The 139,011-nt window shown below is 43.3% G+C and overlaps 3 protein-coding genes and 1 non-coding gene across 9 annotated transcripts in view; 1 reads left to right on the plus strand and 3 right to left on the minus strand.

Moving 5' to 3' along the window:
- Positions 1–1,315, minus strand: part of LOC123635947 (steroid receptor associated and regulated protein) — a 2,234-nt gene extending 919 nt beyond the window's left edge. The window contains exon 1 of the mRNA XM_045548632.1: positions 1,187–1,315. Coding sequence (XP_045404588.1) covers positions 1,187–1,268 — 82 coding nt within the window. The 5' untranslated portion in view covers positions 1,269–1,315. The remainder of the gene's footprint in view (positions 1–1,186) is intronic.
- Positions 1,316–10,617: 9,302 nt separating this feature from the next.
- ZBTB17 (zinc finger and BTB domain containing 17) lies at positions 10,618–39,832 on the plus strand. Of its 4 annotated transcripts, XM_045548639.1 has the most exons (16): positions 10,618–10,752; positions 22,877–22,918; positions 33,648–33,854; positions 34,620–34,808; positions 35,451–35,591; positions 35,969–36,094; positions 36,598–36,839; positions 36,920–37,062; positions 37,150–37,450; positions 37,788–37,875; positions 37,968–38,084; positions 38,174–38,294; positions 38,508–38,638; positions 38,932–39,168; positions 39,275–39,364; positions 39,445–39,832. In XM_045548639.1, exons 1-16 carry the CDS (start codon positions 10,746–10,748, stop codon positions 39,726–39,728), a joined length of 2,466 nt encoding a protein of 821 aa, XP_045404595.1. In that variant the 5' UTR covers positions 10,618–10,745; the 3' UTR covers positions 39,729–39,832. The 4 variants fall into 4 exon arrangements, with proteins under 4 accessions (XP_045404595.1, XP_045404596.1, XP_045404592.1 ...); XM_045548640.1 differs by lacking the exon at positions 22,877–22,918; XM_045548636.1 differs by lacking the exons at positions 10,618–10,752; positions 22,877–22,918 and having other exon boundaries at positions 33,447–33,854.
- Positions 39,833–41,015: 1,183 nt separating this feature from the next.
- On the minus strand, positions 41,016–118,882 carry SPEN (spen family transcriptional repressor). Of its 3 annotated transcripts, XM_045548633.1 has the most exons (15): positions 118,573–118,882; positions 94,773–95,093; positions 91,027–91,503; positions 69,735–69,895; positions 67,005–67,205; positions 63,134–63,285; positions 60,142–60,267; positions 59,682–59,795; positions 58,550–58,663; positions 56,868–56,968; positions 44,432–52,586; positions 43,473–43,982; positions 43,106–43,300; positions 42,645–42,803; positions 41,016–42,186 (listed from the first exon to the last, which is right to left on the minus strand). In XM_045548633.1, the coding sequence occupies exons 1-15, from the start codon at positions 118,653–118,655 to the stop codon at positions 42,055–42,057; spliced, it is 11,001 nt and encodes a 3,666-aa protein (XP_045404589.1). In that variant the 5' UTR covers positions 118,656–118,882; the 3' UTR covers positions 41,016–42,054. The 3 variants fall into 3 exon arrangements, with proteins under 3 accessions (XP_045404589.1, XP_045404590.1, XP_045404591.1); XM_045548634.1 differs by lacking the exon at positions 58,550–58,663; XM_045548635.1 differs by lacking the exons at positions 94,773–95,093; positions 118,573–118,882 and adding an exon at positions 93,518–93,636.
- On the minus strand, positions 67,395–67,499 carry LOC123636319. Its single transcript, XR_006734505.1, has one exon. It is a non-coding gene; the product is annotated as a small nucleolar RNA U13 (small nucleolar RNA).
- Positions 118,883–139,011: the final 20,129 nt, after the last annotated feature.

A 139,011-nucleotide genomic window follows, 5' to 3' on the forward strand; every position in this document is an offset into this window, starting at 1 on the left:
GGACAGTTTAAGAGCATGGATTTCAGCATCAGAGAGGCCGAGTTTCAATGTCCACTTATCAGCCATCTGCCTTCCAGGAGCCCCGTTGTCCACGCCTCTCAACTTTGCTGTTCCCACGAACCTCCTGGGAGCTTGTCCAAATGCAGAGTCCGATACAGTGGGTCTGAGGTGGGGCCTGGGATTCTGCATTTCTAACGAGCTCCCAGGGGATGCCAGTTTTGGTGGTCCGTGGAATAGCAAGGCCCTCAACCCAAGAGGAAGGCCCTGGCCACCTTTGTAGATGAGGAAACCGAGGCTCAGCTTGCACAAGTGTTGCTGGTCCTCAAGGAGCACCGTGCTCCTGTCCTCCTCCCCACATGATCTTGTCCACAGCCTCGGTGGACAAGTCCCATGTGCCCTGGAGATCCCTGTTCTTTCCTGCTAATGTGCCCCACCCCAGCTCAGAGCCCCACAGAGGGTAGAAGAATGAACCAGGCAACAGATTTATCAGTTAAGCTGGTATCAGAGCAGGTCTGTCTAAATCCAAAGCCTGTGCTCTTTCTTTCTTTCTTTTTAATATGAAAGGGTTGGGGGCTGAGAGGAGGGGTGTTCAGTTGCCTTGTTTGTTTTTGTTGAGCCAGAGTCTCACTCTGTCGCCCTGGGTAGAATAGAGTGCAGTGGTATCTTTGTAGCTCACAGCAACCTCTAACTCCTGGGGTCTAAGTGATCATTCTGCCTCAGCCTTCCTGGGTACCTGGGACTACAGGTGCGCGCTGCAATGCCCGGCTGGGGTTTTTTTTTTTTTTCTTCCTTTCTTTTTGGTAGAGACGGGGTCTCACTCTTGCTCAGGCTGGTCTCAAACCCGAGCTGAAGTGATCCTCCCGCCTCAGCCTCCTGGAGTGCTAGGATTACAGGCATGAGCGACCACACCTGGCCTAAACCCTGTACTGTTAAAAAAGTAATTTTTTGAGTTACCCAAATAACACACGTCTGTTCTCTTAACTACGTGCTCTTAACCACGACATGGGCTCAGAAGGAAGCCTGTGTCCTGGAAGGTTGGCTGACACAGGAAATAAACGAAGTCCACCCAATCCTTGAGAATCCCAGCAACCCCGAGGGAGGGGGCATGTCTGCCGTTGGATCCCGCCTCCCACCTCCCCTTGGCTAGTCTTTCTGCGGGGCTGAGGGACCCTCTGCCACCTCTTACCTGAGCTGGTCCCCAGATCTGTCTCAAGGCTGGTGCCTTTGCGGCTGGCTCTCCAGTCCCTGGGGTTTTCTGACAGGGCCATGCCACTGCTGCAGTGCCTGCCTAGTTCTGGCAGGAGGGGAGCTGTCCTTGGCCACCTCTTCCAGGATGTAGCTCTCTCACGCTGGGACCAGACCTTTTATATTTACCGGATCCGGATCCTCTGAGTGAATTTCCACCAGGAGCCAAAGGAACTGGCCTTGGGCAGTTAGAGGATTGCTTTGATTAACAGGGTTATGTCAACAGGATTTTTGTTGGGTGGCTGGGAGGCAGGCCTCCTACCAAACAGATACTGTTTCTTCCAACTCCAGCTACTTCCTGATTGGGGATAGGCCTCTGGAATCTTCTCACCCAGGCCTCAGTTTCCCCACTGCTTCACCAGTTCAGTGGTTTGTTTTTTTCTATCTAAGAACTGTATGTAATACCACTTACTGAACACGTCCTTGAAGTCAGCCAACTTTTTACTGAAAAAGAAATGTACTTGCAAAGGAAAGTTGGTCTTGCTGCATTAAATGGAAACAGGGCCACTTCCATAAATAAGAGGTAACTGTGTCCAGCAGGCAGGTAGGCCACCAAAGATGTTCCCGCCCTAATCCCAGAGCCTGTGAATGTGTTACCTTGCATGGCAAAAGGGATTTTGCAGATGTGATTAAGAGTGTGACTTTGAGATGAGATTATCCTGGATTAGGCGGGGTAGTGCAATCTAATCACAGGAATTCCTACAATCAGAAAACCTTTCCCAGCTGGATTAGGGGAATGATGTGACATGGAAGAAGGCCAGAGAGACATCAAGTGAGAAGCACTCAAGACTTGTTGCTGGCTTAGGGGATGGAGGAGGGGTCCTGAGCCGAGGAATGCGAGTGGCATCTAGAAACCGGGAAAGGCCAGGAAAGGGTTGCTTCCCTAGAAATGCCACAGGGAACCTTCCTGCCAACACTTTGATTTTAGCCCAGTGAGACCCACATTGGGCTTCTGATCTACAGAGAATAAATTTGTGTTGCTTTTTTTTTTTTTCTTTAGAACCAGAGTCTCACTCTGATTCTCACAGGCTGGAGTGCAATGATGTGATCATAGCTCGCTGCAACCTCAAACTCCTGAGCTCAAGTGATCCTCCTGCCTCAGCCTCCCGAGTGGCTGGGACTACAGGTGCATATAACCACACTTGGATAATTTTTTGCATTTTGGTCTTGCTCTGTTGCCCAGGCGGGTCTCAAACTCCTGGTCTCAAACAATCCTCCCGCCTTTGGCTTCCCAAAGCACCAGGACTACAGGCATGAGCCACCGCACCTGGGCTTTGTATTGCTTTAAACTGTTATATCGTGCTACCTGGGCACATGTGATAGTTTGCACCCTGACACCACATGACCAGAAAGGTACTTTACATCTGTCGTGTCCTTCCCCCAAACCCATAACCCCAGTCTAAGCATGGGAAAAACATTGGGCAAATCCAAACTGAGGAACAGTCTGCAAAATACTGCTATAGCACCCCTCAAACTGTCAGGAGCATAAAAAAAAGGGGTGACAGAAGACTTGTCATAGTCCAGAGGAGACCAAGGAGACATGAATATTTACACAATGAAGTACCCTGGGCTGCACCCTGGAAAAGACATTAGCAGAAAAGCTGGTGAAACCTGTATAAAGCCTGGAGTGTAGACCTAGTAATGTACCAATGTTGCTTCCTTAGTTTTGACAAATGTCCCATGGTCACATAAGATGTTAACAATATTGTAAACTGGCTGCAGCGTGTACAGGCTCTGTACAATCTTGGCAAATTTTCAATAAATCTAAAATTATTCTAAAATTTTAAAATTATTTTTTAAAAAGGGTGCGGGGAGAACCTTCGTTGGCCACCAGTGGAAGTACCAGAACACCTTCTTCTTACTCTGAAAATTGTAAATTAAAATAAAATAAACAGCAAAAAGACAGACAATAACAAGCGTTAGTGAGGACGCGGAGAAACTGGAACCCTCATAGATTGCTGGCGGGAGTGTAAAATGGTGCAGCCACTTTGGAAAGCAGTTCATCAGTTCTTCAAAATGTTAAAATGGCTATAAGATCCAGAAATTTCACTCCCTAATATATGCCCTAAAGAAATGAAAAGATTATGTCCATGCAAGAAACCGTACACAAATGTTCATAGCAGCACTATTCACAACAGCAAAAGGGAAAACAAGCCAAATGTCCCCATGTATTGGTCCCCTGATGAATAGATAAATCAATGGTGGTATATCCACACAATGGAAAATTGTTTGACAATAAAAAAGAATGAAGTATTGACACATGCTACAGCGTGGCTGAACCTTGAAAACGAAGTGAAAGAAGCCAGTCACAAAAGACCACGTGTTATATGAAAGGCCCAGAATAGGCAAATTAATAAATACAGGAAGGAGATCAGTGGTTGTTGGGAGCTGGGGGGAGGCAGGAAGGGGGAGTGTGTGCTAATGGATGTGAGGTTTCTTCTACAGGTGATGAAAATGTTCTGAAGTTAGATAGCAGTGATAGTTGCACAACTCTGAATATTCTAAAAACCACTGAATTGTGGGGGAGGAGGGGATGGGTATATACACATCTAATGGGTGCAGTGTGCACTGTCTGGGGGATGGACACGCTTGAAGCTCTGACTCTGGTGGGGCAAAGGCAATGCATGTAACCTAAACATTTGTACCCCCGTAATATGCTGAAATAAAAAAAAATTTTAAAAATCCACTGAATTGTACACTTTAAAATGATGAATTATTATATGGTATGTGAATTATATCTCAATAAGTTGTTACTTTTAAAAAAAGGAAATAAGCTCTATCCTGCTCAATGAACTATATTTCCAGATACACACATAGCCCTAGTTGATGGAGGGAAATTCTTGTTTCCAGCTAATAAACGTAGAAGGAATGATAGAATCAGAAATGCATTGGCTGGGCATGGTGGCTCACGCCTATAATCCTAGCACTCTGGGAGGCTGAGGCAGGTGGATTGTTTGAGCTCAGGAGTTTGAGACCAGCCCGAGCAAGAGCGAGACCCCATTTCTACTAAAAATAGAAAAATTAGCTGGGTGTCATGCACACCTGTAGTCCCAGCTACTCGACAGACTGAGGCAGGAGGATCGCTTGAGTTCAGGAGTTTGAGGTTGCGGTGAGCTAGGCTGATGCCACGGCACTCTAGCCTGGTCACCAGAGCGAAACTGTCTCAAAAAAAAAAAAAAGTATGTGCCAAGGATGTCTGGGAAAAGTTATGAAAACCATTTCATGACAAGTGAGCAAAGGGGGAAAAAGCAGCATTTATAAATTAATATACTGCTGTGTTATAGCATTCATGATTCTCAAGATTTGCATAATCAAATTGATAAACTAAATTGTATAAGTAGCCATTTGTCAATTTATCTACAGCTCTTCAAGTTTATAGCTACAAGATGGCCAACCACTTAGAAAATTCTCCTTATTGGGAAAATGCAGAGCTGCACATAGGTGAATACTAACTGAGCTTTGGGAGGACAGCAGTGCAGCAAGTGGACGAGGTTTAGGCTGGAGACTCTGCACATGGTGACAGGCCCCAGGCATCACGCCTGCAGGTGAGCGGGGACACTGGAGGGGAGGGCTTGGGGCTGACGGACCTGGTTAGTAACATACTGAAGCAATGGCCGCTAATGAGAAACAAGGCAAGTCCTAATCATTCACTGATTCAATCAACACACCTATACTTAGTCCCTGCTCTGTCCCAGCCATCTAGTCCAAATTCTTAAACGCCTTCTATATTATTATTCTAAGGAATTTCTGGCATCTCAATTTCATTTTATAAAGGCCACTGTTGAGTCCAGGTTTTAATTAACCAATTGTGCTGTTAGAACCATTACCAGCTGAAACATCAAAACCCCAAATCTCTGTAATGTGCACTTTTATTTACCCAAATCTCATGTTTCATTTTTTCTTCTCTGACCTAGAACCTCTAGAATCCGATTGCGCCCATATTCCTTAGGTTTCAGCTCATTTAGTTAGCTAAGGCTTGTTTGTTGCGTTGTGTTGTGTAAGTCTGTGGTCCCCAACCCCCTAACCCCTGGGCCACGGACCATTACTAGTCCGTGGCCTGTTAGGAACCTGGCGAGTGAAGCTTCATCTGTATTTACAGCCACTCCCCATCAATCGAATCATCGCCTGAGTTCCGCCTCCTGTCAGATCAGCAGTGGCCTTAGTTACAGAAGAACAACTCAGGGCTCCCACTGATTCTGTACTATGGTGAGTTGTATAATTATTTCATTATAAATTACAATGTAATAATAATAGACATAAAGTGTACAATAAAGGTAATATGCTTGAATCATCCCGAAACTATCCCCCACCCCCAAGTCCATGGAAAAATTATCTCCATGAAACTGGTCCCTGGTGCCAGAAATGTTGGGGACCACTGGTGTAAGCCATGTCCTCCTTGGTTAGACTCTGTGCTTGTCTCCTGTGGCATTCTCCTTACAGATCTGGAAACAAATGAAGGACCTTGGTGCGGTCTCAGGAAATTAGCATCCCCTTGCAAAATAACTTCCTCAGGTGAGGTCATTACACACTCTCCAGGAAAAGCAGGATCAGCCTTGCGAGATGGGAGGAGCAGCCGCTTCCATTGTCAAGGGAGTCAGTTGGATTTGGATTTTGGGAGTCAGGTAAGGCAGAGTCATCTGCATCCACCCAGACACCCTCACTTCAGTTCCTGGGTGCTGCTCCTTCCAGTTCCATGCACCTGGCCAGGCTGTGCGTACAGCTTGTATAGCAACTCGATTACAAACCAGCAACCTGCAGGATCAGCTCCTGTTCAGTTTTTAGCTACATGAGCCCTGTAGCTACAAGAGATGTTACTTTTTTTTTTTTGAGACAGAGTCTTGCTTTGTTGCCCGGGCTAGAGTGAGTGCCGTGGCGTCAGCCTAGCTCACAGCAACCTCAAACTCCTGGGCTTCAGCAATCCTACTGCCTCAGCCTCCCGGGTAGCTGGAACTACAGGCATGTGCCACCATGCCTGGCTAATTTTTTCTATATATATTTTAGTTGGCCAGATAATTTCTTTCTATTTTTTTAGTAGAGACGGGGTCTCGAACTCCTGACCTTGAGCGATCCATCCACCTCAGCCTCCCAGAGTACTAGGATTACAGGCGTGAGCCACCGCGCCCGGCCAAGAGATGTTACATTTTTTACAACAGTCAGGAAAATGTACCTGCTTCTCTGGCCCTGCCCCAAGCTGAAGATTTAAACCCCAAATCTTTGTTTTTTGAAGTTCCTCAGTGCTTTTATAAACAGCCAGTCCACCCTACAGTCCATAAAGCCCTGTTGCCACCATAATGGTCAATTGCAGCAAACACTCCACCTACCAAATCCTCGTGCTCAGGAGGCACATTTTCTCCAGGCAGCAATATTACTGTGATAGTGACAATTTATGTAGCTCCTTCTTTACTTGCATGAAACAGATTAGATCCGTGTCACCTTTGAATTCGATCCCCTGATTTCTGCCCTTGAGGGTCATTTGCCTGCAGAAATCTCATCCAGTTTTCTTTTCTTTGTTTCTTTTTTTTTTTTTTTTTTTGAGACAGAGTCTTGCTTTGTCACCACGGCTAGAGTGCCGTGACATCATCATAGCTCACTGCAGCTTCAAACTCCTGGGCTCAAGTGATCCTTTTGCTTCAGCCTCCCAAATAGCTGGGACTACAGGTGTGCACCACCACACCTGGCTAATTTTTCTATTTATTTTTTATTTTATTTTTTGGAGACAGGGTCTTACTTTGTTGCCCATGATAGAGTGCAGTGTTGTCAGCATAGCTCACTGTAACCTCACACTCTCGGGCTCAAAGTGATTCTCCCACCTGAGCCTCCTGAGCAGCTGGGACTACAGGCACGCACCACTGTGCCAGGCTAATTTTTCTATTTTTTGTAGACATGAGGTCTTGCTTTTGCTCAGGTTGGTCTTGAACTCCTGGCCTCAAGTGATCTTCCCTCCTTGGCCTCCCAGAGTGGTAGGATTACAGGTGTGAGCTACAGCCCCTGGCTGAGCTTTCTTTTAATTTAAACTTTTTATTTTGAAATTGTAGGTTCACCTGCAATTGTAAGAAATAATACAAAGATAGTCCTTTGTATCCTTACTCAGTTTTCCCCAATGGTAACATCTTGTAAATCTATAGTACAATATGACGAGGACATTGACATCCACACAGTCAAGGTAACAGAACATTTCCATCACCAGCAGGGATCCAACAAGGAATCCAACAAGGATCCCTTATGTTGTCTCTAGGCTTCTTTTAAGCAGAGAGGAATTTAATACAGAGAATTAGGCTGGACGAGGTAGCTCACACCTGTAATTCTAGCACTCTGGAAGGCCAAAGAGGGAGGATCGCTTAAGGTCAGGAGTTCAAGAGCAGCCTGAGCAAGAGTGAGGCCCTGTCTCTACTAAAAATAGAAAAAATTAGCTGGGCGTCATGGCGTGCCTGTAGTCCCAGCTATTTGGGAGGCTGAAGCAGGAGGCTCACCTGAGCCCAGTAGTTTGGGGCTGCAGTGAGCAATGATAACAACACTGCACTTTAGCCAGACAGAGTGAGATTCTGTCTCAAAAAAAAAAAAAGAATATGTATATATATATGGAGAATTAAGTGTTTATAAAGTTATTGATGGGGAGGGAGGCTGAAGGAATCGTCACTACCATGGGCCTCCAGTAGTGGTCACCATAGAATTCACCATCAGGAAATATTCCTTCTGCCACAATCAGGAAGATGGAGAATCAAGAGGCCACCACCAGAATTACTGCATTGGAGAACACATCATCACAGCAGGGATGCATGCAGCTAGAGTTGGACCTGAAGCTGGTTCCCAGGCACTGGAATGCTGAGTTTGGCTGTCACCCCTGAGCTGTTGCTTCTGAACACTCACGAAGTGGAGACTGGCCACCATACACTGCTACAAACCTCTACATCAGTTATCTTTTTAGACTCTGGAAAGAATGGATGCCAAGTCCTGACTGATTACATCCAACACAGATGGACACAGAGATAGATTTGTGTGCTTAGTATTGGGAAGACAAGAGGGCTCCTATCAGATCTGCTATTATTTTCCCAGTAGAACAAGAGGTAAAAGACTAGTGTGGCAAGGATGTGGAGAAACTAGAACCCTTGTGCACTATTGGTGGGAGTGCAAAATGGTGCAGCCACTATGAAAAACAGTATAGAGATGCCTCAAAAAATGAAAAATAGAACTACCATAGGATCCAGAAACCCCACTTCTGGGTCTTCATCCAACAAATTAGGATATTGAAGAGATATTAGGACTCCTGTGTTCATTGCAGCATTACTCATAGCCAAAATGTGAAAACAACCCAAGGTCCATCAACAAATGGAACGATAAACAAAATGTGGTATATACATACAATAGAATATTGTTCAACCTTTGTTTATTTATTTTTTATTTTTATTTTTTTTAGTAGAGACGGGGTCTCACTCTTGCTCAGGCTGGTCTTGAACTCCTGAGCTCAGGCGATCCTCCCACCCTGGCCTCCCAGAATGCTAGGATTATAGGCCTGTGCCACTGCGCCCCACCCAACTTTTAAAAAAAAGAGGAAAGTCTGCAATATTCAACAACAAAGATAAACCTCAGCTGGGTGTGGTGGCTCATGCTTGTAATTCCAGCGCTTTGGGAGGCTGAGGTGGGAGGATTGCCTGAGGCCAGGAGTTCAAGTTTGCAGTGAGCTATGATCCCGTGACTGTACTCCAGCCTGTGCAAGAGGTAGACCCTGTGTCTAAAAAAATAAAAATAAATAAATTTTAAAAAGATAAACCTTGAGGGCATTGTGCTATGTGAAATAAGCCAGTCATAGAAGGACAAATAATGTGTGATTCTATTTATATGAAATATCTAAAAATAGTCAAACTCATAGAAACAGAGAGTAGAATTGTGGTTGCCAGGGGCTGTGTAGGGGGTGGGGGAAAATAGGGAGTTGCTTACTGCTAATCAATGGGCATAAAGTCTCAATTATGCAAGATGAATAAATTCTAGAAATCTGATGTACAACATTGTCCCTATGGTTAACAATGCTATATTGTACACTTAACATTTAAGAGGATAGATCTTATGTTAAGAGTTCTTACTACAATAATTTTTTTTTAAAAAGAAGGGATTAAGTCAACTGCTGAGCTTTTTCATTCCTCTAGTCATTGTGAAGAAAGGAGTAGTGAGTTGGCCAGACTGACATTTGTTGTAGCTTCACTTAAGGCTAGCGGTCATGAATTTGTAGGGAATGAATGGTCTCTCCACTGGGTACTTTCTCCAGCTGTGCTTGGCTATTTGGATGCAGGTGAAGAGAAAAAAGGCAATTGGATTCACCCAGGGTTGGAATTCTTACCAATTCTTGCGACCAAAAGACAAGGGAGCAAAAGAGTATACAGTGGTGGCACAAGTGTTGTTAAAATTATAGATTATAGGCCAGGCGCTGTGGCTCACGCCTGTAATCCTAGCACTCTGGGAGGCCGAGGCGGGTGGATTGCTCGAGGTCAGGAGTTCGCGACCAGCCTGAGCAAGAGTGAGACCCCATCTCTACTAAAAATAGAAATAAATTATCTGGCCAACTAAAAATATATATACAAAAAATTAGCCAGGCATGGTGGCGCATGTCTGTAGTCCCAGCTACTCGGGAGGCTGAGGCAGTAGGATCGCTTGAGCCCAGGAGTTTGAGGTTGCTGTGAGCAAGGTTGACGCCACGGTACTCACTCTAGCCCGGGCAACAGAGTGAGACTGTCTCAAAAATAAAATAAAATAAAATAAAAAATTATAGATTATAGAAAATAAACAGGCTCAGAAGTGAAGATAGGAGAAAGCCCACGAACTGTGAGGAAGTAAAGAAGTCAATGGTCTAGAGGTACCCCCAAACCGAAAAAGAGGCCACAGAGGGGCTGTGCAAGTCTGCAGGCACTTGTTTTAGGAGACCCTCTTTCACAACCCCGGGCTAATCCTGGATCCGCCTAAATAGAGGAGGGGGTAATAATAGTTGGTTTAGAAGCTAGAAAAACATAATCTGCACCCGCCGCTTTGGAGCCACAACTGGATTCCCATCTCTGTTTCATCACTTACAAGATGTGTGACCATGGGCAATTCATTTACCCTTTTTGCGTCTCTGTTTTACCTTGTTCAAAACAGGGAGAATAATATTATCTTATGATTGATGTGGGGACTTAATGAGATAATGCACGTAGAGAGCTTAGCACAGTGCCAGGCAGCACACAGGGAACGCTGAACACACGAAGCTGTCAGTCGTATCGGGAACAGAAATCCAAGACAGGGTTGCAGTAAACAAGTACTGTGCTGCACAACTTTTAGATAGCTAGGCGCATGCGCCTGTTCGCGGTCGCTTATTCAGTGCGGACGCTATGCATGCGCCGGAAGTTGCAGCCGGGAAGCCAGCGAGGTCGGTTCCGCCCGCCTCTAACATGGCGGCGCCCTTTGTCTGCTCTGGAGTGCCGTCCCCGGCCTTCTCGCGGCCGTGATGCACCTCCCTTTGCGGTGGGGTCCAGGACATGGCAGGTAAGGATCAGCAAGTGTCCGGGGCCGGGGGAGTCCCAGGAGTCGGGACGCAGGCGGCGGAGGATGGGGCGCGGCGGAACGCTGAGGACGGTTGTGTGGGGGAGGGGAGGGAAGTGGAATGGGACGCGAACCCAGGCTGAGGGGACGCCACGGGGCAGGAGTCTGTGGGGCAGCTGGGCTGGGGGCATCTCCGGGCGAGAGGGCGAGGAGTGTGCGGCTGAAGCGCCCGCCTGGGCCAGGGGGCTGGAATCGCCTCCCGGGCTGGGTGACATCCCAGCTGGTAGCATCTCCGCCCCCGCCGCCTGGCTGTCACCGCCCCTTGACCCCGCGCGCCGCGGCGGGTGGGCGTTCTGCTGCCGTGAGGGAGCGAAGTGCCGGGGCCACTCACGTCAGCCGGCCGGGGCGGGAGAGCACAGGTCTGCCAGGGCCTAGGAGGTGCTGGCGGAGTGGGAGGCCAGCAGTGGCCCTCTAGAAAATTATTTCGTTCATTCATTTGTTCTACAGACGGTGGCTCAGCACCCAATAGGTTCTGAGGCTAGAGCAAGCGATCCAGGTAGACTCGATCCTGAAGTAGTGGTTAGGAGTGTGAGGGAACCATGAAGCGAGGTGGCGGGGTTCGAATCCCCACTCTGCTGTGTCCTTAGGCACTTTTGGCCCTTTCTCTCTGCCTTGGTTTCCTCATCCTTAAAGCACACATGATGAAATCTGCTTTGTAAGATAGTAAGAAAGGTTAAATGAGGTAATAGGTGTAAAGTGCTTGAAACAATTACTGACTCAAAGTAAATGCTGTTAAGTGTTTGCTGCTGCTGTTATTCGTATCATCATAATCACCCAGAGCTCAGAGCCTCATGTGGGAGACATACAGATAAATGAGCAATTCTGATACTGCTATGATGGAAGAAATGCACTCCTTGCTCTGGGAGCACGGAGTAGAGGCACTTCACTCAGTCAAGGTGAATCCAGGGAGGTTCTGCCCCCAGAAAGCTGACACCTAAAGGAAGCTTAGGGGGGAGTGAGGCAGGAGAAGGGGAATATTCTCAGTTGGAGGAGTAGTTTGTGAGAAAGCTCAAGTCTAGGGGGCGGTGGCAGGAGAGATATAAGGCTAAAGAAACAGGCTGTAGTCTGGTCTTAGGGGACCTTGTAAACCTACTTAAGGATTTTACATTTTAGGTTAATGGGAAGCCATTTAAAAATCAGATTTGTGAATTAGAAAGATCACTCTGGCTATGTGAAGAATGTATCAAAGGTACTGAGCCTGGAGGCCAATTAGGAGGCTGCTAGAATAATCCAGATGAGAATTGAGGGTGGCTTTGAATTAGGTTAGAGGCAGAGGGTGGGAAGCGTTGGTTGTGGAGGTAGAATTGACAAAACATGGTGATTACTTTGATGAGGGAGCTAGGGGCAGGGAGGAGTCAAGATTACCCCAGTTTTATTTTATTTTTTTGAGACAGAGTCTCACTCTTGCCTGGGCTAGAGTGCCCTGGCATCATCATAGCTCACTGCAACCTCAAAATCCTGGGCTCAAGCCATCCTCCTGCCTCAGCCTCCCGAGTAGCTGGGACTACAGATGCACCACCATGCTTGGCTAATTTTTTCTATATATTTTTAGTTGTCCAGCTAATCTCTTTCTATTTTTTAGTAGAGATGGGGGTCTCACTCTTGCTCAGGCTGGTCTCGAACTCCTGAGCTCAAAGGATCTGCCCGCTTCAGCCTCCCAGAGTGCTAGGATTACAGGCATGAGCCACCGTGCCCGGCCTCACACCTTGTTTTAATTAGGTATACCCTAAAGTGCTCCAACAAAGCAATCCCAAAATACAGTGGCTGAAACAGAAGTTTATTTCTGGCTCCTTAACATTCTGGAAGTATGCAGCCCAGAGCTGGTGGAGCAGCTTGCTCTGTTGTGAGAGATCATCTGAAAGCAGGATTCCTTTGTTCATGTGGCTTTCCTTGCTCAAATCTAGGCTTCCATTTCATGGTCCAAACCGTGGTCCAAACTGGCTGCTCCAGCTCCTGCCATCACATATGAACTCTGACTAGCAAAAAGGGAAAGAGAGCAGGGAGCACATGCACATTTATTCTAAGGTTCTAATGTTTAAAGAAACACATTTTTGTACAACATGGTCCTCAAACATAAGCCAGCTACTACACGTGGTGTATAAAAAGCAAAGAACAAATCGTGACTGTTCCAGTTGAGAGAACCTCCTCTGTCCTCAGTGTGACTGGATTACTGACTTGGGGCGTGATCCCAGCCTGAGGGGAAGTCCACCGAACTTGTGAAAAAGACAGGGTGTATTGCCCGGGCTGTCTTCCCAAGGCAGGCTGCTCTGGCTGTGGGTAGGTTTGTGGTGGTGGAGCCCGGGGAGTCCAGACTTGTTCGTGCATTCAGCGTTTTCTGTGCCTAGTGTGTCAGACACTGCTAGGTGCTGGGGATAGGGACATGTGTAAGACTGGATCCCGGGACCAAGGTGAGGCTGGTCGTGTGGGTACTCACAGTGCAGTGTAAGAAATACCGCAGGTCTGGTCAAGAGCGTGTGGTCTCAGAGGGAGACTGACTGATGGTGGGAGGCCTCACTGAGGTGGTGAAGACAGAGTGAATGGCACGGTTTGGATTGATAACTATGAAGTTCCCCTCAGATAGAGAGAGGCAGCGAGGACTCTGGAGTCAAGTGTGAGTCCTTGTTCCCTTGTTTAGTGGCTCTTTGTCCTGAGGGCCAGTTATTTCATCACTGAGCCTCCGTTTCCCCATCTGTAATACAGGGATAACATCTACCTTGTGGAATTGTTTTGAGAATTACATGAGGTCAGGCAGGTAATCCACAGGATCTGCTGTGTCGTGGGCACTTATTAAATGTTACTTACCTCCTGCTGCAAGGTGCAGGGTGGTTTGGAGCCAAAGAGGCCAGTTAAAATTGCAGTTGAAGAAGGCCTGGACCTTTGGGGGAGCCAGGTTGCCGTCCTTCTGAAGCAGGGACCAGCCAACTTGTACCTGGAGAGTCAGAGACTGCTCTATGCCCTCCCTGTTTCCTCAGGAGTTCCCCCAAGCTTTCTCATTAAAGTCATTTAACTTTGGATTCTCAGAGACCATGCCCTGAGAGAGGCGTATGCTCTGGTGAGGGGTCTTTTGAGAAGGAGAGAATTCTCTCTGACTGTTTAATTCCTTCAAGTTCAGATGCTTCTGGGAAGCATTTTCTGAGCCTTACCCAGCCTCCCAACCCAGCTGAGTTTGGAGCCCCTCCTCTTAGCATCTCATTCTGATCTCTATTTTCTGTTTTGTTTTTTGTTTTTCTGAGACAGGGTCTCGCTCTGTCACCCCAGCTAGAGTGTAGTGGCATGATCACAGCTCACTGCAACCTCAGACTCCTGGGTTCAACAAATCCTCCTGCCTCAGCCTCCTGAGTAGCTGGGACTACAGACATGTGCCACCACACCTGGCTAATTTTTCTACTTTTTGTAGGGACGGGGTCTCACTCTTGCTCAGCTGGTCTTGAACTCTTGACCTCAAGCAGTTCTCCCGCTTTGGCTTCCCAGAGTGCTAGGATTACAAGTGTGAGCTACTGCACTCAGCCTCTGATCTCTATTCATACATTTTCATCTCAATTATAGTTGAAGGTTTCCTTGCCTGTTTCCCTGTTAGACCATCAGCATCTTGGATGCAGGGGCAGGGTCTTATTTATCCTGATATTCCTACTGTGTAGCTCACTTCTTGGCACACATCTGGTGCTCAGTAAATGTTGGATGAGTGGCTGATCAGCCTTGATTGGCTGAAGAGGAACTGGCCACTGGGGCTGGAGAGAACTCTGGTGTGATAAGGCACTGGGCATGCTGATAGTTTACTGGGTTTCTGGCTGTAATATGAGACACAGACATGGTGAACTCTGACCTAAACTATGAGGGTTTTGGTCGGAAGATGATTTCTCTGTCTTTTTGTCTTGTTCCAGTATAGCATTATTGATATTTGGGGTTGGATGAGTCTTCGTTGTGGGGGGTTGTCCTGTAGCATCCCTGATCTTTACCCATAGATGTCTGTAGTACAGCCGAGACGACCAAAAATGTCTCCATACATTGCCAAATGCCTCCTGGGGCAAAATTATCCCTAGTTACGAACCTCTGCAAAATAGGGTAGCAGTTAGCCTGGGCGCGGTGGCTCACGCCTATAATCCTAGCACTCTGGGAGGCCGAGGCGAGTGGATCGCTCAAGGTCAGGAGTTCGAGATCAGCCTGAGCAAGAGCGAGACCCCGTCTCTACTAAAAATAGAAAGAAATTATCTGGCCAACTAAAATATATATACAAAAAAATTAGCCGGGCATGGTGGCGCATGCCTGTAGTCCCAGCTACTCGGGAGGCTGAGGCAGTAGGATTGCTTAAGCCCAGGAGTTTGAGGTTGCTGTGAGCAAGGTTGACGCCACGGCACTCACTCTAGCCCGGGCAACAGAGCGAGACTCTGTCTCAAAAAAAAAAAAAAAAAAAATAGGGTAGCAGTTAGAAACGTGAACTAAGCCAGAGATGGCTGGGCTGATAATCTGGTTCTTAGACTTACTAGCCATAAGACATGTGGTATTAGTCTTTGGGCAAAGTACTTGACCTCTGTAAGCCTCAGTTTCCTCAGTGGTGAAATGGGGCTAATGGTTACCTCGCATATAACTTTATTGGGTGGAATTATTAATGAGGTAATGCATATAAAGTGCTTAGTTGAGTCCCTGACTCCATAATTGGCAATTAGTATTATTAATATGCTAATTAGGAGAAGAGGACCCTTGAGAGAGTCGAGAAAGAAAATGTGTGGAGTTGAGGAAGAAAACAGTGTTTGGAATAGGAACACATACACAAGGTAGAAAAATCATTTCGTTCTGCTTGACTTTAGTTATTTCTTTTCTTCTGCTGGGTTGGGCAGTGGTTTGGTCTTCCTTTTCCATTTCCTTGAGACAATTCATTAGATTGTTGATTTGCGATCTTTTTGTCTTTTGGATGTGGGCATTTATGGCTATGAATTTTCCTCTTATGACTCTTTTGCTGAATCCCACAGATTTTGATAACTAGTGTCCCCTTTGTCATTTAGTTTGAAGAATCTTTTGATTTCCATCTTAATTTCTTTACAAAGTAGAAAAATCACGAGGTTCTAAAGGATGTACTATGGAAAATAAGTCCCTCCCCGCCTCCCAGGTGACTCAGTAGTATCTGTGTGCCCTCCCAGAGCCATTCTGTGCATACGTGTGTTTGTCCACATATACAAGGAAGACCATTTTTTAAGAAAGTCAAATGGCTTGAGTTTGCACATACACAAATGTGCACAGGCTTTTCAAGTGCTTGGCCTGGGCACCATTTTGAACACTGAAAGGGCAGCTCTGTAGGTAGAGCTTCAGAGTTCTGTTTACCTGGAAAAAGACTAGGTGGCCCATTCTTTCTTGTCCTAGAATTCCTCCATGGACGGTGCCTGTGTGGGTGGCACGCAGGTATGCAGATGTGGTGTCTGGCAGGGTGACACGTTGTTGGGTATTGGACATTACAGCACAGAGGGACCCCAACCTCAGAGAAAACAAATCACTCCAAATATGTTTTGTGCTCAAAGCATATTGTCCTAGAGATCGTAATCTACTTCTTTTGCTGGCCCCAAGTTTTAAATGATTGAAATAACAGAGGTCTAAGAGTAAGTGTATGGCATGAAGTGATTCAGCACTTGCTGAGTATGTGCGTGGAGTGTCAGCATGTGTGCCTGGCACTTGGAGCTCCTTGTGGACATCAGCAGCTTGATTAGTCCCAGGGCGAATTACGGTTGACCTCAGTCATGTAATCAGCACAGGTACATGTATAAAACCAAGGCTTGGACTCTTGGATTCAAATGTGCTTGTTATAAATTGGAGAGAGATGGTTCTTAGGGCTTGGGCTTCAAAGGAAGGAAGCAAGCAAAGGCCATGGTTAGAACTGAGAGTTGCTCACTCATGTCTAAACAGCAGCGTGGACAGAGGCTCAGAGGTGGGAATTCCAGCTGAGAGTGCAGAGCAGGCCAGAAGCAGGCAGGGTCGGTTCATTGTAACATCAAAACGTCCTCAGCTTCTGGTCTTAAAAGGTCTGGCAGTTGACTCTGTTCTCCACCCCTCCGCCACCCCAGCACCACTTCCTATACTGGAACTATTAATCTAAGCAGTCACCTTCCTGTCCCATTTGAAAGGCTCCACTCTGGTTTTGTGACCTGCCCCGTGGGAAGCTGTGTCTCTATAGCTCAGAAGCCATGGCTCAGAGTGAAGTACTTCTCATTTCGGTAGTCTCAGGGCCACTGGGCCTCTCTCAGGGGTTTTCCCCAGCCCCCAACTGCCGTGGTTACCGTAGCCCAGTCAGTTGCCCAAGGCAAACTAATGCTTTGCAACTTTGGTTCAAGTAAGAAAGAACATTGATTTTATAAGTTATTTCTGTTAACTATCAAGTAGGTACAAAAGAACATGTTTAATATAAAGAATGAGGATCCAGAGCTGGTCAGGCCAGGTGCGGTGGCTCACACCTGTAATCCCAGCACTCTGGGAGGCCAAGGCAGGCGGATCCCTTGAGCTCAGGAGTTGGAGTTGAAGACCAGCCTGAGCAAGAGCGAGACCCCGTCTCTACTAAAAATAGAAAAATTAGCTGGGAGTTGTGGCACACCCCTGTAGTGCCAGCTACTCGGGAGGCTGAGGCAGGAAGATTGCTTGAGCCCAGGAGTTTGAGGTTACTGTGAGCTATGATGACACTACTGTACCCTACCCTTGAGACAGAGCGAGACTCTGTCTTTAAAAAAAAAAAAAGAGGATTCAAGGACCCACCCACGTAGCCATTGGCCCATTTATGAAAAGGAACCTTAGCTTTGGTGTCCCCTGTGTTCCTGTCCTCATCCTGTCCCACCCTTCCCCCAGGTCATCCCTGAGTTTTGCTTTTATCATTCTCTTGCTTTTCTTTATAGTTTTACCACGTGTTTGTATTGCTTAATAATTTGTTTAATCTTGCACGTTTTTGAACTTAATATTGCTGTATATTTTTTCAGTGACTTAAATTTTTTGTTTATATGTTCTTGAGATTAATCCATGTTGGATAGGGTTGTATTTCATTTTCATTGATGAATAATGTTCCATTGTCTAAGAATTTATTTATCCTTTCTATTGTTGGTGGACATTTGGGTGGTTTCCAGTATTTTGCTGAGACAAACGGTGCTGCTGTGCACGTTCCTGGGACACATGTGGACAGGGTCTATAGCTAGGAGTGGAATGAATCATGGGATATGTGCATCACCAATTTGGCCAAATAATGGAAATTGCTTCCAAAACCATTTCCCCAATTCAACAATTCTGTTTGCTTTACATCCCTTAACAATGGTATTATCAAACTTTAAAATATTTTTACTAATTTGTACTGCACCATTTACCAGTACAATGGTATCTCCTGTGTTTTAGATTTGCATTTTCCTGATTATTAGTGAGTTAAACATTTTTTCATATACTTATTGATCATTCAGATTTCAGCTTCTCCGAAACACTCACTTAATCTTTTGCTCATTTTTTATTGGGTTGTCTTTAGACTTTTTGTTTGTAGCTTTTTCTTATTTTGGGTACTAATCCTTTGTCAGTTATATATGTCGTAACTGTCCACTTCCAGTTTGTGGCTTGTCTTTTCACTTGAGGGTTTTTTTGTGTTTTTTTTTAATGAACAGAAATTCTTAATTTTAATGTAATTTATCAATTTTTTCTTTTATGGCTAGCACTTTGTTTCTTTTTCAGAACTTCCTCCCTACTTTTCAAGTTTATAAAGATATTCCCCTATATATATAGTCTTCCAAACATTTTATTATTTTGCTTTTACTGTGAGGTCTTTACTCCATTTATAATTATTTTTGTGTGTGGTGTGAGATGGGGGGCTAGAGACCAGTGGCTTCATCATAGCTCACTGCTGCCTCCAACTCCTGGCCTCAAACAATCCTCCCGCCTTGGCCTCCCAAAGTGCTAGGATTACAGGTGTGAGCCACCATGCCTGACCCCTGTTTCTTTTTTCTGTAAGTGTACCAAATTGTCCCAGTACCATTTATTAAAAACATACACTCTTTTCATGTGGATCTATAATGTCACCAGTAATCATAAGCATATATCAAGTGTCCACAAATGTGTAGGTCTATTTGTGGGCTCTTTACTATTTGTTCTTTATCTCTGTGCAAATACAACCTTGACTGAATTACTATGATTTTAGAACCACTCTTGGTGTCTGGTAATGCCTTGGCCCTTTGCTCTTCCATCTTTGTTTTAGATCATGTTTGTCAGATGCCATAAAAATTATTGGATGTTTTATTAGAATTACTTTCAATTTATTATGTATCAGTTTGAGTAAGTTGACATTTTTATGATAATGAGTCTTCTGATCCATGAACATGGTAAAACTTTCAATTTGCATAACTTGTCACAGTCTAAATTTAGTCAGGGTCTTTACACCTTACTCTCAGTTAACTGGCCTTAGAACACTTTAATTCCTATCACTCCCACCCTCCACTTTTATCCTGCAGGTGTGTATTTCAGTTCTTGTTAAACTTTAACAAGACATCATTAGTTCAGTGTTTGTTTAAATTTACTCACTTTCCTTCTCGGATCACTTTTCATCCTCCAGAAGTGTATCTGATATTATGTGAGAATTTGGGCTGCACACTGGTTCCACATTCTCAGGGAAGATTTTCAGCGCCAAGGTTGGATATAGGCAGTTTTCTGTGTAGTCTTCTGTCCGCTGAGGTCCTGTGATGGGATGGGATAGGGGAGCTCAAGCTTGCTCAGTTCTGCAAATACCCTTGATACCCAACCTGGAAGCTCCACTTGCTGTGTGGATTCCAGCCCTTGCCTAGTTTTCATTTGATCTCTTAGTATTGCTTACTGACCTGTCAGTTCTTTGATACATTTTAAGAGATGTCTTATAACTTTTCTTCAGCCTTTGTAGCTATTAGCAGTGAGAGAGTTGGCCAGTGTACCAGGTGTGCCATGCTTCCAAAATTGAGACATTTCATAGTTTTAATTTTTTATTTCATCTAGCATCAGCAAACTCTGAATATTAGAACTAAGACTTAGTAATGTTAACTTTTAGTTTTTAATTTTATTTTTAGAGATGAGGTTTCACTGTGTTGCCCAGGCTGGTCTCAAACTCCCACCTCAGCCTCCTGAATTGTTGGGATTACAGGCGTGAGCCACTGTGCCCCACTATCTTTGACTTGTTGATTAATTTTTAAGAATAGCTTGAGATAAAATTCATATACCATACAATTCACCGCCTTGAAGTGTACAGTTCGATGGCTTTCAGTATATTCACAAAGTTGTGCAACCGTCACCACTATCTAATTTCAGAACAGTTTTGTTATCCTGCAAAGAAGCCCCACACCCATTATCAGTCACCCCTCATTTACCTCCCCCCCCCCCCACCGTAAACGACCACTCATCTACTTTCTGTCTTTATGAATTTGCCTCTTCTGGGCACTTTATGTAAATAGGATCACGTAACTTGGTCTTTTGTGAATGTCTTCTTTCACTTAGCATTATAATTTCAAGGTTCATTCACGTAGCATGTATCAGTACTTTTTTATTGTCAAGTAATAGTTCACTACATGGACATCCCATGTTTTGTTTTTAATCCATTTATTATTTGGGCATTTGGGTTGTTTCCACCTTTTAGCCATTGCGAATAATGTTGCCATGAACATTTGTGTGCAAGCTTTTGTGTGGACATAAGTTTTCCTGGCTGATTAATGTTTAAGAGCCTTTTGTATCACACTATTACCCCTTATTTATCATACGGGCTATAAATATTCTCCCCAGGTTTATATTTGCATTTGGGAAGTAGAGAAGGGTAGAAATGTAAATGAATCAGAACATTTAGATTTCTGACCAGTCTTTCCCACAGTTATGTAGGGTTCCCCTAGGCACCTGTCTCCACTAGGCCCCTGCTAGCCCTGTCTTCATCTCCGCCACGCCCCTGCCTGCCCAGGCTTCCTGTCCTAGGACCGGGAGCCACGCAGCACTTGGGGGTGGTTTCCAAGTTGCTCTCAGAAGCTTACACTTCAAAGTGGCTGGCTGAAAAACTGCCAGGGTCGCAAGTCATCCTTTTCGAGGCTTAGCTTCCGAGCAGCTTTGCTGATTCACTGCTGCTACAGGTGCTGGGGATTGGAGGGGCCAGAGGTCCACAGCTCTGTTTGTTGAAGGACAAGTGCCGGGGCCCTGAGCCTCTCCTAATCCTCACAAGGCTGCTGTCTAAAAACTCTCGTGTTGGGGAGCAGCCCTTCAGCATCTGGATTTGAGGAGCCCAGCAGTTTTTAAAAATTACAGAAATTGAGACATTGAGTTCTTGACCACTTTTTATGCAAGCCTCATTTAAGGTTTTGAGATCCCCAGAATATTCCTCTAAAATAGCCTCTGACTCATTTAGTTTTTCCCAATAAAGTTTCATAAAATGTTAACTTAAGTTTAATCCTACTTGTTATAGTAAATATAAAATTTGATGTTGACTTCTGCCATATATATTTCATAGTTGATGTTCATTGTCCTGTATGTTCGTAGTTAGAAATCTTAAAGATGATACTATAGGGAAAGTTTAAATGAAAAAAGATCTGCCAAATGCTAGGTAGGTAAATCTCTCTCTTTTTTGGGGGGCGAGGGGAGGACAGGGTCTCACTCTGTCACCCAGGCGGGAGTGCAGTGCCACAATCATAGCTCACTACAACCTTAAACTCCTGGGCTCAAGTGATCCTCCACCTCAGCCTCCAGAGTAGCTGGGACTACAGGCGTGTACCACAACGCATGGCTAACTTTTCAAAAAAAATTTTGTAGAAACAAGGTCTCACTATGTTGCCCAGGCTGGTCTCCAACTTCTGGCCTCCCAAAGTGCTGGGATTAAAGGTGTGAGCCACCTCACCTGGCCAACATCTCATTTTTATTGTCATTTGCTCTGTATGTTTTATACTTTGAGTGCATGCATTTGTAATCTAGCAGTCTCGTTAATGAAATCATCCATTCATTTATTCAACATTTGTTAAATCTGCCAGGCGTGGTTGCTCACGCCTGTAATCCTAGCACTCTGGGAGGCTCAGGTGGGCGGATCGTTTGAGCTCAAGAGTTCGAGACCAACCTGAGCAAGAGTGAGACCTTGTCTCTACTAAAAAAAAAATAGAAAGAAATTAGCTGGATGACTAAAAATATATAGAAAAAATTAGCCGGGGCTGGGCTCGGTGGCTCATGCCTGTAATCCTAGCACTCTGGGAGGCTGAGGCGGGAGGATCACTCGAGGTCAGGAGTTTGAGACCAGCCTGAGCAAGAGCGAGACCCCCATCTCTACTAAAAAATAGAAAGAAATTATCTGGACAACTAAAAATATATAGAAAAAATTAGCCAGGCATGGTGGCACATGCCTGTAGTCCCAGCTACTTGGGAGGCTGAGGCAGTAGGATTGCTTGAGCCCAGGAGTTTGAGGTTGCTGTGAGCGAGGCTGACGCCACGGCACTCTAGTCCAGGCAACAGAGTGAGACTCTTGTCTCAAAAAAAAAAAAAAAATTTGTTAAATCCTAACACTAGAAGGGACCTTAACAGTCACCTAATCCTAATGAGGATACACACCTAGAAACAGGCACACGTGAGGAGCCTGTGCTACGTTGAAGTCCAAGGACATCCATTTCCAATTTATATTTAACCTACCTTTTTCTTTTGGATTCTTGATTTTCAGTAGTATCACAAGACAACTACTCCTTCCTTTGCAATTGTCATGTTCTATCTTCTTTCTTAATGAAAGCCTCTTTGGTCCTCCAGAGTCATTGTGTCCTTTGTAGAAAGAAGATGGCATTTGCCATCAAGTATTCAGCATTTTTGCCCTTTGTTCTGGTTACAGTGGAGTGGAGTAAGCATTGCAGTGTGTGGGCCTTTCCTGGTTTTGTTTTTCAGGTTGAAACTTCATCTGTGATGGGTGCCTGGCTTACTGATGCAATTTTTATGTCCATTTTTAGAAGATAGGACAAGGAACAGAGCATGAGGCTCCCTTTTTTTCCCTATAATTTACCAACATTGCTGGCACGGGTTTAAATGTGATACTAAGGATGATGATGGCCAACAGCAGCTTTATGACATGGGAACTTTCATCATCTCCATTTTACAGACAGGAAATTGAGGTGCCAAGATTGCAGTACTCCTGCCCGAGGTACTTAACTAGCTTTGGCCGGACAAGGCAGGAGGTTTTAAGTGGGTCCAGGGAGCTAGTAAACTCCTGGCGAGTGGGTGCAGAATTGTGTGGTGGCCTCCCTGGGAGACAGCGTCCGAGGGCTTCATCTGTGTCTGAAAACGAGGACACCAACTGCTGTGCTGGGGAGAGCCCCTTAAGAAATTTGTGTTCGTAATCTTTCCCTGAGTGATATATTCTCTCTGTGCAAATTACCATAATTTTCCATTTCCCTTATGAGAAATTTTTTCCTTTGAGAAGTTTCCAGTCACCAGGTCTTATAGAAAATGTCTTAAAGATTATATGGTAGAAACAAAGGACTCAGATCTGACTTAGTGGGTATTTATTTCCCCCCTCCTTCCTTCCTTCCTCCCTTCTCTCCTTCCTTCTTTCCCTTCTTCCTTCTTTTGTTCTTTCCTTTCCTCCATCCTTTTTTTAACTTTCTCAGTTTTAATTTTTTAATAGATAATATTTACAAGTGGCAAAAAAAAAAAAAAAACAAATATAAGAAGGATCTGTAGTGAAAAGTCCTTCCCCAGCTCCTCTGAGGGGCTTTCTGTTTCCAGTTTTGTCTATACCCTTCAGAGATGTGGATATTTTGTTTTAAATTTAAGTAAGAGATCAGCTTGGGTTTATGGTTTTGGACGAACAGACCAGCCCAGCTTCTACTAGGAAGGGTCAGTATGAAATGTTGTTAAGGGACCTTGAGCTACTCCAAGAGGAGGTATTAAAAACTTTCAAAGGATTTTGTAGTTAGTGGGAGGGCACTTGCACAGGCTGCTCAGAAAGATCCCTGTAAGTGTGTGTTGGAATCTGGGCCCCAGCTAAACCCTCCCGGGGCCACCTAGGGGTGACATTGGCCCATTTTTCCCCATCCTAAAGGTCCAACGCAGTGGGACTTCCTAACTTGTTTTTGTGCTTCTACTCTCCCCCTTTAAAACCCCAGCATGGCTCTGACTGTGGAGGACGTCACTGAGTCCTGGTGTGGTGGTCCCTGCCCTGCTCCTGGCCCCAGCCTGGCCCTCCAGCTGCCCCCGTGCACCACCTTCTCCACTCACTCCTTCCCCTGTGGTGCTGAGGCCCTCCCCCTCCACTTAGTCCCCCAGCCCTTCACCCCTTTGCTGTCTTCTGCCTGACGTTGCTCTTGCCTTTGTGTGTCTTTTTAGAAAGGGCAGCACCCTTTCAGCACTCATCAGATTGTCTTCCCTGGTGAAGGTCCCCAAGGGTGGGGCTCACACCTGGCCTTATTCCCTGTGGAGCTGCCAGCTGCCAGCAGGGCACCTGGTACCAGGTAGTGCTCTGGCACCAGGTAGTGCTCTGCAGTTGACTTTGAAGTAAATGTCTACTACACTAACTCCTCAGCCCACCAGATACAGAGATTGGACCCCCGAATCCATCCATATTGAACTTTTTTTTTTTTTATTTAAAGACGGAGTCTCACTCTGTTGCCCGGGCTAGAGTGCCGTGGTGTCAGCCCAGCTCACAGCAACCTCAAACTCCTGGGCTCAAGTGATCCTTCTGCCTCAGTCTCCCGAGTAGCTGGGACTACAGGCATGCGCCACCATGCCTGGCTAATTTTTTTCTATATATATTTTTAGTTGTCCAGATAATTTCTTTCTATTTTTAGTAGAGACGGGGTCTCGCTCTTGCTCAGGCTGGTCTCAAACTTCTGAGCTCAAATGATCTACCCACCTCAGCCTAGGATTACAGGCGTGAGCCACGGCGCCCGGCCCATATTGAACTTGAGTGGGTGCCCTTCCTGGCTTTCTGCCCTAAGTTGCACAATAACAAAAGCCTGACAGCAGAAGCTTGAAGCCAGGTAGAAATAATACCTGTGTGCTTTTTTGTCACATTGGACCAGGCTGTGGCTCCTTTACATTCTACCAACTGCCTTCCCAAGGCTTGGACCTCCTGCTGTTGGAGAGGAGCCCCGTGCTTCTCTGGTAAAGGGAGTACACTTGGGATAATCTGGTTTTGTTTTTGTTTTTTAAGACAGAGCCTTGCTCTGTCACCCAAGCTACAGTACAGTGGCATCATCATAGCTTACAGCAACCTCAAACTCCTGGGCTCAAGGTGTCCTCCTGGCTCAGCCTCCCAAGTAACTGGGACTATAGATGGGCATCACCACACCTGGCTAATTTTTAAAATTTTTTTGTAGAGACGGAGTCTCACTATGTTGCCCATGCTGGTCTTGAACCCCTGGACTCAAGCAATCCTCCTGCCTTGGCCCCTTAAAGTGCTTGCTAAGATTACAGCTGTGAGCCACTGCACCCAGCCCTGTTTTTGTTTTAGTTATTCATCATTTTCCCTTTTGTTTTAACTATGACCTGTTAGACCTGTGTTAGAGAAGTAATATCTAATTCTACTTTTGCCGATATTTGGGCAATACTTCCTATGTGCTGTTTAACTTAACCTAATCCTCACAATCGTCGTGTTTATGGCGTTTTCCTATTTTATGGGTGAGCAATCTAAAACGCAGAGAAACCTGTCTGTGGTCACCCTGCAAGTGCTGGAGCTGGGATTCTGAATCCATTGGTCTCGTGCCCTCCTTGTCCAATATCCACTCCCGCAGGTACCTCATTCTGTATTGTGCCTTTAATCACCATCTCTACAAGCTGATATCTCGAGGTTATTGGCCAGAATGCAACTCTGATTCCCCCAGTAAATCTTTTCCGCCACCGTGATTCCTCACCCCACCAAATGGCCCCAGCATGAGGCCAGTCTCTCGAGCCAAAAAATTTTAGCATCATTCTTGACTCCTTTCTTTGTGTTGCAGCCCACATCTCCTTGATCAGCTACTGGTGTTGGCTCGGCCACACATACCCCGAAACTGACCACATCTCCCTTGTACTGCGCCACCTTGGTGAGGCCACCACCATCTCTTGCTGCAGTAGCCTAACTGGTGTTCCTCTCCCCACGCTTGCCTCCTTGCACTGCAGTCGAGATGGTCCTTTAAAGTGTCACTCTTCTGCTCTCAACTCTCCCAAGGCATCCAGTGTACTTAGAAGAAACTCTACAGTCTAATGTGCCCCGAAGACCCTGGGTGATCTTGGCCCCTGCTGCTGCCAGCCCCCCTGTTCATTCTCCCGCTCACCTGCTCCTCTCCGGACACACCGGCCCCTTTGCCAAGGTCATGCCCATCTCAGGGTCTTTGCATCTGCTCCTCCTAGTGTCTGTAGTTGTCCCTGGGCTTATAGTGGCATGGCTGGCTCTCGTACCTCATTCAGGTCTTTGCTCAAATGCCATCTCCTCAGAGGTCCTCCTTGACTCCTTTCTTATAAATATTAAGTAGCCTCTGCCTCTCTACCCCCTCAGCTTTCTCTCATGTCTCCACGGCACTTGGTGTAATACCTGCCATCGTATCTCAGTGATTTATTGCCTGGCCTCCCCACTAGGCTCAAAGCTGTAACACAGCACCTAAGACAGGCACAGGGTAGGCGCTCATTAGATGTCTGTGAAATTCATTAGTCTTTTCTCTGTACCTATTAATATTTCCTAATTTTTAGGCTGAGCACCCTTAGAGGGCAATGCAATAATTATGAGTAGATGTGCTGCTATATCTATCACCCCACTGATTTTTCTCTATATTGGGGAAATTTCACAGCCATATACATAGAATTATTTCTCAAATACATATAGATGCTGTTGTGATTGACAGAAGGGAAATTCCTTTTTTCATAGTGGCTTTCATCTATTATTTTTTCAGTTAACAAGCACCAAAAGTATGACTGTTATTTCATAAGTGTCTATGGAGTATTTTGACATTGAGTTAGTCATATTCAAAAAAGGCCAGGGACCTGTGCTCCCTGCTAGGCCTGTTCCCCGACTCGTTCTGTAACCACTTGAGAGCAAGGTCCTGGGTGAGGTGCTATAAGCAGCTCCAGGGAAAAAATAAGCAGTAGTCCCACCTGGCCGTGAGTTTATTAAACTGGTAGGAGAGAGGAGGTGACATACTGTGTCATTTCAGTGTCAGTGTGCCGCTGCCTGGACACTAGGGGAGTGTTTGTGGTTGGTGTGGGGCGAGTCGGGGAATGGTCAGACACTGCCCAGTCCTATGTGTGCATGTTCTGATTTTGTCTTTTTGGTAGGAAGTCCCTGAATTTACCCTGTGTTGAGCCTTCAGAGCCCCTGGAAGTCCGGGCTTGGTGGCTCACGCCTGTAATCCTAGCACTCTGGGAGGCCGAGGCGGGTGGATCCTTTGAGCTCAGGAGTTCGAGATCAGCCTGAGCAAGAGCGAGACTCCGTCTCTACTAAAAATAGAAAGAAATTATATGGACAGCTAAAAATATATATAGAAAAAATTAGCCAGGCATGGTGGCGCATGCCTGTAGTCCCAGCTACTCGGGAGGCTGAGGCAGGAGGATCGCTTGAGCCCAGGAGTCTGAGGTTGCTGTGAGCTAGGCTGACGCCATGGCACTCTAGCCCTGGGCAACAGAGTGAGACTCTGTCTCAAAAAAAAAAAAAAAAAAGAGCCCCTGGAACAAGTACTAGCATAATGGACTCTAAACTGGCCTGGGCTGCCTGGGACCCTGGACAGCTCTTCCACAGGGCCCGCCAGCCTTCCTGCTCAGCCTCAGGCCTAGAGCAGTGGGGTCCTTCAGAAGTGTGCCTAAATCTTAGAGATGGTGGTAGTAGTATAGTTTGAAAAGCAAAGTCAGTATCATACTTTCATTTTATATTTAGATTGTTTTAGATTTTAAAAAATCTGTTTTTTAATAATACAAACATCAGAAAACACTTACTGACCCTTGGCCGGTAGGACTGCGTAGAGGACAGCAGTGATTTTCAAGGTTGGAGTGAGCACTGTCCAGTGGGGAAGGAAGTACCAGAATCTGGAGTATCAGGAGCTAAGTCAGATTTGTATGTTTATCTGAAGGGGAAATTGCTTGTAAAAGTTTGAGAAACAATGTTAGTACAAGAAGAGGGTTTGCTGGGCAAGGAAGAAAGTGACAGGAGGGCTGGTCTCTTTGATCTTTGCTTCTCTGCCGTGTTGCAGTCAAAGGGACAGGTTCTGAAAGCGGGGTGGGCGGTGGGGGTCGGGCAGGTTTCACGTTCCCAAGGCTGGCCTGGTATGAACTGCTGTCTCGGGCCTGATTTATTTATGTATGTTGAGCCACCTGTATTTCTAGAAAATCAGGAATGCTGCGCAACTGGAAGCCAAATGGTGATCTCTCACCTGCCCTCAGGTTCCTCAAGATACCGGGACGTGGGATGGCTGTGCTCACGTGGAGGCCCAGGGCTGGGCGCGGGATGTCCCGGGAGCCAGGGCCTGTTTGTAAAGGCCAGTGTCTCCTGGTGGTGGGCCAGTTGTTTCTCCCCTGGTGGCAGTTTGGAAACCTGCCTGCAGCTTAGTGCTTGCTAATAACCTGGGTAATATTTCATGTTTGACAGGTGCCCATTTGACTGTAACATGGAGCTTTGCTCTGTGGGGCCACTTAGTGCCCTGGGTGGGCGCTCCAGCCTTCACCCGGGAGCACCCTTGGGGCTTAACGGAACAGGCGTTCGATACAAAGTGCCGCCCTGATCAGAGAATCACTCTGAGAGGCTTTTTGCTCAGTGCCCCCTCCCTTCCGCCCTCCCGCTCTTCAGGCTAATTGTGCTCTGGGATTTTTCCAGATTGCATTTAGGAGGAATAATGGGTTATGATTACAACTTCTTAACAAGATCAAGTCACCAGATAGTTTTTGAATGCACTCTAGGTACCCAGCATAAAATGGTGTGTAGAAATCATCTGGTAAGGTCTTTGGCCTAAAAAAGACCCTGTAATCTACATGTGCACTCCCTAATGACAGAAGTTTTTTGCATATTTACCATGTGCCCAGCACTGTACAGGGCCTTCACATACGTTATGTATTTTATTTTATTTTATTTTTATTGATCTGAATGAAGACGAATATTCAATTTAATCCTATAACAAATCTGGGAAGTTGTGCCATGAGCCCCATCTGCAGTGGAGCAGCAGCCAGCCCTTCTGAATCCCGCCCACGTGAGCCTTCGCAACCCTTTTAGCTCCACCAAACCGGAGCTAAAAGAGCCGCATGCTGCTGTCCCAGGGCCATGGGCCTCAGGACAGCCCTGGCGAGAGTAGCCAGGAGCATGGCTGGAAACGACCCCATTTTTGCACATGCGTTCCACGCCACGACCCGATTGAGTCTGGCACTTCTACGTCACTTTTTATTTATTAAAAATTTTATTAAATTTTGAACTGTCTCCATACCAAAGTATATGAAATGTACACGTTTAGTTTAAATAGTAAGTCTGGTGTATCCAGAGAAGAAGTAGAATGCTCCCAGGACCTTAGAAGGCCCTGACTGCCCTCCGCCACCATCCCGAGTCTTTGGTTAATCATTCCCTTTGCTGCATGGTTTCGCCATCTGTCTCAGTTCTCTCTAGCTGTTAGCAAACACCCCAGAATTTAGTGGCTTAAGCCACACGTGATTCAGTATTTCTCACAATTTTGTGGGTTAACTGGGCATTTGTTTGCTCCCCAGGGTGTTGGTTGAAGCTGTTCATGTGATAGCATGCAGCTGGGCCGGCGGTCCCAGCAAGCGTCTCTGTCATGCAGAACCTCGGTGCCATCAGCTGGGCACCTCTGCTCTTCTCCATGTGCCTCTCCATGTGTTAGTTACCCTCTCAAACAGGGGAGCCTGGGCTTCCTGGGAGGGTGGCGGCTGGATTGCAAAGGAGCCAGGGTGGAATCTTCAGGCTGCTTTAGGTCCAGGTCTGGAACAGGTGCAGTCCCTGCATCCTGGTGGGCAGAGTTGTCACTGGGCCCATCTAGGTCCCACCAGAAGGGAAAGAGGCTCCATCTCCACAGAAGGTGTGGCAGACACTGGCAGGGAGGCGGGGCATTGTCGGGCCCCACACCATCCTTGTCCGTTTGCCGAGTTGGGCCTGTCTGGACTCACACTGCAGGTGCTCCTCAAGGCCTCACTTTCCTTCCCCAGTGAATTCCTTGTGAGACGGGCCAGGGCTGTGTGTCCAGCCGGGCTGCTGGTCATCAGGCGAGCATCCCAGCTCTCACACCTGAGGTCAAGGATAAAAACTGGGCAACTGGAGGTGTCACAGGGAAAGTGCCTGATTGCGGTCAGGACTTTGTGTGGGACAGTCAGCTCGGTGTCTGGGCAAGCCATGTGCCATGTGGGGGCTTCATTTTCTGCATCTAAAGTGAGGACTCTGGGCTCGATGGGCTCTCTGTTCTTGTTCTGTTTGCATTTTCTGTGGTTCTGAGATTTTAGGGTCTTTCTTGGAAGTGGCTTTGACTAGTGCCCACGTTGTTGCCAGTCCCGGAAGATGAGGTAGAGATGAGGGATCCCCACCGTGTGCTTGAGTGAAGGGCGCCACATCCTGGGGGCCGGCAGGAGCACTGCTTCATCACCCCCCGTGCCAGCATGCCAGGGGGGTGGTGGGAGCGGGCTGGCTGTCGGTCCTGTTGCCATGGGCAAGTCTTCCCAGGCAGCACCCCTTAGCGTGCACCCAGGACGGGGTGCTCCGGAGACGTGTACAGCCCCTCAGCTTCCACGCTCTCGGCTCTTCCTGTACCTGTCCAAGCCTGGCTGTCCTGCTGGGTCCTATCGCTGGGGGGTACATAAAAGAGGAAACAGGACACAGGCTGGTGATCATTCTAGAGCATTTCTTGTGGGTTTGGAGGTGGGGGGCCACCTAGTTTTTTAACTCTGCCCCTCTGAGGGAATGATGAGCAATTGTGCCTTGGGCAGAGGGGCTGTTGGAGCTTCCTGGCGGGCAGCCAGCTGGGGAGCCAGAGCTGGGACCCGCCTGGGGCCTCTGAGCTCCACCTGCCAGGATGGGGGGCCGGGGGCTTCAGATGTAAAGTCCACAGCGAGGATGCAGTTCTGTGGGTGACACCATTTAGTACTGGGCACCCCACTTCTCCCCACAGGCTGCTCCCGTCCTCCCCTCCCCCTTATTTTCCCCATCTTCGCTTCTTCCTTCTCCCTATTTATCCTCTCTCCTATTTTCTCTCTGTTTTCTTTCTTTGATTTTGTTAGAACAGATGCCTTGTAGGTGCATTTCTCTGTTGGAGCAGCCTCAGAGGCCTCTGGCTTCTCCTCCTAACACCCACAGGTGGGAGGAGCCACCCCTGGGTGGGCAGCTCGCACCGGAAGAGTGCGGTTGGCACGGGCGGAAGATGTTGCTCGTGGGCACGCAGCTGCGCTCTCCTGCGTGTTGGGGGTGGAGGTGCTGGGCCACCATGCACCCTGTCGCTGGCCTTTATTGGTCTTCTGGACCCCAAGGGCTCGGGGCTTGAGGGCACCCAGGAGAGCTCTGTGCTGGGCTTTGCTGTCCTTCCCTGGAAGCTCCAGGGTCTGTGGCTCGTGGCAGCCGTGGGCTCCAGACAAGGCAGATGGATCACCTGGCCTTTGAGCTGGGCCCCTCCATCCTGCTGGCTAGGAGTCTCTTCTCAAGTTTACCTTCCTGGCGAGTCAGATCATTTACCTGCTGGAAGGTTCTGCTTTCGGCAGGCTCCAGCCAAGGGGGCCAGGGAACAACTGTGTGCTTCGAGGGTCTGCTGAAGCTACCCGGGTTGTTTTAGGGCTTGGAGACACTCCCACCCAGCTCAGATGACAGGGGTGCTCCTGGTGAAGGGGAGGGGAGGGTTTGGGGCTTGCAAGTTCCAAAGGGCCTGATTCCAGAGCTGACTGAGGATTTTGCCCTAGGGGGGCCCTGGTCTTCCCTCCCTTTCTGCACTTGGGAGACAGTTCACTTGGCGCTCCTGAGGACGCACAGGGTGATGGGACTGAGGCCGGGCTGGCCCACCACACTCCTGTCTGCTCACATGACCTTTTCCACAGCAGAGAGAAGAGGGTGGATTTGGCCCAGGCCCGTGCTTGCTCCTGCCCTTGGTTCCTTTTATACCTTGCCTGGTGCGTACACCCTTCAGGTCCCAGGCCCAAGTGCCCTGGTGTGAGCCTCAACCATGGACTGGATGTTGGTTTTCCTCCAGAAAACTGCACTGCTCAGAAACAGTGCAGGTCACAGATGGGAACTTGCTTTTTCCAGGGACTGAAGACCTTAGAGGAAGATGCCTTTATGAGATGTGGCCTGCGGCAGCAGCAGTCTTTGCTCTGAGAGCTCTGCTGCTGTCGCTGGCTGGGCTCTGGAGCAGCGCCTTACCTCTTGACCAGGGCTGGCCTCTGGCTCCCGCTCCTTCCTTCACACTCGAGAGCTCTAGCCACAGGCATTTGTGAAAATAACTGAGGGCTGAGAAGCCTCTGCTCCGGGAGCTTGTTTGCGGACGAATGGAGGAAGGGAGAGGGTGTTTCTGGGTCTCTGGCAGCAGCAACTCTGAACTCACGCTCAGAGGCTGGCACGCTGTGGCCCACGGCCTGTGGCCACTGCCACGGCCCCCCAGCTCAGCAAATGCATATCCCCCGTTGTGAAAAGTTTCTAGACGTCACAGGGTGACTGGACTTGGCATCCTCCAAGGCTGACCTGTGCCGGCGTGAGGGGGCGTGGCTTTCATTGTGGCTCGTCCCAGCCCAACAGCCATACATGGTCACTGTGGCTCCAAGCTGCGGCGGTGACTCACCCCCAGGAGGCTGATGTAACAGGGGAGCAGCCAGAGCCAGGGAGGAGCTGCTGAAACGTGGGAGTGCAGAGCCCCAAGTGTCCCTCTCCCCTGCCCAGAAGCAGCCGGGCAGCTCTGTGTGCACCGGGCCTCAGAGAAGAGGTCCCAGCCTGGTTCCTGGGTGGCTGGCAGAGAACCACTGCTGCTCCTTGCCCCCATTGGCTCTGTGTAATATGGTCTCAGACAGCAGGTGTTTGCTTTTATTTTGAAACATTCCAAAATTGGTTCTTTCTAGAAAGGAGGGCCTGCTTATTTTCCCTAGAAAATTGCTGATCTTAAGACTGATTCTGGAGTGGTGCTGGTGGGAGGGGAGCTGGTTTAGATACTTATTTAGTCATGGCTTGTGCAGTTCACGACTATTCGGCACCAGGCCATGGAATTTTTCTGAGCATTTTCACTTGAGACAGTTGTGGGACTTCCAGACATTAAGTGAGGGCCTTGACAGAGAACTGGCCAGCCCAGCAGCTCCTGGGATCAGGATCAGAGTTAACTGTTTCTCTGGGGACAGCCACCAGGACAGAGGTTTTCTGGCAGCAGAGGACCTCCCAACATTATCTAGTCCCCGGGCCCATGAATCAGGAGAGAGCTGCACTTTGGTGGGGGATGAGGGAACTTGCACAGAGCCCGTGGGTGCAGCAGGAGGCGGCCAAGTTCTGAAACGCTGGGTGATGAGACATCCACCTTGTCTTCACCCGCCCATGACAGAATGAGAAAAACAAGAACAAAATCGAAAGGTTTTCCAAAAGCCAGCTGTGTCCAATTGAAACAGCTGTCCTTTATTCTGAGATTGTCACGTGTTCTTTTGTAAAAAAAAAATGCTAAACTGACCATGTCTTTTGTTTTTTTGAAACAACAGTAATCAGTGCTTTGTGTTTGTTTGCATTTTTGACTTTTTAATGTCATTACCTGGCTAGATAGAAAGGTTTTGTATTGGTGCCTTGATGCTTTCTGGTTTGGGGAACTTTTCCTGGCCAGTAAACCCAGGAATCAGAGAGCTGCTGGTCAGTCTCAGCTTGCAGGGGTATCTGGAGTTACCTGCCCTTTTGTGGCAGAAATGCCTTAATCCCCCCGCCACATGTCCCACCGTGTCTGTGCTAACACAAGGCCCTTTGGTCTCCGCAGCCATGGACTTCCCCCAGCACAGCCAGCATGTCTTGGAGCAGCTGAACCAGCAGCGGCAGCTGGGGCTTCTCTGTGACTGCACCTTTGTGGTGGACGGTGTTGACTTTAAGGCCCATAAAGCGGTGCTGGCAGCCTGCAGCGAGTATTTCAAGATGCTCTTTGTGGACCAGAAGGACGTGGTGCACCTGGACATCAGTAACGCGGCAGGTACCCCTTCACGGCCAGGGCGAGCTTGCTAAGGGCCAGAAGCCATGGGGGGCGCTCAGGCCATAGGCCTATGTGACAGGGAGTGGAGCAGGGAGGGCTCAGTGATAAACTCTAGGCCACAGTGAACTTGCCCGGAGGGACAGAGAGCAGGCAGGCCTCTGGCTTCTGCCCATATCTGGGTCAGTCCTGCAGCCCCTCCCCCAGTGCTAACCAGGAGTGGGGAGCAATGATTGGTGATGGGGATGGCCAGGGCGGGGCTAGGAGTAGTGCCAGGAAGGCCTGGTCCTGGATTCGGGCTTCCAGGCCAGAGTGGCATGCCATGCCACAAAAGGGACATGCAAGCTGGTATAGAAGTGGAACCTGAGACCCAAGGGGGTCAGATGAGTCGTCTGGGTGCCAGTCAAACAGAGTTGGTAGCAGAGTCACAGTGAAAGCCAGTGCTGACACAGGGTTAGAGTGTCCTTCAGTGGTGAAGTGCAGTGGCTGGGTAGAGGGTGTGCAGGATGGGTGTTCATACCCCCATGCTTGGTACAGGGCTGGTGCTCACACCCTCAGTGGGTGTACTTCATTTCAGAGGCTGTTGGCTGGGCTGAGAACGCCCCGATTGCCTGCCTCTCCCCCAGCGCGGGAGGTAGAGACTGCCACTCAGCACACCCTGCCACTCAGCTTTTTCTGAATCCCTGGGTCTTGCTGCCGAGTGGCGTGGGGCAGGCTGCCGGTGCTGGGCCCTGGGGTGGTCTGTGATGGCTGTCCTGTCTTCGGCAGGCCTGGGGCAGGTGCTGGAGTTTATGTACACGGCCAAGCTGAGCCTGAGCCCTGAGAATGTGGATGATGTGCTCGCCGTGGCCAGCTTCCTCCAAATGCAGGACATCATCACGGCCTGCCATGCCCTCAAGTCACTCGCTGAGCCAGCCACCGGCCCTGCGGGAAATGCGGAGGCCTTGACCACAGGAGGTAAGCTGATTGGCAGGCCGTTCCTGAGCAGGTGGCCAGAGACCTGCTTTTGATGGGGGGTTTGCCTCTGACTCTCTGGCTCACCTCTCTGGGTCTCAGTTTCCTTGTCTGGCCCTGCCTCGTGCTGGGGTGCCGGTGAGGGTCAGCCACGGCCAGGTGTGAGAACAGCCCCTCTGCCTGCCCGTGTCCTGCCTTTCCCCAGCAAAGGACCAGAAGCCATGCCTGGTTCAGCGCCTTCGCACGAGGACAGGTCTCCTCCCGAACCCTCCCGCCGCTCTGGCTCCTCCAAGCCCTTCCCGCACCCCCTTACCTCCTCAGAAAGCCCTCAGACACCTGCTGTGGGCTGGCTTCCTTGTTGCACACTTTCAAAGGACCGTGTTCCTCCCTTCCAAGCACTGACCTTACTAACGTGTGAAGTCTTCTCCCCTGCGCACCCTTGCAGAAGCAGGCACCATCACTGTTCCCAGTGCCCGTGGCAGCCTGGCATGGAGTGGGCGCCTTGTGAAGAATTAACAAACAAACTACTATTTAGATGTATCCCCAGGGAAGATCTGGAAGAGCTAGCAAGTTCTGAGCCACCTCACCCCTGCAAGTGGTGGGCACTTGATGGGAAATGGCAGGTCTGTCCTATTCCATCTCCAGGAGGGGACAAGAGAGCCAAAGAGGAGAAGGCTGCTGCCACCATGCTGAGCAGGCTGGACCAAGTGGGGAGCAGTCCACCCACAGGCCCAGCCAGGGAGCTCAAAGAGGAGCGAGGTGGCCAGGCCGAGAGTGCAGCCCCCGGTGAGTTATGATGCTGAGGACCTGCTGGCTGCCCTGGAGGGGGCAGAGGCAGCAGGAAACCAGAATACCTGTCCCATCACCTGCCGGCAGCCTAGGCCTAGGGTAGTGAGGGCTGCCTCACGGGGAGGTAGCACAGGCACCTGCATTTTTTGAGCTCACGTTACCCAGGAAAGGTGCATTGCTTGTTCCGCGGGGTTGGGGGCGGGGGGTGGTTCTATTCCACCCAGAGCAGAGTCACCAGCAGCCTGAGCTTGGATGTGTTGGGGCTGCCCTTCCTGGGCCACAGCCACCACCAGGGGCCCGGTCTAGCAGAGCAATCTGGCCCCAGACAGAGGGGGTCCCAACTCAGCCTCTGGTACATCCTCATCCTGCCCCAGGTGCAGAGCAGACGGAGAAGGCCGATGCCCCCCGGGAGCCGCTGCCTGTGGAGCTCAAGCCAGACCCCACGAGTGGCATGGCTGCCGCAGAAGCAGAGGCTGCGTTATCAGAGAGCTTGGAGCAAGGTACCCACCCAGCCAGAGCCAGCTCGGCTCCCACCTGGACCTCCCCCTCCTCCTGCCTCCAGCTGACCCCACTCAGAGCCACCATTTACTTCATCTTCCGGACAGACTTCATCTTCTCTTGTCCTGGCATCTCGAGATCCCTTCCTTGGTTGAATGTCCTGGCCACGTTTCTGTTAGCACAGAAGTGTCCTACACAGCTGTGAGCTTCTGCTCCTGCCCAGCTCTGAGCACCGTGCAAGGCGTGCCTTACTGCCCACAGCACCCCCGAGTGGGACAGGGCCCACACCTGCACCCCCCAAGTAGCAGATACCCAGGTCACAGACCCTTAGGTGCTTTTCCTGGCCAATGCTGGGGACCATTTACTTGTGACTCCCAGACGGTGCCAGAGCCCCTGGGCTCACGCAGAGAAAAAGCGTGTGTGGAGGTGCAAGGTGCCCCGTGCTCTGTCCTCTGTGGCCCCTCCTGCCCTCCCAGCACCTCAGCGCCTGCCCGTCTCTTCTCAGAAATGGAGGTGGAGCCCGCCAGGAAGGGAGAAGAGGAGCCGGAGGAGGAGGGCGCAGAGCCTGCCGAGGTCAAGGAGGAGGGCCCGCAGCTGGAGAACGGCGAGACCCCCGAAGAGAACGAAGAGTCGCCGGGCACAGACTCTGGGCAGGAGCTCGGCGCAGAGGCCCGGAGCCTGCGCTCGGGCACCTACGGCGACCGCACAGAGTCCAAGGCCTACGGCTCCGTCATCCACAAGTGCGAGGTGCGGGCTGTGGTGGGCCAGCCCTCCCCTTCCCTGCGCCCCGCAGCCCCTCACGCACCCGCTCCCTGCTGTACCCGCAGGACTGTGGGAAGGAGTTCACGCACACGGGGAACTTCAAGCGCCACATCCGAATCCACACAGGCGAGAAGCCCTTCTCGTGCCGGGAGTGCAGCAAGGCCTTTTCTGACCCGGCCGCCTGCAAGGCCCACGAGAAGACGCATAGGTACTGCCCCGGGCCGCTCCCTCACCCCTGGCCTCGGCCCCCGGGCCCTGCGAGCCCTCCTCTCCCTGTCGCCCTCTGACCATGCAGCCCTCTGAAGCCGTATGGCTGCGAGGAGTGTGGCAAGAGCTACCGGCTCATCAGCCTGCTGAACCTGCACAAGAAGCGGCACTCGGGCGAGGCGCGCTACCGCTGCGAGGACTGTGGCAAGCTCTTCACCACCTCAGGCAACCTCAAGCGCCACCAGCTGGTGCACAGTGGGGAGAAGCCCTACCAGTGCGACTACTGCAGCCGCTCCTTCTCTGACCCCACCTCCAAGATGCGCCACCTGGAGACCCATGACACTGACAAGGAGCACAAGTGCCCACACTGCGACAAGAAGTTCAACCAGGTGTGCGGACCCCTATCCTCCTGGAGCTCCCTCCTGGTGGCACCTAGGGGACACAGGGCAAGTGGGGAGCAGCTGCTGTGTCTGCGGAAAATGACTGTCCCTGGGGTCAGCTCCCAACGGCTTGGTGGAGGCAACCGGGAGGGCAGGCCGAGTCAGGCTGGGCCGTGCGTGGTTTTACCTTTCTCTGCTGGGATCTGGAATAGTCCACTGGCCCAAGGAGAGAGGGAGCCATCCAGGGTCCCTGGGAGGCCTGAGCGTTGACCGCTGCCTGGCGGGAGGGCTGGTAAGGGGCCAGGGCTGAGTGTGAACGGCGCTGCTGACCCCTGCCTGGGCACAGGTGGGGAATCTGAAGGCCCACCTGAAGATCCACATCGCGGACGGGCCCCTCAAGTGCCGGGAGTGCGGGAAGCAGTTCACCACCTCAGGTAGGGCCAGGGCTGCCCTGGCTGTCCTCACACCCTGCTCCTCGGCCATCTGGTGGTGCCCCATGCCAGGCCTGCCCTTGTTCTCACCACAGGGAACCTCAAGCGGCACCTGCGGATCCACAGCGGGGAGAAGCCCTATGTGTGCATCCACTGCCAGCGGCAGTTTGCCGACCCTGGCGCTCTGCAGCGGCACGTCCGCATCCACACTGGTGGGTGTCGGCCCCGCGCTGCCACGGGCTGGGGAGGGAGCCGGGGGCGGGGAGTGGGCACCAACGCCTTCTCCTGCCCACTTCCCCAGGCGAGAAGCCGTGCCAGTGTGTGATGTGCGGCAAGGCCTTCACCCAGGCCAGCTCCCTCATCGCCCACGTGCGCCAGCACACCGGGGAGAAGCCCTACGTCTGCGAGCGCTGCGGCAAGAGGTCCTGCCCACCCCTGCCCAGGCCCAGGGTGCTGTGGGGTTCCAGGCACTCTGCAGTGAGGGGGTCAGAAAACAAACTGGGGGCTCGGTTGGGACCTGGGCAGACTGCTGCCCAAGCCCAGGCTCTGGTCCCAGGGTCCTGTCCAGTCTAGATGAGGCAGGAGGCCCCAGGCCTGGGCAGTTCCATGTGAGCCCGTCTCTTGCCACCCCGCAGATTTGTCCAGTCCAGCCAGCTGGCAAATCACATTCGCCACCATGACAACATCCGCCCACACAAGTGCAGCGTGTGCAGCAAGGCCTTTGTGAACGTGGGGGACCTGTCCAAGCACATCATCATCCACACGGGTGAGCCTGTGCCCACTGTCCCACCTGTCCCTTCCCAGCCCTGTTCTCAGGTGGGAGTGCAGGGGGAAGGAAGTGCCGCTAGACCATAGCCTTGGGTGCTGGCACTTGCTGCAGGTGGCTTTGAAGGCAGTTCACTTCAAAGGAGGACCCCATTTTCCTAGAGCCACCAGGGGTGTCTGTGCGGTGCTGGTGGCCACCTTAAAGCACTTCTTGCTGGAAAAGACAGGGCTGCTGGGCAAGCTGGAGGCATTGAGGTCCTCCCACCCCCACCCCTGCTGCCCCTTCCCCCAAAGGCAGGAGAGAACCTTGCCTCCCCCCAGGAGAGAAGCCTTACCTGTGTGACAAGTGTGGTCGTGGCTTCAACCGGGTAGACAACCTGCGTTCCCACGTGAAGACTGTGCACCAGGGCAAGGCAGGCATCAAGATCCTGGAGCCCGAGGAGGGTGGTGAGGTCAGCGTGGTCACTGTGGATGACATGGTCACGCTGGCCACTGAGGCCCTGGCCGCCACAGCTGTCACTCAGCTCACAGGTACAGGCTGCGGGCAGCAGAGGGAAGCACGGCCGGTTGCCTCTAGGCGGCAGCCGTGGGGCAGGTGCTGTGGCCTTCGCCTTAGGCCCTGTGATTGTGCCCACAGTGGTACCAGTAGGGGCTGCGGTGACAGCCGATGAGACGGAAGTACTTAAAGCCGAGATCAGCAAAGCTGTGAAGCAAGTGCAGGAAGAAGGTGAGAGGGGCCACCCAGGGTGTGAATGCTGGTGGACCCTGGGGACCTTCCCACCCTGACCACAGCCCCCACCTCCACAGACCCCAATACTCACATCCTCTACGCCTGTGACTCCTGTGGGGACAAATTCCTGGACGCCAACAGCCTGGCTCAGCATGTGCGAATCCATACGGCCCAGGCACTGGTCATGTTCCAGACCGACGCGGACTTCTACCAGCAGTACGGGCCAGGCAGCACGTGGCCGGCCGGGCAGGTGCTGCAGGCTGGGGAGCTGGTCTTCCGCCCTCGGGATGGGGCCGACGGTCAGCCCGCACTGGCAGAGACCCCCCCTACAGCTCCTGAATGTCCACCACCTGCTGAGTGAGTGGGCAGCTCTTCTCCTGACTGTTTATTTAAAGATGGATGGCATCCTGGAACTGAGAAGGGTGGCTCCATTCCCTAGAGAGAATAAATTTGATTATTTTCTAATGCTGCCTTTAGGTCCCTGTGGGGTGGGTGGGGAGCTGGCAGCTATGGCTGATGCAACAGAAGCACCACACTACCAAGGGGCTGGCCTCCCGGGAAAGCCCGGCTGTCCCTTCTGCCAAATGGGACTGGAACCGCAAGACCTGTCTCAAGCCAGGCTGGCTGCTTTGCCCTGAGTTGGGCTGTGGGTGGCACTTTTGGGCCCGAGAGACCACAGCAGCATGTGTCCCATCTCATCCAGTCTCCTCCTTAGAGGCTTCTCACCTGCTTGACTTTAAGGACCCAGCCTCCCCTCTCCCCCCCAGGGAGTGCAGTTCCCCCGCTGCCCCCAGCAGGGGCCACAGCTGCTTACCAGGGCCAGGCAACCCAGAGGGAGCAGCAAGGTAGGCAGAGGAGAGGGCCGGGCCCAAGCCACCAGCCCAGTTCTCATAGGCCCGGGGAGCAGGCCCGGGCCTGCTTTACTACACTTGCTTTACCGGTAACCCCGGTCTGAAGACTGAGGCTAAGTCAGTGCCATCTTTTGGGAGCATTCACTTGCACTCCATCAGTGCAGCCTCTGCCACCAGGCCGAGGCCCTGGAGGGACAGGAAGCAGCAGCTGGAAGCTTCACTGGGGAGCTGGGAGCACAGCAGGCAGGGCCGGTGGAGCAGCTTCCTCTCCCCTGTCAGAGATGCTGTCTCAGCCCCTTCTCCACAGTTCACCCCCAGCAGCTGTGATCCCTCATTCAGAGGGGACACTTACCATCTTCCTGCACCAAAAGTATAGGCCTGTTTGTAGCAGCCACATCGGTACTGTGAGGGAGACCACCAACTCTAGCCCCGTGTCCCTGTTCCCATCCCAATCCGCAGCTTGTCCTGGAGCCAGCTGCAGGGCATCCTCCTGTCTGGAAGCAGAAACAGGATTAACTGAGCCCAAGGAGCTCGGCCCTGGAGCTTCGCTGCGGGGTCTGAGCACCTTCCACACTAAGAACCAGTCAGGACCCTGCAGTTTCACAGATACAGCACAACACTAAAAACTGGTTAAATTCCACCCCTGACAAAAATCGCTTTTGTACAAGGTAAACTGGTACTTGGGAAGACAGAGGCAGAAAGGAAACAGGTCCCATATACAGACTTGGGGAAGGACCCAAAACTGGGATGAGGGTTAGCTGTTCCCCACCCAAGTAACAATCACATTCACACTTGACGTGTTTTGTATTTTTTAATAAAGTTTGTAATCCAATGGACACACAAAACAAAACTGCGCTGAGAAAACCAGTTTCATAAATTAATAAGTGTTAGGAAGTTGGGGGAGAGGTCAAGGTAAGAGGAAGAGGGGGTTAGCCAGTCTGTTTGTACAGGTGCTGTGTGACACTTCCACATCGCCGGAGCAGGGCCCGTGCTGTATTGAAGCGCATTTATACAAATGAGTGACAATACAAAGTCTGAGTATGAAAATAAGATTTTCTCTGAAAACACATTTTTGGCACAGATTAAAAAAAATGTATGTCAGGGGAATTTGATTTTTTAAGTCAGTATTATATATATTTATATATATTATATATTTATATATACACACATCCCAAGTTCTGCATATCCCACCATGAAAGAAAATCCTTCTGTTTGCTCTTTTTCAACCGTAAACTGTACATCCTGGTGATTCAAAGACGGTGGCCAGCAGGAGAATTCAGAAAGATGATGCATCCAAGTGAGCAAGGGGAAGGGAGGGGTGGGGACAAAAAAACCCAATGAAATGTTCCTTGACCCCAAGGTCTCAACAGAAGTTAAAGGTCCTTCCTGCATTAGAGTCCGCGATGTGTGTTCACGTACACCAAGATATCCAGAGTGTCACAGCCTGTCTTCACTGTGCAAAAGTCCAAGTCACTAATTTAGTGCAAAGGCAGTTCTGTTTTCTTGTTTCTTAAAAACAAAAAAATTCATTCCACTGCCCTGTTCCTTTTCTCCAAAAAGAGGAGAGAGAAACCCAGCCCCAGGTGTCTGCGAGTGCGTCGGTTGGTGGTCTGTCCTTGGGCTAAAGCATCATGTAAACATACAAGGTAGCAGCACCACTGCCCAGAGAAGTCTGTCCGACTGAGCCGGGCAGGCAGGAGAGCAAGAGGCTGGCCGGCTGGCAGTGGAGTCTGTCCCCTTCAGCAGCTTCTTCCTCCACGTGGCTGGGTTGTCCTGTGTTTATTTTTGCTGTAGAGCCTCGGGAAAGTACACTGAGGTGGGGGACCATTCAGTGGCTCACACAGAGGCAATGACAATCATGAGGTGGGGAGAAATGTTGGAGATGCTGGCAAGGAGATCTGGGGCCAGACGGGACAGGTGACTCTCAGAAAACTCGCAGGGCGGGAAGATCTGCAGCACATAGGCGGGCTGGAGATGGGGATGAGAGAGCAAAGTGGGACCCTCTGTCTTCACAGCACCCACCCCACATTCCATTTCCAACAAGGCCCCGCAGAAGCCCAGTGCAGAAAGCCAGGCCAATTCGCCCCGACCAGCAAATATCTCCACAACTACGTCCACCAGAAGACACTTAGCAGGTGTCAGAAAACTATGAACATGAACACCCTGGGGCCCTCTTCATCATTAAGCTCAAGGAAAACCTCTGCTCTCAATGGTTCCCTTGGTTCTCCCCAGAATGCGCAGTGGCGGCCCCTCCCACATGCTCTGCTGGCTTCCTCTGTCCAAAATACCCTTTGGCCCATCTCCTCTGAGAAACTCCTAGACTATTCTATTTGGCATCAGGTTAGCCAGCCTGCCCGCCTGTGACCAGCCCCACCTGTGCATGCATGTGCAGAGGAAGGATCTGGGAAGGGCACGGGACAACCAACCTGATTGGAGCCAGGGTTGGGGACGTTGATGATCCCTGCTGCCTGCTTAGCCTGCAGGTAAGTGATGAAGGCGGCCTTGAGGGACTCGGTCTGGCTCACAACATCCTCTTGATCACGGCCACAGGGTAGAGCCAGCAGCAGACAGTAATCTGTCTCCACCTGGGGCAGAAGCAGCCATCGGTGATCAGGGGCCTCCTAGCCAAACAGCAGCCCATGTCCAGCCCAGGGTATCAAGTTCACAGAAACTCCCACCTCTGAGATAACTTTAACGTCTACTCTTTGCTGAATGAAAAAAACCTTGTTTGTGGGTCTAGAGGCATTTTACATTTGCAAACAGAAACACAATGTGCCCACGTCAAGAATATCATTTCTGTGTTTGTTCTATGACAGGCCAGGGAGACGGGACGGAGGGGACCACCTAGGCCTTCCCTCCCTGTTGCCCACCTGGGCCTGAGTCTTACCGTCATCCTTCGGGCAACCCCTTCCAGCTGCGAGGCCTCCAGCCGCATCCTCTGGGCAATCCTCAGCGGGGGTCCTCCTTCAGAGAGGGGCAGGGACCGATGGGCCAGAACGTTGTTGCCGGAGACGAAGTGGAGCTGCACAGCAGCTGTGTCATTCTTGAGGGCCAGGAGGCCCTGCCACACGATGGGGTACTTCTGCTCCCAGGGAAACAAACAGGTAGTGAGCACGTGGCTGGAGAGCTGAGCCATGCTGCACATGGCCCCAGGCAGCAGCTTGCTGGTCTGGGTCAACTGGGAAAATCTTAGGACATTTTTAACACACCACAAAATTTGGGGGACAGGTGGGGCACCCCCTGCCCATTCTTACCTTCAGAAGCTGAACCATATCCACAGGTCTCTGGGAAGCCAAGTGTGGAGACCCATCTTGTTTGGGGGTTGGCTGGGCTTCCGTGTGCGGCAGAGCCAGTCCTGGTGGGGTGCTGGGGTCTGGGGTTGTGGGGACAAACAGCTGCTTTGGGGCAGCCTGAGCAGAAAGCGGGGCTGGGAGGTCAGGCTTCATGGACACAGCCACAGGGGAAGGGTAGGAAGTCTGGCCCGTTTCCACTTGTGCCCTCTGAACCTGCGCATGAGGCTCAGGCGGCCTGTTTGCAGGGCCAGCTGGGAGGCGAGGCTGCTCTGTGCCTCCTGTCTGGGTCCCCTTTGCCTCCTGGGAGACTTGAGGCATCTTGCTGCTCGGTGGCTGGCCAGGCTGGCTGAGCTGGGAGGGTGGGCAGGACGGCGCAGGTGGGGCAGGCTGTGTAGACTGCACAGGCGGGGCAGGCTGTGTGGACTGCGAGGGCTGAGCAGGCTGCAAGGGCTCGCCTTCAGGAGGGGGGCCCTGGGGTTGGGAGGAAGGGAAAAAGGGATACAGTCAGTCTGTTGTGCACTAGCCCCTGCCCCCAACAAATGACCCACAGGCCACAGGAAAAGGGTCAGATGTGGGGCATCTCCTGTAAGTCAAGCCAGCAGAGGGAGCGTGATCAATGGTGCTGCTCTCAGGAGTTCAGGTAACAAGTCACCTGTTAGCTCCCTCCCCAGCCCTGCAGCAGGAGTCACCACACCCGCCCTCCCCACGGAGAGCTCCTCCCCGTACTGGAGGTCTCTGATGTGATCTGATCCTTTCACCCCAAAGGCTCCTCTTTAAACCCACAAAAAGAATGGGCTATCTGACCCATTCATTGCACTGCAACCATGGCTTTCTTTGACTGAAAGGCTGGTCTTGGCTTAAAAGCCCGCTGAGGCCCCAGGCATGACCGGTGGACGGGGGCAGACGCCCAGCTCTCTCACCTGCGCAGGAGTCTTGGTCCGGGCAGGCAGGCCAATGGAGGAAGCAGCAGGAAACTGAGTTTGCTTTAGCTGAGCCGGGGCATGGTAGGTGCGGATGTCGCCGTACCTGTATTCTTGGAACAGCTCCCCACTGGAGTGCACGATCTGCACCCCGTGGGTCACCACCACAGGGGGGGTCAGAGGCAGTCCCTGGAGTTGTTTGCTGGGGGTGACTGTGAGGATGCGGGCCTCACCGTGGGGGGCAGGGGCTGCTTTGGCATCTGATGTCTTGGTGGCTTCTTTCCCTGGCTGCGGAGGGCCCTTGCCGGCCACCGGCACCTTCACCACCCCATCTGCTGTCCGGGGCTGCTCGCTGACAGCCGTCACGTGCGGATGCACCATGATCCGCACGTCCCGGGGCACGGTGTACGGGTGCAGCCGGTACTCAGACTGCATGACCAGTACCTCTGACTGCACAGGGGCTGCCGCTCGGGCAACGGGGAGGTGGTAATGCACTTCCTCCTCGGGAGGGTGCTGGGAGGCCAGCGCAGGCACACCAGCTGTGGCTGGCTGGGGGGTGCCGGCCCGCTGCGGCGCCCTGATCTCTATTTGCTGGGGCTTCAGGGGGGCTCGAGGAGAGTGAAGCGTCTCTGGCCGGATGCTGTACGTGATACTGGGTAGCGTGGGTGTGTTCATTCTCACCTCACCCTGGGACAAGTGGCTCAGAGACACAGTCTGAGTGATGCTATGGGGTGGCATGATGACAGACTGCTCTGGGTGTATGCTAGAAATGAACTGAGGCACTGGGATGCCTGCAGCCAGCATGACTGTGGCGTTGGTTGACAATGCCGTGGACGAGGTGCTGCTAGGGTGGTTTGCCCTCGGGAACGGGGCCGGTGCAGGCCCACTGGGTCGAGGAGCATGTGCGTCTGGCTTTGCGGCTGCCAAGTGGGAGGCGGTTCGATCCACCGGGGTGCTGGGCCCTGAGCTGATGTGGTTCACTTCTGCAGGCAGTTTGCTGGGCAGAGCAGGAGGGTGGTGGGGTGTCAGAGTGGACCCCAGGTTAGCCGGCTGGAGGACCTTGGTCTCGATTTTGAGGGTGACGGGGTCAGCAAGCTTTTTATTTGTGGTCACTATGCTTGGGGTGAGGACCAGTTGGTTGTGAACCAGCACCGGGGGTGTGTTTATGCCCTGGGTGAGAACCTTCACTGTGCCCCCCTGAGTGACAGGTGTGGACACTGAGAGGTGAATGGGCTCGGGCTTCTCCAAGGACGGGCGGTCGGCCTTCACAGACGAAATCACGGGAGACGCGTTGTACGTCTGGGCAGTGAGTACCAGCGTGGAATGGGTGGCCACGTTTGCGTAGCCTGCAGGGGCCTGAGGGCCTTTGGGTGGCGGCTGTGACGGGGTGACGGAATCGGGTTTGACCTGGGACTTGGACACTGACTGCTGAAACTCAATGTCCATTGCACTGGCTGGGGGGATCTGGCTGATCTTCGCACTGATCCTCTGTGGGCCTTCGGTCTTCTGCCCGGAATAGCTCAGGAGCACGACCCCTTCTGAGGTGTTCACGCGTAGCCCCGCACCAGAGCCTGCGTCTGCCGGACGATCGTCTATCACAGACATGGACCCCGGAGGGAACCGACTGTTTTCGTTAGTGCTCGATCTCTGTTTGCACTTTGCAATCACTGCGCCTCCCATAGTCACTGCACCTGTTGTGGCAGTCACACCACCAGAGGTGGCAGCAACTGCACCTGGCGTGACTGTCACTGCATTTGCAGTGGCATTCACTGTACCTGCTGCAGCACTGACTGTGCCTGTGGCAGCATTCACCACCCCCGTGGCTGCGTTCACTGTGCCCACGGTGGCGTTCACGGGAGTAGTGAGAACGTTCACTGGCCCGGTGAGAACGTTCACGGGCCCCTTCAGGACGTTCACGGGCCCAGCAGGGGTGCTCACCAAACCTTTCAGCGTGGCCACCGGGCCCTTCACGGGGCCTTTCAGGGCATTGACTGGGACCAGGGAGACGTTCACCAGGCCAGTCAGGGCGCTCACCAGGCCGGTCAGGGTCTGAGGAGCTGGTTTTGCCAGGGTTATCTTTTGCGAGTTCTCCAAATCAATGCTGACAGGCATTCGACTAATAACAGAAGTAATTTTGGGAGCAATGACTGGAACCACCTTTTCTTTGTCAGGAGCTGCTGGAACCTCTGAGGCTTGTGTGTCGGAGGAGTTTGTAACTGGAGCTGTTTTTTCTTCTAAAAGAGGCTTTTTAGATTCAACTGGAGGGGGTGGTGCCTCATGCAGGCAAGGGGCCGCGCTGACGGGCTCTGCAATGGCCGTGGTGACACTCGTGGAGGTGACACTTGGTGCAGACACGTACTTGGGATCCATGAGAATCTTCCTCAGTGTGCTGGAGCTGGTGTCTACATCAGAGGCCTTTGTGTCTGGGGGAAGAGCTGGAGACGGGGTGGACTGAGCCCGTGGCTCCTCCTGCCTTGTGATCCACTCTGTCACCTTAGCAGGGGGGCTCTGGTGTGGGTTGCCCCCAGAGGTGACAGGTGGTGGGAGCTTTGCTGCAGTTACAGAAGGAAGCATGGGTGTGGGCATGCTGAGGTCGCCAGGCGGTGTCACTGGATCACTCTCAATGACTGAATGCACCTTGAAGCTGGCTTGAGGATCACCATCTACCGGTGCCGGCTGCGAGGGAGGGGGCAGGTCCGGGGGCACAGACACTTTGGTTGGAGTCTTTTCTTCAACTCTGCTTTCTTGGGACACATTCTCTGCACATGGAGTCTTGCCTGGGTCAGGAGCACACGGCTGAGGAGAAGGGGAACGCGGTTTTTCGCTCTGCTTTTCTTCCTGTGGAGGTTCTGGGGGTTGCACCACTGTCGCCTCACTCGCAGCAGGACCCTTGCTTTGAGCCTGGTCAGATTCTGATACGTGGGTCTCCACAGGGGCCCCCGCTTTCTTGTTCGTATTGCGTTTGCGGCGTGACCGAGTTGTCTTCTGGCGCCCTTTGTCTTTCCGAACAAGAGCAACTTCTGTTTCTTTGGACGCTTTGGCTTCCTGCACTGAGTGAGGAGTTTCACTGCTATTCCCTCTGGCTTCCTTGCTATCTGCTGGGCCTGATGAAGGGTCAGAGGCACTGACTGGCGGCCCAGAAGATTCTGTAGCAGCCTCGGTTTCCAAGAGGCCAGACACAGCCTCGTTGGTCTCAGGCTCCATTCCTTCCTCAGGAGGTCGCAGCGGTTGTGCGTGCGGCTGCGTGTCTGTCCGAGATTCTGCCGGGTAAGGTGCAGGGGCCGGGAAGTTTTCTGGCTCCCCCCCAGAAATGTCATTGATGATGGAGCCAATGGCCGCAGCCAGCTCTGTTTCACTTGCTTGGTGCGCAGGCTTGTCCCTGTCCTCTGCGGCGAGGCCCCCTGCTGCACCCGTGGCGGCCGCCTTGTAGGCTGCATTGGCGGAGGTTTCCGTGAGCTTTGCGATGTTCTCCACGGCCTGCTCCAGCTCCATCTGCTTGGCTAACTGAGTGGCTTCCGGGGACAGCTGAGAGGCAGATACATCTTCCTTCTCTGCTTCCTTGTCTGGATCAACTGGATCACTTTTCAACTGGGATGATGAGCCACCTTCGTTTTGGGGACTCTCACTTTTCTCGGGGGAGACTGCCACCACCACGGCTTCCTTCTCCTCTGCCTGTCCTGCTGCTCCAGCAGCCCCCCTGGGGCTGACAGCAACACCCACATTTTCCAGACTTGCAGATTTGTCCACTGCTGATCTCGAGTTTCGAGATCTTCCTCTTTTTGATTTGGAGGGTTTCTCGGGGGCAGGCTTTTTCTCCACCACTTTAGCGGGGGCGGTCGCAGGGGGATGCTTATCTGTGCCGGGTTCTTTGCTGTCGCGTTTCTGCTGGCTCCCTGTCTCCTCCTCCCCAGACTTAGCTGCTGTGTGACTCTCTCTCCCACCTGTCTGGAGGCCCACCTCAGTGGTGGCGTCAGGACGTGCAGCATCAACCTTCGGTTCATTTTTCCCCTTCTTCCCCTGGGGACCACCAGTGGCTGTGTTCTTTTGAGATCGGGGAGATCGCCATCCCTCAGCTGGCTTGACTGTTTCCGTGGGCTCTTTGGCCTCGTTCTCATCCTCTTCATCAGCTCGACGGCGTGTTTTTGGAGGCCTTCCCCTCCGAGGGGTGGTGGGAGCTGCCGCAGCCTCCTGGAGCTCTCGCTCCAACCTCTTTCTGGTCACTCTCAGTTGCTCGACAGGCTCTTTGACTGGAGAGCGTCTCTCGTGGTCAGCCATGGTCGCATAAACACTCCTTACATTCCGTCGCCTTGTTCGGCTGAGAGGCAAACTCGGTTCGGAGTGTTCAGGATCCACAGCAGAGTTTTTAGAAGCAGTCCTTGTAATCTTCTCTGCCTCCATCTTCAATTCTAAAAGCTTCTGTGCTTCTCCCCGGGGAGAACTGGACCGCTTTAGTTTCTCCCGGTCTATTCTCTCGCTCTTCCTCGTGACAGGCTTCTCCACGACACTTGCTGCAGCTGCCTGAACTGAGGTCTTGGAACGCTTACTTTTGTTGGGCTTTTTATCTTTTGTAGTAACTGGAGGATCGACTTCCAAATCTTCAGAAGCTTGAGGCTGAACCTCAGGGGCAACTTCAGCTTTCTGATGTGCAGTAGGCTCTGCGTCAGCAGCTGGGTCCAGCTTTTTGGCTTGTGGCTCACTGGCTTCCTCAGGCTTCTGAGTTGGTTTAGAAAGTGGTTGGGTGCTGGCAGGTTCTGGGTCTACACTGCTCTCCGCCTGGGAAAACGAGGCACCAGGAGTTGGAGGCTTGGCATCTAGATAAGGCAGCTGGTCACCCGATGAACCTTCTTCAACAACTGAAGGGGCTGTGGCAGCATCTTTACTGGTGTCCACTCCTGGGGGCAGGTCTACTTGCTCGGGCTGTTCCACGGGGGCAGCAGCCAGTTCAGTCGCCGGCTCTGCTTCTTCTGAGACGGCGGCCAGCTCCACAGTCCCCTCTTCTGTTACCGGAGGCACCTCCACTGTTTTGTCACTAGTCATCTTCTCCAGTGCCAATGACGCCGAGTCTGGAGTTACAGCTGTGACACTAGGAGGCCCAACTGAAGGTGGCGTTTTCAGTTCTGACTCTTTATTCTCAGAAGCAGATTCCGGGGTCTTAGGAAGATTCTCTATATCTTCCAGTTTCTCAACCTCTTTGGGTTTTTGGTCTTTTTCCTTTTCTTTCTGTTGCATTCGTGTGAGCTCCATAAATCTGCTATGGAATAGAACTACTGGCTCTTGAATTAACTCAGCTGTGCTGTTTGCTCCGTCAGACATCTGCCTACCATATAATCTACCAGAAATGAAGTCAGAGTCTTCATCTTTTCTCTCTAGATGCTGCAGTCGCTTGGAGTCCTGTTCAAAGATTGAACTGTGCAAGAAACGAGAAGCAAATAGTTCTTGCCTTTCCTGCTCTTCTTCCTTGTGATCATCTTTTTTATCATCCATTTTCCCTTCTGAATCAGTCCTGATTTTCTTCTTTTTCATGTACCAGGAAGGAATAGGTCTTGGAGCAGAGTCGACCTTTTCTTTATCTTTGTTGTTCCGAAAATTAGCAAATCGAGAATCCCAATCAAGAAAAGACCAATTTTCTTCTCGAGATGAAGAGAGGGATTTCGCTCTTTCAAGCAAAGCTTTAGTATCTGGTGTGATTGTCTTATCCAATGCAAAAGAATAAAATTTGTTCCTTTCTAAAGAACTAGAGAGTCTTTCATCTCGCTCACGTAGTTTGTCTTCTCTGTCCCTCAATAAAAAAGACAATCGGGAACTTTCAAATAAAGCAGAGGCTCTTGGTGAGTGGGATTTGTGTTCACCATCTTCATCAGAATCAGAAGGCACCTCCCCAGGTTCCAGATCTCGTACAGACCTTTTCCGAAGGCTGTCTCTCTTAATTATGCTGTTTGGGAAACTCACATCAAATCTGCTGGCATCTTGTTTCATTTGAGAGTCCCAACGATTTAGTTCATCTTCAGAATTCAAGACAGACAGCTTTATTTTGGCAATGTCTGCCATCTGTTCTCTCCTACTAGAATCGTAAGGATTAAATTTTAAAGACTCTTCCCTGACTGTTATGTTAGAATAGGGGAGACCTTTTTCATCTACTTTAGGAGACCCTTTTACTGACATTAGCCTAGGGGAGCCTATAGGATCATCGTCTTCAGGGAAGGAACCATGTCGTATACTGGGGGAGCAACTAGTCCTTTCAGAATCTTCGCTGATTTGGCGTGAACTTCTGTAATTCCTCTCTCTCTTGGTGCAGATATCAAAATCAACATGATCCATCCTTTTCTTTTTGCTGGGAGGCGAGTCATCGGTGACATCTTGAGGGGGTTTGCCTACCTCGTGAACAAGGCTACGTCTTTCATATTCATCTACATCCTTTTTAGGACTGCCAAACTTCTCAGACTTGGCTATTTCCATCTCCATCTGCTGTTTTCTACGACTCTGCTCCATTTGTTTTCGGTAACTCTGTGTGTGATCAATGTCAATGCCAATTTTTTCTTCAGTATTTACTGAATGTGATTTCTCTTGGCCTGATTTATGTTCAGGTGTTTCATCACGAAGACTGCAATAGTTTTTCCTAACATCCTCCCTCTCTGACCCTTGATCATCTAATAGCTGTAGCTGCCTGAGCAGCGGTTTTGAGTGGAGGGGTTTTTTTGATTGGATTTCTTGATTCTCCACAGATTCACCTACTGGCTCTCCCAGTCTTGCTTGTAGGTCTGCACTAGGCCTTGAGCCAGAACCCACAGGAAGACTGGTAAGCTCCTGACAGTCTTTGGGGCTGGGAACAGCATTTAGTCTGTCCAGTTTGATTTTTTTGGATTCTCTTTTAAGAATTTCTTTTCTCACAGGCTTTCTTTCAGACTCTCCTTCCCTCAGCAGGATGACATCTCTAGACGATACGTCAGGCTGTTTTTTTAAAAGCACTCGAGCATCCTCCGTCTCTGGACTGCTTTTCTTGACTTCTGGTTTTTGCCTCTCTGCTTTCAAATTGGAATCTGCAAAACGCCTTTTCCTTGCTTCCAGCTTCTCCAGATCCACAGCGCTCACCCCGTCGGCAGGCTGCTCGGGTTTCAGGTGCTTCCTGGTTTTCAGCCTGCTGTCCTTGTCTACTACTTCAATGTGGCTCAAAAGCCCCTTTTCCTTTGGTACTTTCACTCTAACAGATTCCAGTTTGGACGAGTCAGACTTTGCAGGCTCAGTTTGAGAGACTTGAAGTTTCTGATCCAGGGCAGAAGACTTGACGGTGTCACTGTCAAGCTTGGATTTCAGCTTTTCCACAGGAGCGTGGTCAATGACCTTTCCCTCTTTTTCTTTCACTCGGGTCAAAACCACACAAGGCATGAGTTCCAGGCGGTTTTTTGCTATTCCTTCTTTGTCAGCTTTCTCTCTGCTCAGTTTATTAGAACTCCTTGGCTTTTCAGGGCTCTGTTCTCTCTCGTTTTCTTGGTCTGTTTCTGAAGACTGAGAACTAGGGGAGTGAATTTTTGCTTTTCGTTTCTGCTTCTCAGTTTTGTCCTTTTCCATTTTTTCCTTCCGTATTAAGCGTCTCTCTCTCTCCACTCTCTCAAGATCAAAAGTTCGTTCTTTTTCTGTCTTTTCATTTTTTGTATAGCGCTCCAGGCGAGATTTGTCAAGTTTATCATACCTCGGAGGAGAGAGTGAGCTACAGCTGCCACTCCGGTCTGAGGATCGGCTGTAAAGCCTCCTCTCGGAATCACTCGGCAGCCTGTCTGACTGGGAGGGAGAAGCTCCAGGACTCTGTGGCCGGCGCAAGTGCACAGGACTCTGACTTCGTTCAATTGGCCTCCTCTCATGGTCTCTGTCCCGGTCAGACTCAAATCTTTCACGTTCTCTTTCCCGCTCCCTTTGCCTGTAACTGTATTCCCGAATATCTTGTTCATAAGGATCATTCCTGTAATCCCTGTATTCCCGAGGATCATCATAATAGCGTGATTCGTAGTAGTCTCCTTGATAAGTTTCCCATTCTGAATAAAATTCTCTCCCTCGAGCTGGATAGTCCCGCCTGGAATCCTCAGGATATGTGCCTGGAGTCCGCACATTCTCGTAGTATGTACGATCCTGGTTATAGTCGTAGGATCCCCTTCTCTCCTCTCTGCCAAAAAATAAAAGACCTTAGTAGTTCTTTTGTTTCTTCATCACTTATGCCATTACATCATGTACGTATAAACATTTCTAACATTATTTCATCATTTGTTAACTGATTAAATTGTAGCGACTGTCCAATACAGCAAGCCACTAGCCACATGCGGCTACTGAGTGCTTGAAATCTGGCTAGTCCGAATTGAGGTGTAAGTGTAAAATACACACCAGATTTTGTAGACTTAGTTTAAAAAAAATATTATTTAGATTGACTATATGTTGAAATATTATTTTAGATATATTAAGTTAAATAAAATTAATTTCACCTCTTTCTTTTTATTGTGGCTACTAGAAATTTTACATGACATGTAACTTGCATTACGTTTCTATTGGCAGTGGTGGCTCAGCCTTTTTTCATTCTTTTGGTGACTCTGGTGTAGTGATAAAACAGATACCACTAGTTACTGAACAGTATCAGACCTCCTCATTTCTAAATCTTTCATTACTTTTATACCAAAAAATATTCTTACCACAACATAGGAAATAAATGCACTGTTTAGAAAAACAGATAAAATTTTTAATTAAAATCTCACCACCTCTGTGACCAGTATGATATTGTTAACACCTCTACCTCAATTCACAATTAAAACAATATATTTGGGGGCTGGTTAAACTCTCTGAGCTCAGTCTCTTCACTCATAAATCAATGGTAGCTTTTCCTCATAAGGCTCTTAAGAAGGTTAAGATAACATCTGTAAAAACCTTCCTAGCATAATCCTAGGCACACATTCGGCCCTTAGTAAACGTCACTTTCCCCCAACTGCGAACTTGCACATGAGGCAGGACTGCAAGCACTGTGAGAGGACTCCTCCATTGCAAAGGAACTCACCACAGTTTGCTCTCACAAGGACCTGTCTGGTACACTTAAAACATGATTAAATTTATACACAAGAACACATATGTTACAAAAAATTAAATACACCTGTGTTAGAAGCCAATTAACTCCTTCACTTGTTCATTCACATGAATTTTTGTTCTGTCAGGTACGTGTGGCTTATTCATTCTAGACAAGATTGCCATTAGTAGCTCATTAAAACACAACGATACTAGAAAACTTAAGCCGCTTAAAGGAACAGGCTTTGTCTTCTTAGACACAATTTCTCTAGCTCTGACAACAGTGCTTGTAGGCACTCAAATATTTGTTGAAAGAATGAACTTCAGAAAAATACATCAAAACTGTTACTAGGTGATGTTCTAACCCTTTTAAACAGCAAATGAAGCATCTAGACTGACCATTCAAACACTGGAAGCATCAATAACACATTATTACATGTATTTATGCTGAACTTTCTCAGTTCAAGGTCAATATTTTATATCTGTGATATTTGGTTTAATTGAATTCCAGATACTCCTTCTACAGCTCCATAGGAATCACATTCTTTGCCTAAACAGTGACCAGCCATCTTGTAAATAAATGTTAACTAGGCATGGAATTAGACTAATTTAACTCACTACCACCATAAATACATACTTCAAGGAAGTACCATTTTCCTATATGAAGGTGGACACTTGACATGCCTTCTAATATTATAAAGCAAATAAGACACCTAGAATGGGCACATTTCTAGTCTACTGCCCACATCAATAGTAGGCTTGAGTCATGTTTTAAAAACACAGTATCAAGATATTTTTTAAAATTAAGCAAACTAAAACTATATCTGAAAGCATGGAAAAACCTTGTAGAAATCACAGATATTTGTGTAAACATTTGTGGTTAAGTACTGTTCAGTTTAATAAATACTAATTTTGGCTGCCGAGTATGATGGCTCACACCTGTAATCCTAGCATTTTGGGAGGCCAAAGTGGGAGAACTGCTTGAGGCCAGGAGTTTGAGACCAGCCTGGGCAACATAGTGAGAACCCTGTTTCTACAAAAAATAGAAAAATTAGCCAGGTATGGTGATGCACACCTGTAGTCCCAGCTACTCGGGAGGCTAACACAAGAGGATAGCTTCTTGAGCCCAAGAATCTGAGGTTGCAGGGGAGCTATGATCGATCTCACCACTGCATTCTAGCTGGAGTGACAGAGTGAGACCCTGTCTCACAAAACAAAAATAAATAAATAAGTATGAATTTTGCTGGGCCTCATGACCACAAAAAGAAATGAGCAGTCCTGCCCTCAAGGAACTCAACAACTTAAGCAGGGGACAACATAACTGAGCACTTGGGCCAGAGGGGCTCTGGCAGGGGTGTGTACAGAGGGACACAGAGGAACTACAAAGAGTCAGGTGGGGGAGAGGATGCTGTTCACATCACTGCACAATATCCAAACTACCATAAGTAGATGAGAAAATCCCCTAAATCATAATGGGACCCTATAAATTCATCTTGAGAATTACTCTGGTAAAATGTAAGCTCAATGCACTAGTGGGTAGGAACCCTGGGTTTATCCCCAGCCCAATCATTTAGTAGCCTGTGACCTTATTAGCAAAAGTCATCTGATCTTCAGTTCCTTCCATAAAACAGAACACAGTGCCCTACCTGACAGAGTATTTGAGGGGTCAAATGAAATACTACTTTGTAAATGGCAAACCCTTGTGAAAACAGAGTTATTGTTTGCATTCCTAAACTGAATTATTACTAGAGTTAAAGCATTTTTGTTCATTCATGTGGCAACTATTCAGTGGGATAACTTCCTCCTGCTCTATGAAAAAGGCACCAGGTCCTCAAGTTCTACTGCCAGGAATGCATTCCACAGGCACTGCCACCTGAAACCCGATGGGCCAAACCTGGGTCCCAGCAAAGGCCCTCCTGCTTCCTACATTAGGAGATAACCACCACTAGACAGAGAGAAGTTACCCTGCGAAAGAACCAAATAACAAAGCCAGAGCCAGATCATCACGAAAATGAATGAATTTTAAGTAGTAATATACAAAAATTAACACCCACACTACATTACCCAACCCTCACAAGACACTGCTTTTTAAAAAATATTTAATGTACACAGAGGATTTTAATGGATTTTTTATCTCTTAGGTACAATCAGGCCTCCAACACACTTTCAGGCACTTATGGATAAGAATTCCCCTAAGCACTTAATGTATTAACAATGACTTCAAACTGCTACATGGGGAGCCAGGACCCAGAACATTTTTCTCCTCTCCCAACAGACACATACATTCTCTTGCATGTGCACACACAGCTTCATGCTCACTCTCGCTCTTATACTCACACAACTGAGACACAACAGCCTATCAAGACTGATGATCTGTGATCTTTTAGGATTTGGATTCTGATATACTAGTGAGAAACCATCGAAACCTTAGAAGTTAAACCTTTTGGAGCTCCAAGTATTCAATGATTACTGCACAATACTACACTACAAAATGACTCAAAGTGACATACACTCTCTATGATTTAAGCAAAAATGAACTTGTAAGGACAGGCAGTAGGAAGGGAACACCTTCAACAGGATCCCAGCAGCACAATCTGGCCTTGGCTCATCCTGGTCAGAGAGCCCTTTTGATACTAAAACTGAAGTGTCTAAAGGCATTTTTCACACAAAGCCTTCTGTCTAACACATGGGTACAGGGGTGGAGACCTACTGGTAACATTCTAGGAGACTTAATCATAGAGGCGTGTCTGGACAAACAGCTTGATCATATGGACAATAGCTTCCATTTTCACATGTAATCAGTTATTGAAGAAACTGGTGACATTATGTTAAAATGTTTTAATATATTTGGTCTATTTGGCAGAAAAATATCAAATACTACACGACCGTGGCTGAAAATATTAACAAGGGGAAATGAGTTTTGCCCAAGTCACCAACTTATATATATACTTTGGCTTATTGATTCACAATGTATTTAAGAGATTCAAATTTAAAATAAAGCTCTTGATGTTCTTTTGGAAGTTTTTGTTTCTTCGTTAAATGTACGAGGACATATGTGGTGACATCCTGGATGTTGTCAATACTAAGGCATTTAACAGTTTATAATGTACTCTAACATATGTTATCAAATTTAATTTAAACTGTAAGGCAGAATGATTTATATTTATAATTAATGGTACATAAAATTATACTCCGGCAAAACAGTTAACTCTTTCAAATTGTAGGAGCTTTCAGTAAGAAATCTAAAAACTGGCTTCATAAAAATAAACCTGTGTTTCCACACAAGATGTAAGTTTTTTAAGGGATGGGAGTTGCGGTAAGGGCTAAAAAATAAAACTTCATCCCATCTAAAGTTGATGTATTCGAACTCCAGCTACACTGATAGGGTTAAAATACATACCTTCTTTCTATTAAGGTTTCATAAAAGTCTCTGATATCTTGACCAGATTTCTCCATGCAGTGATAAAATGCCAGCTGGCTTTCACGATTTGCAAAATCCACCTTAAGAAAAAAAAGGACAGCAGGTGTTTGTTGCAAGTTTCAGATTTTAAAGATGGAAAATGTTATCAAATTTGAAAATCCTTCAGAACATAGCCCTTCTGGACAAATTTCAGGAAAGAAAAATCTATCTCAAGTGAAACAGTCCTCATAACGAAACTATACTGTGTTAACCTGAAATTTCCCAAATTCTATTAATATACAAATCCTGATAAATAAATGTAATTTAATGTTTCAGACCCAACCCTGAAGGAGTGAAAAAAAAGGCAAGATGGAAAACTGAAATGGCAATTAAAAATCAAATGAAGTCAGGCATGGTGCCTCATCTGTAATCCCAGTGCTTTGGGAGGTTAGGGTGGAAGGATTGCTTGAGCCCAGGAGTTCAAAACCAGTCTGGACAACATAGCAAGACTCCCACTGTCTACAAAAAAATAAAGTTCCCTGAGCATAGTGGCAGCATTCCTATAGTCCCAGCTACTCAGGAGGCTGAGGCAGGAGGATCACTTGAGCCCAGGAGTTTGAGATTACAGTGGGCTATGGTCAAGCCAAAAAAAAAAAAATCAAATTAACTAAATCCAGCATCTCTGATGAGCATAATAAATTTGCTGGAACCACAGTTAGAACATAAAATATGGAAGAACATTAAAACTTCACTCACAGCTGGGCCTAAAAGTCATTAAAACATATGACACCCATCAATCAATATCTTATTTCATTTTGAAAAGAGTTGTTTCAATCTAACCATCGTAGGTATTAAGTGTATAAATTTCTTCAAACTACCATGGAATACCAAATTTTAAAACACATACACCAGACCAAAAAAAATTAAGCTTTCAGTGGTTACCCACTCTTTAGAAGAGGAAGACAGGATCATTTGCAAAGCTGGACTGATACTTTCAGCCCCTGGGTGTGCAGATACCCCCAGGTAACAGTGGGTGGGCCTGTACTGAGAGTGTCCACATGCGCGCGTCAGGTACCAAGAGCGCTGAGAGGCATACTTCTTTTTTTTTTTTTTTTTTGAGACAGAGTCTCACTTTGTTACCCGGGCTAGAGTGAGTGCCGTGGCATCAGCCTAGCTCACAGCAACCTCAAACTCCTGGGCTTAAGCGATCCTACTGCCTCAGCCTCCCGAGTAGCTGGGACTACAGGCATGAGCCACCATGCCCGGCTAATTTTTTTGTATATATATTTTTAGTTGGCCAGATAATTTCTTTCTATTTTTTTTAGTAGAGACGGGGTCTCACTCTTGCTCAGGCTGGTCTCGAACTCCTGACCTCGAGCGATCCACCCGCCTCGGCCTCCCAGAGCTAGGATTACAGGCGTGAGCCACCGCGCCCGGCCGAGAGGCATACTTCTTTGAGGAGATTTTTAGGGAAGGATCTGTAGCTAATGGTTTTTAAAAAAGACCCTCTGCCCATAAGTAGCTGAGCACAAAAATCATAATATTCCTCTTAAACACTGCAGACATATACTACATGTCTTGTAAACCACTGTCCTTGCTGGCAATCTACAAATGCCAGTTACTGAGAGGGTGAGATGTGAATATGATTTTGTTTTGTTTCTCTTTAAAGTCATTCTGCACACCTTAATTTTATTCCCACCGATTTTCCTCCCCTTGGTCTCTTTTACAGCTGCTTGTGCATATTCAATTTCATTGTAGAGAACCAGGGCCATGCCTTTTAAGCGATCAAATACCACCTGTAAAAAACAAAACGGAAACCAAATAAGGCCCTCATCCACTGGACTTGGTGCCAGTCCCAACAAAATCCTAAGTCACAAGGACAATGCCAAGAAAAAATATAATTTTATGTACTTAATCCTAGAAAAAATTTCAAGCCTTTTCTGATGATGCACGTTGCAGTGAACATAGGCTAAATATGCAGGGACTGTTTATAATCATGGAAATTACAGCCTGAGGTATATTACGCCTTTATTTTATTTTTCTGTAATTTGTTTGTTTTCCATGTTGACTGACTACTGTATTTAAGTAAAAGCATTTTGTTTGTTTGTTTGTTTTGGCTTTAAAAAAAAAACCTTGAAAGGCAGAAAAGAAATGTAAAGAATACTGAATCTACAAAGAATGTCAGTAAATTGTGATTGTAGGTAGCACTACTGTCCTAAAGCTGGATTTTTTTATTTTTAAGATGTATGTTTCTCCAAACAACAAAAGCTACATTTAAAGAAATGTCCAAGTTATGCAACATACCCATCACCGAGTAAACATGCTTTTAAGGAGTTAAAGTTTACATTCACATAATGGAACTGGGTCCAAAGACCCTTTTCCTGTTGTTTGTGGGTGTGTCACACAATAAACATTGGTTAGATGCATATTCTGTTGTGTGACTGTCCCTTCAAAGTCACCATCTTTTAAAAAAAAAAATCTAATTACATATTTGGTGTAAATGTAAATAATTATATAACTAGCCTAATTGTAATGTGAGATAAAATTATAAAAGTCCCTAAGAAGCATTCTATTTCATTCTATTTAAGTGTACTATGAGAATAATTTCAAAACCAATCATCCCAGATGGTTCAAAACAATTTTTCAAAATATTAATATCTTAAGGTAATACATGCAAATGCCCTTATAGACCAAATTTCAGCAAAGACAATTTTAATGTGCAAGTTACTAAAAAAATTGGGACTGAAAAGATGGAATACCAAGAAAAAGGAGTCAGAAGTAAAGTTGAAACACACATCAAAACCTCCCACCTACCTTTACTACAGGCCCATATCGGCAGAAATGACGTGTTAAATACTGATCCGACACATTTGAAGAAAGCCCATCTAACCATACGCAGTTTGTAGGCATGCTCTTTCCAAAACCCAGCTGAATATAAAAGGCAAAATTTCTATTAGTAAAATTCACAATTACTATTCAACTACAGAATTCTCAGAAAACTAGTTTTCTTTTGTAGAAATCTTAGCAAATCAATATCTTAAGTGCGAACCATCTGGTTAAAATCAAATAGAAATTTACAAAAAAGCAATCCTGCCTGGCTAATCAAGTATTGATTCAGATTATAGTATAATTGGATGGGGATACAAAGAAGTGTATCACCTTTATGGTTGATACACTTACTGCGATCTTAATCAGATATATGCATCAAAAAATGCCAAATCTTAAAAAACAAAGCAAATCACAACAGCACAATAATTTATGCAAATACATTTACCTTGAGGCGATTATTTCCAAGGTATTCCCCATCCATCTTCTTAATAGCTTTACAAACACTGGCAATATCACAGTATTGCAAGAATGCATACTGAGGAACTCCATTTACTTTCTTAATATCAATATCCTGAAAAAGCCAATCAACACCACTTAGTCATATGCCAACAAGAAAATAAATCAGAATAAATCAAGTCCATACAGGTATTTATTTCTCAAAAAAGCTGTATTTCCAATAATCATTTTCTTAGTTAAAATTATACATCTTAATACATCTGTATATTAGTAGTTTAAATGTGTATAGCACAGAATTTGTAGTCACAAACCATGAAATCCTTCCCCTGTGAGGCTCTTTGCAGAGGAAGCAACTGTACTGCAACTCTAAATTCAAAATTTAAAATCCATAACATCAGTATTAAGAGAGAAATTTATGATAATAAAGAAAAGGTAGCCTATTTAATGAAATCCTAAGAAATAATTCTCTTCTGCAATATCTAAAATCTGTATTAGGGGCCATGTCACTTAAAATGTAATAGCTGAGAAGAGTAAGAATGATAACTCAAGTTTTCAAAAAGTAATTTAAAACATGCGATCTTGAATGAGAAGACTCATTCTATCAGTATATTCAACTGAACCAAGGCTGCTGATTGATAAATATGATAATAATCTGTCATATCCAGAATGAATGAATATATAAATACCTGAGCTACTCTGTGAAGACCCACCAGAACAGCATCCCTGGATTAAAGAAACACTTATAAAGGAAACCCCTATCTCTTCTGGAAAGCACAAAACCTGCAGTTGTACCTAACACTCCCATCCTGCCTACTAAGAGGAGGCGGTGAAAAAACTTGGCTTAAACATAAAAATGGTCCAGAGAAACCACACAGATGGCAAAAATCTGTATTTAAAACATAATGACCTGGGCCATGTATTGCAGAATCAAGTATTGTGAGATTATGTAACTGTCCTTAAAGGTCGTCACAAGCCAATAATCAAAACTCAAAACAGCAAAATGAGTAATACATTTAAAGAGCTGTTCAATGGGTACTAAAAAAAAGCAATGACCTATACTCAAAATTACTCAAAGTAATGCTAAATAGGAGTTGATTTTCACCATGATATAGAATATAAAAACCCAGGATAACTCCACTTAAGGGAATATCTCCAAAGAAAACTGGTGGGTAGACTCAATAACTAGGTTCTTTTGGCTGTGGCTTAATCTGTTATCAATAAGCAGCAGGGCATTTTTCCAAAGTGCATGTGTCATTTAAAACAGTGACACTCATCAGCAATTGCTACCATGATGAGATTACGATTTTCAAACAGAATACTGACATGTCTACATTATTGAGAACCATAGCTCTTAAAACACAATCATTCCATTTTTAGCAATCTTCATGATGAGATGCATCCATGTACCCAAATTACATCTTTTCACACTGCTCCAAAATTTGAAGTAGTAGCCACATTCAAATAAAAGTATGCCTGAAAGTTTTATCAACTCATAAACTTATGAATGCCAAACAGCAAATTAAGTAATAGAGAACTGTGTAAAGACAAAAGAAGCTAGGAGCCAGACAGGTTAGTAAACTCCTCATCACCTGTCTAGGCAGGCAGTAGAACTGAATGGAATTACGGTAGCACTACTCTCACAAAAGAAATTGAAAAATCAAAATAACTGAAAAAGAAAGGAAGATGAATGTTTTGCTGGTATATTTCTCTAAATATATAGCTTTTCTATTTTCTCCATCTTTTCTACCAACCATTTCTATCTCTTGCCCCTAGCTCCTGTATGATGAGGTTTAGATCAGTCACAAGCACAAACAATACTTTATAAGACTAGATTATGTCATTAAAAAAAAACCCAACAATCTTTTGCTTAGAGCAATGATATGTAAACAAGAATGGACAGACGAATGGACGGATACATCGACACATACTCACACCCATGAAAGATGAACTACTTCTACTCAAAACAGTTTTTACTCCCCGAAGTCCAAATATATACTACAGCACTTTCTGCAATGTTTATTATTAACAAAGAGAGTATCAGAAAGACAGAATTTCCCTATTTTTTCAAACACAGTACAAAATAGTATATCCCAAATATAAAGCCGTGATCAAATATCTTCACTATAAATTGACTCAAGTTTTAAGTCACAGGAAACAGAAAAACCATTGTATCCCTAAATCTAACAATGACTTGTATAACATAAAAAGTGATTCGGGCTAGGTGTGGTAGCTCATGCCTGTAATCTCAACACTTTGGGCAGCCGAGGTGGGAGGATCACTTGAGACCAGGAATTCAAGACCAGCCTGGGCAACAAAGCGAGACCCTTGTTACTAACAAAAAAAAAAAAAAAAATTTTTTTTTTTTTTTTTTTTTTTAATTTAGTTGAGCATGGTGGCATGCACCTATAGTCCTAGCTACTTAAGAGGCTGAGGTGGGAGGATCACCTGAGCCCATGAGTTTGAGACTGCAGTGAGCTCTGATCACACCTTTTTACCACTCCAGCCTGGGCAACAAAGCTGGACTCTGTCTCTTAAAAAAAAAAAAAAAAAAAAGATTCAAATTAAAACTTCCAAAAAGAATTGAACTTAACTTCCAACACACAACATCCAAATTCTAGTAATCCCTGACATATTTCTGATGGGTATTGTGATTACACAATAATCATATACTACTTTGCTGCTGCTTTTTTTGCAAACATGTTTTTCTCTTCCAGACTGTTCTTTCAACCCACAGGACTAGAGAACATTAAAATAGAAATCGATGGACAAAGAAAGATACAAATGTATAAAAATATATGTATGTACAAACAAAATAGACAAACATATAATATCCAATGGGCTTCTCTAAATCATCTTTTAGGAGGAGTAAAAACACATAGAACACTACACCATTATGTGTCATCTCTCCAAATATAATCTGTATTATGCTTTAGGTTTTATGACAAAGATCTAAAATTGTTTTCTTTGTAAAAGAAACACACCACAATCTCTCCAAAGCGCTGGAAGATGTTGCGAAGGTCATGATAAGTAGTGGTTTTCTCAAGGTTGCCAATAAAGAGAGTTCTCGTTGCTTTGGGGTGAAATTCATCTATCCTTTCATCCAAGGGGCGAAACTCATTTTCACTTTCTGTTTCTGTAAGCGGGATGGGGACAGAGTGAAAAGAGAAGACAGTGTTTTAATGTATGTTTATATACCATGGGAAAATCAACATTTGAAAAATAAAATGTCTGAAATAATGGGCTTGAATACTCACAAAAACTGATATATCATAAACACTTTCAGAAATAGCTGCCCCTTGTTAACTCCAAAGCAAACGAAGAATACAAAGGCTAAAGAAACTTGTCAAAAAAATTAAGGATAAAGTAACACTTTGTTTAACCTTTAAAACAAAAATGGGTTGAATTTAAATATACTAAGTTGATTTGGTTTAAAAAATAATCACTGACAAAGAAATAGATTTTAAGCCCTAGCAAAAATAATTATTTGAACCTAATCTTAGGTTGCAAAATTATGTAGCAGGCTCTCAATTTGGAGTATAAAACTACAATCTGAAATAGACATAAAAGCTCACCTGAAAATAGTCCAGTTTCATTATTTAACTTCATTTACTTTTCAACATTTTACAAGATATTTAGCATTTCATGTTTATCTAATTAACAACTATCTAAATGTAGGAATTTTAGATTCAAGAATACTGTATGAAAACTGACCGAAGCAACATTTATCAAATATCTTCTTTTGGTATCATCTGGTCCCCACTGACAAACAAAAAGAGGTTAAATGATATTTAAGATTTCTATTTTTTATGATCAAAAGCCCTGGCTTAATTTCTAATTCAATCATAGCTTTTCTCTGAAGCTCCATTTATGAACTTGGTCTAGGGCAGAGACATGTAAGGTTTTGTTGATAACAATTATAGCACAGTAACTGCATGTTCTCTTGTCTTTTTTTTTCCTAAATGTAAAACAAAGCCATCCCTCCAAAATTAATATTTAATCAACTTTACTGAAACAAAGTGTTTAGTGCCAGCTATTAAACATTACTGATGATGTCAATGCAACATTGGTATTAAAAAAAACTCAACTTCAGAACTACTGAGTGAATTCGGCCACAATATACCTCACTTCTGACTCCACATCGATGGTTCTAATGGAAGTTCAGCTTAATCTAAACCAGTTTCATCAAAGACCCAGAAACTGCCCAGAGCTCATACTAGCTGTCTCCATACTTTCACCATATCTCAAAGGGGTATATTTTACTTTAAGTTCAACTTAGTCTTCTTGAAACTATCTAATAGTGGGTGGGCATTTAACAGTATTTCCAAAAAAACTGCAATAGGAAAAATAATTCAGATGCATCTTGAGGTTTATACTCTGAAGGGCACAATAAGAAGGGAAAGGGATGATTTGCAACCATTAAGATCTGTCATGGCTTCATTCCCACCAAACAGCTTGGTAAATTTTCAAAATCGGAAATTCAGTGAGCAAAGAAAACAAAGGTGTTTTCCACAGGTAGTCTATTTAACCTTCGTGACCTGTCAAAATCTTAATGGCTACGCATATTTGGAAAAACCTCATTTATCCTGTAATTTCATGTTTAGGGGATTCTAATGCTAGGCATAGGATTAAGAAAGTAAAAGTACAATCTTAGAAGCCACCAGGTGTCTATCAGCAAATTTAGGTTCCTTGGATTTGGATCTTTTTAAAAGGTCCTTGAGGACTGCCCAGGCAACAGAGAGAAAGACCCTGTCTTTATTTAAAAAAAAAAAGAAAGACAGAAAGAAAGAAAAGTCCTTGACCTAAGCAATCATTTCAATAAAACATATGCAAGTGCTTTCAAATATCCCATTAAACTGGTATTTAGTGTTGTCCCATCTGAGAAAAGTATCTTCAGCTTTCCAATGCTTGAACCAACTAAACTTCCCCAAAATCTTCACTAGCAAGCGGTTAAAAGCTCAATTATTTCCTGGATGCTAAATAGTTAGGTGAAAAGCTTTTTACAGTATAAATCTCAAGCTAGCCCTATCATTTGGAGACCAGAGTCACCTACTGAATGGCCCTGGATAAGATCTTCATTACTCAATTACGATTAGCTCTAAAAACTTCCATAAATTATATGACATTCTAAATATTCCTCAAGCAGTTCTGACCCATTCCATATGTGTTAAATTTTAAGAATGAGAGTTGTCTTAGGCACAGTATAATTTAGGGTAGAACATCTCAAACCTGATAGAGGAAGGAATGTGAAGGCATAACCTACAAATTCCTTTGAAAAGATAATATTCCTTTGAATTCCTATGTTTCGTTGTAAAATTAGGCACATTCTGCAGTATTCACTCTAACTCTGTGTCTATTTTAATATACAAATAACATTTACGGCCGGGCGCAGTGGCTCACGCCTGTAATCCTAACACTCTGCGAGGCCAAGGCGGGCGGATTGTTTGAGCTCAGGAGTTCGACACCAGCCTGAGCAAGAGCCAGACCCCGTCTCTACTAAAAATAGAAAGAAATTATGGACAGCTAAAAATATATATAGAAAAATTAGCCGGGCATGGTCGTGCATGCCTATAGTCCTAGGTACTTGGGAGGCTGAGGCAGGAGGATTGCTTGAGCCCAGGAGTTTGAGGTTGCTATGAGCTAGGCTGACGCCATGGCACTCTAGCCCGGGCAACAGAGTGAGACTCTGTCTCAAAAAAATAAATAAATAAAATAACATTTACATGTCCTTATCAGGAAAATTATATTTTTCCTCTTAATTGTCAAATAAAATGAATATTTCAAGAATATTCATGTTTACTCTATAAATGGGCCATGTTTATGCTATAAATTGCACCCAAAGTCTTAGTCTTAAACCTCAATTATCTCAGTTTCATAAGGTACAAGCAGAATTTTAATGTTTCTGTTCATTCCTTTACAAATTTACCCACAAGTTGCCTTAAATCAGGGGTTCCCAAACTTGAGTGTATAAATTCTCAATCAGTAAGCTGAAGTAGGGTCAACAGACCCTGTCTTTTTTTTTTTTTTAACTCACAACTATACAAAAATGTGGAATCTGCATTTTTAAATAAGTATTACTGATGGTTCTGAAACAGGAGAAACATTGACCCAAGCCATGCCTGAGAAGACTTCCTGCCTTGCAATATGTCTTACAGGTAGGTTCAAGCTAATTAAAATGTTTCTTTGAAATTCTCAATGGGTTGCACCCATAAGCCTTAGTCCTACTTCTGTCACCATCTTTTAAGGTCACACAAGCTAGAATAACAGATCCAATTTATGTTGGGCATAATAGAAATAAAACAGGTCTAATCAGTCCCTCAAAATGATATTAAGAGGGGAGTGGGTGGAAAAAAAATGATATTAAGAAGTCATCTGCTTTCTAATTCAGGATAATTCTGTTGTCATTGTCCTAGGAACTATCTCCTAATTTTAACCAATTCAATCCTTTTGGGAAGGCTAGAGTCAACAAGGGCCTCAAGCTCTTCCTTTCAGACTCTTAAAAGAACAGAAAAATCTTTACACCCTACCTCACCAAAATAATGTTTTTTTATTAAGTTGAACAGTAAGTCTTAGTTTTAAAGCTCAATTGTCTCCGCTTCACAAAGAGCAGAATTTTAATGTTTCTATTCATTCTTTTACAAATTTACTCGTAAGTTGCCTTCAATCAGGGGTTTCCAAACTTCAGTGTGTAAATTCTCAATCAGTAACCCTTTAAAATAGAAGACACTGGAAGTACGACAATAAATAAAGCCAGAATAGGGTCCATATTCAGGATAATATGCTACCTCTTCTCATAAACTACAATAGAAATAATGTATGTAATTTGTAATTAAACTCGGCTTCCTCAGCACTTACCTGGTCCTATCCATGCTGTTACTTCAATCTGCATGCCAAAGAAAAGTTTTCCTTTTGATGCAGTCAATGCTTTTTCTTGGTCCTCTTGCTGCCGAAAAAATACCAGACCATACCTCTCTTCTGAAGCTCCGTGTATCTGCACTGAAGTCACCTTTCCAAATTTCTTAAATTCATGAAAAAGGCCATCTTTAAGGCTTGTATCTAAAATCCCAAACAAAAACAAGTTATTTGTTTTTCTAATAAATTACAATTTAATCGAGGTTATATAGTGAGCTATGATTGTGCCACTATACTCCAGCCTGGGCAACAGAGCAAGACTCCGTCTCCAAAAAAGAAAAATTACAACTTTGTAAGCAAGCTACTAAATCTTTAGCCTGATTTTTTTTTTCACATCAGACAGGTAATGTGCCAGTGTCATAAGAAGGTTAGAGAGAGGCACGCTCATATTAGTTAGTGTGAAAACCCAATCATCACGCTTATGAACCACAAAAGTTTCTAGCCTGATCTAGCCTGATTTTTGACCTAAGTTTTGTTATCATTAAAACATTACTTTTGACCAGGCGCAGTGGCTCACGCCTGTAATCCTAGCACTCTGGGAGGCTGAGGTGGGAGGACTGCTCGAGATCAGGAGTTTGAGACCAGGCTGAGCAAGAGCGAGACCCTGTCTCTCCTAAAAATAGAAAGAAATTATCTAGACAACTAAAAATATATATAGAAAAAATTAGCCAGGCATGGTGGCACATGCCTGTAGTCGCAGCTACTCGGGAGGCTGAGGCAGAAGGATTGCTTAAGCCCAGGAGTTTGAGGTTGCTGTGAGCTAGGCTGAAGCCATGGTACTCTATCCAGGGCAAAAAGAGCAAGACTCTGTCTCAAAAAAAAAAAAAAAAAAATATATATATATATATATATATATATATATGTATATATGTATATATATATATATATATATATTACTTTTTCAAATTAAGAAAAACTCTAAAGACATTTTGAAGATTACTACACAATTCTGAAAATAAAGTATTATATGATGGTAGGGGTTATATATTATGTAAGAATGATACTGTGGCTATCCAGAAAAATGCCCTTATATTTTATGGATATGTACAAAAGTATATATCTTTAAGTAGGTATGAAATGATATAACATTGTGGATTCAATTTAAAATTAAAAACAAAAAGACTCAAGAACAGGAAAGGAGGAACACAGGAGACAGTTGAAGCAAGAATGGCAAAATGTTGATAATTTCTGAAGCTATGGTAAGGGGGAGTTCATCTTCCTCATCTGTCTACTTTGGGGTATGTTTAAAACTTAATAAAACAGGCTGGGGGTGGTGGCTCACGCCTATAATCCTAGCACTCTGGGAGGCCGAGGTGGGAGGATGGCTGAAGCTCAGGAGTTCGAGGCCAGCCTCAGCCAGAGCGAGACCTCATTTCTACCAGAAAAACAGAAAAAATTAGCCAGATGTGGTGGAGCACACCTGTAGTCTCAGCTACTGGGAAGGCTGAGTCAGGAGGATCGCATGAGCTCAGCAGTTTGAGGTTGCAGTGAGCTATGATGACACCACTGCACTCTAGCCTGGGTGACAGAGTGAAACTCTATCTCAAAAAAAAAACAAAAAACAAGACCAAAAAAAAAAACCCCTTAAAATATAAAAATTTTACATATGGATTTATCATAAAACTGTGGTAAACAATTAAGAAGGAAAGCCGTATTTCTAGGTTTTCAAGTATCATCTCAATGATAAAACTGTGTAAGAAGTGTCATGTAACATGCTAAACAATTTTGATATCTTTTACATATGAATCATACTATCTGGGGGGTCCTGTGTTAATTTGCTTCATTATAAAAGTGAAAAGTATACAAAAAGGCAAGCCAATTTTACCCTTCTCCATTTCTAAATTACTCATCTAAATCAAAAGCTCATCAACTTTTGTATCTTAATATCTCTATTCACAAACCTGGTATACAAGTTTCATAGGCAATTTTAACAAATAATTTAAATTATCACTGAAATACCTACTTAGCCAAGAAATACTTAATTTGGTCTTTGTTGGTTTGACTGTGTACTGAGAGTTCTAACTTGTGTACATGGTTAATATGCCCCATGTAAGAACAACGCATCTATTGTCAACTGTCAATTAAAAACATCATGAGTAGAGACAACAGAATAGCATTTAACTGGACTTTTACATTATTCATGGATTTCCTCATTTAAAATGCTAGTATTTTAAAATGGGTTTCCTATAAGAATTTTATGTTGGAAATTCCTTTCATGTAAGGCAGGACTTTAGGCCAACATAATAAATCTAACTGAAAATAGTTAACAGTATTTCATCATACCAGATTTCCTCCAATATCAACATATTTAATCCAGAAACATTTATTCAAAAATAAACAATGCTTTCTTTATATATCATCCATGATCACATAATCTTTATATATATATACATATGCATATAATAGATAAACAATGTTTATGTAGATATGTATGTGTATATAGTATGCATAAGGAAAATATCTACCATGGTATCTTTATATATGTACATGGACAACAAACTAAAACTACATAAAGTTATAATAATCACTTCCTTTTTCTTACATGGCATTAAATGTTAATGAATCACTAAAGAAAAACTTGTTTTCACTACAAAGTATAAAATTCAAGTTGCCCCATCTATCTCATTCCTCAGCACTAGCACTGAGGTAAAGTACAGTCATACAAAATTTTACCTGTAGAGCGTACTGGAAGATTCTGAACTTTGATCCCAAAACTTTTACGGGGCTCATCTTTTTCCAAAGATGAAAGCAACTGGGAAGTGGGTGCCGGTACTGCTGCCGACTGAACTGATCGTGCGGGAGAGTCATCACTTGAACTACTGCTGGAATCAGTGCTGCAGAAGGGCAACAACAACAAACTTTAGTGAAAAGACAGAGAAAATGGGCAGTATATTAAACTTCTTAAAATTAACAAGTAGCAATAACTACCAGGCTAAACTTTAGGACTAGGATTTCTGGAGGCCCTATATTCTCCACATCTGTCTCATACTCTACCTTCAGAGATGGCAGAGACAGTAAAAGTGGAAGCAAAAGTAACATTCTTTTACCACCACATGCCATCTAACAGGCAATTGTTGCATTCTACGAATAATTTTTTTCAAATGAAATAATACTAGTGAATGCAATTCAATTAGTATAATAATAATAATAGAATAGTGGATATATTGGTTTTGGATTCAGAGATCTAGATTCAAATCTTGGCTCAGACATAAAACATGTGTCCTTGGACAAATCACTTAACCTCTTGCTAAGCCTCAGTAAAATTGGTTTCCTATCATAATTTTATACCCAAAGTTATTTCATGTAACAGGACTCCAGGCCAACATAATAAAACTAAATGAAAATAGTATTTCTAAAATTTCTTCATACCAAATTTTCCCTAATACTAAATGTATAAAATCTCTAACTGCACAAAAGTTTAAGTGGCAAGAATAAAAAAAAATACCAAATCTATAAAATAGAAATAATAATAATAGTACCTATATCTCACAGGCTTGAGAATTAAATAAAATAACCCACAGGTTTAGAGAGTTTGGAATATGACAGGTACTCAATAAATGAAGGAGCACTGCTCTGTTACTATTAGTTGTAGTAGTGGCGGTACTACTACCTCAATGGGTAAACTGATTTTTAGGAAAACAAATGTCCAAAATAATCTTCCAGGTAATTATAATTTTTAAATCTTTAAAGGACTAATAAAGAAATATTATTTAAGTTACTGGAATCTTGTTAGTTTAGGCTCTCTTCCCTGTGGACAATGTGGGAAGGGAGAGTTAATGAAACAGAATTTATTACTCTTCAGTTTAATAAAATAATCAAAGGGGGAGACAGTCAATTGAAAGACAGAAAGAAAATGTAACCTATACAATCAGATTAAGAGAGGAATTTATTTAAATAAGTTCATTATGCCTAAGAACTACATGAGAACATAAAATTCTCTTTTCAGCACTAGATATGCCAGACTGCTATGGTTTTAACTTCTTTTAGGGCATTCTCAAATAGATCAATAAAAAGCTACTTACAGATGATAATGCTTTCTTTCTGAAATTTTGTTTCATACCCTCCTCCCCACTGTGGAAGCCTTACCTTTCAAGCAAATAACTCTGAGTGGTAAGTCCATCTTAAGCACATAAGCTAGAGGAAAAGACCTATGGTGGTTTTTGTCATTTGTACTAAAACTACAGACCTTATAGCCAAGACAATCACTAATGCACCCAGACAAATGAGTCTAAGCCTAGGCTGAGAAAAATTTGCTACTGCTTTTTTTTTTTTTGAAGAAATAAATACTGTGTTTTCTTACTGAAAACTAAAGATGTTTCTAGAAAACTGAGAATTTACACAGCATTTTTATTTAGATCTCACAAGCTAAGGCAAAAAGGATGAGAAAAGTTAATGAGGTTATCAGAACCTTCTGCAGTTTAAAATGTAGGGAAACAAACCTGGGTCAGTAAGAGCCCAAATGAGGTAGCTGAGGTACAAAAATGCAAACTACCGGGGATAAAAGCCTTGAGACAAAACCACAAGCTATCATTGCCAGGCCTCTCATAATTGACTGGGCTTCAGTTTTCCCATCTATAAAAAGAATTTTTTTTTTTTAGATCATCCAGCAAAAGCAATATTACTAGTACTAAGTAAACAGAATACTAGATTATCATTGAAATTAAGGGTTAACAAAATTAATCTGTTTTTAACACAGAAGAAAAAAATGCTTGTTATATGTGGTAAATACTCCAAGTAATACAAGATTATTCACAAGGCTACCAGATGACTACAATATAGAATATGTTGTATGACTTATCAACTTAGTATATGCCAATGAAGTAAGCATTAAGGAAAATATTTAAATTACAATACTACCAATACTGTATACACCAAAATTCCCTAGCAACAATGGTAAAGAAGTAAACAAATATGGGCAAGGCCAGAATTTCTGGTTACTGAAATAATTAATGAGACAATAAAACAAGTTTGATACAAGTTTGTATTATAAAAATGGAGAGAAAGATGATCAATGGTAATAACGATTTTAAAAGAAAGTACAAAATACCAATAGAGATTAGATTTGTTCTAAATGTCATCACACTCTCTTGGTGAATACCACAATTTTGCAACAGGATGTAGAATTTAACTGTCAGAATAGACTGATAACCAATTTGAAGTGGTAACTAGAAGGGGCAATAGGTTTCAAAATGAATTATGAAATGATAAAATGGTACAAGTTTTGAGTTTGCATTCTGACATACTAACCTAAACTGCAATGTACATCTCCAATACAGCATATTAATATTAAATGCACTATGGATTTAGAGATCCTGAATCAAAATAAAGGCACAAATTTTAGACCCCCAAATACTTTTCAGTCCTACTAAACTGACAGAAAGCCCAAATGCTCAGAATGTGTCAATATTTGTTTTAAAAAGTCAATTTTTACTTTTTAAAAATTTTTTGTTTTCACAATTTTATTAAAACTAAAGAATCACAACAGTTCATCAAAGCATGTGATACAGTATTCAATTGTTTCTAAGGCCAAAAATAGTTAACATGCTGGGTGCAGTGGCTCATGCCTGTAATCCTAGCACTCTGGGAGGCCGAGGTGGGAGGACTGCTTGAGCTCAGGAGTTCAAGACCAGCCTGAGCAAGAGTGAGACCCCATCTCTACTAAAAAGAGAAAAAATTAGCTGGGCACGGTAGCACACGTCTGTAGTCCCAGCAACTTGGGAGGCTGAGGCAGGAGGATCCCTTGAGCCCAAGAGTTTTTGAGGTTGCAGTGAGCTATGATGATGCCACTGCACTCTAGCCAGGACTGTATCTCAATCAATCAATCAATCAATCAATATAAAAATAAGAAATACATGAGCAATTAAAGCAATTAGAAAACTCTGCAATTAAAGGAGAGGGCCCATTTGTTAAAAGCATACATAATCTCAAGTGACAATTTTCCAACAAACTCCCTTAACATAATCAATATCTAAGCTTGGGTCAAGAGGAAAAATGTTCATATTGCTTTCCACCAGGCTTGGGCTATTCAAAATGTGTCCACTGGTCCTTGGTGCTTCCCTCACATGAGAGGGGAAAAAAAAAATCTCCTAATTTCTTGAATGGAATGCATTACCACACCGGGTAATAATCCCTCTAGATCCCATTATTTTACAAGTCAAAATTAGTACAGCAATACTCTAAGTGTGGTTTGAGGAACTGTGAGGACCCAATATCCTCTTACGGGATCTATGAGATCCTCCTTATTTCAACTACATTATCTGTGGGAGGCCAGATTTTCTTCATATATTTCGCCCAAAAAACCTTATAATCACAGTATGAATACAGAATTAGTCACCAGTCATTTGGGCCCAGGAGTTCAAGACCAGCCTGGGCAACATAGTAAGACCCTGTCTCTACAAAAAATCTAAAAAATTAGCTGGGCTTGGTGGTACATGCCTGTAGTCCTGGCTACTCAGGAGGCTGAGGCAGGAAGATTGCCTGTGCCCAGGAATTCAAGGCTACAGTGAGCTATGATCATGCCACCACGTTCAGCCTGGGCAACAGAGTGAGACTCTATCTCAAAAAAAGTTTAATTTAATTTAAATTAAAATGTAAAAGGGTCCTGAACCTAGAAAGTTTTAAAAACAAGCAAAAAACTGGCCAGGCACGGTGGCTCACGCCTGTAATCCTAGCACTCTGGGAGGCCAAGGTGGGAGGATTGCTCAAGGTCAGGAGTTCGAGACCAGCCTGAGCAAGAGCGAGACCCCATCTCTACTAAAAATATAGAAAGAAATTAGCCAGACAACTAAAAATATATAAAAAAAATTAGCCAGGCATGGTAGCACATGCCTGTAGTCCCAGCTACTTGGGAGGCTGAGGCAGGAGGATGGCTTGAGCCCAGGAGTTTGAGGTTGCTGTGAGCTAGGCTGACGCCACGGCACTCTAGCCCGGGAGACAGAGCGAGACTGTTTCCAAAAAAATCTGATAAAAGAATGTAATGATTAACTAAATTACTAAAGTGAAACTGACAACAGCAAAGCTTTCTCTTATTACACAAAGATAGAGGCAGAAAGAAAAACATAATTCACCACCAACAGTAATATTTCTTCTTATTGTAATCAACTTTTATTGCTAACATAAACAATTAGCAAAAATTTATTTCCTAAAGATTTTGTAGTACAAAATCTAGACCTCAGAAATTAACTTTTTTAAAAGTTCTCCCCTAGTTTCCATCTAGATTTCACCTGAGTATTTATAAATAACAAGCGCATTTAAACTTTAGATAGGTACTGGCTACAATTCATAGGAAGGCAAGATTAAGACAACTAGATTTAATGTTCATGGTCACTAAAGTGGTGGTAAAATCAAACACAATAATTAAAATAATTGGTTTTATTTCTCTTCCTAGTCTCAAGTCCAATAGTTTACATAAATGAGAGGGGAAAAAAATCATTAAAGACTGCTTTTTAAAAAATGTCTTATTTTGGCAGAAAACGCTGCTTAAAATTAAGCTTAAGTATACTGCATGTGGTTAGCTTGCTCACAAAGGGTTAAGTGTAAGTAATTCTTTGGAATGCAGATAGAACTGTAGTTAATTTTTTGTTTGTTTTTTTAAGAGTCAGGGTCTTGCTCTGTCCCAGGCTGGAGGGCAGTGGTGTGGTGACAGCTCACTGCAGCCTCAGCCTCCTGGGCTCAAGCAACCTTCTCACCTCAGCCTCCCAAATAGCTAGGACTACAGGCACTGCCACCACATCCAGCTAATTTTTTTTTTCCTTGTAGAGACGGGGTTCTCACTATGTTGCCCGGGCTGGTCTTATGGCCTCCCTAAGTGCTGGGATTACAGGCGTGAGCCACTGCACCTGGCCTAGTTAATGTTTTTAAGCTTATTACTCTTTGGTTAGAGTTAAAAAATTTATAAATCCCTATTTTTTTATAGATCCTATAGCTGATCTATAGGATAACTGCTAGATAATTAAAGCTTACCCAAAAATAATGAAGGAGTATTATTTAGCTTTAAAAAGGAATGTAATTACGATACATGTGACAAGATGAATGAATCTGAGAACATTATGCTAAGTAATCCAGACAAATATAGTCTGATTCCACACACGAGGTATCTAGAGTAGTCAAAAATTCATGAAGACAAAAGGGCAGGCATGGTTGGGCACGGTGGCTCATGCCTGTAATCCTAACACTCTGAGAGGCCGAGGCAGGTGGATCATTTGAGCTCAGGAGCTCCAGACCAGCCTAGGCAAGAGTGAGACTCCATCTCTACTAAAAAATAGAAAGAAATTAGCTGGACAACTAAATATATATATAAAAATTTAGCCGGGCATGGTGGCGCATGCCTGTAGTCCCAGCTACTCGGAAAGCAGAGGCAGAAGGATTGCTTGAGCCCAGGAGTTTGAGGTTGCTGTCAGCTAGGCTGACACCACGGCACTTTAGCCTGGGCAACAGAGTGAGACTCTGTCTCAAAAACAAATAGATAAACAATATTTAAAAAAAAAAAAAAGAAGAAGAAGAAGAAGAAAGAAAAAAAATGCCAGGAATGGTAGCTCACACATTTTCTTTGGGAGGCCAAGGCAGAAGGACCACTTGGGGGCCAGGAATTCCAGGACCTAGGCAATATAGCGAGACCCCATCTCTACAAAAAATTGAAAAATTAGCCAGGCGTGGTGGTGCACACTTGTAAACCCAGCTACTCAGGAGACTGAAGTGGGAGGATCACTTGAGCCCAGGAGTTAGAGGTCACAGTGAGTTATGATCACGCTGTTGCACTACTCTAGTCTGGGCAACAGAAAGATCCTGTCATTTAAAAAAAAAAGGCATCATCAAATTGGTTTCACAGATCAACACCTAAGTGCACATATAGGAATAACATTAATCGGGTGTTGGGCAGATGGAGGGAATGGGATAGGTGTACACATACATAATGAGTGCAATGTGCACCATCTTGGGGATGGACATGCTTGAAGCTCTGGGGGGAGGGGCGCAAGGGCAATATATATAACCTAAACTTTTGTACCCCCATAATACACCGAAATTAAAAAAAAAAGGCAGGGAGGTTAAAATGGTAAATTTTATCCTGTACATATTTTACCACAACTTAAAAAAAGTTCTTTTTGGCTGGACGTGGTGGCTCACGCCTGTAATCCTAGCACTCTGGGAGGCCAAGGTGGGAAGATTGCTTGAGGCCAGGAGTTCAAGATCAGCCAGAGTGAGAATGAGACCCACTCCCCAACCCTGTCTACAAAAAATAGAAAACTTAACCAGGTGTGCACACCTGTAGTCCCAGCTACTCAGGAGGCTGAGACAGGAGGACTGCTTGAGCCCAAGAGTTTGAGGTTGCAGTGAGCTGTGGATGACACCACTGCACTGTAGCCCAGGTGACAGAACAAGATTCTGTCTCAAAAAAAAAAGAAAAACAAGAAGTTGTTTTTAATGTGACTGTTTTCTGGTGAGCTTTACTGGGCCCTGAAATTCTCTAGTTAACTTTAAGAATTATAGCATAATCAACTAGTAGAGACCCTCATTACCAAGTGCTTTATACCATTTTATATTCAAATTTTTGTCATATATGCAATCACATTCTGCTACAAAAAGATTTTGCTAAGTACAAAATTCATAGTGGGTAAAGCAAAAAAATTATTTTTCTACATATTTTCACTGTCCAAAACAACCTTGGCCCTAGAGTACTTTTAAATTACAAAGAGTCTGGGCCAGCCAGGTCATTGCAATGTTGGCAATCCCTTAAGACTCAAAAAACCTGCTACTCAAGTAACTCAAAGCAAAAAGCATCAAACGTGCATACACTCCCTGAAAGTAGAGCAGATATACTATGTCTGTCTGAGAAAGAAGAAAACTTTCTGCATGGCACCAGTCTTTAGAACATCCTAGGGATGCCTTACTCAAGAGACAAAAGATGAAAAAATCTAAACTGTCAATTATAATACAGAAAGATTTTCTGATTTCCTTTATCATATAGTATATAAAATCAGATATATTTCTTGTATGAACTAATATGTTTCAAAAGGCATAAGCCAGGAAAGCATACAGATCAAGTGAAATGTTTTTTAATTCCAAATGGTTACATGTAACAATGACTGTATCCTTTACCAAACCCACAAGCAATTTGAACTGTGAGGTTTTGCCTTTTTCAATTTAACTCTAGTGCTAATTACATCTCCTTCCTATTTAGAATGAAAAGAAGCTTGTGATCTCCCACTTCTCTCTATTAGGGCAGTTCCAGGCCCAAGAGGTTAGAAAGTCACCTAACATGCCACTAGGAAGCCTAAGCCACCGACTATTTGGTGCACTTGTTCATTTATTTGTAAATGACTACAAATCACTCAGTAAGAAACCCCAGCCTAAATTTGTTCTGCTTAAATACAACTATTTCTTTGTAGTTTCTTCTAGTGACAGACACAAAGCTACAGTCCAAAATGGCTCCAACCACCATGACACAGCATATTCAGGAGGCTAGTCTGCCCCTCCCTCCCACGATTGAAAATACTAAGAATCACAGAACAATCCTAGTTCGGGTTATATAAATTATGTCTAGAAGCAACACAGATGTCTATTAATTGTGTGTGTATCTTCTAATTCCAACGCTGGAATTCCACTGTATTATACACATTTGAAACCTCTATCATAAAGTATTAGCCATCACTTAAAAATGATCTTCAGATTAAAGTTCTTTTTCTAAATTTAAAAAATAAATTTACTCTGGTTAAGATAGTTTAATTTTCTTCTTGGGGAATTACACTAATTTACTCAGAGGCTTAGATATTAAAGTTTTTTCAAGTGTCGAGACATTCCCTGGAAACAAGTATGCATTTTAGCCTGACCAATATTAAACGTGAAATCTAGGATAGTTCAGTTTATATTTTAGGCATATGAGTCCCAAGAGCCCTTTCCATTAATCCATAATTTCCAAGAGAATAGAAGGGTTTGGGGAATTTAGAAGAAAGGAAAAGGAAAACGAAAAAGAAAAAACTCCATTTGTCTTTAAACAAAATGAAAAGCACTATGACATTATAGCTTGATAGAGCTTGCTTCTAGAATGGTGCTGACCAACAGAAATTTAATAAGCCACAAATATAATTGTAAGTTTTCAAACAGCCACATTTTTAAAAGGTGAAATTAATTTTAATAATAATTTTATTTAATCTAGTCTATTCAAAATATTATTTGAACATGTAGTCAACATAAAAATACACTTTTTTAAATCAGGTCTTCAAAATTGTATTTTTTAAAACAGTTCTACTGAAATATAATTTCATACCATAAAATTCATCCATTTAAAAGTGGACAATTAATGCTTTTTAGTACTTTTACAGAGTTATGCAACCATCATCATAATGAACTTTTAGTACATTTTCACGACCCCAGAAAGAAACCTCATACCTATTAGCAGTCTCTCCCTATTCTTTCCCACCCCTAGCCCAAGGCAATTACTAATCTCCTTTCTGTCTCTGTAACAGACATTTCACAAAACAGAACCATATACTATGTGGTCTTTTGTGACTGGCTTCTTTCACTGAGGATGTTTTTACAGTTCATCCATGTTATAGTATGAATCAGTATTGACGTATACAGTAGCCACATTTCAAAAGCACTCAACAGCCACATGTGGCTAGTGGCTGCAGTTCTAGAAGCCTAGTTGTAGAAGCAAAAACCTTCCCAGTAAACAAGCATATCATCCTTTAAATAAGAGAAGATGTTAGGCCATCACAATGTTGAAAGTGCTGAAGCAAAGCCCAGGATATACGTGGGGGCGCTTAACAAATTCCATTTATTGGAGGTAATATTTTAGAGGTTTAGCATTTAAACTTAATTGCTTTTCAGTCTAAAAACTATTAAGAAAAACTTACGTGTCATCTGGACAAATCACATATATTCCTCCTTGTAATTCCAGATAGCTCCAACAAGTAAACAAATTGCTTCTTAAGAGCATAAATTTCCACTTTAAAAGCAGAGAGGCCAGCCTGAGCAATAGTGAGACCCTGTCTCTACAAAAAATAACAAATTAGCCAAGCATGGTGGTACATGCCCATAGTCCCAGCTCCTTGGGAGGCTGAGGCAGGAGGATCCCTTAAGCCCAGGAGTTTGAGGCTGCAGTGAGCTATGATGATGCCACTGTACTCTAGCCCCCGCAATACAGCAAGAATGTGTCTCTACCCATCAACCCACCCACCAAAAAAAAAAAAAAAAAAGGCAGAGAGGCATCACTTAGAATTTTAAAAAATAGAACTTTGTTTCAGAGTATTTATCACTTCAAACTTTAAAAACTATCTTTGTTGATGATTTAAAAAAAAAAAAGCCAAAAAAAATCACCCCTTATTTGGTATAAGATGAATTATACCAACAATTCACACAAGTAAAAAATTGTTAATTTTTTAAAAATTTAGTGGCATTAATATAAAGTCAAATGATTAAGCCAAATTCTAAAAATTTCCAATGTTACTTGATCGAATTGTTACATGTAATGTTTTCCCACCTATGTAAGAAAATGTTTTACTGCCTTTATCTTAGCATATATTTCTAATCTCCTCCTCTCCCACACAAAGAAAAATTTTGAGAGTATGAACCTGAGATTCTTAGAAAACAAACTTTGTTTTGCAAAGGAATTTCACTTACTATTTTGTCTCCCTGGAACAAGAAAGCTTACTTACTGTACAAACTAGATTCAAAAATGTGTTCTATAGAGAAGACTTTATACAATTTCTAGCATCAGTAAACTCCAGCAGCATATAATTTAATGAATAACTAAATAAGTAAATAAACTACCAGAGGGCGCTCTTTCCATTTTCTCACAATGGAAGCAACCAAAGAATACCTACTCTTTTGTAGAGAAAGGCAATCACACAGTATACTCTAAGACACAGATTTTTTTTTTTTTTTTTTTTTTTTTTTTTTGAGACAGTCTTGCTCTGTTGCCCAGGCTAGAGTGCCGTGGCGTCAGCCTAGCTCACAGCAACCTCAAACTCCTGGGCTTAAGCAATCCTTCTGCCTCAGCCTCCGGAGTCACTGGGACTATAGGCATGCTCCACCATGCCCGGCTAATTTTTTCTATATATATTTTTAGTTGTCCAGATAATTTCTTTCTATTTTTTCAGTAGAGACGGAGTCTGGCTTTTGCTCAGGCTGGTCTCTAACTCCTGACCTCGTGCGATCCTCCCGCCTCAGCCTCCCTGAATGCTAGAATTACAGGCCTGAGCCACCATGCCCGGCCTAAAACAGATTTTAAAAAAAATTGGGATGGGGGGTGCTTGTAATGAAATCTTGGCTAATTTGAACTTCAGCAAATGTTAATATTTATTTTTAAATGAGAATGCTATATTTTTCTTTATTTCTGGACATGGATGATTACTTGTTTGGGGCAAGGAGAAACTGTGCCTTGGCTTCTGAGAATGACCACATAAAGCCTCCAAAAAGCTTACAAAATGGTTTGTAAAATAAAAGACTAAGGGCTGGGCCAGAGGCTCAATCCTGTAATCCTAGCACTTTGGAAGGTGGAGGTGGGAGGATCACGAGGCCAGGAGTTCCAGACCAACCTGAGCAACAGAGCAAGACCCTGTCTACAAAAATTAGAAAAATTAGCTGGGTGTGATGCTTGAGTGCCTGTAGTCCCAGCTACTCAGAAGGATCCCTTGGGCCCAGAAGTTTGAGGCTGCACTGATCTATATCATCTAGCCCCAGCAACAGAGTGAGACCTTGTCCCCAAAAAAGAAAAGGAAAAAAAAAAAAAACCAAGAACAAGATCACCAAAACTGCACCGAGTAAAGCTATACCATTAGTAAAAATGATTGACAGAGGTTTCGATCTGATTCCAAAAGTTTAAAAGCAAAGCTCTGGAAATTTACACGTTCTATATATCCCAGCTCTGGCATTCAGTAATACAAAAGAAACGTACTCCTTTATTTGGGGCTTTATTCCGACATACATATCTTATAGTAACTTCTGGGTGTTCTCTAATGAGAAATTAGACCATGTTCAATCACCAAACTCCCTTATTTCTCAGAGGCTCCTTATGCACACAAAGTAGCCATGACATTAAAATTTACAATGTAAGCATAATACTGGTTTTAAATATTTGGTTTCCAAACCAAACACACACAACTTGGCATAGCATTTTTAATTTTAAATTTGTTGTTTAGAATTTTAACCTGCCAAGTTACTTTGCTAATTTTTTTTTTTAAATGACTCACCCAGGCTGGACTGGAACTCCTGGGCTCAAGCGATCCTACCTCAGTAGTAGCTGGGACTACAGGCATGCATCACCGTATCGGACTTTTTCTTAATTTTTACAGCAATATTTTTAAAATCTCTTCATCAGGATTAAATTAAGATACAAGTCACAACTTTACCCCCAAACCTATTTTATAACTAACAAACCAAAATAAACCCCAGCACAACCCAAACTGAAAGAATGAAAAGGGGTAAGAGGGAAAGTTCTTCAAACAGACTAACCTAACTAAAAGCAAAGTTCCTAGGGACTGTGGTAGTAAACTCCTTGTCATCAAATGAAGACCATGTTGTACTGTAGCCAAGCAGAGAGAGGGCAGAAGCAGTTTTTGAAGGCTTAGCTCTAAGGACAGAACACCAAAAGTGACCATTAGAGCAAGGAGTTAATAACAGAAAGAAGTGCTGAAAATAGCAAAGTTCGCACCAGCTCCAGTCGAGGGCGTTCCCCCTTGCAAGATCAGAAATACCTCCTCCTCAGGAACAAAACCCGGGTAAGGGACAGCCGCGCGGCTCCTCCCACCGCCTGCCCGTCCCGGCGCTGCCGCCAGCCAGGGCCCCTCGCCCCGCCTCTCTAGGCTGGGGTTGGGCAGAAATTCTGGCAAAACAAGGAAGCCTCTGGGAGGTGGCAAGCAGCCAACCCAAACTGGATGGCTCCAGTTTAGGCTGGTTCGAGTCACAAACAAGCAATTCCTCGCTTCCCCCACAACATTCAGACACTGGGGCTGGCCAGCCGTACACTGTGAGCTCTCCTTATTTGCTTTCAGAATTCAGTCTACCTGTTTGTCATTTCCATAGCAGCGGATCGTCTAAAATGAAAGCGTTCCCACTAGAGCAAATAGGGGTCGGCCTAGCACTTGTAAATGGAACGACTATTCTATACAGGACCCTCGCTGACAACACTTACATGTCTTCCTCCCCACCCCCCCAAAAAAACCTTTATTACTAAAGTGCTCTATTTGACAACAAAGGAAAACCAGGAAGGAAATCGATCTGTTTATAGGTCTCCATAATGAGAGCTAGGCCCACCAGAACAATTAGTAAGCACTTTTCCATGTTCCATATTTAGCGCAAAAAAGGCTTGGATGGCTAATATGACCCCCAAAGACAGAAGGCTGTGTGTATCTTATTGCACAATAACAAACAAAGCAAACTATACAGCAACCCCCAAAAAGGAATGTGCTTCAAAAATGTGGACTCTTCAGTGACCTCTACAGTCTGTCTGTCACCGTCAGGAATGAGAATAAAAGGGTTTTTTTTGGTGCACTTCTCTCCAAAGCACACACTGCTAAACATTTATTCCAAGCTGCTAAACAGCCCCAAAATAGCATTAAGCAGGGAACGAGTAAATGCTTATGCTTTTGGAAAGTAATAGGTATTTAAGACAACTATTCAAAATGAGGCAAGACCTAACGTTTCTCAAAGATTATGGACACACTAAATGGCTACCCGTTCTTTTTTTTCCCCCAACAACCCCTTCCCCCTTTAAGTAGTTAACATTTTAAAATAATTTAGATCCCAGTATTTCAAGGAGAGAGAATATTTAATCATATAAAGTCAATAAAACCTGTAGTTGGATTTTACTGGATTCCATCACAAGTAACAGTTGTAAATTTCAAGATAGAAACTTCACTTAACAGTTGGAAAGGTCCAAAGCAATGAATATATTTTATGCATAACACTGATTTTCAGCAAAACATTCTCTCCCTTTTTAAACCTCAGATAACAACTATTTAAAAAAGTAAAAATGAAGTAGAACTAGTAACAGTCAAAGAATGGTTGTGAAAGCCAGAGATAAATAAATAAGCTATTTGAAATCCAATACATAGTATTTTACTTAGGCTTAAGAGTGCAAATATTTTCATTTTAAGGAGCACAAAGTAAATTAAGAAACATCTCTCCTAAGAACATTTATTATCCTTAACTTTGGACTCTTTAATGAAAGAACTCACTAAACGTTTACTGTTCCTCCTCAAAAATCCTCTAGAATAATCCCAAAACATACACTCCGTTTGTTGTTATTCCAAAAAACAGTATATACCTAATCACTGGTTTTCTTTTACATATTAGTATAATTTTCTCTTTTTAATTCACAATTTATGTTTTCAATAGTCTCTTAGCACAGTTACCTTTTCTTTACACACTCAAAAAACAAACAAAAAAAAATCCCAATGTAAGTGATTTATCTCAAACTAACATGTATAATCAGAGTAACGGTTGGTGCTATGCAGCAAAACCAACCTTATAATTAATTCTACTTTAACCCAATCAGCTACAAACAGAATAGCCAGGAAAAAAGATCATGGTTTCTAACTGCCAACATCCCAAACAAGGTTTAACTTCAGTTAAATGATTTTTTCTGAGATTAAAATGCACTGATTTTAATGATAGTGACTTTCCTCTGTTTAAAAAAAAACCCAATAAATACAAAATATTTGACCAGATAAAATTTATCTGAAAATAAGGAATCGCAATGCAACAAAATAGTTTTATCTCCAACTGAATCCAGAAATTATTTGCCTAGTCGTTATCATAGATAAACTAATTTTTGATGATGAAGTTAGATAAGTATGTTTTTATGATGAAACATGGTAACACATCACCAAAAAACCACTATTGATTCCTTTAAGAAACTTTTATTTCATATGTGTATTAAAACGCTGCTGTTTCCTGCACATGATATGTATCATAGCCAACTGTATAGCCATATCATAAAATGAGCATTTCTTCTTCCCAATTAACACCTGAATAAGCATACCTATAATAAAAGAGAAATGGAAGGCACACTTTGTCACTTTGATACATGCCATTCCCAAAGGTTTCCCTCACGTTTTCAGTCAGCCTAATCCACATTCTTTCACAAGGCTACAAAATGATAGCATTTTAGACAATTTTCTACTTGAATTTGGAAGAAAATCCTCTCTCATAATTGAAATAAATGAACTACAAAATCTCCTCATGAAATGACAAAAGAATATTTGAATAAAACTTCCCCTCTAGGAAAGAAACTATGTTTAACACATCTACATTGTTCACAATTTGCAGATTTAGTCTTTATAGGAAAAAATGCTTATTATGCTAGGAAATTTTATGCTGATTTTTCTAGTTAAAAGGGTCAGATCCTTTTATAACTGTATATCTGTCGTTATAACCCAAAATTTACTCAATATTCTAATTACTGTTTACCCATAAAAGAATCCTAATTGTCTAACATTAGAAAAAAAGTAGTACAGTTGTAGACAACTTTTGACATAATAATTTACTCAAAACATGCAATTTTAAGGAAATATACAGGTAAGTTCTGCAAATAGTATCACCAGTAATAAATATTTTCATTTCCATGTCAATAAATTGTTCTAATTAGAGAATTCTAACATACTGGAGAAAAGAGGGGCACAAAGCATTCCTGTCTTCACATGGCATAAGAGCTGAAAAGTCCAACTGCTTTAAGTTCTACGTGCTTTCCTTGTTACTTTAAGCAAACATCACAAAAGGCTCTTTCACCTGGCTGCTTCCCTGCCCAGGAACTGTGTGTGTGGATGTCTGTCTTTCCCTTTCTCTCCTTCTTCCTGTCCTCTCCCTTGTATTTTCTGGCTTATGACTATTCAAAAGAAATCTTAGTAATTTAACAACTATACAATGAATATTTTGAGAAAATTTAATCAAATACATTTTTTAAAAAAGCAGCACATTCTAATTTTTCAGATGTATTTAAGAAGAAAGCTTGCTCTAAAATTCTGATTTCTTCAAACAGGTCTCTAAAGCATGACCTAGGCCACATGGTTTCTTGAAAGCACAGACAATAGAAACAACAAGATGTCACTCACTATACAGTTATTTTTATGTAGTTCTCTTTGATTATTACTATATTCATTTTAAGAATTTCTATTTAAATGTTTATTTTTATGATTAGAAAGAATAAAAGTCTGTAGTTACTTGACATACCCTCCTTGAGATGAACTTGGTTCAAAGGAAAAGGCTTGACCAGGAGACAAAGTTTTAAGGGGACCAGAAAATGGGGCTACCTTTAATAAAGCCAGAAAGATGTACCTAGCCATAGACAACTAGATTAATTTAATTACATGTTAACTCTTAATTAGACACGTAGAATTTCTTTTCTGGATTAGCCATAGCCAGTATTTAATCCAAACTGGCTCTATTCTTTTCTCCATTCAATCTGCCATTAGGTGCACAAAAAAGGCATTACTTATTAAATGAGTGGCTGAATGTAAACTCAAGTTAACTTCAGCCTAAAAAGAAATTAGGGAAATTAGGGAATTTAAGGAAATAACCTGTTAGAAAAGAAGGATGGAATAAGAAAAGGTTTTGGATTATTCAATTCTCAAATCCTTTCCATTACCTTCCCATCCATTTTCCACCATGCATTCAACAAGCTTTTATAGGGCTAACTGGAACTACAAAGGTGCCAGGACCATTTTTGGCAATCTGGTGAAGTCTATGAACCACTTTTCACAACAATGTTTTTCAATGCATAAAGTGAAATAAATAGGAATAAAAAGCAAATGAATTATATTGAAAGTTATTAAATGTTTAAATTTTTGTGAAATAGTAATAAATGTTCCTATTAACATTAAATAACAAGACCTAACATTGGGATTAATAACTATCTTAATTTGAAAGTAACAATGAATATAAACTCAAATGAGATATCTGGGACTATAATATTAAAATACCCGTGGATTTCTATTGGTAACAAAGTAATTCATTATTAATACTACTGTTGCCTATACTTTGTTGCCTACTTTCATAATGGAAGGCAACACTTAATTTCAGTTTAAAAAGATGTTATTTTTTTCCCCCCATCCAAGTTTAGAAACCCCCTAAGCCAGTCCAATAATCTTTGACTGTGATAACTGGGAAACAAAGCTCAGTCAATATTACTTTAAGATATTAGGAAAGTTTATGAACTAATTTAACCTCAACAAATACTTCAATTATTTTAGCCTACATTAAAGAAAATTCTTACAACCCGACAGGGAAAAAAAACCAATGATAGGGAATTATAGAAACAAAATACGTTCAACCTCAATAAAGAGCTTTTAAAATAAGTGCTTCTATGAAATTCATACACTTAAAATGTTCTGTTGAAAGGGAAACTGGCTCAATAAATGGCCATGACAGAGAAAGAAAGAGACCTACAGCAGCATGGGGCCTGCGACCTCAGTTCTCACCAGTTAAATACTGTGAATGGTTTTGCAGAAACCGTAGATGTGTAATTTATAAGAACTTCACAACTAGACTGCCATTAATCCCATGTTTACTCATTTAAAATGCGCTGCTAGGAATCTCTTCACCAAAGCTGTAACAATTAAGGAGGATGGAGGATGATTAATTTCCCAGTCAGTCATGGGGACAGAAACTTGTCTCTGTAGGTAAAACCAAGCTATATTTTGCCCACTATACAAGTGTGAATTTTAAACATCTTTAAAGGACTTTCAGAAATGTCAGCTTCGCACTTGTAAAGTGTTAAGGATTACAAAAAAGAATTTATTTCTTTCAAAAGGAAACCGAACATTGTGAATTTACATACATGTGAAAATACTACAATTTGAATTCAATATACTTATAGAGGAAAAGAAGAAAGCTGATGAAGGGAGGCTGAATCCAGGGATATTGGATAAGCTCTGAATACCAGAGGATTTTTATTTCTGTGTGCTTGCTTCAGTCACAATTTAAATTACCAAAACTTTTAGCTATCTACCTCAATTTTGCCTTATCCTTCATGTTAACTAAGAACTGTATCTAAGTACTTCAACCATTTATTGAACATGTACTCTGAGAAAGGTGGTATACTGGGTCCTATGGTATGCACTAAGACCACCTGCTCCTGTCCTTTTATTCAGTCATATCACCAGTTAATTCTGTTTTTCATAAATCAGCATAATCTGATTCTTAATATAATGTCTTTCTCATTTGTCCCAAGTTAGGCACTCTCACAGTCCAAGTTTTCCTTCTCCAAGGTATTAAGATAGATGGCTAAGTCATCAGTTGCCTTTCTAAAGCACAGACGTCAACAAGCTATCTCCATTCTAAAATCCTTCAACAGCCCATCTCTGCATATAGAATAAACCCCAAAATCATTAGCATGGTTAGATCATTCTAAATTATTTGCTGTTACCAAAACATTCTTCCACTTATTTGTATCTCTTCAGGTTTTTCCTTCTGCCCACTATGTTCTCTGGCTATCCTAAAACTCCTTTCTTGTTGTTGAAGTCCTATGTATCCTTCAGAGCCCAACTAAATGCTGCCTCTTAGTAGTCAAAATCATCCTCTTTCTGTTTCCCCAGTTCTTCTTATGTATAAATACAAAAGTTGTCATTATATAGCTGTCCCATCAGTAAAACTAGAGGGAATCAGTAAATTAATGGAGGTTCAAGTAACCAACTAAAAGCAATCTGTAAATAATATGGTTGAAATCTGAGTCAGGCGTGGTATCCCACACCTATAATCATAGCACTCTGGAAAGTCAAGGTAGGAGGATCACTTGAAGCCAGGATTTCAAGACCAGCCTAAGCAACATAGCAAGACTCCCCATCCCATGAAAAAATGAAAAAAAAAAAAAATTGGCCAGGTATGATGGCGCACACCTCAGGAGGCTGAGGCAAGAGGATTGCTTGAGCTCAGGAGTTGGAGGTTGCAGTGAGCTGTGACTGCACCACTGCACTCCGACCTGGACAAGAGAGCAAGACCTAGTCTCTTACAGAAAAGAAAGAAAGAAATCTGTTAGCTCTAGAAAATGTGACTATTTGTGAAACGAAACCAATAACCTAAGTAAATGTACTATAACCTCTCAGAAGAAAAAAAAACATTTTAATACAAGGAAGAATCTACACAGACATAGGAAAGTGGGAAACAGCAAGATTCTGCCAGTGATTCTTCCCTAAGCCCACAGGAAGAAGTTGCCTTCAACCAGCAGATTTCAGTGTTCTTACCTCCTTATCAGATATGGTCCTACAGTACAAATCAGAAGGAAGGAACACACTAGGAGCCCAAATCTGGGCTTGCACATTGAATTCCAAGTTTTTAAATATTGGCAATAATTTAAATTTAAAACACTATGCGGGCCGGGCGCGGTGGCTCACGCCTGTAATCCTAGCCCTCTGGGAGGCCGAGGCGGGCGGATCACTCGAGGTCAGGAGTTCAAGACCAGCCTGAGCGAGACCCCGTCTCTACTAAAAATAGAAATAAAAATTATCTGGACAACTAAAAATATATATAGAAAAAATTAGCCAGGCATGGTGGCGCATGCCTGTAGTCCCAGCTACTTGGGAGGCTGAGGAAGTAGGATCGCTTGAGCCCAGGAGTTTGAGGTTGCTGTGAGCTAGGCTGACGCCAGGGCACTCACTCTAGCCCAGGCAAAAAAAAAAAAAGCAAAAAACAAACAAACAAAAAAAAACCACTATGCGGCCGGTGGCAGTGGCTCAAGCCTGTAATCCTAGCACTCTGGGAGGCCAAGGTGGGCGGATCGTTTGAGCTCTGGAGTTTGAGACCAGCCTGAGCAAGAGCGAGACCCTGTCTCTAATAAAAAAAAGACAGAAATTATCTGGACAACTAAAAATATATAGGAAAAATTAGCCAGGCATAGTGGCGGACGCCTATAGTCCCAGCTACTCGAGAGGCTGAGGCAGGAGGATTGCTTGAGGCCAGGAGTTTAAGGTTGCTGTGAGCTATGCTGACGCTATGGCACTCTAGCCCGGGCAACAAAGTGAGACTCTGAGACTCTGTCTCAAAAAAAAAAAAAAAAAAAAAAAAACACTATGCAAGGCAAATTAAACTTGTCTGCTGGTCAGATGTGGTGCTCCAAACCTCCAGGTTGCATCTTTTGGTATAAGTGGATAAATCTAGCCACCATAACTTGATATAATAATCATCAAAAGTCCTCTTGCTCACCAACTTTTTTATTGCAATTTAGTCCTCAGTTTTCTAAGTGCATACTGCCCTCTGGCAGTTATCTTTCTGGCCATAAATATTCAGAAGCATAGAGCTGCTTTTTTTTTATTACGTGAACAGCGATTAGCTCCATCAAATTCATCAGATCACCTCTGGGCTCAAGCTTTTGGGCCCAGAATTCTGAAGGACAGATCCCAAATCACTGTAACTCTCACCAGAGTATATAATGCCACTCTAAAAGCCTTGCATCATTCTTCTTTAACTTTTATATCTCTGTAACAGGTTGTCTTTTCAGTAAGTTTTGATCTAATGGAATGTAGCACTACCATTAATGAGATAAGTTCGGGGAAAATGACTAAAACTTCAGTATTTTAGACAATTCTATGCAGGACAAAACGAAACACAAGATTTTATAATCAGCTTATCGGGTTCAAATGAATTTCATCAATCATTTATACAGCATACCAAATGAAATCCAAAAAGTTAAAGGTTTTCATCCATGTCACAGAGCTGCAAAACTGAAGCCAGAAGCTAACTTTCCTGATTTCCTAAACTACGTGCTTGTTTCATTTTAATATGCGACATCTTCCAAACTGTTTGTTCTATCTAAATAGGCAGATAGATATACAAAATGTTTCGTTATTTTTTTTTCCTTTTTTAACCCAAAGCCCCAGAAGAATGTTTCGTTATTTTGAATTAGAAGATTTAGAAAGCCTAAAAACAGCCATTCAATTACATGACCATTGCTTTTCTTAAATTGATTTTAAGCAGTTAATACTGAAAGAAAAATAATCTGAGCCTTTTAATCAGGTCAAAGAATTTGAATACTGTAAATTTAAAATAAACACCACCTAAATTTAAAACTAAGACATGTGAGATTAATAGGTTGAATAACAATAACTGGAAATGGGAAATGCCCAAAGACTATCACCATGTGAAGTAGTACTAATAGCTAGCAATTATTAATGGCAGTATTTATTTAACATGTACTGGGTATTACGGTAAGCACTCTACATGAAGTTTTCATTTTAATCTTCACAATGACTTTACGAAGGTCCTTATAAAAAATGAGAAAGCTGAGGCGTAGAGAGCATAAGTAACTTGTCCAAGATTCCTAAAAGTAATCTATACCATCTACCTAGATCTGTGATTTCAAAACTCATATGCCTTGCTTCTAAGTTTCCTTATTAAGATAACCTTCAATTTATTATTTTCATTTTTCAGAATAAAACTTCTTTGTAAAGAAAAAAAAACTAATGAAATGAGTTTACCCAGCCTTAGAGAACAAACAGTACAGTTACAATATACATTTAAAGAAAGCTTTTACACTCAAGTTTATAAACTGGCTACCACACCTTGATGTTGAAATTAGTTAAAATGTGTTAAGTTGATTTAGTCATTGATAATAAATGTGTCAACAACGTATTCCACCAATACACATTTAACCAAACAGCTTTTACAAATGTTCAACCAAAATAATAGAATTGGTATTATACATCTAAGAAATTAAAAACTTTAAAGAGATACCACATTTTCAGTGTCACAAGATTTGCCTGACACAGCTAAAGTCACCGCTTCTCATCCTTTTTGGCAATTTTTTAATATTAAGCATCTGGAGGATAAAACAGCACTTGCAAATCACTTGGCTTCAAGTACTTGACAGAATTCTCAATGGCCACATGCTAACCAGTTTCTTTACTCTTTACATACATATATGATCCAAGATTACTTTCTTTAAAAAAAAATTACTATGCTAAAATCATTACCATTGATTGCTGAGAATTTGTTTAACAGCTCGTCTGTTATAACAAAAGGCTGTTTGTTAACCTACCTGTCACTGCTGGTACTACTGCTGCTGCTGATTGAATCACTACTGGAGGATCTACTTCTAGAGCCGCTGCCGCTAGGGGACCTTGTAGGTCTAGACGCTTGGCTAGCCAGTCTCTGAGGAGACTGATTTCTAGACTGGGATGAATGTGGTGAACGACTCCTGCTGTGCTGGTAATTCCGCTCTGGCCTTCTGCCTCGTACCTCCCGGGTAATATCATCCCTGTAGATATCCCTGTGTACCACACTGGGCAGTGTAAACTGCTCCCGGGCCCTAGGTTCGTATCGGGGGTCATGAGCATCAAAGCGATTTGGACTTCGACTCCGAGAAGTATAATAGAGCCCATGTTGTAAAGTCCGCTCTCGAGGATCTCTATAGTAATCCTGATCGTAATGTCTTGTCCGATCAAATCCTCCCGTCCCCCGTTCATGGTGTCCATAGGCACTATGTTCATAAGCACGCTCCCTGTTATCGGAAGCCCTGCATTTAGGAGGGGGGAAAAATATTTAATCAGAAAGGAGCAAGCAAAACTAGAAGCAAGTCATGCAAACATTCACTTCAGCACTGTCTTTGTCTTTGCAACTGGTCATTTTCTAAACAGCATTAACCTACTTAGTAAGCAAACACTAACAAGCTTAACATTTTACTTGACTCTAAAAATTATTTTCACAGCTGAGCAATCAGTTTTAATTGTATACTGGGCTTTCATGACTAGTGTTCTGCAAGTCAGTTGCTCATTTTATTAGGGATTTTCTGACTTGTATGAAGAAATATGCATATACTATCTCCTTTTCATTTTAAGTTTAATGGAAGAAGAGACTGTCATTTTAATATCAAAGTTTTTTATACTTTCATCTGATTAAAATATATACCAAGCTTTTATTTACTCGCAAATTTACTTTAGGCCACATCTCCACACTACATTTCAACATAGACATGAAAGCCCCACTGCAGTGCACATCCCAAAGTAGGAAGGACTTTCAAGGAAGCCCAGAAAAAAATTGTAAGTATAACTTTTTCTCATTCACTTTTGACTGCTTAGGTAATTACAAAAAATTACTAGACTACACAGACTACACAGCAGTGCCCAATTACATTTAATAATAAAAATGAGGATGGGCACGGTGGCTCACGCCTGTAATCCTAGCACTCTGGGAGGCCGAGGCGGGAGGACTGCTCGAGATCAGGAGTTTGAGACCAGGGTGAGCAAGAGCAAGACCCCGTATCTCCTAAAAATAGAAAGAAATTATCTGGACAACTAAAAATATATATAGAAAAAATTAGCCAGGGATGGTGGCACATGCCTGTAGTCTCAGCTACTCGGGAGGCTGAGGCAGAAGGATTGCTTGAGCCCAGGAGTTTGAGGTTGCTATGAGCTAGGCTGACGCCATGGCACTCTAGCCTGGGCAACAGAGTGAGACTCTGACTCAAAAAAAAAAAAAAAAAAAAAAAAAAAAGAGCCGAGATCCCGTCTCTACCAAAAAAAATACAAAGAAATTAGCTGGACAACTAAAAATACATAGAAAAAATTAGCCGGGCACGGTGGCACATGCCTGCAGTCCCAGCTACTCAAGAGGCTGAGGCAGAAGGATTGCTTGAGCCCAGGAATTTGAGGTTGCTGTGAGCTGGGCTAATGCCAAGGCACTCTAGCCTGGGCAACAGAGTGAGACTCTGTCTCAAAAAATAAAATAAAATAAAATAAATAAAAACTAATTATAATCCTATAAAGAAATCGTAAGTTCTCTATTTCTGTAGGGAACTAGAACTCAGCTCCTGAGTTCCTAAAAGACCATTTTACTTGAGTTTATCTTCAGCCTCATCTCTTCTAACAAAAGGGATTAAAGAATCATGAAAGACAAAAAGAATTAGAATCTCTTCAAAGAAGAGTATCTGACAAAATCTTAAAACAATATGTCCCTAATACATGCCTACATTCCAAATATCTTTCCACTAATATTCATTTTCACCCACTATTTCACTTAGTAGCAACCCGACCTTCCCAGGCTAGTTTTGCTTTTTTGCTGCTATTATGGAAAGCAACTAGCATAATAAAAAAATTCAGTAATAGCTTCCCTACTTAAAGGTATTAAATGACTTTCTTGTTTTTTGTTCACTACAATTCTGAAATTTGGATATTTCATTGTCTAACAAATAAGGAGGATTCCTTTGAGACTTAAGAGAAAATGTCATAAGTAATTCATTTAGCACCCTATCAAATGTTAATCAGTGACAGCCATTATTAATGATAACAGAAGCAACAGGCAAAAGTTCTAGGAGAATTACTGCTACAGCTGCTATTTTATAAATACGCAAAAGTTCTTATCCATTATGAAGATATAGAAGGCAGGCACAAGAGCTAGCAGAGCTGAAATCTAATGGCTACTCTCTGATTCATCCATTAGTACTAAATACTTCTAGAGTTAGTGGGGTGGGGAGAGAGAGTTTGACTTGGGTTAGGAGAGGGGCTAATATACACAGGTCAGGACATACCAACCTTTTCCAAGTGTGGAAACACGACCTATAATCCCAATTAAAATCTAGGGAGAGAATTGTGAATATAACTTCCCCAATTTTGGCCCCTCTTATGGGGGTAATCCACCTTCTTAATGGGCAAGGGTGTCAAATGATATTTAGATGAACCACAAGGAAAAAAAAATCTTAGTGACCAGACAAAGTAATTCCACTGGAAGCAAGAAGTCCCAAACAAACTGTAACTCTCAAACCCCCAGACTTCTTTCTTGAGACAGTAGACAATTATAAATTGATCCACATTCATAAAAATCCAGCCCTAAGTATGAATCAAGCAGCTGGCAGAAGAGGAAATATTCTCTAGAATTCCAACAAATGAGGAAGGCACAGTGGCTCGCCAACAGTTCACTTTTGTAGCCATCCAGCTTAGTCAATTTTGATTGCTGTATCCACAACTGATCATCACCGTGTGTTCAAAGCTAAAGTACCTTTAACTGGACGAATACTTGCTTTAAAAAGATATAGTAATCCTCTTCCCCTGGGCTAATGCAGTCTTGACAGCATGACATCCACACATTCCAGCAATTAGAAAAGGATGGCTATATTCCAGGATTTAGGAAAGTCCATCATCTCAATTTTCCCCCATTCCATCAAGGAGTATAATTCCAACAACATAGAAATTGTGTAGATCCAAAATGGAAAAATCAAGCATTGACTTCTCTCTTCTTCATCCAAGTACACATTTCCATGCTAAAATATTGTTTGTAGAATCCAAGTGGTTGAATCACTATGGTATGCTAGAATTTTTTATGACAATCCAATTCATTTGTACACCATATGTGGTGAAAGTGGAGAAGCAGATATCAACCCTAAAAGAATCTGTAGGCTCTAATATTCCGGAAATATTCCATATAGTACGACCACAAAAGCCAAATAACTCCATCAGGTAGAAAGGATATATCCAAGAAAGGTCTTAACATTATCCAGGAGAAGGAATAATTAATTCTAGAAGACAGGTAACTCCAAAAATGATGCTGCCATAGGAAATCTTCCACCATTTTATATCTCAGGAGTAGATATCCAATCAGCTGCAGGAAATATCCTCTACGATGCCGTAAGATACCAGCCATTGGGATAGAAATCACTTCCGTTTCCAACCCAAAATAGGAAACATTGAGAATGCCCAAAATTTTAAATCCATCTGGGGCCCCTAAATATGAGTTTCTGTTTCTCACCATATCAAATACAAAATACCTGCCTAGTGAAACCTTGGAACTTACCCATCAAGTCTCCGCTCATAACGTCCTTCTCGTGCATGAAGTGACGGTGGAGGGCCATAAGCAGGCCCTCCACCACCTCCTCTGAACCCAGAAACCTCTCTACTACGAGATGCTATGGAAACTGTATCATCCAATCCCCGAGCAGCACTCGGAATGGTGCCTGGTTCATTATAATCCGTGCGTAGGTCTCTATCTCCCATTTTGTTGACTGAGTTGTGAGCTTTCTGTGCACTTTTGATGTCCACAAAATCCACAAAGGCAGCCACTCCTCCTTCAGATCCCCTCTTGGGGAGAATTTTGACACTTTCCACGCGGCCATATCTGCAAAAAATAAAGTCAAGGTTATTGTTGCATGTCAATAATTTTCCAAAACATGTTTTTAAAATGTTGTTTCTTATTTTTAGACTATTTACATCATGTATGAGGGAGGGGCTGCAAAGTGACTTGTAAAATGGCTCTCTTTTACACTTAAATTTCTCTCTGGGGCAAAGGGCTGTACCACATTATTTTATTATTCTCATTTCTTAAATATTTATTAAACTACCCATAACCTTTCTATAACACTTAGCTGAAATCAATCTTCAGGTTTCTAGGAATTTTTATATTCTATTGCCCATGTCCCTCAATCACAGATAGCACCCCGGAATTTTTATATTCTAAAAAATTACTGAACCTAAGATAAAATCAAAATAATTTAAAAATCTTAAAAGACTTCTATTAAAATAAAAAACTGTACGTAAATATAGCTATTTTAGAGATTTCACTTTAATTCATTGACTGACAATCTTAGTGAAAAAAAAATGAGAAGCTTTCAAACACTCCTCACTTAAAGGCAAAATAAATCCAAATATTTTGTGTCTATTTGCAAGTGACAGTATAATTTTTTTATTTGCTATTCAATTTTCTTTTTAAAGGAGTTAAAGGAAAACTTAAAATTTATAATTTTGGTATACTTAAAATTGTTTTTCATAAAATAATAAATCTGAGAAAATATTTTGATAGATTATATGTTCAAATTTTTATTCCATAAAAATGTGTCCTATATCTGTAAATAAAAATTTTAGGACACTAAAAAAATTTCATGGCCAAGCATGGTGGCTCACACCTATAAATCCCAACACTTTGGGAGGCTAAGATGGAAGTACTGCTTGAGCCCAGGAGTTCTGGGCTGCAGTAAGCTATGATCCTCCCACTGCACTCCAGCCTGGGCAACAAAGCAAGACCTTATGTCTTAAAAAAAAAAAAAAAATTCATGAAAATTCTACACATTTCATTAGGAGTTAATAAATTATATTTTATGTATTTATAATTTGGCATTTTTGAAAGGCAAGCACAAGCACTTTTAAATATAGCACTCTTATTTCCTCACAATCCTTGATGATAATTCTATGCTTCCTTTGAAGAAGCTGACATTATCCGAAAGCAGAACTTTTCTTTTTTTATATTCCCTAGTATGATTTAAGTCACCACCCCTCACAGAGGAAACATAATCCTAAAATCTAATTTCATCAGGAAACTGAACTACAAGTAACAAAACTATCTGGCATAAATTAATTGATGAAAAGGACCTTTTTAATTTGGAAAAACCTGTTAAAAATTGAAATAGTTCTTTCCATATAAACACAAAAAAAATGCCTTCCAATGAATTTGACAAAGGACTTCTATCTAGAATATAAGAAATCTGGCCGGGTGCGATGACTCACACCTGTAATCCTAGCACTCTGGGAGGCCGAGGTGGGTGGATCGCTCGAGGTCAGGAGTTCGAGACTTGCCTGAGCAAGAGCGAGACCCCATCTCTACTAAAATAGAAAGAAATTATCTGGCCAACTAAACATATATACAGAAAAAATTAGCTGGGCATGGTAGCGCACGCCTGTAGTCCCAGCTACCTGGGAGGCTGAGGCAGTAGGATCGCTTAAGCCCAGGAGTTTGAGGTTGCTGTGAGCCAGGCTGACGCCACAACACTCACTCTAGCCCGGGCAACAAAGCGAGACCCTTGTCTCAAAAAAAAAAAAAAAAAAATCTTACAACTCAACCCATTTTTGTTGAAATGGGCAAAACATTTCACCAAAGATGATACACAGATGCCAGACAAGCATATGAGGAAATGCTCAAAAATCATCCATTAGTCATTTAGGGAAATACAATCAAAACCACAATAAGATGTCACTTTACATCCACTAGGATAGCTATTAAAAATAAAAAACCCAAAAACCAAAATCAAACAAACCAAAAAAAACAGAAAATAACAAGTGTCAGTTGGCAAGGATGCAGAAAAATTTAAACCCTTATGGATAGGTGGTAGAAATGTAAAATGGTACAGCCACTGTGGGAAAGTATGGCATTTTATCAAAAAAGGTAAGTGTAGGGAATGCACCTTCCTTTTACATGTAAGCCTGCATCACCCAAGTGAAAAAAAAAGTAAATATAGAATTACCATATGACCCAGCAATTCCACTCCAAAAAAATTAAAAACTTAGACTCAAACAGATATGTGTTCACCAATGTTCAGTGCAGCATTACTCACAATAGCCAAAGGGTGGAAACAACCCAAATGTCCATCAATGGATAAATGGATAAACAAAATGTAGTGTGTATATATACACAATGGAATTTATATTGAGACATAAAAGGAAAAGAAAGTTCTGATGCATGCAACAACATGAATAAACCTTGAAAACATTATGCTGAGCAAAATAACCTGGACACAAACGGTTTATGATTCGACTTATACCAGGTATCTAGAAAGGCAAATTCATAGAGACAGAGGTTTCCAGGAGCAAGGGGAAGATGGCAAAGGGGAGTTATTGCTTAACAGGTATAATTTCTGTGTGGTATGATGAAAAAGTTCTGGAAATAGTGATGATGGTTATACAACATTGTGAACATACTTAATGCCACTGAATTGTACACTTAAAGTGGATAAAAATAATAAATTTTATATTATATATTTCCCCCAACACAGAGTTCATATAGATTTTTCTCCTCTCTAAAAAGATACAAAGAACTAAAGAAAAAAGAGGGAAGCAGCAACCAACTTCCCACCAAAAGTCAGTTAGCCAAAAAAAGGGAAAATATAGGGGACACAAATGTTTAAGCTTAAATCCTAAAGAGCTAAATGCAATAGAATGTATAAGGAACAAGAAACTACATACTCAATGCATACATAAATGCACATATTAATAGAATGAAATCAAAGCATACTCCTTCCTCACAACAGTGGGCTCACTGTTCATATCATTTTTGCATAAAAGGAGTACACTTTGGAAACAAAATATAAATTCATCTCCAAATTTAACAAAAGAGAATTTGATCAGATATTACAAATCTCTACTACTCTACTACACTGAGAAGTCTGGAAACTCCCAAATTTTAAACAAACAAAAAGGCTACTTAAATCTTCATATCCACCAGACATGGTGACTCACACCTGTAGTTCCAGAAACTCAGGAGACTGTGGCAGGAAGATCCCCTGAAGCCAGAAGTTCAAGACCAGCCTGAGCAACATAGCGAGACCTCATCTCCAAAAAAAAATTTTTTTTAAATTAGCCTGGTGTGGAGGTGCACGCCTATAGTCCCAGCTACTTCAGAGAGTGAGGCAGAGGACAGCTTGAGCCCAGGAGTTCAAGGTTGCAGTGAGCTATGTATGACAGTGTGACTGCACTACAGCCTGGGCCACAGAGCAAGACTCTGTCTCTAAAAATAAATAAATAAAATTTTTAAAATCAATCTTCATATCCATGAATACTCAGTTGTGAGTATGATTTCCTGATTTTGTCTACTCTTTCCAGAACAACATAATTCCTTAAGTATTCAAGTATCCCTCAGGTATTTAAGATGAAACATCTGTCTGACATTTACTCACCAAAAAACAGCAGGAATAATCAAATCACATTTAGATACATTTCCTTTTGTAACAACATCAAGCCTTAGCTACAGGTTTCCGGGGAACCTACAGAATATTCTCCAGTAGTAAGCACAAAATATCAGTTTCTAAAATTACATGGTCACTGGTTGGGATAATAAGTTAGCTCATTCATAATTTTTAAAGAATAATGAAAACCTAAATTTAAAAAAAATGAAAACATAAAGCCAGGATATTGTACTTGATTCCTACAAGATGCAGAATAAAACAATCTAACAAGTTTGTCTTAAAAAACAATTTAAAAACAGTACTAATTAGTTTTGTTCAAAAATCTTCACTATCATTAAAAATTGATCAACATATATTATATTCTTCTAAGTTTTCAAGAGAGCACGAAAAATTATCCAGGATAATGCCAAGTTTCCTAAATGTCTGACCTCCTTTCAACATTTGACAATTTATATAGTAAGTATTAATACTAACAGTCTTTGGAAGTTCCCTAAAGAATATAATTTCAGTATATTAATGGCCTCCGATTCTACATTTGAGAGCAATGTGATATAGTAGAGGAAATACATGAGATTATGAGAAAAGAGAAAATGGTTCTGATCCCAATTCAGTTATTAACTATATGGTTTTTTTGTTTGTTTGTTTGTTTTTGAGACAGAGTCTCGCTTTGTTGCCCGGGCTAGAGTGAGTGTCGTGGCGTCAGCCTAGCTCACAGCAACCTCAAACTCCTGGGCTTAAGCGATCCTACTGCCTCAGCCTCCCGAGTAGCTGGGACTACAGGCATGCGCCACCATGCCTGGCTAATTTTTTCTGTATAGATCTTTAGCTGTCCAAATCATTTCTTTCTATTTTTGGTAGAGACAGGGTCTCACTCTTGCTCAGGCTGGTCTCGAACTCCTGACCTCGAGCGATCCACCCGCCTCGGCCTCCCAGAGTGCTAGGATTACAGGTGTGAGCCACCGCGCCCAGCCAACTATATGGTTTTAAAAGGCATTTGATGCACATCAGGGACCAAAGTAAAGATCGATAGCCTCATTGAATGTATTTAGAATTTTCAGATTCCTGATATGTGAAAAGAAAATCCCTCTTATTCTAAAAATGTTTTCATCAACTCCACAAGAAACTCATTCCATAATTTCCAAAGCAACATCGATTATACAAAGCTTATAGGTCATTGTATGCTAAAACCCAATTAATTCTCTCAATACCCTTTTCTTTAAAGAAGAGACTACATTCAACTTTTGTTGGCTGGGTTATCAATAGGAATGCAATGATTAATTTTAATCCCAGCTTTTGCAACTGATCTAATAAACAATAGCCAAGAATTGCCACATACTTCATTTTCACACAAGTCCTCCTACTACAGACCACAATCCTGAGTCATTCTTGAAATAAGACAGCAGAACTACAACTAACCAATGAAAATAACATTCAAATTTTGCATTTTTCTCCTCTTTGCCCAGTTAATTTCTAGAACTACAAGATCATGTCTCAGTCTTTTATGATCACTAACATTACCACTTTACTTTCCAGGTAAAGAGATCCCTTCTCGCCGGGCACAGTGGCTCATGCCTATAATCCTATCACTCTGGGAGGAGGATCGCTTGAGATCGGTGAGTTCGAGACCAGCCTGACTAAGAGTGAGACCCCATCTCTACTGAAAAAATAAAAAGAAATTAACTGGGCAACTAAAAATATACAGAAAAAAAAAAAAAAATAGCCAGGCATGGTGGCACATGCCTGTAGTCCCAGCTATTCGGGAGGCTGAGGCAGAAGGATTGCTTGAGCCCAGGAGTTTGAGGTTGCTATGAGCTAGGCTGACGCCACGGCACTCTAGTCCGGGCAACAAAGTGAGAGACTGTCTCAAAAAAAATAAAATAAAATAAAAAATTATAAAAATTAAAAAAAGAGAGAGAGAGATCCCTTCTACAGTGGCTCTTGATCTTTAAAATCCTGGTATGCAAGGAAGAGCTGCAGGATTTTAAATGAGGAGATTATCAACCCCTTTGAAGATGCATGCAATTAACCACCCACCCAAAACTCAATATATCACTTTCCAAAGATTATATATTTCATCAAACTACCAGTGGGTTTGTGTATTGTCCACTTTTCTACCCTTCCATTTCACCATCACCAAGTGGTTCCTTATTCAAAAGCAAATGATCAATAACTATAGACAGACAAGAAGCAAAGAGCAAATGAGCAGGCCACAGCGGATTTTAAAAAAAGGCCTAAGAGATGAATATTAAAGTTTGGTTGTTCTGCCTACAATAGAGACAATAAATATTTGTGGTTGTTTTTTACATTATAAAAAGATTCAGGCTGACCAAGGGTGGCTCACACTTGTAATCCTAACAGTTTGGGAGGCCAAGGCTACAAGACTGCTTGAGGCCAGGAGTTCAAGACCAGCCTGAGCAAGAGTGAGACCCCCCATCTCTACAAAAAATAGAAAAATTAACCGGGCATGGTGGCACAGGCCTGTGGTCCCAGCTACTCTAGAAGCTGAGGCAGGAGGATCACTTGAACCCAGAAGTTTGAGGTTGCAGTGAGCCATAATGATGCCAGTGCACTCTATCTAGTCCAGGCAACAGAGACGCAAAACAACAACAAAGCTGTTACTTGTTATCAACAGTAGATATTAAAGCTACTTAATTAGCAATTACTGATATCCCTATCCCCATGTATCAGTACAATAAATGTAGTGTAGAACTCAGAATTCAGACTATAAGATTCCTACAATCTGGACATAAAATAAGATGGCAAGATTTGTAACACTTCATATGTATCATATCAGTTAAAATAAGTTAAAACCAAAAGGAAAACTCAGGTTTTAACAATTATCTAGCAAGTCAAATAAATTTAAATAGCTAAAATGACAAGACAAAACAGTTAATAGTTTTATTCTATCCAAAGACATATCAAAAACAGACACAAACCCATGCAGCGGGAGAAAATACTTGCAAATTATACACCTGATAAGGAACTCTTACAACTCAATGAAAAGCAAACAATACAATTTTTTAAATGGGCAAAGAGTATAAACAGACATTTCTCCAAAGAAGATATACAAATGGCAAGAGACACATGAAAAGCTGTTCAACTTAGTTATCACTAAGTTGACTAAGTCACCTTAACCAACTTTTCTAATGACTATTTAGGAAAATAATAATCCCCCCATAATATGCTGAAATAAAAAAAATAATAATCAAAACCACAAGATACCACTTCACACCGACTAGGGTAGCTAAAATAAAAAAGACAATAACTAGTGATGATGAATATGAGGAGAATTCTGAGCCCTCATACATTGCTGGTGATACTGTAAAACTGTGCAGCAACTTTAGAAAACCGTTTGGCAGTTCCTCAAAACATTAAGCAAAGAATTACCACATAGCCCAGCAATTCTACCCCTAGGTATATTCCCCCAAAAACTAAAAACATGTGGCCACATAAAAAGATGTACAGAAATGTTCATAGCAGCATTTTTCATAATAGCCAAAAAATAGAAACAACCCAAATGTCCATCAACTGATGAATGGATAAAAAAAATGAAGCAAGTCCATTCCATGAAATATCACTCAGCAATAAAAAGGTATGAAGTTCTGATACATGGTACAAGATGGATGAACCTTCAAAACATGCAAAGTTAAAGAAGCTAGTTATACATTGTATGATTCCATATACATAAAGGGTCCAAAATAGACAAATCCATAAAAACAGAAAGTAAGATTAGTGGTTGCCAGGGGCTAGGGAGAGGGGAGAATGGAGAGTGACTGCTAACGGGTATGGGATTTCATCCTGGGTGATGAAATTGTTCAGAAGTTAGATAGTGATGATGGTTGCACAACTCTGTGAATACACCAAAAGCAAATGAATTGTATACATCTTAAAAGGGTGAATTTTATGGTATGAGTTATACCTCAATAAAACCGGTATTTATAAAAAGATATAAAATAATGCCTGTCCATGTCCTTCAATGGAAAATATTTTATATATCCTTTAGTCACAAGCGGCTACCTTATCTCAATATAAATCAACTGTATGCCATGTTTCCTATACCTAGGCACACATGGAAGGCATTTTTCTATTTCAAGTATGCCTGATTAGGAAGGTAAGTGACTCGTGACTGTCGATAGCCAAAACCTGCTATCTTAACTTCACGGTGACACAGAACTTACAGGAAATCTACTGTGAAATGAATTTATGTATAAAACAGACTTATAAACTGTTCTTAAATAATATATTTCTCTTTTAATCACTCTATTTTTTTTGCACGAGTACAAATAAGTACTAAAGATGGCAAAAGACAGACTCAGAATCCCTAAAGCCAGCAACAGTCAACCAGAGCCCTAGTCTCATTTTTTTTTATTTTTAATATTTATAAATTTCTTTTCTTTAGATAGGGTCTCACTCTGTCGCCCTGGGTAGAGTGCAGTGATGTCACTGTAACTCACTGCAGCCTCAAACTCCTGGGCTCAAGAGATCTTCCTGCCTCAGCCTCCCCCGTAGCTGGGACTATAGGCACACAACACCACATCCAGCTAATTCTTCTACTTTTAGTAGAGATGGGAGTTTCACTCTTTCTCAGGCTGGTCTCAAAGTCCTATACTCAAACGATCCTCTCATCTCAGTCTCCCGGAGTGCTAGGATTAGAGGCGTGAGCCACCTCACCAGGCCCCTAGTCTCATTTTAGAGAAAGCTAACACCCTGAGATAGTTCTCAACTTGGAGGGGCACAGGAGGATTTAATTAGTTTGCTGATTTGTATTATTTTTCTGCCAAAAAAAGAAAAAACTATTGGGGGGTTGTATCATCTTGGGGCTAGGAAAGACTTAGCATGACATATAATCCCTAAGTCATAAAGGAAAAGACCACATAACTCAAAACCACACAAAAATTAAAACTTTGGTATGTAAAAACATAAAGTCAAAAGATAAGTGAAGAAAAAAATACTTCCAACACTTGAGAAATGGTTTCCTAAAAATACGAAGTGTTCTTACAAACCAAGAGAGACATATGCCCTACTGAAAAACAAGCAAAATACCTGAATAGGAAGTTCTCTATAAAATACACACCCACACACAAATAGTAGACAAAGCAAACACAGTCAAAAAACTTGCTCGATTTCACTCAAAATTTTGAAAATCCAAGTTTAAAAAGATGGTACCATGACCAGGTGTCCAGTGACTCACACCAGTAATCCCAGCACCTTGGGAGGCCAAGAGGAAGGATCACTTGAGGCCAAGAGTTTAGGACCAGCCAGAGTAACAGAGGGAGAGACCCATTCTCTACAAAAAAAACTTAAGGCCCAGAGTTCACGATTACAGTGAACTATAATCGCACCACTGCACTCCAGCCTGGGCAACAAAGAAAGACTCTGCCTTTTTTTTTTTTTTTTGAGACAGAGTCTCACTCTGTTGCCCGGGCTAGAGTACCGTGGCGTCAGTTTAGCTCACAGTAACCTCAACTTCTGAGCTTAAGCAATCCTGCTTCAGCCTCCCAAGTAGCTGGGACTACAGCCATGCGCCACCATGCCTGGTTAATTTTTTTCTATATGTATTTTTAGTTGTCCAGATAATTTCTTTCTATTTTTAGTAGAGAAGGGGTCTCGCTCTTGCTCAGGCTGGTCTCGAACTCCTGACCTAGAGCGATCCTCCTGCCTTGGCCTCCCAAAGTGCTAGGATTACAGGCGTGAGCCACCTCGCCCAGCCTCTGTCTCTTTTTTAAAAAAAGGTGCCATGTAACACAAAGACCTAAAATCTTAATAATACCTAGGTTTTACCCAGAATATAAGACAACAGGCACTTTCATAACACTGTTTGCAGGGATACAAATTAGAGAAACCTCTTAGGAAGAAATACACATACCTAGAAATTCCATTCATAGGAATTTATCATACATGTATAATTGCACGTGTCAGCAAACTGTATAAAATTGCTTACTGCAGCACTGCTTACACTAAAAAAAGCAAAGCAACTACTATTGTACTTGCTGCCCTATGAAGTTGACTACTCTAGGTACCTCATGAAAGTATATCACACAATATTTGTACTTCTGTGACTGGCTTGTTTTACTTAGCACAATGTCTTCAAAGTTTATCCATGTTGTAGCATGTGTAAGAATTTCCTTCCTTTTTAAGGCTGAATAATACTCCATTGTATATATTCTGTTAATTACACATCTGATAAACATATTCTGTTCATCCATTCATTGGTCATGGACACCGGGCTGCTTTCACCTTTTGGCTATTGTGAATAATGCTGCTATAAACACAATGGATTACTTTTTTATATGAAATACCATTTATTGGTTCTAACTACAAAGGGTTTAAGAAAACTTGAAGACTGAAACTAAGTTTAATTTGACCAGTAAGACTACACCTTTGGCCAGGCGAGGTGGCTCACACCTGTAATCCTAGCACTCTGGGAGGCTGAGGCGGGAGGATCGTTTGAGCTCAGGAGTTTGAGACCAGCCTGAGCAAGGGCAAGACCCCGTCTCTATTGAAAAAATAGAAAGAAATTATCTGGACAACTAAAAATAAATGATGGCGCATGCCTGTAGTCCCAGCTACTCGAGAGGCTGAGGCAGAAGGATCGCTTGAGCCCAGGAATTTGAGGTTGCTGTGAGCTAGGCTGACGCCACAGCACTCACTCTAGCTAGCCGGGCAACAGAGCAAGACTGTCTCAAAAAAAAAAACAAAAAAGACTATACCTTTTATCTGTTTATTGAATCCACGGTGAGTGCCCAGATTCCTGAACATGAAAACTTGATAACTCTAACTCTTGGGAAAAGACATCTCTTTTCTTTTCTTTTCTTTTCTTTTCTTTTTTGAGACAGAGTCTCACTCTGTTGCCCGGGCTACAGTGCCATGGCATCAGCCTAGCTCACAGCAACCTCCAACTCCTGGGCTCAAGTGATCCTCCTGCCTCAGCCTCCTGAGTAGCTGGGACTACAGGCATGCGCCACCATGCCCAGCTAATTTTTCTACATATATATGTTTTAGCTGTCCATGTAATTTCTTTCTATTTTTAGTAGAGACGGGGTCTCGCTCTTGCTCAGGCTGGTCTCGAACTCCTGAGCTCAAACAATCCACCCGCCTCGGCCTCCCAGAGTGCTAGGATTACAGGCGTGAGCCCCCGCGCAGCCATCTGTTTTCAATAAAGCCCTGAATGTGAATATTCTTCGCAACTGTTAAAGGAAACATTACCTCAGTGGGGAAAAAATTATTTATACACACTTGCACACATTATTTTATGTCAATCTAGTAAGAAACTATTTACTAAGTAAAATTAATTCTTAAAAAAAGGATAGTGCTCAACTGACAAGCTCTGAAAAGACTGTCCAATTATGAGGAGAGAAAATTTCAAAGATTCTGTGATCTTTATATCTTATTGGTTAGATCGATGGAAAGCCTAAATCTTTTAGACAATCTTAGAAAGAATTCATAAGGCGCTTCTTCCCCTGAGAACAAGACAGGAGTTTATACTGCAAGAATAAAAAAATATAGTGCAGGAACATAGATAATCATGATGACTATTAAGTTAACATTTGGACATTTGTTCTCACAATTCATGAATAAGTTCATAAATGTGTCTGATTTACACAGTACTTTTCTGAGAAGAGCTCAAGTATAACTGTAAATAGAATGCTAATGATCAACATTAACCATTTCTTAAAGTAATGGCAATACACAAAGCAGTTCCATGAAGAAAAAAGGTGTAAGGTAAGCTGACACAAAGGGAAGCCTGCAGAGAACAAAGTTGAAGTAGCAGAAGCCAAGAAACTAAATAATAAATTAGCAAAATTCTACATCAAGAGTCCCTGCTGGGAATGCAAAGGACTCTACTTGGCTTACTCAGACTGTTACTTACAGTACAATTGCTGAGAAGGAAATTAACTTCTATCCTCCTGACTTACTTTTTAATAAAATAATTTCTTGAAAACTTGGGTAACTTATGAATATTTCCAATATATCACATAACTAGTGACTTTTATCTTTATTTCATAATATGATTGCTTCGACAGAACAGAACCAAGACAAATGTGATCCTACCTACATAAATTCTGTATTTTTTCACATATCACTCTAAGTATTTTTGTAAAATCTTTGGTACCTCTACCTCCAGATTAAGGAGGATCATGACACTGCACTCCAGCCTGGGCAACAGAGTAAGACCCTGTCTCCAAAAAAAATAATTTTTTTAAGCTAAAAAAAAAACATCCATTGGGGGGGGGGGAGCAGTGGCTCATACCTGTAATCTCAGCACTTTGGAAGCCCGAGGCAGAGAACTGCTTGAGAACAGGAGTTCAAAACCACCCAGGGCAATGTAGCAAGACCCCCATCTCTTTAAACAAACAAACAAAAAAAAAAACCTGTGCAGCATGTTGCTGTACTGAATACTGTAGGCAACTGTAATACAATGATTTTTGTACAAAAATATGGTATAAAGGATTAAAAAAAATGATACACCTGTATAGGAAACTTACTGTGAATGGAGCTTACAAAACTGAAGTTGCTCTGGGCGAGTCAAGGAGTGAGTGAATGAATGTGAAGGCCCAGGACATTACTGTACACTACTGTGGACTTTACAAAAACACTGTACACTTAGGCTACACTAAATTTATTTTAAAAAATTATTTCTTCAATAACAAATTAACTTAGCTTACTGTAACTTTTTTACTTTATAAACTTTAATTTTTCAAAACTTTTTGATTCTTTTTTAGTAACACTTAGCTTAAAACATACACACATTGTAAAACCATAAAAAAATAATTTGTTGGCCAGTGCAGTGGCTCACACCTGTAATCCTAGCACTCTGGGAGGCCAAGGCGGGAGGAATGCTTGAGGCCAGGAGTTATAGACCAGCCTGAGCCAAGAGCAAGACCCTGTCTCTACTAAAAATAGAAAAATTAGCTAGGCATTGTGGCACGTGCCTATAGTCGCAGCTACTCAGGAAGCTGAGGCAGAACTGCTTGAGCCTAGGAGTTTGAGGTTGCAGTGAGCAGTGATGACACCCCTGCATCTAGCAGGGACAGAAGATAGATAGATAGATAGATAGATAGATAGTCTTTATGTCCTTATTCTATGAGCTTTCTTCTATACTTTTTTTTAACTTTTTATTGTTAAAAACTGTGACACAAACACATACATTAGCGTAGGCCTACACAAGGTCAGGACCACCAATATCACTGTCTTCCACCTCCACATCCTGTCCCACTTTGAAAGACCTACACCACCACTAGTCAACAGGAATTTTTCAGCTCCATTATAATCTTACAGGACCACTGCCATATATGTGGCCCATAATTGATGGAAACATGGCACATAACTACACATTTTTCAAATCTTTATAGCATGTGCTGTAAGAATGATACCTGTAATAAGATCTCTCAAACTGAAAGACCTTAAAAATCTTATACTCCAATCACCCTCAATTTATGAGAGAAATTAAATGCACACACTTTAGATAAATATATTAATACACAGTTAAAGTTTTTTATTTTATATACTGCATCACATACTAATTGAATTTTAGGAGCTCTCTGTAAACTTAAGATTTTCACAAATCTTGGTTTCTTTAATTAAAGCTGCGCTCACCCATAATAGAAGTCAGTATCTGTTATGGCATTTAATTCTAACTATGGATGTGCTTGAAACTCATTTCACTAAAAGAATTCGAGCTGACTAAAAGGAACAACCTTAAAAACTAAAGACTCCATGATTTCTAGGATAATACTGGGGGTGGTTAATAACAGAAATAGAATCCCTATGATAAAAATAGTGCTAATCATATCATTTACAATGAGGGAAAAGGGTAGGGGGCAGGGAATGAAACTGTTCACAAGACACTTCAGTGTTTAGTTTTCTTTCTAGTCTTACATTTCTTCTGGTGATTTTTATTTTTTCAGTTCAATCTTTATATGTCAAAGCTAAAATCTGAAATATGCATCTGACATTTTATTCTTAATCTAATGGTTTATCTAAGGCAGCAATTCTTAACCTTTTTATGCCATGGACCTTTTTGACAGTCTGGTGAAACTTAAAAACCTTTCTTAGAATAACTGTTAAATGAACTTTGGTAGGTTGATGTGGCAGGATTACTTGAGGCCAGGAGTTCAAGATCAGCCTGAGCAACATAGTGAGACCCTATCTCTACAAAAAAATTAAAAAATTAGCTGGTTGTTGCGGTGCACACCTGTAGTTCCAGCTACTTGGGAAGCTGAGGTGGGAGGATCACTTGAGCCCAGGAGTTTGAGACTGCAGTATCATTGTACGAACTCTAGCCCAGGTGACAGAGCAAGACCTTACCTCTAACTAAATAAATAAAACAAAAATTTTAAAAAGAATAATTGTTAAATGAATAAGATAAAATGTACGGGGTTACAGAGAAAACCAATAACACTGAAATATAATTATCAAAATATTTTAAGTCCACTTAAGAATATACAGAAAATACAGAGGACAAAGGGTGATGCTAACATATACCACAGGGCAGGAATGCAATCAGCAAAACCCATACTGTGAGAAAGAAACTACAAAACAGTCAACCTGGTCGCCAACAAACTGTAGGAGAGAAAGATTAAACCTACAGATTAAAAAAGACTTAAGACAAATTGTGGTGCCTTGACTGTGGTGGTAGTTACAAGGATAACCACATTTCTCAAAATTCCACAAACCCAACATTTAAAATAGGTGTGTTTCATTGTATGTAAATTATATTTAAAGTTTTTTATTTAAGACACACCACCAGGCCGGGTGTGGTGGCTCACGCCTGTAATCCTAGCACTCTGGGAGGCCAAGGCAGGTGGATCATTTGAGCTCAGGAGTTCGAGCCCAACCTGAGCAAGAGCGAGACCCCATCTCTACTAAAAATAGAAAGAAAATTAGCTGAACAACTAAAAATATATAGAAAAAATTAGCCGGGCATGGTGATGCATGCCTGTAATCCCAGGTACTTGGGAGGCTGAGGCAGAAGGATTGCTTGAGCCCAGGAGTTTGAGGTTGCTGTGAGCTAGGCTGATGCCATGGCACTCTAGCCCAGGCAACAGAGTGAGACTCTGTCTATTTGAAAACAGGAAGAATTATTTTGGTATGATAACAGTTCTGTGATATATCTTTAAACAGTACCTACCTGCCTTTTAGAAATAAATATTGAAATATTTATGGATAAAATAAGATGTCTGAAATGTACTTCAAAATAATAGTTACACAAACTCCAGCATATTGGGGCTTATGCCAAGGAACACGGTGTTTTTGTGTTTTAAAGAGACATGGTCTCATTATGTTGCTCAGGCTGGACTTGAACTGCTAAGCTGAAGTATCCTCCCACCTTGGCCTCCTGAGTACCTGGGACCACAGCAGCCAGTGCACCACTGTGCTGGCTGGAATAAGGGTCTTAATTCATTAAGGATTCCTTGGATGGAGGCCAAGAGTTGTACAGTGGTAGGAGAAATAGCAACAGATTCAGGTCAATAGGATTTGGGGGAGGTGGGGCCAGGGCAAAATTTTATTTAGCTGCCACACAAAGTGAATGGCTGACACTCAAATAAATGAAGCAATGATTCCTTATACTATTCCTGAGAAGCAAACTCCCTTCTCACTACCACTTCTGCCAACTCAGAGTATGATAAACCTCAGACTGATCCGTTGATTAAGCTCATGCCACGCACAAAGTCAGTGGTGCAAGCAGAACCAAAACTAAAATTTTAAGAGTGCAACTGCTCTAAATCTGCTTTAAAATGACACCAGAGGCAGGTGATCGCTTCATCCACAAGATCCATTTCTCCTACAAGAGAAAAAGATGAGGGGCAAGAACATGCAAGTCACCTCCAGTCCCACCTTCCTTTCCTTTCCTTATCCCTCCCCATGTTAGTGTCCAAGGAAGAGAGTAGTTGAGAGGGAGAGGATGCTGTGCAGAGACAACAGGGGCAATATGCCCAGAGGTGGCAGAAGCATAGTTGGGATATTACTTACACTGAGCACACATGTGATTGAGCAAATAAGTAAATGTACCCAGAATAATGGGAGTCAGGTTTCTCACTGTCTGAGAAGGGATTTACAAACATGGAAATGGGGAGGTAAGAAGGAATTCTTACGTGTTCCAATATATGTAAGCCCATTGTTTTTAAATATATGATATATAGGTATGTTCGTGTGTATATACAAACACATGTACACACGTAACACACATCTCAGCTCTGTAGCAATGGGCAAATCAAGCACTGAGATCTTGGTTTATGAATACCTATACTAAAAGGAACCAGGGCTTCTTGGAAAAATGGTTGATTAAAAGCCTGGGACGTGGAAAGTACAAAATGAGCTTTCGCTGTGCCAGAAACAAATATGCAAAGAATGATGGGGAGATACCAAAAGGACACAGCAGCTAGTCTGAAGGAGCTCCCACTGGTCAAATGTAGGATGATTTGGGTATCAAAGTAAATAAGCAATGGGTTAAAACCCATTAAAAGAATAGGAAAAAAATGAGTCTTCAAACAAATAAGGAGTACTTGCCTGCAGTAGAATGTAGAAGGAACCACACAGTAATAAATAATTACCATTTGGCAACAATCCCAGTGGCATATAATACAAGCAAGAGTTAACAATGGATGCTAAAGCTGGTGGGTGGAGGCTTGGTGTGCTACCAGAGTAGCTCCCCACAAAACGCTAATCAAATATAAAGGGGGAACAGCCAGGTTTGGTGGCACATTCATGTAGTTCCAGCTACCTGGGAGATTGAAGTAGGAGAATCTCTTGAGCCCAGAGTTCAGGCCAGCCTTGGTAAAACATCACCAGCAGTAGCATAGAGGTCGTTACTGTTTGCCTCCTGACACAATACTCCAAGAAGAGCATGGCATCACTTCTGTGATATTCCTGCCAAGAATGCATGACTTAATCTGGTCATGAGGCAATACCCGACAGAGCCAGGTGAAGGGTCATCCTGCAGAACAAAGACCTATGTGCTTTAAAAATGTCAAACATAAGAATCAGGGAAAAACTGAGGAACTATTCCAGACTGAAGGAGACTGATGAGACATGACAACCAAAAGCAACATGTGGTACTAGCTAGGATCCTGGATCAGAAAAGGAAAAGAGACATTGTTGGGATGGTCAGCATCACTTGAATGGGGTCTATGGATTGGGTGGCAGTGTTGTATCAATGCTGGATTTCCTACCTGGGAGGACTATAGGGTAGCTATACAGAAAAGAGTCCTTGTTTTGGAGAGGTACACACTAGAGAATTTAGGGTGGCAGGACATTACACCCAAAAAAGAGAACAGAGGGTAATGGAGCAAATGTGACAAAATGTTAACAACTGGAGAATTTAGGAGAAGGGAATGTGGAAATTCTCCTCCCAAACTTTTTTTTTTTTTCCATTTTTTTAAATGAAAAAAATAACAATACAGGAAGGAGGGGTAGATCTGTCCTTCATTCTGGTGTAGCAAATGCCATCTTTTCAAAGAGAAGATCACCTTTTCACTACCACCTCCATTATTCTCTGTCCCTTTCCTTTGTTTTATTTTTCCTCATAGGACAGGCCATAGTTGATGGTTGTTGGGACTAAATGATAGGTACTGGGATTTATTCACATATTTTGTCTATGTTTGCATGACATTTATATCTTCAAAATTCTCCCAAATAGAACTTTTAAAATATATCTAAAACACAAATTGGTCATATAGTAATATATATGCTTCATTAGTGCATTAAATAGCAGATCTAATAGCTATTGTAATTTCCAAGTTGTGATGAGCATAAATAATGAGGTATTTGCAACATGTGTAATGTGAAATATGAAAATGCATACGATTTATATTGGTGACAAAAATCACAGTACTACTTACACTACGATGTTGGTTTTTTTCCCTGTATTGCAATTGAAGGAAATATTAGATCCCACTAAGAAGTTAGTGAAAACAAAGATATTATCTTCCCATCCAAGTTTAGCACTTTCTCCTGAATTCTGATCTAAATGGTCATTAAAAATTCTAATACCCTTTGACATAATAAAATAATAAACTGTTCTTTCACCTCCTTTCCTTTAATCCAAGGTGGCTTTTAAATAATCCTGAATGCAAAGGAGCCTTCACTGCAGATAGTATAATTTTTAAAAATTAATGGTTTAGACAAAATTGTCTACTACCTATCAATTTACTGATTTATAAAAGACACAAATCACTACATATCAAATATAGTTTTGTAAAATACAAAATGTTTTTGAGTACATATCTCCCATTTTTTAAATCAAAGGAATAAAATGATGGGATAAATAGTAAAAAAAAAAAAATCACTGAGTTAAACAATTTTGGGAATCAAAGAAACTATAAACGCACTGTATCTGTAAAAGCACATATGGTATGTGTAAACATGATAAGAATGTAATAATTAAACTCAATACAGGGTATAACTAGAAAGTCTTCCTTCCTTTGGTTTGTCAATGTTCTCGAATGACCCAAACAGCATCTAACACAAAGACAAGTACTCACAACGATAGAGTTTAACACTGGACTAAAAATCCAGCACCAGATATATATGATAAGAAAGTGTTTCCCGCCGGGCGCGGTGGCTCACGCCTGTAATCGTAGCACTCTGGGAGGCCGAGGCGGGTGGATTGCTCGAGGTCAGGAGTTCGAGACCAGCCTCCGCAAGAGCGAGACCCCGTCTCTACTAAAAATAGAAAGAAATTATATAGACAACTAAAAATATATATATATGGAAAAAATTAGCCGGGCATGGTGGCGCATGCCTGTAGTCCCAGCTACTGGGGAGGCTGAGGCAGGAGGATCGCTTAAGCCCAGGAGTTTGAGGTTGCTGTGAGCTAGGCTGCCGCCACGGCACTCACTCTAGCCCAGGCAACACAGCGAGACTCTGTCTCAAAAAAAAAAAAAAAAAGAAAGTGTTTCCCATTTAAATTTTCCCATAAATATTCCTTAAACGTAAAGACTGGTGTAGTTCCTTATATTATATAATAAAAATATTTAAAATGCTAGAGTTCAATTCATTTCTATACTCAAAATGAAATCATAAGTAATTAAGTCCAAGAATTCACTAAATTTAAGTTAGGATTTTATGAAGCCATTCCACCGTGGTTTTTTTAGATGCTTGTAATCTTCAACTTGGCAGTTGAAGGGGGAACAAATAGGGGGAACAATCTGAATATTACAGATACTATAAAATTATACCAAGAAATTTTTTCACTGCAAATCATATTCCCATACACTAAAAACCAGCTAGATATCACACAAAAATTACATGGTTTCTAATAAAATTATTAACATTCTAATTGGTTTCTACAGAACAGCACGCTATTTTCATTCAAAATGTGAGTAGCTGTAAGACAAGTAAAATGCATTTAAAAAATGTTTATAACCAAATAGTAAAGAGGATTGTTAATTTAACTACAGATAAACGTCACCTTATTTAGTTTCCTTGTCCAACAAACTAACATATGTCTATTTCAAGAGGGTGAATAAACCCTTATTTCAAATCATCCAATAAGAAAAATCAGGAGCCCAATTTTAATTAATATATACACCCAAAGTATTTTCAGACTACATTGTTTACTCTAAATACTGTGGACTGCTTAACTACAGCTCAAACCAACACTAGAGACTTTTTAAAATAAAAGCAAGGAAATATACAATCTTCAATTGAATATGCTAGTTTTCATGAAATATTTAAAATATTTTTTAAAATTTAAGCAAAATTTCAAACTAAGGGGAAAGTGAGACTTGAAAGACTATTTGGAAAAGGCTTCACTCACATTACCACTTTCTTTATAACTTCTACACAAATTTTCCCAAAAGCATTAGTGTTCACAGGATTAAAAATGTCTTGTAATAAATCAAGCCTGAAACCTCTTCCTAGGCACACCCAACAATACAATCTCAAGCAACCAAGGGTCTACAACAAAGTTAGCTGGAAAAAGGTGCCCTCTACACAAGTCAAACACCATCAATTCTTCCTGGCACTGAGCCCTATATTTTCCTCCTATCTGCCAGAGGCATTCTTCTCAGGAAATAAAATATATTTTAAGCATGCTATATTAATTTTTAATGCTATTTCAAGAAAACCCTCAATTTTATTTTTAATATGCAAAAGCCTAACATGAAAACAGATATTCAGAATCATAATTTCAAAACCAGAAGTCATTTCATAGATGAGATCAGGAGCATTCAAGGTGGTATGGCCAGACAAGAAACCGTCTGCTCTCAAATGAACAATGTAGCGATGACGTAGGCTATGGAGACTCAAATTTATTTAAGTCTAAAAATATCTCTAAAAATAAATAAATAATAAATAAATAAAAATAAAAACATCTCTAGTAACAGAGTAAGTAAGGACAAGGAAACTCTTCCATATTATTTTATATTGTGTCCCAGAGGTAAAGATATTCAAATATATGTAACATGTAACATTTAGTCAGCTAGTTAAAAACTCAGGAAAACCACTGTGATAAAACATTTAAAATTAGCAAAAATACATTTTTAAATGGCTCTCATTCTTTGACAAAATTTTTACATGAGGGGCTTCTTCGTTCAACCTCTGCATAATCTAGACTCTAAAACTGGGGGATGGATGGAAAAAACCTAAATATGTGACTTACTTAAAATCTAAAAAGGTATAAAAAAATGTTTAAATCTTTAAACGGTTCTATTCATTTGCTCATTCTAAATCAAGGAGTCGCCTTTGCACACACCTCTCTCCTCTTACAACTAAAAGACAGCAACCAATTGTTGTATAACTCCTCCCTTCCCCCCTTCAACCTAGCTAACATACAAAGGAAAGGACTTTTTCTATTGTGCCCCTGTCAGGAATCTTTGTTAACTAAAACCCCACTCAGAAATAGTCCTCATTTAATTGTTTTAAATCAGCATATTGAAAGCTATAAAGATAACGAACAATAGATTTATTATTATTGCAAGAAGGTAAAGCCAATCTTTGAAAACGCTCTGATTAACGTTTTAAGGATTTGGTCTTTCTTTGGCACTGAGAGGATCAGCACCCTTCCCTCAATCTATTGTCCACCATAAACACTGATCGAAATATAAATAATTTTTAAAAATTAACTCTGACCTTTTTTTCCCCTTAAAACATCACTAAGCTGCCCTGCCCCCAAAGCTGCTGTTTAAATTTTTTTTAAATCCAAACACTTACTACAAAAGCCTAATCACTGTTAAGAGAACATTCACCTTGAAAACGTTTCATATAATGTATTCCCAGCGTACACCTCTTAATCCCATAAAAAAACAATTAGTTAATGTAATCAGCCAGGGAAAAGGGTAAACGTTAGGCACTTAAAGCTCAGTTTTAATATTGCATGGTTTTTCTCATTCTGACTTCAAGGCACAAGAGGTGAATACCGTTTAGTTTTCTTGCAGAGCCACCATTCTGGTACAATTAGCTTTTTATTCCTTTCACTTAAATTATTCAGATTAAGTTTTCCCTCCCAGTAGCAATCACACATTTTACAAAACATATTCCACAATAGGGATAAAAGGCCTTGATTTCCTCCAAACAAAGTCCATTTAGCTCCACAGCTGGATCAGCAAGAACATTTCTTGTAAATGCAGAAAGATAAACAAGAAACCAGAAATAAGATTACCTGAATGGGGGTGGAAGGGGGCAGAGTGTGGGAACTGGGAATCCCAGGGTCGTATTGAAGGGGAGATCTTTCTCTAGTATACCTTTTAACGCTTTTTGAACCCATAAAAATGTGCTATACATTCAAAAACTAAATAAATTTGTTTAAAAATGGAAAAAAATCTCCTTTAAACAAAAGTTTCAGGGACACACGATCTGTCTAGATTTAAAATAACCTGCTTTTATCAGTAGCATCTACTTTTACTCTGCAATAAGTAAGATACTCCTTTAAACGCAGTCGTCAGCAATGTGCCAGCTAAGCCATCTTTAATACAGTAATGTTCCTCCAGACTGTCGCTTTCCAAGGCAGCTTGCATCCTCCGCCCGCTCCTCCCTCTGTGCATTCTGAGATGTGCTCTGCCGATTCCCACATAAAGTGGGTCCTGGCCGCCATTTTAGAAAGTCACTCACACAAGCCGGACCGCAGCACCATCCACTAAAAAGCCTTCCGAAACTGTCTTGGACGGTTTCCTCTTTCCTCTCCCTACACTCTTATCTTGCAGAGGGCTCAAGCTCTCCGCCACAGCCATGCAATGTCCCTGGAATCTGCATAATGCGAAATGACAACGTCTGGTCACAGAACAGAGAGGAGCGAGCGAATGCTGCAGTGCACGTGTTTGCACGTCGGTGCATACCAATTTCCCAGGCAGAGACCCACAGAGAAAGTCCACAAGGGGATTAAAGTGAGCACATCTAAGTGGTTTTCCACTCCAATAATCTGTACCTAAACGATTTTTCCACCAAAACACTGAAGATACTGAGGGCGGGGGTGGGGTGGGTAAGGGGTGGAGCACCGCCGGGAAGAGAAAGTTCCCAGCTGCTTCCCACTTCAGCCCGGGTCTCCCCTTTCTCCAGGCGCACAGAGGCGGATCTCTGCTCCCTGCGTCCCCTCGCCGGTTTCTCAGGCGCAACGTAGTAAACACCGGAGCGTCCCTGGGAGCGCGCACCTCCCCCCCGGCCCGCGCAGGACAGCTCTCCAGGTTATGAATGGCCGCACTCTTCCCGGCTCCTTTTCACACGCGGGCACGCGCGGACGCGCGCCCCGGCGGCGAGGGTTTGGTGCCCCAGTAACAGCAACCACCAACAGAATCAATGCTCCTCCATTTGAAAGACGGGAGCGCCGCCGCCGCTTCCATTTCCTCATCCCGGCGGCTCGAGCGAGCGACGCAATCTATTTTTCCCATGGTGACTCACTAATAAGGACGCTCCATAATTTCCTTCGCTCACTAGATAGTGGGAGGAATTAAGAGTCGGCCGAACTTACAACCTTGCGGGGTCTTAAACATCGACAGAAACAGTCATTTTCGAGGACAATCCGAGACGTGCTACAGTCCTGCTCAATCTGCACCCAGTCCATGTCATCGTCACGTTAAGGGTCTCAAACTGAGACCCGTCAGTTAACGTGCATTTCACAAAGAAACCACGCGCTGAACGCTACAGAGTGAGACGTATCGAAAACATTTACTCTTGTAATTCGCAAAAATATTCAGGAAAGTTTAAAAATAGCCACATCTTTTTAACCATTTGATCAATGAATTCGGGGGTGAGGGACACCAGTATTTGAAGGCGGCGACGCGACCCCCGGCCAGCGCGTCCGCCGCCTGTCGGAGCCCCCGGCCCCCGCGCCGGGACGCGGAGCAGAGAGGCCAGAGCGCCGAAGCGGGCGCGTCCGCGCCCTCCGACATCACGTTCTCCTCGGCCCCACGGAACCAAGAAACACTTGCCATTTCCACCCAGGTTCAAGTCCGTGAGCCCTCCGTGCGGGGTCCCTAGAACGAGCAGGGTCTCCCAGTTCGGCGAAGTGCCTACGTTACCCACCGAGACTTCTGTTTCTACACAACCTTTCCCCTCGCACTAAACCCTCCTGAGCGCCCCCGGAGCGGGGAAGCCATGGGACTCCGGGGCTGACCGGGCGGGCTCGAATCCCGCAGCCGGGGCAGCGGCGCGCAAAGACGCGACCCCGCCGGCAAGCGCGGCTGCCACCGGCTTCGGGCACCGGCCACGCCGAGGCCGAGCCACAGCCTTCTCCCGCGGCCGGGCGGCGGTGGCCGGACTCCGCGAGCTCGTCGAAGGCGGCGCGGCCGGCTCCGCCAAGACCGGAGGCCCAACGCGGCGACGCGGACCGAGCGGCCGGCAAGGGCAGCCCCGGCGGCCCTCACACTCGCCCGTGGGGCTGGGGCTGGGGTCTTCCTCGCCAGTTCCGCGGTCGGGGAGGGGCGGGCAACGGGCCGGAGCGGGAAGCCGCGCACCAAGAGCTAGCGCGGTCCCGGGCCTCGTGTCACTCACCGTTTGAAATGCTCGATGATCTTCTCTTCCCGCACAGTCTCCGGTAAGTTGCCCACCCAGAGGTGCCTGGTTTCCCGGACCATGCTGGGCGGCGTGCCGGCGACCGCTGTTGCTGGCTCCCCCTCGCCGGCTTCGTACGAGACCGTCAGCGCCGGGAGGCGGGCGCCGGGGCGGCGGCGGCGGCGGCTGCGGCGGTGGCGTCGGCAGCGGCGGCGGCTCCTCCGGCTCCCCCCCTTGCAGAGACCATCCCTCTCCCCCAGGTTCTGACTCTCGGGCCCCGCAGCTCCGCTCTGCCGCCACCACACACCCGAAGCCGACCCTCGCGCTCCGGCGGCGCATGCGCCCGGGCAGCGGCAGGCGGGCGGGCGGGGGGAGCGGGAGGAGGGGCGAGCGGGACCCGGGCGGCAGCGACTACGACGGAGCTGGCGCTGTGGCAGCCGGACGCTTCCCACCGGCGCGCGCGGCCCGCCTCCCGCCGCTTGGCCGCCTCCCCCTCGGCACAGGCGCGCGCGCGTCCTCCTGCCCGCCGAGGCCGAGACGCCGAGTTCCTCCCAGCCGGCGCGCAGGCGCGCGGGGCCGGGCGGAGGAGGCTGGAACGCGGGGCCGGGAAGGAACGCTCGCGCGCCCGGCCGCGGTGCGCAGGCGCGCAGCCGAGCGGGGAAGCTGGGGCCCGGGCGGGCTCTGGGCGGTGGGGGCGGCCTGCAGCCCCTCAAGCGAGTAGTCCTAGGCGCCTGCCTGGTGGAAGAATAAAAGAAATGGAGTTGGTTTTGACAGGATTATAGGTCAAAGTGGCTGCCAAGGCCTCTCTTCTAGCAGCCAGGACCCCCTCTGCTCACCCTACGGCCACCCCCTGGCCTTTTCCAGGCACTTAGATCCCCGCCTGCTTGGGAAAGTGGTCAGAACAAGGCTGCCCTTCTCACCGCCCAGCTAAGCAGTGACGGCTTCAGAAACCCATCCCTCCCAAGAGTCATTGGCTTGTAACATTAAGCAACTTTTTTATATAGGATCTTGCGAAACCTTTTGCAATATATCTTTGCTAATCGTTACGGTATACAAGGAATAGAACTGAAATGAGACAGTCTAATATTGTTCCTCTTAGAGGGTTTACCATAATTTAATCTTATTTAAGAAGAGGAAGGAATTAGACCTCTGGCCTTTCTAGGCCTAAGAACTTCTGAAACCTGCAGTTGAGTTTGTATACAAAGGCCAACTTACGGAAACCCAGGGGAAGGCCACAAAGTTAAGGTTACTGTATTGAGTAGGGAAAAGTGGAATTGTTTAGAATAAAATATCAGCTCAATTTTCTTTTCCATTTTTTATCCACAGAAATATCGGAGGTGTGGTGCTTCAGGGATAGGCCAGATTTTAAATATTTGGTCTCACTCATTGTCTCCTTAAATACATGCCAACTCAAAGTCAAACTACACTTTTTTTTTTTTTGGAGACAAGATCTCCGTCTGTTGATGGGGCTAGAGTGCAGTGGTATAATCATAGTTCACAACAACCTCAAACTTCTGGGCTCAAATGATCCTCTTGCCTCAGCCTCCCTTAGCTCGGACTACAGGCGCCACCAACACGAAGGGCTTAACAAACTATACTACTTTGAATTGTAAAATATTGTCACCATAACCAATGACATAAATATCTGGGGTCACCTGTGTATAATTAAATTGTCTCCAGCTACTCAGAATGCTCAGGCTGAAGCAGGCACACATCCAGGAGTGCCAGGCTGTAGTGCCCAATGATCATGCCTTGTGAATGGCTCATGCACTCCAACCTGGGCAACATAGTAAAACCCCCATCTCCAAAATTTAAAAAGTAGAACTGGCCATTTATATTTGGCCATTTTTCTATCACAACAACTATCACATAACGAAAGTCAGACCAGCATTCTGATACCTAAACTCATTAACTATATAATACTATGAATGTGGCTGCAGTTAGTGTTAGTGCAGTTAGTAACTGACATGCATTTTTCCATGAAGCATGAATTTCAATACAAGCACCCACAGTTTGAGGCACATTTTTCAAAATGATGTAAATTAAACTACTCATTTAAAACCTAGCCTCTTCATACCTGTAATCCTAGCACTATGGAAGTCTGAGGTGGAGGCAGGAAGATCACTTGAGCTTCGGAGTTTGAGAACAGCCTAGGGAAAAGAAAGACCTGTCTCTACTACAAATAAAAAAAAATTAGCCAGGCGTGGTGGTGCACCTGTACTCCCAGCTACTACGGAGGTTGAGGCGGGAGGATCGCTTCAGCCCAGGAGTTTTGAGGTTACAGTGAGCTATGATGACGCCACTGCACTCTAGCCAGGGCAACAAGAGTGAGATTCTGTCTCAACAAAACAAAACAAAACCACCCAAAACCAAACAAACAAACAAACCTTTATGCTCTGAATTAGCTGAAATCTCTTGGGAAAGACCAAAGTGTCATCATGAAGAACAGAGGAGGCTCACCTCAATTGCATTAAAATGGACAACTGATAAAGAAGAGGATTCAGAAAATAGTATACTACACTTAGAGAAATACAGGGCCTATCTCACCTTGAATGCAGCCTTCTGTTAAAATTATGCTTAAAAAAAATTCAAGGGCTAAAAAAAATGTAAAGGCCTTTTAGAAGCAAAATCATTAAAAGAGAGACTAATCATTAAATATGGTATTTTGTATCTAAACAGCAATAAAAGGATAAAGAATAAAATAACAATCAATTAAGTGTTTGTAATACTTTTTCCATGACACAAGAAAATGGAAACATTAAGTGAAAATAAGCAACCTGCTTACCAATTAAACTTTTTTTTTTTTTTTTTTTTTGAGACAGAGTCTCGCTCTGTTGCCCAGGTTAGAGTGCCGTGGCATCAGACTCACTCACAGCAACCTCAAACTCCTGGGCTCAAGCAATCCTACTGCCTCAGCCTCCAAAGCAGCTGGGACTACAGGCATGTGCCACCATGCCCGGCTAATTTTTTTCTATGTATTTTTAGCTATCCAGATAATTTCTTTCTATTTTCAGTAGAGACAGGGTCTCGCTCTTGCTCAGGCTGGTCTCGAACTCCTGACCTCAAATGATCCTCTCGCCTCGGCCTCCCAGAGTGGTAGGATTACAGGCGTGAGCCACCACGCCCGGCCCAATTAAATTTTTTTTAATGTAGTTCTCCTAGATTCGCCTAAAGGTCTTGTCACAGTAGTGTTATTTCCCCATGTGACTAGCAGAGTACATACTTAATTTTTATAATTTAATTTAAAACCGGCAAAGTTGTTTACAAATACTTTGAAGCTCCCCACCTTCTGGGAGCAGCAGAGGAGAAACTGTGGTAGAAGATTACAAACATACAAATTGTTAAACAAAGTTTAACATTCTCTCCAAGACCCTTAGAGATCATAGAATGTCAAAAAGATTAGGAACAAATGTCATATTATTATCTTACCAGAGATTTATCAAACAACTAAGAAACTCTAACAATTCAAAGGCAAGAAAAATTCCATTAAACATCATTTTTATAGCACCTTGTACTCAGATTCTCTTGAATTCCTAGTTTCATCAAAACACCTGTTTTCAGAATTAGAGGCACCAAAAATAGCAACAGAGGTATTCATTTTCTCCCTTCTAAGGTGAAGGATAAGGAAAAAAAAGTATTCATTTCAATTTTGATTTTAAATGTAATTATACCTCTCAAAAGTGAGAATTCTCAATTTATAAAATGTCAACAGACATTAGCCTAAATAGATATGCAGATTATTCATGAATAAAACAAATTTTAATTATTTTGTATTCAAATTTTTAACGTGCACCTATGGTACAAAAACAAGTTACTGTAATTTCAAATAAGCAAATTCATTTGAAGGAAAAATAGTTCACATATAGATGTTGGGTTAAAAAGTGCAGTTCAGGCTGGGTGCGGTGGTTCACGCCTGTAATCCTAGCACTCTGGGAGGCTGAGGTGGGAGGATTGCTTGAAGTCAGGAGTTCGAGACCAGCCTGAGAAAGAGCAAGACCCCCCACCTCTACTGAAAAAATAGAAAGAAATTAGCCAGGCAACTAAAAATATATTTTAAAAACATTAGAAGGGCATGGTGGCGCACACCTGTAGTCCCAGCTACTCAGGAGGCTGAGGCAGGAGGATTGCTTAAGCCCAGGAGTTTGAGGTTGCTGTGAGCTAAGCTGATGCCATGGCACTGGTAGCTTGGGCAACAGAGCAAGACTCTGTCTCAAAAAAATAAAATTAAATTAAAATAAAATTTTTTAAAGTGCAATTCAGATGGGAATTCTACCCATTCCTATAAAACTTAATATCTCTGGGGGGCAAGGGAGAGGAGGGGGAGGAGGGGATGGGCAAAAACCTATCTAATGGGTAGAGTGAACACTATTTGGGTGATGGACACACTTATAGCCATGACTCAAGCGTTACAAAAGCGATCCATGTAACCAAAAATATTTGTGTCCCTTAATATTTTGAAATAAACAAAAAAACTCAAAAAAATTAATGTCTCTGGGTTAAAAGTAATGTCCATGTTCCTTACTGATTCTTTCAGTATAACCATCACAACTTGACCTTGAACTTTGGAAGACACTTGAAAAACAATGATGGTGTGAATTAGAGACATTATAGTGTAATGGAAGTCCTGTGTTAAGAGTCAAACTTCCAGTTCCAATTTTGTCACTGGCTATATGGCTTAGACAAATCAATTAAATCCACAGAGTCTCAATTTTCTTACCTACAAAATGAGGATAAAACTACTTGTTTTTTCTACCTTGTAAGGTTGCTAGAAGTTACAAATGAGAAAATACATGTAAAGTGTTTGGAAGTAACATACTATGTAAATATCATGAATACCATAAGTTTACAGTTAACTTCACATGGATATCAAAAGTAAGCATCAATTGAAGTTAAAAACACTACATTATCAATTTATAACATTTTCATGATATAGTCAAGTCCTGTAGTCGATAAATCAATATACAGTGATTGCATGTCAAGTATAGAGTTCCTTGCTTTTTAGTTTTTTGTTTTTGCTGACCTTTTCTATTGCAAAAGCTCTTAATAACAAAACCGATAAGTACATGCCCTTTGCACAGCCACAAATCAAGTGTTTGATTTTCTCAGTGCTTTTCATTTTTGCTGACAATGCATCAGGAAATACTGGAAAAGCTTTTCTCTATTTCTATCCTTGTTACAAATATTTACAGGGGAAGAACATCTTTAAATCATGTATCTTTGTATGTTTTCAATAGAAAGGCAATCTACTCTGTTATTCTCTGATGATTTTTTATTTATCTTAACAATTAATAATTGATGCTCATTGAAAAGATCAAAAAGTAGGTTGTGATTTATCTATGATAAATGGATGGTGAAGTGAATTTCCTCATTTGTGTATTAAAGATAATTCAGAAAGGTGACATTAAAGCAGAGCCATTAGCAAATGGGAATGAAAATAGATTTGTTTTTAATCAGGTCTTATTTTCATGCTGTGAGAAGCTGCTGTATTTAGCATGCTAGACATGCTCAAAGAGTTCAGTCATGCGTAATGGAAGCTTAGATGGGGAAAGCATCTGAGCCTCAAACTCGGGCTTTGCATGCTACCGTTAGAGCAGATAAACTAATATCACCATTTACCAGGAGGACAGAATAGCTATTAGATAGTTAACAAGCATTTGGTTACAAATCAGGTCCCAAGCTATTAAAATTAAGCTGTTTGAGGAGAAAACATGCACTTACAATATAAGTATTTCTTCTTAATGGCATCCTATAAAAATATATTAACTAGTTCTAAAATGACTAAAGTACCAACCACATGAAAACTTGACAATATTGATAAATTTCTACTATTAAATAGGGTTTAAAAAAATAGAGAATAAAACAGACAATACCACTATATTATCATCAAAGAGTGTTTGACACCTTGCTGTTTCTGACGGTCAGATGGTGAAAGAGAGACCAGTCTATTAAAAGACTTATATTGGGCTGGGCATGGTGGCTCAGGCCTGTAATCCTAGCACTCTGGGAGGAGGCCGAGATGGGAGGACCACTTGAGATTAGGAATTTGAGACCAGCCTGAGCAAGAGTGAGATCCTATCTCTACTAAAAATAGAAAAAACCTAGCCAGGCTTGGTGGTGTACACCTGTAGTTCCAGCTACTCAGGGAGGCTGAGGCAGGAGGGTCACTTGAGCCCGGGAGTTTGAAGTTGCTGTGAGCTAGGCTGAAGCCAGGGCACTCTAAGCCGGGCAACAGAGCAAGATGCTGTCTCAAAAAAAAAAAAAAGAAAGAAAGAAAGAAAAAGACTTATATTGATATAGCAAACTTACTCTGGTGAAATTATGCATTAATTATCAGAACTCCAAAACATTGAAAAATATTAGCTAGCTAGTCCTCTAGCTCCCCTGCATCCCCCCCTCCCCAGTGGAAAATTTGTCCTCCATTAAACCAGTCCCTGGTGCCAAAAAGGTTGGAGGACCACTGCTTTAGATCATTCTTTCAGCAAGCTAACATTGCATAATCTACTTTACTGTTCAACTCTCTAAGAAAGCTAATTTTTAAAAATTTTTTTTGTAGAGGCAGGCTGGGGCAGGGCAGGGGGTCTGTCTTGCTATGTTGCCAAAGCAGGTCTTGAACTCCTTACTTCAAGTAATTCTCCCACCTGAGTCTCCCAAAGTGCTGGGATTACACGTGTAAGCCATCAAGCCTGGCCAGAAAGCTAAATAATTTATTCTATGTTGTTTTAGTTTTCCAGAAATGAATGGCTAATGTTTTCTTTAATCAGTTCTTAAGTTTCTACCATTCTTTATCCCTGGAAAGTTGCTAAAAGTAACTTTTTTCCTTCTGTGAGGAAATACTGGTAATATACCTAATATTTATAATTATTAATGCAAATTACTAATATGTGTGGAATTGAATAGAAAATAAAGTTGAAGGATATTTGCAAATGTTAATCATGTCTATATGGTAGAATTTGAATTTTTTAAAAATTTTATTCCTCTGTATTTTCTAACTTTGTTATGTATTGCTTTTATAATTAGAAGAAAGGTTATAATAAAATGACTTTTGAAGGTTAGCATCTGGACCACTTTAGCTAAGTGTTCCTCTGAAATGTTGATACCTAACTACATTAAATCAATATATTGATGTTAACAGAACCCACATAAACAAAATGTTATTATTCTCTATGTTGATTCAGAGATTTCAATCTTTTAAAAACCCTATTGCTAACCCCCATTTGAGAAAAAAACTCAACCTCTTCACTGTAAGTAACACACATTAGCCAAAACACCCAGGTTTCCTCTTAAAGCATCAGGAAACAAACAATATAAATAATGTAAATTGAGACTTCTGATTAATCAGAGAAGACTATCAAACTGCATTGATGGGATCTCAAAAACAATAATGCCAAATAAAATGTGTTTAGTAACTTATTACATATATATTGAAAATTTCAGCAGATTTAGGGTTTTGTTTTTCGTTTTTTTACAGTTGCTTAAAAGCTTAGACAGATTTAGGGTTTTAAGCTCCCCTACTGCTACTCTCAGAAGTCTGGCTGTAGTTTGAAGTAAAGAATTCAAACAAAAACCATGTATATACTCATTCAAAATATGTTCTAAAACTGTTTCAATTTCAATTCAATTATTACTATTTAGTCATAAATCTAAACAGTCTTTAGTCACATAGTCTCAGTTTTTACACTAATCTGCAGGACGGTAATGATTTCTTTTCTTTTTTTTTTTTGGAGACAGAGTATCGCTCTTTTGCCCAGGCTAGAGTGCTGTGGCGTCAGCCTAGCTCACAGCAACCTCGAACTCCTCGGCTCAAGCCATCCTCCTGCCTCAGCCTCCCGAGTAGCTGGTACTACAGGCATGTGCCACAATACCCGGCTAATATTTTCCATATATTTTTGGCTGTCCACCTAATTTCTTTCTATTTTTTTAGTAGAGACGGGGTCTCGCTCTTGCTCAGGCTGGATGATTTCTAATTTTATATAATATTTCATAGTCAGGTTAAATCTTTTGGCTTAAAATAAATCAGGGGTATGGTGGCATGTGCCTGTAGTCCCAGACACTGGAGAGGCTGAGATGGGAGGATCGTTTGAGTCCAGCCTGGCAACACAGCAAGATCCCATCTCTACAAAGAAACAATTTTATTTTATTTTATTTTTAATAGTTTCTTTCTTTCTTTCTTTTTTTTTTTTTTTTTGAGACAGAGTCTCACTCTGTTGCCCAGGCTAGAGTGCCGTGGCGTCAACCTCGCTCACAGCAACCTCAAACTCCTGGGCTCAAGCAATCCTGCCTCAGCCTCCCGAGTAGCTGGGACTACAGGCATGTGCCACCATGCCCGGCTAATTTTTTCTATATATATTTTTAGTTGTCCAGATAATTTCTTTCTATCTTTAGTAGAGACGGGGTCTTGCTCTTGCTCAGGCTGGTCTCGAACTCCTGAGCTCAAATGATCCACCGGCCTCGGCCTCCCAGAGTGCTAGGATTACAGGCGTGAGCCACTGCGCCTGCCCTCCCAAAAAAATTTTAAATCCATACCTTATTTAAAAACAAGGTAGGACATGAAACATTTCTGAATTAAATGTTAGAATTATTTTTAAGGCTCTAAAAAGTTAAATTTCAGTATCTTGTTAAAGGACATATAGACAGATTTTTTTTCATGCCATATACTACAAAAGTCCTGAGAACCATCCACTTTATATTTGGAAAATACTTTGGCTGAAAAGAATGAATGCCTCAAAATAACTTTTTTTGAAGATGCTATATTAATTTAAAATAGGTTTTCTTAAGAAAGAAAACAGAACCAGTAAGAGTCATAAATAAAAATTTCATTGTATGCTATTATCTGGTGGGTAGGCAGTAGAATGAATAATCTGTGTTTTCCCCAGGAGTGCTAATTTTAACACACATCCAGGCACACAAACCTTTTACTTTTAAAAAATTCACCTGAAAAGTGGCTTTAAACCAGGATACTTTTGTCCTTCACAGTTCTCAACTTAAAGCATACTACTCCCCTCAGTTTCCAGTGATTCCATGTGTTAGCACTTAAGAACTTTTATATGCCTATTTTAAATTGTAAAATGTACATTCAAAATTTTCTTCCTCTTAATTTAGTAGTGTTATCATTACAGTAAGAATTCTGATTTTAAAGACCCCTTAACCATAATTTATATATGCATATGTGTGTATATATATTTTATATATATATATTTTTTTGAAACAGTGTCTTTCTTTGTTATCAGGACATGAGGGCAGTGGCATGATCACTACAACCTGAAACTCCTGGGCTCAAGTGATCCTCCTGCCTCAGCCTCCTGAGCTGAGGACCACAGGTGCACACCACCATGCCCATGCCCAGCTAATTTTTCTATTTTTCGTAGAGACCGGGGTTGAGTTATGTTGCTCAGGCTGGTCTCCAATTCCTGACCTGAAGCAATCCTCCTGCCTCGGCCTCCCAAAGGGCTAGGATTACAGGCGTGAGCCACCACACCTGGCTCATAATTTATTTTAAGGCAGAAACTATAACAAAAATTCTGCGAATTCAAGGGACACTTGATCTGGTTATTTCCAAGCTTCAGGTTATAGCTTTGTTAGCAGGGGAAGAATTCTATCACTTGCTAGTACTTCAACACCCCCAGGTAAGTTTTATATACGGAGAGTTCCTGGCAGGAATCTGGCACCAACTGAAAATTCCCACCAGGCAGCAAGCTCTCCCTTTGTTAGGGCCCACCGAGTGGCTCCGCCCAAAGCTGCCCTGGTGTGACCTCGGGCTCCGCGCGGTCAATTTTGCACCTGCAGGCCACTTAAGCACCCGCCCAGGAGCTGCAGGGCTTGCGTGTGGTTCCGACCCGAAAAGGCCACGACTGCAACTGCCACGTCAGTCCCTAGGAGCCCCCAATGTGCTTTCTTCACGAACGAGTTCACTTCTTAAAACCTTGCACCTACAGGGATCTGAAGGTGCGTCACAATACGTTGAGGGAGGCAATTACTCCACCTGGGAAACAGGGAAGCCTGGCAAGGGCAGAGTGCACGGGAGGGAGTGGCAAGCCGCCATTCCCGGCCAACGGAACGTAGCTGCAGGGCACACATGGGGTTGGACGGAAGTGGGTTACATGAAGCGTAAAGAGGGTTTTTGGTTTGGGTTTGGTTTTTTTGTATTTTTAAGAGCCTACAACCTTTACAATAATTTCCACCACACCCGTAAAGAAAAGGGGGGAGGGGAGGCACCTAGAAAAGAGCGCGGTCACTATGGTTACCGCGTCCAAGCTCAATTCTGCAAAGAGAGACCCAGCTGTTCGCAAGGCCGCGTCTGCATCTACACGCCCGGGGTGGTGAGCCCCGCCGCCTGAGCAGAGGATCACGGCAAGCAGTGAGGGCCGCGTTCCAACGAAAGGACACCTTTATTTTGACCTAGTGAGCAAGAACTCAGGCTGCGCCTGACGTGAGGCGGCTGGGCACCACCTACTCCTTCGGCCAGGGCTGTCTTCCCAAGTTTAGAAACGGCTCCACTACACTGCACGGTGACCCAATCCAGTCAGAAGCCGCTCCAGACGTGACGAAGGCAGGAGTGCAGGGGAAGCCAGACAGCCACAGTCCAACCTCACCTTCCCCCGGCACAAAGGGAAGACATAATCTCCAGCAAACCCGTGGTACAGAATCGATAACCCCACAAGGGGCTACAGTTGCCGCGACTGAGAGTGGAGGAGACAAGGCAAGGCACAAGCAAGCTTCACACACACACACACACACACACACACACACACACACACACACACACACATTTCAAAGGTGCTACCACAGGCAGCGCAGAAAAGACAACGCGACGAGGACCACCCAGCACGCAGGCGCGGAGCCACGACTGGAGCGCTTCAGCACTACCCCTCCCCCTTCCCTTAAAGGGCAGGGAAGGGGCCCCTACGCGCTTGCGCGACGACGGAACGCTGGGGGAGGGGGTAAACCTGTTCCCCTCCTTGGGAGAGGGAACTGCCCCCGCACGACGAGCGCGTGCGCGCTCATGTACCACTCTCACACTCAAGCTCGCACGCGCACCCGCGCTTTCGGCCTTGTCTGTCGCGCATGCGCCGTGGGAGGCGGTGGCGGAGCTTGGGGCTTTTTGCTGAATTTTCCTGAGAAGTTTCTGGAAAGACGGAGCCAAAGGGAAGCTGGGGGATGGGAAGCGCAAGAAAGCAAGCGTTTGAGAGAAAGCGAAAAAACCAAAGCACACCGCCACCGCCCTGCCTCCAGCCACCGAGCCACGGCCAAAGCAGAGCCCGAGCCCACTGGGACCCTCACGCCAGGGAAAAAGCATGGGGACTGCAGCAGCTGGTCCTTCCTCTGCCCGTGCCCGGTTCCGAGACCCCTCACCACAGGGAGAGGGGAGAGGGCAGGGGGTAGCGGTGAAAACCCTAGAGCGCTCACTGGATGTTTGCAAGGTGGAATGGGAGCCGAAATCCGCCCTCTGGAGCTGCCTGAGCACGCGTGGGCCCCGGGACGCAGGGCTGGAGTGGGCCCAGTACGTTAAGATTCAACTTGGCTGCCGAAGCATTGTGGGGAGCGGCCTTTATCCGCCTTTTCTTGATTTCCCCTCATCTGGGGGGGTCTTCGGGCCCTCTCCCGCCTGTCATCACTTCGGTGACCTGGACCTAACGCCGCGAGTCTGTGGGGACCGTAACAAAGGGGTTCTCGTAACCCGTCCGACGACCCCGCCCGGGCCTGAGGGGCGTCCTGGATGGCATTGCGCGGCGGGTGTGCGACGCCCGGTTCCTTCCAGTTGTCACCCCTATAAGTAAAAGCCCCTCGGAGAGGGGCAGTCAGGGAGAGCACGGGCCGCGCGCGTACGAAGGCGCTGCGTGGTTCACGGATTCGGGACGCCGCCGGTTCTGCCGGTGGACGGGCGGCGTGGGAAGGCCAGGGCGCCGGGTGGAGCATGCCCGCGGCCGCGTAAGGCCGGAGCTCCCGACGGCGGTCAAGACTACGTCGGCGCTCGCGTTAACTAGCCTCGCAGTCCCCCTCCCGCCCGCTCTTGGCCGGGCCGGCTGCCATTTTGTGGCGCGGCCGCCGCCATTTCGCGCTACCGCGGGGGCGGAGGCGCGCGGGCTGCCCCCGGGAGCCGCGGGCGAGCGCGTCCCCTTTGTTCTCCCAGTCCCTTGTGGTCGTGAGGCCCGGGTCTCCACCGCCCAGCGCCGCCGGGACGGGATGGGTGCGGCGCGCGCGAAGCCTGACACGCAGCCGAAAGGCGCGCGCGAGGCCCCGGATCTGCCCTGCCCTTTGTAAGCGGGACTTCGCGCCCCACCCTCGCAGTGCGGAAGAAATGCGTTGTACGAGGGGATGCCTAGAACTCGCCGTGGGAAGTTGCGGGAGGTTGCTTTCTGGCGGCAGCGGCGAGCCCGCGTGCCTGCCGGGCCTCGCTGTGCAAGCAGAAACTGCAGAGCCCGCCGGGAGGCCTAACAAAGGCGCTAAAACCCTGTGTGACCGAGTGGGTGGCCTCCTTAAAGAAAAGGGAAAAAGGCAGTGCCTCTTTGATGCGCTGTAAGGCGTAGGCGAAGGGGACGTCGCTTGTCATTGGCTGGCCATTAAGCACGCTGCGCGCAGCTATTTTCAGATAAGGGTTTATAGCCCATTATTTATGTCGGAGCCGTGAACTTGAACAATAGATTAAAATATCTTATTTCTGTCTGTTGGGAGCATCTTCCATTTAACTTCTTTTTTAAAATCCTTTATGAGTATGTAAATAACACACCAACTCAATAAAATCTATTGTGTGCCTTCCAGCGTTATTTCAGATCCTGAAAGCGCTATTGTTTTTTTTTTTTTTTTATTTCAAGGGACATATTTAACTGTGAGCCTTGGTGTTTTAATGTTAACGTTGTGACTCCAATCCACAAAGCCAGGAAGTTCTAGAGTAATGCCGCTAAATTTGTCTTCCAGCTTTGCTTTTGTGCAAGGTTTTTTTGTTTTTCTAATGATTTTTTTTAAAGTTTGTTTTTCTTCACAGCAGCACGAGTTCTTAAAAGAACCAGCACTTTTTGGCTCGTCTATTAGCGTCTCAGCCCCAGTAGGTGGTGTTTTTTTTGGTTTTGTTACTATGTATAATTAGAAAGGGAGGTGGTTATCTGTCTCAGTAATAGGGGGTAAAGCTCATAATGATAGGGTGAAAAGGTAAAAAACAGTTGTTGAGGGAACCGATCACGATTTGATGGCTTCCAGATGAAAGAAATAGAAAGTTTTTGGATTCCAAATTTTGTTTTAGTACCATTATGACTAAAAGCATTGCATAGAACTTTAAATTTTTAGACAGTCTCTCAAGATTCTGTAAATCATTTGAAGCGAACTGTACTTTTGGCAGTGAGAGCTTATGAAGCATGTTAAGTATTTTTTAATGCTGGTTTGTTATTGCTGTTTGCACAACGAAAGTGAAATAATATAAAATTATTTTATTGGAAAATTAGGACATACTACAGTATCCTAATAACTCAGGCAAAATAACATGCCCCTAATTGGGCAGTTGAAATTCAGAAAATAATTGCCCAACACTTCTTCATACAAACTGGAGAGATCTATTTAAACAATCCTAATTCCTAGGGTTTGTTTTTATTTATAAAAAACATACTTTATACCTTTAACCACTACATTAACACAAGAAACACATTTTTTTTGTACAAAAATGATGTCAATTTGTATTTTCTTATAGTGCAGATGGTATTGGCAGTGTTGACCTCTCCCTTCTGACTGATGGCATACGTTTGCAAAACAGCTGAACAGAAATCTAGGGATAACCTCCTGCCCCCATCCTAATATTGACCTCAAAACATTTTCCAGCTTCTTAAGCTGGAAAGCCCAAACACTGTTGAACAGGTGAACTTTAAATATGCACAGAGCCATGTTCAAATAAACAGATTTTGAATCACACTGTTGAACAGGTGAACTTTAAATATGCGGAGAGCCATGTCCAAATAAACACATTTTGAATCACCACCATCTCATGATCTGCCCCAGGAGTGAAAAGGCCTTTGTGTATACAGTCCTAGATCTCATTTGAGTTTATCAAGCCCCACAGGATTAGTGAATTCCAGAATAGCAATTCGTTGTTCCTGTAGTTTTTTCTTTCTTATTCTAAAACTTGAGTTATCTGAATTAATTTGTACCACATTTGTGTTCCCTAAAAGAGGATAGGTGTTAACCAAAACCCTTTAATTATACCCAGATCCTTAAGACAGCCAGTGCAGAATAGAAATGGTATGTGCTGGGCCCCTTTGTCCTTGTCTCCAGATTTCTTTTTCTTTTTTTTTTTTTGGCATTTAGTGAAGTTTGTGTGCTGAACAATAGAAACACTAAATCTCTCTATCCATTGTTCCAGGAAAGCACAGCTTTTCATGCCAAATTCTGGCACAGGAGAGAATTTAAAACAATGACAATAATGACATGAACTCTTTTAGAGACTTTAGTAATATGGGAAGTCCTTCAAAATATTTTTGGCAGCAGTTAGCACTCCCACAGACTGTAATAGTTTTTCTCCTTTGAGGCAAAACATTCACATAGTTGGTTGTAAAATGCTTCCTTGCACTCAGAAGTGTTGGAGTTCAAGGAACAAATCCTTGCAGCCACCAGTGTGCTGCTTAGAAAAATAGACATCTATAAAAGTAAAAGTAATTCTGGGACAGCCAGCATTTGTTTGTCCTGCCAGAGTACAAATGGCCATCCCTAAAGCAAACTTCTGTCCTGACAACTGTGCAGATTATATGAAACCAGACTTATCATTTTGGCATCATAGTTTAAATGGCCTAGTTAGTACATCAAAAGATCTAAAAGTCAGGATTCTTATTCATGTGTTAATTTAACAATTTTTGAGCATCAACCATATGCCAGATACTATCCCAGGTGTTTAGGATACATCCTTGAATAAAAACAAAGATTCCTGTTCTTATGTAACTTATCCTGGTGGGGGATGGATGGGGGAGGCAGACAATAAATATAAGTGAGGCAATTAGACAATAGGAGTGGCAAATGCCATGGTGAAAATACAGAGAAGGATAAGAGAGATGAAATGTGTCCTGCGATTTCAAATGGGGCGGTCAGGGTAGGCCTCATTAAGGAGATACTAATGAGCGAAGATTTGTATGAGCTAAGGGAGCAAACCATGTGGGTATCTAGGGAAGAGATTACAGGCAGAGGGAACAGAAAAATGCAAAGGCCCTCAGGTAGAAGCATAACTAGCACATATGAAATAGAGCAAGGAAATCTGCGTGGGTGAAGTAGAGTGGGTAAGGGGGAGGGTACAGGATATGTTTGTCAAAGCTGCAGAAAGTGTCGGGCAGATCTGTAGAACCTGGTAAGCTGTTATGGGAGGACTTCTGGCTTTTAATTTGGCATGGAGATATTGCATGGTATGATTAGGTTTTAGGAGGATTGGTCAAAGAATTGAGAGTAAGAGCTTTGGGAGGCTGAGGCAGGATTGCTTGAGGCCAGGAGTTCAAGACCAGCCTAGGCAACATAGTGAGACCCCCGTTTCTACAAAAAAAATTTTTTTAATTAGCTGGTCATGGTGGCAGACACCTGGCCTGTCATCCTAGCTACTCCTGCCTCAGCCTCCTGAGTTGCTGGGAATACAGGTGCGAGCCACCACAGCCCGCTAGGAGTTGTATGTTTTTATGTATGTCCTTTTTATATATTATGTATGAAATATATCTTTACATATGTATCTGTGTGTGTGTATAGCATATATATGTTTGTGAATGTGTATGTTTGGGGGAGTTGTCAGCCTAAAGGTAACATTTAAAGCCTGAAACTGGATGAGGTCACCAGTGTAGATACAGAAGGAAATGGAATCAAGGAAGCCCTGGGGCACTCCACGCTTAGGAGGTCTGAGAAGACCAAAGCAGACTAAGAAGGAACAACCAGTTAGGCAGGAGGAAGACCAGGAATGGGTGGTGTCCGGGAAGTCAAGAGGGGAGAATGAAGAGGAGCAAGTGATCAACTGGGAATCCTGCTGAGAGAGAAAGTGGAGGCCTGAGACTTAACTGTTCTGTTTAGCAAGTGGAGGTCAGTGGTGACCTTGACAAGAGCACTTTTGGTGGAGTAAGAGGGCAAAAGCTTGATTGGAATGGATTGAAGAAAAAAATCAGTCTGATCTTTGGAAGAGTCTGACAGGAAGACAAACTGTGAGGTTGGAAAGTACCTGCAGTTTCAGGAAGTTCCTGGATTTGTGCAAGAACTAGGAACTCAAAACCTTAGGCTTCTGGAGGAATTGTTGAATTGTTATACCCTCAGGATGTGATCTCCTTTTAGCCTCATATCTGCTCTGAGATACAAGATGACACAAATTTCTTTGGAAAAGAATATCTCCTATAAAATCTTCAAATTCTAACCGGGAATGGTGGCATGCCTGTAGTCCCAACTACTCGGGGGAGGCTGAGGCAGAAGAATCTCACTGTTTTTTTTTGAGACAGAGTCTTGCTCTGTCACTCAGGCTAGAGTGCAATGGCATCATCATAGCTCCCTGCAGCCTCCTGACATGGGTGGGAGAAGGTGGAAAGAATTGACTAGATGACTCATGTCCTTAAATAAGAGAGATAGGTGCTGGGTAAGTGAAGAAATTCGCTTTAGGTAGGAGTATAAATAGTTCAGCTAATAAAGGGCTGGAAGAGAAAATATTCGGGGACAGATGCTGGCAAGCAGATGTGGTTGAGCAAGTCTATGCAAGAAATGCCACTAATCTACTAAGAGACAGAGTGGAGATAATTATGCTTCATTTTTCCAACTTAGGAATAATGATATAGTACACCAGTCAAAAGGATTTTGATTCATTTTCTATGTTCTTGGGCAAGTTACATTAACATTTTTGGCAGGGTCTTGCTGTGTTTTATTTTCCACCGAATAAGTCATCATCTAGACTAGTGCTTTGCAAACAGTAGGTGCTTAGTAAATATCCATAAAATTAATGTTAGAAATGAATCTAGGCCGGGTGTGGTGGCTCACGCCTGTAATCCTAACACTCTGGAAGGCTGAGGCGGGAGGATCGCTTGAGGTCAGGAGTTCGAGGCCAGCCTGAGCAAGAGGGAGACCCCGTTTCTACTAAAAATAGAAAGAAATGATTTGGACAGCTAAAAATATATATAGAAAAAAATTAGCCGGGCATGGTGGCGCATGCCTGTAGTCCCAGCTACTTGGGAGACTGAGACAGAAGGATTGCTTAAGCCCAGGAGTTTGAGGTTGCTGTGAGCTAAGCTGATGCCACGGCACTCTAGCCAGGGCAACAGAGCGAGACTCTGTCTCAAAAAAAAAAAAAAAAAGGAATCTAATATATGCCACATCTACCCCACAGGGTTATTTTGAAGATCCAATCAAATGAGGTTATAGATGTAAAAAGTGCTTTATAATCTGAGAAGTACTATTCAGTATTTAAATCTAAACTCTTTATGTTAGAGTGAGGATAAAGTCCACTCAGTTTTTTGACTCCTTAAATGGATATATTTTTAGCTTATACATCAAGACCCTAAAGTTCTGGCTGGGCAAAGTGGCTCATGCCTGTATTCCTAGCACTCTGGAAGGCCGAGGCAGGAAGATCGTTTGAGCTCAGGAGTTCGAGACCAGCCTGAGAAAGAGTGATACTCTGACTCTACTAAAAATACAAAAATTAGCCGGATGCAGTGGCACATGCCTGTAGTCCCAACTACTTGGGAAGCTGAGGCAGGAGGATCGCTTGAGCCCAGGAGAGTGAGGTTGCTGTGAGCTATGATGACACCACTGCACTTTAGCCCGGGCAACAGAGCAAGAGTCTATCTCAAGGAAAAAAAAAAAAAAAGAGCCTAAAGATTCTGTCATGTCAACTGGTTTAAAACTTGAGGATGGAGTACAATATTTCTCAAAATATTTTGGCCCTAAAAGCCACATACAAAACTGTCAAAAGTATACAAAGCTGTGAATAACCACTGCACTCCAAAAAAAAAAATTAGTATACAAAGGCTGTAAAATCATCTAAGTCAATTAGCTTTATGTAAATGTCATAAATTAAATCCCAAGTAACATTTACAATGCTGTCCACATGAGTGTTATGTTACCTCTTTCTTCTTTCTTTTTTTTTTTTTGGTAGATTAAATTTCCCAAAGAAATACAATATTAGAGTTATGTGTTTATGTATCTAGATAACAGAATGGAGTTTTAAAGTATGGCTATTTCTGCCAGGGATTCCTTAATTTCTTCCTAACTAAACACACCCCAAGTACACTGCAGTATTTATTTTCATGATAAATCTATATGGTCTTCCCAAATATTGCAGGACTGATCTGGACCAAAGTTCTGGCTGATAAAAATTACTGAGAAGAAAAATCTCCTTCAGTGCATTGCCATTTTCTTATGCATTCTAGGGGCTAAAGTCAGTAATATATTTGATTGCTGAAGTTCGAAGGCAATTTCCTATCTGCTGAGGTTTTACTCCTAGGAGAAGCCCCTATCTTTGTCTCTGATGGAATATCTGCACGAAGTTAACTCATGCCATCATTTTCACATTTTTCATTATCATTACTGGAGATTAAAGATATTACATAATTAGCCAAGGTCGTACAAAAGGATTCAGTGGAACAAATTAGGATTAAATTTAGGAATTAGATGCTAGGAACTCATTGGGATTCCCATATGTGTTTTTGAGTTTTGCAATGTGGGGATGCTTAATTAGTCTACCAGCCTGGTTCCTGCTGTTACCGAGCACCAGGCCTTTCAAAATTACTTAGAAAAAATGCTCAGTTTTCAGAGAATCTTTGAAGCCAAGTTCAGGCTGAGGAAAAATATTTGCTGAGTAATGCAACTTAGTCCCCTTTCTTGTAAAGCCGGAAGTACCATATGTGTTTTTCTAATTAGCCCCACCAGATTTTTCTCGGGACAGTTGTGCACCATGAAGCTAACCACTCTGCCTCTGGGGATTTATGCATTCCCGGTGAAATTTCTCTGCACCATCTGATGTGACAGTCTGCCTGTACAAGTTTCCTGTGGCCCAATTCTGGGTCACGTTGAAGGATTGTGCCACATGATCTTAACCTACATTTTTTTCCCCCACTGCCTCAGTAAACAACAACAATGGTGACACCCACAAAATATATCTGCCCTCGCAGTAACACTAGTCCATCTTGCATCTTGCACAGGACATTTTTAATACGGAGGATATTAAAGCCCTTTGTACACATTAATTATACTTCATAAATGCCTCGTTGATACTAGGCTGCGAGCCCTACTAGCCCCATTTTATGACTGGACCTCCCAGAATAAAGAGATGGAACCTCTTCTTCAGTTTACTCAGAACAAGGAGAGATCTGGGTCATGAGTCAGCTCCACTCACCTACTTAAAAATATCCCCTAGGCTCCATGAGAACTAATTTTCTCTCTCTCCAAGTTCTCCCAGTACCCAGGAAACACTTAAAAGTATCTGTGGGTGCTCCTCTGCAATGCTTGGCTTGCTTTTACCACTGATTCGGCCTCTGTGCCTTCCGGTCCAGCTAAATGTGGGGATTGTTTGTGCTTGAATTCACCTTTGGCAATTTGTCAAAAAAAAAAGGAAAGCCTCTTGCATTTATACCGGTATGAATGCATATGGCATCACCAAAAGCAATTCAGGCCCTTTCTGACCCATTCTTTTCTTCCTTTCAGGACAGGAGTATTATTCTATTTGGGGTCCTGGGTGAGAGGTTGTACTTTGGAGCTGTCCCAGCCTGTGCTGCCCTCCTTAGGTGAGAGATGCAGCTGTGCGTACTAGAACCCAGATTAGACAGTGTGAGAAGGAGCAGAGATAAGACATATAAAAGGAGCAAGCGGTCATTGTCATGATAAAATGAGAAACCTTATCTGCTTTTACATGGTAATGAGGTGGGAAGAGCACTAAGAGCTGTTTCTGACTTGGCCTAGCCAGCCACGCCAGCCACGTGGTCTCAGGCTAGTCATCTTCTCTCTCTGTGCAGGTTCCCCATCCATAGAATGGGAGCTACTGGTCTAGCCTAGGGCTCAGCAAACTTTTTCTGTAAAAGGCCAAATAAGTATTTTGGCCTTGGTGGTGGGCCCTATTTTTTATTTTTTTTTTAAGAGACAGTGTCTGGCCGGGCGCGGTGGCTCACGCCTGTAATCCTAGCACTCTGGGAGGCCGAGGCAGGTGGATCACTCGAGGTCAGGAGTTCGAGACCAGCCTGAGCAAGAGCGAGACCCCGTCTCTACTAAAAATAGAAAGAAATTATCTGGCCAACTAAAAATATATATACAAAAAATTAGCCGGGCATGGTGGTGCATGCCTGTAGTCCCAGCTACTCGGGAGGCTGAGGTAGTAGGATCGCTTAAGCCCAGGAGTTTGAGGGTTACTGTGAGCTAGGCTGACGCCACGGCACTCACTCTAGCCCGGGCAACAAAGCGAGACTCTGCCTCAAAAAAGAAAAAAAAAAAAAAAAGAGACAGGGTCTTGCTCTGTCACCCAAGCTGGAG

This window comes from Lemur catta, chromosome 3 (genome assembly GCF_020740605.2).
Source record: "Lemur catta isolate mLemCat1 chromosome 3, mLemCat1.pri, whole genome shotgun sequence".
NCBI lineage: Eukaryota > Metazoa > Chordata > Mammalia > Primates > Lemuridae > Lemur > Lemur catta.

Excerpts from the sequence above, each read along its gene's own strand:
- SPEN (XM_045548633.1), bottom strand. The coding sequence starts at position 118,655 with ATGGTCCGGGAAACCAGGCACCTCTGGGTGGGCAACTTACCGGAGACT. Across the intron at positions 95,094-118,572 it reads ATCATCGAGCATTTCAAACG|ATATGGCCGCGTGGAAAGTG; the intron begins GTGAGTGACACG and ends TATTTTTTGCAG. Across the intron at positions 43,301-43,472 it reads ATATGGTTCAGCTTCTGAAG|AAGTACCCCATCGTGTGGCA; the intron begins GTAAGAATGGGC and ends CCCTGGGAGCAG.
- ZBTB17 (XM_045548636.1), top strand. The coding sequence starts at position 33,467 with ATGCTTTCTGGTTTGGGGAACTTTTCCTGGCCAGTAAACCCAGGAATC. Across the intron at positions 37,451-37,787 it reads GCGACAAGAAGTTCAACCAG|GTGGGGAATCTGAAGGCCCA; the intron begins GTGTGCGGACCC and ends GCCTGGGCACAG. Across the intron at positions 37,876-37,967 it reads GAAGCAGTTCACCACCTCAG|GGAACCTCAAGCGGCACCTG; the intron begins GTAGGGCCAGGG and ends TTCTCACCACAG.